The 131,272-nt window shown below is 43.9% G+C and overlaps 4 protein-coding genes across 8 annotated transcripts; 1 reads left to right on the forward strand and 3 right to left on the reverse strand.

The window, feature by feature from the left end:
• Positions 1-4,074: 4,074 nt before the first annotated feature.
• On the reverse strand, positions 4,075-11,739 carry LOC121550004 (ubiquitin-like modifier-activating enzyme 5). Of its 2 annotated transcripts, XM_041862053.2 has the most exons (13): positions 11,652-11,739; positions 10,849-11,031; positions 10,665-10,710; positions 10,392-10,481; positions 10,147-10,256; positions 7,554-7,640; positions 7,106-7,190; positions 6,900-7,004; positions 6,366-6,493; positions 5,986-6,121; positions 5,777-5,843; positions 5,576-5,682; positions 4,075-5,098 (listed from the first exon to the last, which is right to left on the reverse strand). In XM_041862053.2, the coding sequence occupies exons 2-13, from the start codon at positions 11,025-11,027 to the stop codon at positions 5,015-5,017; spliced, it is 1,224 nt and encodes a 407-aa protein (XP_041717987.2). In that variant the 5' UTR covers positions 11,028-11,031; positions 11,652-11,739; the 3' UTR covers positions 4,075-5,014. The 2 variants fall into 2 exon arrangements, with proteins under 2 accessions (XP_041717987.2, XP_045066479.1); XM_045210544.1 differs by lacking the exons at positions 10,665-10,710; positions 10,849-11,031; positions 11,652-11,739 and having other exon boundaries at positions 10,397-10,483.
• LOC121550003 (acyl-CoA dehydrogenase family member 11) lies at positions 11,146-110,472 on the forward strand. Of its 2 annotated transcripts, XM_041862052.2 has the most exons (21): positions 11,146-11,209; positions 11,506-11,641; positions 11,746-11,845; positions 13,236-13,361; positions 13,548-13,709; positions 13,833-13,997; positions 14,175-14,316; positions 14,609-14,730; positions 16,169-16,275; positions 16,378-16,492; positions 16,889-16,966; positions 17,205-17,343; positions 17,882-17,989; positions 36,867-36,965; positions 90,778-90,847; positions 93,229-93,314; positions 94,836-94,907; positions 98,024-98,178; positions 99,527-99,643; positions 103,096-103,205; positions 109,882-110,472. In XM_041862052.2, the coding sequence occupies exons 2-21, from the start codon at positions 11,514-11,516 to the stop codon at positions 109,994-109,996; spliced, it is 2,316 nt and encodes a 771-aa protein (XP_041717986.1). In that variant the 5' UTR covers positions 11,146-11,209; positions 11,506-11,513; the 3' UTR covers positions 109,997-110,472. The 2 variants fall into 2 exon arrangements, with proteins under 2 accessions (XP_041717986.1, XP_041717984.1); XM_041862050.2 differs by lacking the exon at positions 11,146-11,209 and having other exon boundaries at positions 11,283-11,641.
• Positions 70,098-79,752, reverse strand: LOC121550005 (atypical chemokine receptor 4-like). The gene is made up of 2 exons (XM_041862054.1): positions 79,662-79,752; positions 70,098-72,081 (listed from the first exon to the last, which is right to left on the reverse strand). Exon 2 carries the CDS (start codon positions 72,057-72,059, stop codon positions 70,926-70,928), a length of 1,134 nt encoding a protein of 377 aa, XP_041717988.1. The 5' UTR covers positions 72,060-72,081; positions 79,662-79,752; the 3' UTR covers positions 70,098-70,925.
• Positions 110,473-111,325: 853 nt separating the features above from the next.
• LOC121550006 lies at positions 111,326-115,969 on the reverse strand. 3 transcript variants are annotated; one of them, XM_045210546.1, is made up of 7 exons: positions 115,817-115,969; positions 114,257-114,322; positions 113,803-113,835; positions 112,744-112,872; positions 112,216-112,332; positions 111,860-111,964; positions 111,326-111,639 (listed from the first exon to the last, which is right to left on the reverse strand). In XM_045210546.1, the coding sequence occupies exons 1-7, from the start codon at positions 115,949-115,951 to the stop codon at positions 111,637-111,639; spliced, it is 588 nt and encodes a 195-aa protein (XP_045066481.1). In that variant the 5' UTR covers positions 115,952-115,969; the 3' UTR covers positions 111,326-111,636. The 3 variants fall into 3 exon arrangements, with proteins under 3 accessions (XP_045066481.1, XP_045066480.1, XP_045066482.1); XM_045210545.1 differs by having other exon boundaries at positions 111,326-111,964; XM_045210547.1 differs by lacking the exon at positions 113,803-113,835 and having other exon boundaries at positions 111,326-111,964.
• Positions 115,970-131,272: the final 15,303 nt, after the last annotated feature.

The raw sequence follows: 131,272 nt of genomic DNA on the forward strand, positions 1-131,272 counted from the left end.
CGTCGTCAGGTCCAGCTCCAGTCAGCGGTTCCAGTCCAGACCCAGACGTCAGCCCCTCTCCAGGTTCGGGGTCTCCCACACCAGGGTCCAGACATGGCTTGGTACTTCGTGGGAGGAAGGAGAGGGGAAGCAGCGCGCCGAGGTCCAGACCAGACCAGGGGCGCAACAGGGAGGTGGAGAGTAAGTGGTGGTCACGCCCTGAGCCGGATCCGCCTCCGAGGCGGAATGCCCACCCGGCCCCTACCCTGTTATGTTTATGTTGTGCGGTCGGAGTCCGCACCTTTGGGGGGGGGGTACTGTCACGCCCTGACTCTGAGGACTCTTATTTGTTGAGTCAGGGTGTGATTTTCCTTGTTGTGTATGTTCCTATGTGTTATTTTCTAGGTTTGGATCTAGTATGTATAGATCTGTTGGCCTGTGTGGTTCCCAATCAGAGGCAGCTGTTGCTCGTTGTCTCTGATTGGGGACCATACTTAGGTAGCCTATTGGCACTAGTGGGTTGTGGGATCTTGTTCCGTGTTAAGGTATGTTGTGTTGTGCTGCCTTGGACTTCACGTATCGTTTGTTTATTGTTTTGTCGTTGTGTTTCTTCGTAAATAAACATGTATGCATATCACGCTGCGCCTTGGTCCATCCCGTCTATAAACGAACGTGACAGTATTGAAGAAATACGTTATTTCAACATCTTTTCATGTTGTGATTTAAAATATGCTTATGTGCAAAATGTGCACCGTAATCCAGTGATTGTCATGCACTTTGGGTAGACAATTATGCTATTGTTATATTTTACTGTTAAACTAGGGCTCCTGAATTTTCAGATTTTTGTTGTTCAATAGAGATGAATTTGCCTACATCTTTATGTGCACTAATATCATAGGCACATTTATTTGGGGCTAATTCACCACATGAGGAAGTGAAAACTCAAAACACATTAGCTAGATCACTAACTCTAAAGATAATACCCATTCATAGTAGCCATGTATTAATCTAATAGTACATTTAATGTCTTCTTTTTTTTGCAGTAGCCTAGCACCCAATTAGACCTATGCACTCAAAGCCATAGCAAATATCTTATTTGTAAAATAGTTGCTTTTGAGCTCAAAATAGGGGTTGAACAATTAAAAATATATCTACAGAAATCTGAGAACATCCTCTCTCCATGTATCTAACAGGATAGCTGTGTTTTCCCAGTAATTGGATTTTCAAATGTTATACAATCAGAACACTTTTCTTTCTCCAGGAGCATTTTTTTCCCCCCGGGAAAGAGGAGAGAGAGAGAGAGAGAGAGAGAGAGAGAGGCTTGTTTGACACAGCAGCAGGCCCCAGTGAAACAAGTACAGGGGCTGGCAGGCAGACACTTTAATTACAGGAATCATGAGGATAATGTACTTTACTGTTTGACCAAATCATGGTCTTAGCCTCCTTGAAAATAGGATGTTTTGAGTGAGGTTAATGAATGTGCAGCACCGAGGCGACCAATACATTTTTTTACTCGCACAGCCAAGTCACTTATAGACATACTCTCTAACTTACGTTTTACTTAAATTAAAAAGTCCCCCATGTTCCCAATCAACAGTAGCCTAGGCCAAGGCTCCTCTCTCGCTTTCTATCCTCTCCTAAGCAGCAGGGCAGCCCCGGACAATTTGACCAACTACAATTTTATTTATCGGCTTTTCATTTATTTTATCGGCCAAAATCCGGCAATTACTGGCTAATAGAAACACTGGTGTGTGGGTGGATGGGTCAATGGGTTTCAAGTGAAGTTGTCATCTCTGCATGCTGTATTATAAGACATAATGCTTTGTGATTGACGAGTCATCTGTTAACAGGTATGAGCAAGCCAAAAAACGGAGGAAGAGGTCTGTGAGGATTTGCCAGAAGACTGCCCACCAGAAAGGCCATATGGTGAGGACACATGAGAGCACTGTGCCGCTCTCTTTCTGCAGTAAGGCTGTGGTGTGTGTGGGTGGGTGGGTAATGTGTATGGGAAATTCCACAATAACCGAGTGATGCTGAGACTCAGACTTTTCACTTAAAATGTAGTGGAAATTGTTAAAAGTAGTCCTTGTGCATAGAGTTGTATTGTTTGTTTGACTTTGCAATTATTGGTTTTTGTTTGACATACATTATTAAGTGAAAATCTGAGTCTCAGCATCTCTCTGTCACCGTGGAATTGCCGTATACATTAATAGTGAATTGACTGTGTCTATCTCTGCAGTATGGCTTCAGTCTGTGTGTGCGTGTGTGCGTGTGTGCATGTGTGAGTGGGTTGTGTAATGTGTATGTTTTAACAATGAATTGACTGTGTGTGTCTCTTTTTCTGTGCAGTATGGCTTCACTCTGCTGCCTCGGCGAGCCCTCCACCCAGAGCAGCTGACTCTGGGTAAAGACACAGCAGACTGTAGCCTTCAACGAGTCCTCCACTACCTCCAGAACAACCTGGAGTGAGTCAGAAACACACACACACGTACCACTGTACATCCACAACAGTATGTGATTGTTATGATGTTAGATCAGAGAATTTGGTGACAACTTTCTTCAACCCTCAAAATTACATCTGGGTCGTATTCGATAGGTACCAAGCGGAAGAAAATGGACTGAAACAGGGAGGAACTACCTAAACTCGTCCAATAAGAAACAGTTGTTTTGCTACGTATTTCTATGGTGTGCACTAATCAATACAACCCTGTTGTTACATTTCCCACTGGGCACAGACGTCAATTCACCGTCTATTCCACGTTGTTTCAACATAATTTCATTGAAATTACTTGGAAACAAGGTTGATTCAAACAGTGTGTGCCCAGTGGGTTTATTGTCACATCCCAACTAGCACATTTGGTTCCTTGGAAGTTGTGGGAACGTGCATTTTTGGTTTCCCATTGGTTCTGGGAACGAAGACATACGTTTCCTGACCGGTAAAACTGTACGTTTTTTAAATGTTCTGAGAACAGTAGTGAAAATTACACCTGCTCTGGGAAAGAAAATTATTTGGTTGCAGGGAGGTTCTGAGAACGTTTTACTATGGTTCCCTGAAAGTTTTCCTAGGAGGTTTTATTAACCTTCTGAGAATGGAAATAATAGGTTATTTGAATAGGTAATTAAATAATGTTCTGAGAACATGTTTCAATAAGACTTTAATTTAGATTGGGTTAACTGTTTTGAACTCCAAGCACAGACAGGACACATGGGCAAGCAGCCCAATTCAGATATTTTTTTCACTAATTGGTCTTTTGACCAATCAGATCAGCTCTGAAAAAGATCTGAGGTGAAAAGATCTGATGTGATTGGTCAAAAGACCAAGTAGTGAAAAAAAGATCCGAATTGGGCTGCCTGTGTAACATGGAAATTCATTTGCTGAGGCATTAATCATGCAAACACATTTCTTTTTTATTGTGTCATGGCATCAGTGAGATTCAAACCTATGATCTTATATTCTCTATCCATGGAGTTAGTCCACTGCGCCACAAGGATGGAGCTAGCATGCCATGTTTCTTTTACATATACAAAGGTGCTCATTTTAGTCTATTCAAACAGACCCCATTTCAAAGGAAACAATCACTCATTAAGATTAAGACTTATCAAGAAATAGGATAGAGAGTTTTGTTGACGCTGAGAATGGAATGTATATGTTTTTAAATAACATACTTTGGATGTTATTTGAACATGAATAATGTTTTCTTGTGGTTTTTATGGAAAGTTTTCTTAATGTTCTGAGAACATTATTTAAATACAACCATGAGGAAACCTGTAGGAAATGTTATGCTGAAATTCCCACTTAAGAAACATATGTTGTCTCCAATGCTTCCCACAGTTGTGTCAAGTTGGCTGGATGTGCTTTGGGTGGTCGACCATTTTTGATACACACAGGAAACTGTTGAGCGTGAAAAACCCAGCAGCGTTGCAGATCTTGACACAAACCGGTGCGCCTTGCACCTACTACCATACCCCGTTCAAAGGCACTTAAATATTTTGTCTTGCCCATTCACCCTCTGAATGGCACACATACACAATCATTGTGTAAGACAATGTAAAGGAAAAAAGGGAATACCATAAACTACAATCAACTGCATCCTGTATTCTGGCTAATAAATACTTTATTGAAACAAAGTGTGTACAGAGAGTCAGTCGGTACAGTTTCAGCAGAGAAAGTTTCAGTTACAGGTATATCAGTTTAAACAGCTGAGAGTATGACATGGAGTAGCACTGGTCCATAGCGCCACAACGAGTTGCAGAGGCCACTTGTTGTCATCGCAGTACAGACCAGAGCAGATACATTTAAGGCAGGTTTGTCATGCAGAGAAATGATGGGCCTCATTCACCATCATTCAAAATGTTTTAGAAGGATGAAATGCATTAACAATTTAATTAATTAATTAGCATTCTATACGGTAGGAATAGTTGGTCCGAGGCTGCATCCATAACTGCAATGATTGATTACTTATTCAATTGCGAGTGTTACAACAGTATTTCCTCATGGTCAACATGTGACACAAGCATAATGAATTATATAGCTAACATCTGTATGTACCTGGTACATTACATCATGCAAAAGTTAATTTAATATAATTACATACAAATTAGAGGCAGCATAAGGTATTTCAGCCTCCAGTTTGTGCTCTCCGATGCTGAAATTCAAATTGAATTACAACAGCTATATGTTTCCATATTGAACAGGCTTTACACTAGTAAATTCCTACCCTTGGGGAATATGAAGATCATCATCAAAAGCAGCACTTGAGCTCATTAACCATGCATTGCATTCCCTTTAATGTCGACGGAGCAGAAGTACATGTATTAGGTAGTATTGATACTGTAGTACGTATAGTGGGTATGAAAAATCGTGCTTTATTTAAGAATAAGAATAAAGATACAGTATGCCCCCTGCAATGGGAGCTTTGCATGGTGTCAATGCTTCGTTATTGAAGGTGGTAGGTTCTTTGCGATGTTGCTGAGATAAGCGATGCATGACGATGATGATGGTTGTCTGATAGTAGAGGTGTCTTCCTGGTCCCGGTTACATCTTTCTCATCTGGGCCATCAGCTCTTCTAGACTCTGTTCGGTTTCCTCCACCGTCTCCCCTCCTGATGCCCCGGTCTCCTGGAAAAGAGGACACAAGTCATTATTAGTCAAAACTTGATTGAGATGCCTCCTTGAGGTGTACCGGTTACTTTCACCGGCCCAGAAATAGAGACTGGTGACTTGGCTTGTCTGTACCATACAGAGTACCTTATTTACCGGAACAAACTTTGCCTATGTAGGCATCACAGGAGCCTGCTGATGGGAGAACGGCTCATAATAATGTCTGGAACGGAGTAAATGGAATGGCATCAAACACATGGAAACCATGCGTTTGATGTATTTGATACAATTCCACTCATTCCACTCCAACCATTACTACGATCCCGTTCTCCCCAATTAAGGTGCCACCAACCTCCTGTGGTAGGCGTTATGACCCCCTTCCCCCCTTATTGAAGCAGTGGTTAGGAGGTCTGCATAGTGGCTGGGAGACCTGGGTTCGAGATCCTCAAGGGGCGATGCATTGTTGTATTCTTATGAGGACTGTATGGTACTAACCTTCTCAGGGATGGTGTAGGCCACAGTGATGCCTTCTGGGAGGTCAGGGACGGGGCCTGAGGCCGCATGAAGTTCCTCTTCCGTCTGCTCCGACACCAGCTCAATACCTGACAGAGCAACATAGGTCAGTAATGGTACCTAGACAGCATCACTTACTATGGACAATACATTGAGGCAATATCAACGCTCTAGTTAACTCACCCCAGTCGTTCTCCTCGTGAACCACTTCCTCCTCCACAACCTTTTTGGGTCGCTCTGCCTCTTTTTTCTGTGGGCCACAAAGCACACACACACACCACTGAATTACAACTGTACCCGGTCATGTACACACCCCAGGTCATGATGGGTGAAGTAGAGCGACAAAGTGACAGAGAAAGAAAAAGGAGTAAAGGGTCTCCTTGGTCAGTCACCTTATAGTCATCCTGCTGTTTCCTGCAGTGGCGGTCATCGCATGTGGGGTTGGCCTTCATGGCCATAGTGGGGAAGAAGTCCTGCATGGCGTTGTAGCCCAGGTAATGGCTGACTGTGCCAAACTTCAACAGGTACCTGAGGACCATGAACCACTGTTAGGATATCTTCATAGGAAACCCTGTTATGGGTATTTGTGATGGGCTATGATCAGGGTCGTAGTCATTAGGGCACACCGTAGCAAAATGCTTCTCAACAGAAAACAGTGTTGCTTATTGGACAAGTTCAGATAGTGCCTCTGTTTCAGTCTGTTTTCTTCCGTGTGGTGCCTAATGAATATGACCCAGGTCTCATTTACAAACTAATGTAATCCAGATCTTACTTGAGGACGTTTTGGACCAGGATCCCTGCCACCACGCCCATGGTGGTGGGTAGGCTGGCAGCACACACCCCCTCCCTCTTCAGGGTCTTCTCATCAATGTTGGCCGCCACCACCAGGGGAGGAGCACACTGTCACAGGGACAATCAAAGCTAGTGTTAGGAATGAGTTAACAGCCATCCATTTATATTAAAGGGACACTCCGGTACTTTTGTATACTTTCAGTAGTTCTGAAAGTAGTGCCCACGAAAATGGAGTACTATATCACATATGTGCAGATATGTGTACCACGTCATTGCACTCTCTCTTTCGCTCTGCAGTGTGTGATACTTGCTACCTGTCACTCAAGTCACCAAAGTACCAGAACATGTCTTTAAGTTGAAAAAATTATATTGCAAATGGTACCCTATTTCCTATATAGTGCACTACTTTTAACCAGAGCAATATTGGCCCTGGTCAAAATTATTTTTTAGCCCTGGACAAAATAGGGAATAGGGTGGCATTTGGGACACATCCTAAGTGTGTGTTGTGACGTACTGCGAAGCAGGCCGTCTCCCCCGGGATGATGAGCTGGATGTGTCCAGACACAGCGTTCTCACTCACACCTGACTCCATCCAGATCTGACCCAGCTCGTTACACGCCTAGGCAGCAAGAAGATGACCAACATACATCATCTGATCTTCACCAACACAATAATGTATGTTTTATTGTCAGGGAATGAGGGATATATATTAGTACTGACTGTGTTGATGGCCATCCGGGCCTCAAAGTTGTCTACACAACTCAGTATCAGGTCTACGGCCTTTCCTTCTTGAAGCGACCCATAACTGAGACAACACAGAGTACTTATAAACAGAATGACCATGTAGCGAACATGTGGACATTTCAGAAGTTATTTGTGTTATGATAGATCATGAAAGTTTAACCAAAAGAATCCCCCTTTTCTAGATTATTGTTGTGATGTGTTTTCACTTCAGAGTTGTCCTCATCATGGAAAGTAACGCATCCAATGTCATACTGTAATACAATGACGTTTTCGAATCAACTTGAAAGTCAGAGAATGGAGAGGCAACACTGTCATGCTGTATGGAACAGCAGTGGAGCAATTCAATACTGAAAATGCTCTGTAGAAATGACCACACAAGCAGTATTATACGGCACTTATGAGATAGGCGACGACAAGTTCTCACCTTATGCGATCCATGAAATGTGCAAAATTTTCCATGGTGGTGATGTTGTAGTTGTGGGTCTCAAACTGCACATCTGGGTTAATATTCCTGTTGACAGAATTAAAAAATATGTAAGCACCTTATAGAGACATGACATAATATGACAGACCAGTGGTAGGTTTAGCAGGACACAATGTTGTGGAATGTTCAGATAGAAATATATGACGTAGAACTGTTAAATTCCACACAGTTTGTGCGTGCGTTCCTGTGTGTGTCGGGGGGGGGTTGTGTGTTTTTACAGATCATAGTGTGTGAGGATGTGCCCAGACAGACAACCCCATCAGGACTGCTGCTGTTCCTCATTCAAACTGACTCTAATTGTGTTTACTCTGCCTGGACATGGACTTCGCCAAATCATACCAGAATCTCTGTTTGGGTTCATTGTGAGTGAATTTCTGACTTCAGATTGTTCTCACGTATTATTGTTAACAAAGGAAAACTTGTGTGGATGAAACTCCACTGGTCGAGAGTAGGGCTGTGGCAGTCATGAAATGTTGTCAGTCGGTGATTGTCAAGCAAATAACTGCTGGTCTCTTAACATAAACACGTTTAGCATCTCCTGGCTTCCACGCGTAGCCTACAAGCCACTGATGCAGACCTTTGGAACATCTACATTTTAAAAAGTCGAATAAATCCACGTAATATAGCCTACACGTTCATAATAAATCCATGATTTATTTTAGACAGGTCTAAAGAAACATTATATGAAGAAAATGTAGTCTATTTCAGAAGAACAGAATAGCATACTCTGAGTTGTCCTTATGTTAGGTCCTGATCTGGCTATGCCAAATGGCTGTGTGCTACACTAGTTCATTTAGCAGACAAGATTTGCTCAGCATTCCATGGCATTATTTTATAGTATGAAGAATACAATTGAACAAATCTGATTAAAATGGAAAGGATATTTTCTTCAAACGATTTGAGGGAGTGCGCACATACGGCTATTCTGTGTGGACGGTTAAAGAAACAGATATTCCTATATGCTTAATTTAGAGTTATTTATGTAACTTTAGTTGTGATACAAAGGCTTGGCTATATGTTTTGATTTTTAATACATTGTAAGGCTGCATGATGCGACTAATGATGATTTGAAAAAAGTTGCTTGAAAGGCAGGAGCTCTGCTTAGTTTTTTGCGCAGGCTGTACACACTTCATCAGTCACGCATTCACAATTTGACAAGCACTTGATAATGCCTCAAATTTCACGGCGGCATCCCCTTTGTGTGGCCGTAATGCACCCTAACAAAATCCATGCCTTTTGCGGCCAGTGGACGTTGTTCTTTTCTCCCTAAGTGCTGAGCGCTCCGAATCACCTCTCACTCACATGGCTCTCTATCACGTGATCGGGTCTTTCTCACAGGCTACAAGTGAAGACAGACACATCGGGGATGCAACTGCGCACGTCCTTATCCAATTTCCGAGGTGCATATTGAAGGTATTGGAAGAACTGTCCACATTTACTTTTCGTCAGCAAATAAGATGAGTAGGCCTAACGAACAGCAAAAGCACTAGCCTATGTCAATCTACTATCCCCCATAGTACAAAAGTCAAACTATTCTATTCTGTGCGAGAAATAAATATTCCAAACATAGTCTGGGACAGTTGTGGGATGCGATAGATCCCAAATTAATACAACCACTATCATCAAAAAAACATTTTTATGCAATGTGGCTGACGCAACAGATCAGAACATTTAGCTTAAAATGTTGATAAACTATTAGGCTATTTCTTCACATTATAATCGCAGCAATGTGCACATGGCAGTAGGCTATAAGCGCAAATGTTCCATTAGCAGAAAACCCCATTATCAAAAGTGACCGCAAATGCAATTATGCAAGTAATGACTTTATTATAAAGGTGCATTTTTATGGTGAAAATGATTTTCCCCAAACTTGAAACTCACGCGCCGCCTATGTATGCCAGTTAGGCTCTACACTGGTTATAAAGCGGATTAATGTGCTTAATTTTAAGTTATTTGCCCACTTTAGTTGTGATACAAACCTTATCAAAACATATAGGCCTATGGGTTAGGCTACATGAGGTGTGTGACTATGATTCTAAAAAGTCACAAAAAAAAAGGAATTGTTTCTTATGCTGGGCATCATTCACAAGTGATAATATATAATTCACAAGTGATAGGCTAATATTGTCACCCATCAGACTATTCTTGATTTAATCTTGTCTTTATATATACTAAATAATGTGTGAAATTTCTTTTGATTTAGAATGGATTTGCATTGATGTCAAGAGTGATTAGAGGGACAATAGAGTGCTGAGTCCCAGACAGTTAGCAAGTTTGGTAGGCTACTAATGACCAGCAGCAGCATCAGCGCTTGGAGAAGCCTAATTACAGTGACTAAACGCTCAAGTGGAATTTGGCTGCCTTCGTGACTCGTGACCGCCGGTGTGGCCGTAACACGGTCATCACAACAGCCCTACATAGGACCAACATCTCTGACATGTAGAATGGGGAATCATGTCAGGTCTATTCATGACATTTTTATCTGCAACGTTCCATGTTTGCCTACTGAACGTGGCCCCTCAGGTCACTGTACCTGAGTGTATGTTCAGCTGCCTCTACTTTGCTGAGGCCAGCCTGGTGAGGCTGGAAGAACAGCCTGTTCATATTGGCCAGCTCCACTTTGTCATAGTCAAACAGGATGAGCTGTACAAAGAGAAGACACAACAAGGCAGAATGATGCAATGTATGTTGAATTGATGGACATTGTCCATCGGAAACATAAGGTTGAAACAAATGATATAAAGATATGTTGATGTAGTAATGTTAACTTTGTATTACCTTACCAATGCCACATCTTGTGAGCATTTCTGCAGTCACACTTCCAACTCCTCCAACACCCACCACAGCTACAGTGAACGTCCGGATTTTCTGTTTAACAGTAGAATAGAAATGAATGCCATTTTATTGTCATATTAGATCTATGTAGGATTTAAAATAACGTAAATTCAGGAATCCCCCAACAGGGATTTCTAGAAAACCTCGAAACGTTGGGGAAATTGTGCAACCATAGATGTGTATCAGATAACAATATTACATACAATTGTATTTTACCTCGTAATCTTCAACAATGCCCATTCGCTTCAAAGCCATCAGACGACTGCAAGGTAAGAACATGTTGAGGTAAGCAGTTTACACCATATGCCGGTATGTGGTCCTTATTTCTGGGGTGTCTCTTATGCATTCACGATCACGAATGACTCAATTCGCGGCAGTTAGATTTTGACAGCTACCATACCTGTAAGGGTTTGAATCCACTACTTCTGCACTCATTTTGTCGATCCTTGGTCTGTGATGAGGTTGGTTGTTGTCGGCAGGTTCTTCGGCACACATCGCCGTACATCGCTTTTGCTTACACTTGATCAACTCATTCTCCAGCTCCCTCACTCGCAGCTTCAGTTCTTCGACTGAGGTCATGTTTCTATAAGGAATAAGGCACACTACTCCGTTGTTCAAATGTAAAATGCCTAGATTTCCAAACCTTGACAATTACCTAAAGATTACAAGCGATGGATGATGGGCTAGTACACGTCTACACAGTTCGAATCAGCTGGCAATCAGTGTTTCTGTAAATACAATCCGGGCGGAAACAAGCGGCGGTGAGTAAAAAGCGTCCTATAAATACATGATCTCTACTGCATCTGAAAATTCTACCATCGCTCAGTACGTGCCATCAGCAAATATGTGCTTTCACCGATCTGTGAAATGAGCTCAGTCACTCTTTGCAGCGACGTTTTACAGAAAAAGTCTGCCTGCGCAAGGTTTGATCTGTAAAACACGGATGCTCACCTCTGTCGACTAAAACGAAACAATTCGACTATCCATATTGTACGAGATTTGTTAATTCATTCAACTTTATTACTTTGACCTTTGCTTTTACAAATAATTAATCCAGACTGAAATATGGAAGACCAAACAACAACTCCTGTTCGGGAGCAGCACAGGTTCAACACTGTCAATCTTCAGCGATATCTGGCTGGAAAGGCACGAGGGGTGTCCAACAATGACAGGTTCACTGTCAGACAATACAGGTATGCTCACCTTTTATCTAAAGCGTTCCAGTTCCATATAAATGTGCATGCTTCATAAAATGTAGTGAGACACTGTCCATGCCTTCCGTGTCTGCTCATTTCAGTGCTGGACAGTCCAACCCCACCTTCCTTATCCAGACACCTTCTGACAGCTATGTGCTGAGAAAGAAACCGCCTGGAATGCTTCTGCCAGGGGCTCACAAGGTAGTTATGCTACAAAACCTTCTCAATAGTTTGCAAATGAGCAAGAACACTAGTAAAATGCACTGTGCTCTTTGACACAGTTGTAGTTGTTTAGCTGTATTATTTTTCTCCAGTAGAGGGAGACAAAGTTTCAAGTTACAAGTACAGTGAAATGCCTTGTAAGCTCTAAACCCAACAATGCAGTGATCAATATCAATGTAGTACTAAAAAATAACATAAGGTAGAACAAAAACACAAGATAAATACAAATAAGAAGAACACGAGAAAGTAAGAAGCTATATACAGGGACAGTTTAAAACCATATTTCCAATGTGCAGGGATAGGCTACTTGAGTGGTAGAGGTAGATATGTATAGGGTAAGGTGACTAGGCATCAGGATAAATATATGTGTGTTGGAGTGTTAGTGTGCGTATATGTATAGTCCTGTGAGTGTGCATGGAGACAGTGCAAAAATAAATACATAAATACAAGTGTCAACTCAGATAGTCCATGTAGCAATTTTGCTAGCTATTTAGCAGTCTTATGATTTGGGGATAGAAGCTGTTCAGGAGCCTGTTGGTGTCAGACTTGATGCACGGATACCGCTTGCCGTGCGGAAGCAGAGAGAACAGTCTATAGCTTGGGTGCCTGGAGTGTTTAATGGTTTTGTCAATGCTTGGCATAGACTAGAGAATGTAATAATAATAACCCAACAAAATGCTTTTGATTTGATACATTTTGTCATGTATGCATGACTTTTATTTCTTTGGAAGGGTAGACATTCGTGATGGCCCGTCCCAACCGAGGCTTATGTCGAAAAATCCAAAATGTTTTTTATTTATTTTTATTACCAACATTTCGATTCAGTGCTCCAAAATGGCATGTCATACACTATATGCATGTGAAAGTTATGCTGCTTTAAAAGTTGATACATTTGTTATCCCACTTAGGGAGACAAGTTAGAGAAAATGCCCTTGAAAGATTGTGTTGTGCTAGAGAGCTCTTCTTTGTTTACGCCCCCATTCAGCATCATATATAAATGCATGGCCAACCATCAGCATGGTCAACCACTCAATTATCTCAGCCAATTATGGCTAGCCAGGAAGGATCCTGTCTTTCCCCCTATATTTTTTGTTTTTTTATTTAACCTTTATTTAACCAGGTAAGCCAGTTGAGAACAAGTTCTCATTTACAACTATATAGCTCAGTGCTTTCTCCTTGGCTAAACTAGGCTAATAATTTAACATTTGTATGCATATTTACAGATCCCATACATGTTTGTAATTAAGGCACATGAAAATTCACATGTTCAAGAAGGCATTTCTGCAAAATGGCCCTACTGTGAAGTAGGAACTAGCATCATCCGCCCCCGTTGAGCTGACGTGTCACATGTCTGTTTTCTGTGTGTGAGGTGGACAGAGAGTATCGGGTGCAGAAGGCCCTGTTCTCTGCTGGGTTCCCAGTACCCCGGCCTCTACTACACTGCACTGACACAGGGCTGATCGGAACTGAGTTCTACCTGATGGAGCATGTACAGGTAGGTCAATGCTGCGCAGTGCACAAACTCACACCATCTGTGTGAGCCTTTAAATGCACTGTTGAGCTCTAGTATGAGTTACACACAAACTTTCACTCTGTTATGTCTGGCTGATGAGTATTACGTTTGTGTACTCCTGAGCCGTTTGGTCAGATGTCATTGCATTCCCCTCTCTGTGTGGTGTAGGGGCGTATATTCCGGGACCTGAGGCTCCCAGGGGTGAGTGCAGCGGAGAGGGCAGCACTGTATGTGTCTGCAGTGGAGGTTCTGGCCCGTCTTCACTCCTTGGACCTAACCACCATGGACCTAGAGGGGTACGGGAGAGGGCCTGGATACTGCAAGAGACAGGTAAAAGATAGATATCCTCCACTTATTCCCATTCCATGTTATTCCTTTCCCTTTCCAATCCCATTTGCATCCCACTTTGGTCTTAAAATATAATTTTCACTTTGACCGTTTATTTATCAAAAGGTGTCTACCTGGACAAAGCAATACAGAGCAGCTGCCCACAAAGAAATCCCAGTTATGGATAAGCTGTCTGATTGGCTGTTGAGCAACCTGCCGACCAATGACAATGAAGTGGCCCTTGTCCATGGGGACTTTCGAGTGGACAACCTGATATTCCATCCTACTGAGGTAGAAGCATGACATGACATGAACCTTACATTAAACAGTAATAATACTATAATAAATAATTGCATTTTATAGCACCTTTCTAAAGGTGTTTTTCATTGTATATGAGACTAATGTGGTAGAGGAAATGAATGACTGAAGTGTGCATATCTAATAGACACATGTAATCTTTCTCTATAGGCTCGTGTGGTGGCTGTGTTGGACTGGGAGCTCTCCACCACGGGCCAGCCAATGGCAGACCTGGCCTACTTCCTGATGCCCAACTATTGGCCTAGCAGCATGAGCCTCCTCAGCAACATGGGCAGCCTGAGGGGTGTGGAGGGTATGACCTCTGAACTCTTATATCTGACACTGTTAAAGATGCGGCAGGCAGAACTAACACAGATCTAGGATCTGCTTACAAGCTCTAAACCCTAACTTAAACCATTAAGCAAGAACTCTGGAAACAGACCTTAGATTCGTTTCTAGGGGCAATGTAGTCCTACTCTGTTCTCTACAGCTTGGATTTTATGTGGCCTAATTTGATTTTCATCTGTCAGAAATTGATTCTGCTTGGTGTAATGCTATTGATTAACTCTCTCCTTTTCTCTGTCTATTTATTTCTAAATGGCCAGGTATACCTTCTCCTGAGGACCTGATCTCCATCTACTGCCGCTGCCGGGAGATCCCATCTTCTCTGCCTCAGCTCAATTTCTACCTGGCCCTCTCTGTCTTTAAGATGGCAGGGATCGCTCAGGTTAGTTCTCTCTCTCTCTCTCTCTCTCTCTCTCTCTCTCTCTCTCTGTCTCTCTCTCTCTCTCTCTGTGTCTCTCTCTCTCTCTCTCTCTCTCTCTCTCTCTGTCTCTGTCTCTGTCTCTGTCTCTGTCTCTCTGTCTCTCTCTCTCTCTCTCTCTCTCTCTCTCTCTCTGTCTCACACACACACACACAAACACAAACAATACGATAAGATAAGATCAGTGGTGGAAAAGGTACCGAATTGTTATACTTGAGTAAAAGTAAAGATACCTTAATAGAAAATGACTCAAGTGAAAGTCAGCCAGTAAAATACTACTTGAGTAAAATTCTGTAAGTATTTGGTTTTAAACATACTTAGGTATCAAATGTAATTGCTAAAATGTACTTAAGTATCAAAAGTAAAAGTATAAATCATTTCAAATTCCTTATATTAAGCAAACCACACAGCACCATTTTCTAGTTTTTTTAAATTTACGGATAGCCAGGGGCACACTCCAACACTCAGACATCTTTACAAATGAAGCATTTGTGTTTAGTGAGTCTGCCAGATCAGAGGCAGTAGGGATGACCAGGGATGTTCTTTTGATAAGTGTGTGAATTTGACAATTTTCCTGTCCTGTTAAGTATTCAGTATTTTTGGGTGTCAGTGAAAATGTATGGAGTAAAAAGTAAATTATTTTCTTTAGGAATGTAGTGAAGTAAAAGTAAAAGTTGTCAAAAATATAAATAGTAAAGTAAAGTACTAATATCCCCAACAAACTACTTATTAGTACTTAAGTACTTATTTTTACTTAAGCACTTTACACCATAATATGCACCTTTTCAGTGATAGCACATGTTCCTGAATGCACATGATGGCCATTGAAATGCCAGATAGACTGGTGTAAATGAAGGAACACACACACAAACACACACACACACAGTGTTGCATTTTTTGATGCTCTCTCTCCGTATCTCTCAACTTGTCATCTCTTTGGCACTGTTCAGCTGAAGAGGCAGCTAATGAGCTCAAACTATTCCCAGGTCCACAGTCTCATCTCATCAATCTCATCAAGACAGACACACACACACATACACACACACACATACACACACACACACACACACACACACACACACACACACACTTTGTCTTGTCTGCTTTCATTATCTTTATTCTGTACCAAAGCAGACTGCTGTGGTATGATCTGTAAAAAAAAAAATCCTCAATCAGCTTTCATCTATCTCTGATGCCATTTTCCCTCTTTCGTGCTGATAACACTATCTTACTGATAGAGGACTTCTGAGGACTGAGATAGTTTAGAGAAATGTCTCTGCTCACAGAGGATCTTGTCTCTGCTCACAGAGGATCTTGTCTCTGTGTGTCTGTTTGTATGTCTGTAACTCCTTCCCTCTCTCTCTCTCTCGCTCCTCTCTTTCTTTTTCTCTCTCTGTTATAGGGGGTCTATGCGCGCCACCTCCTGGGCAATGCCAGTGCTCCCAATGCTGCCCAGTTTGGCCAGAGTGTGGAGCTGTTGGCCCAGGTTGGGCTGCAGATTGCAGAGAGGTTAACATGATACTAAAACTACAGTCTATCATCTCATAATAAATAGTGCCTGTGTGTATAATAACTGAAATGGTATGTTTGTGTGTGTCTGCCTGTTTGTAGCCCCTCCAGGTCGGTCCATGCTGATGCCAGACTGTTCCTCCAGACGGCTAAAGGCCAGGCTGTCCACCGGCAGGTCACAGAGTTCATGAAACAACACGTGCTTCCTGCTCAGCAGGTCAGTTCAAAGGTCAGAGGTCAAGAGCAGAGAAGACAGTTGGAGGAACTCCTCATTACTGGGTTGTATGAGTCAGAGTGGCGGTCAGGGTAATGAGGTACAGAGAGTGCTGGAGGGAGCGAGCTAAGTGCACTCACACTTACATCCGTCAACAAACACACACATTGTTCACATACCTCATAAAGAGCATCTGGGACGTATTAAATGGAAACAACAATGGATACAAGACAAGAGCTTGTACAAGAGCTGATGATTCCATATCCTCATTGAGTCTGTCTCTTCTGTAGTCATTATACATTTCTGTCTGAGTGTACTGTATTGTAAAGTTGCAACCTCCTGAATTAGTCCACAGTTTGTATATTCACCAGTGAATGACCCTGACTGTTTTCCCCCCAGGAAGTGGCAGAGTACTACTCTAAACACGCCCACTCGCCCCAGAGATGGCACACTCCCCAGGTGATAGAGGATCTGAAGGTAAGGAAGGACACGAGGGGGTGATGTTGGTGTTCTTTGATGTCAGCTCTTGTAGAGTGTTTGAGGAGTAAGTTGAAGTTGCCCCTAGACATTGATCTTGGGTCAGTATTGCATTTTCCCCATTTAATGCTTAAGGTTAGGATTGGGGAGGAGAAGCTGATCCTAGATCTGTACCTAGGGGAAACTTCACCCTGGAGCGGTGTTTGAGTTCAGAGGTAATTTAAGATATCCCCCCTAGGTGAAGGCCAGAGAGGCGGGGCTGTGGAACCTCTTCCTACCAGCAGTCAGCGGTCTCAGTCAGCTAGACTATGCCCACATCGCAGAGGAGACGGGACGATGCCTCTACGCCCCCGACATCTTCAACTGCCAGGCCCCTGGTAAGGCATGGTCACCACTGATGAAGCCTGTTGAAGTTATTGTTTGATAGTGTACTAAGTTTTAGACTAAGTTTTTCGCTGATGCACAACCAGGTAGATGATTTTTGTGTTCATAGCCATTCATGACTGATAAATTAATCTAATCTAATGATGTGAAAACATACTGGTAATCACGTTTCATATTAATGTAATTATTCTGTCATAAATTAAGTTATGTTATGTTGAGTTATAACATCATCTGGTGGTTGTTAATAAATGTCAATAGTCGGGGGGAATTCAGCAAGAAAATGGTTTAAGTTAGGAAATCTGTTCCCAAGTATTCTCATGAAAAAAAAAAGAGACATATAGTATGTGATAGTGTCTCAATGTATTCAAGTTATTCTTCTTTTTAAAAAACTATTTCTTTTTGCGCTTAGTTGTGGTCAAGTTGCAGTGTACAAATTATTATAATTGGGTACCCCTGCGAGTTGCATTGTCTTTGTGATGTGATGGTGTCATTGGATACTTCCTAGATCTATGGTTGTGTTTGCCCCTACAGACACAGGGAACATGGAGGTCCTCCACATGTTTGGTACTGAGGAGCAGAAGAGAGAGTGGCTCCAGCCCCTGCTCAGTGGACAGATCCGCTCCTGCTTCTGTATGACAGGTACGCTCTCAGCCCCAGAGCCATGCATTAATATATGGCTACACTATATCCCTACTATGTAATACTGTATCTCTATATACGGCTCCACTTCATCCTAATCATGTCAGTTCATGTAGCACAATAAGATATGACATAATGGAGTGCATTTATAAAGTACCTCAAATCGCATTACATTATATGGTGATAACTCTGCCCTTGTACCACAAATATGTACTCTAATAGCTTCCACCTGCGTAAATCTACTTGTTAAATTCACTCACTCGATCTTCTTTTTAATTACGTTTTGAGTTATAATGTCGACAGGAGGCTGGAAAAGCCCACTTACTCCAAAATAGACCAGTGACATGCTTAAATGGTCGCTTTTTTGTGCCAGTATGTTCACCACACAAAAAGGCAAACTCAGCTTCATCATTCATTGAATCAGATGGCTCATTCATCACAAAAACGACTGATATTGCCAACTACTTTAATGATTTTTTCATTGGCAAGATCAGCAAACTTAGGCATGACATGCCGCAATAAATTTCTAAAAGAGTAAGCAGGTGTAGAAGCAATAAACGCTGACACTACACATCCAAGTATATCTGACCAAATTTTGAATTCCGGAAAGTGAGTGTGGAAGAGGTGAAATAATGATTGTTGTCTATCAACAATGACAAGCCACCGGGGTCTGACAACTTGGATGGAAAATTACTGAGGATAATAGTGGACGATATTGCCACTCCTATTTGCCATATCTTCAATTTAAGCCTACTAGAAAGTTTGTGCCCTCAGGCCTAGAGGGAAGCAAAAGTCATTCCGCTACCTAAGAATAGTAAAGCCCCCTTTACTGGCTCAAATAGCCGACCCATCAGCATGTTACTCAACCGGCCTTAGTGATCTTTGTTTTCATTATATTTTAGTTGCCCCTTAGCCCGGTGCTGCCCTTAGTCCGGTGCTGCCCCTTAGGCGGTGCTGCCCCTTAGTCCGGTGCTGCCTCTTAGTCCGGTGCTGCCCCTTAATCCAGTGGGGTTAAGTTGGAGGGTGGTCATTTGGAGGAGGCTACTAAAGCGGGTAGTGACTATGGTGGGGTGGGGACCACGACCAGTGCCAGAGCCGCCACCGTGGACAGACGCCCACCCAGACCCTCCCTAGACTTTATGCTGGTGCGCCCGGAGTTCGCACCTTAGGAGGTTATGTCACACCCTGGCCTTAGTGATCTTTGTTTTCATTAATATTTTAGTTAGGTCAGGGTGTGACATGGTGAAGTATGTGTTTTGGTTTGTCTAGGGGTTTGTAGGTTTATGGGGTAATGTCTTGTCTAGGTGTTTGTATGTTGATGGCTGCCTAGATTGGTTCTCAATTGGAGACAGCTGTGGGTTATTGTCTCTAATTGGGAGCCATATTTAAGGCAGCCATGGGCATCATGTGTTTGTGGGTAATTGTCTATGTTGAACGTTTGTTGCTTGTCTGTGCACTTACGTTATTTAGCTTCACGGTCGTTTGTTGTTTTGTTAGTTTTGGATAGTGTTCGGTTTCGTGTTTTTTCTCTCTTCCAAAATAAAGAGATGTATTTTGCACACGCTGCGCCTTGGTCCAATATCTCACAAGAAGACGATCGTGACAGTTACCAACCGTTAGTAAAGTTTTGGAAAAAATTGACAACAGACTTTCAGCATGCTTATAGGGAAGGACATTCAACAAGCACAGCACTTACACAAATGACTGATGATTGGCTGAGAGAAATTGATGACAAAAAGATTGTGGGGACTGTTTTGTTAGACTTTGTCACGAACATTGAGAGACGGGTCAGACCAAGGTGCAGCGTGAAAAGCGTACATGTTTATTAACTAAATAAACATGCAACAAAACAAGAAACAACGTAACGTGAAGTCCTCAGGCTATACACATACAAGCCTAAACGGAACAAGATCCCACAACTAAGGTAGGCAACATGGCTACCTAAGTATGATCCCCATCAGAGACAACGAGCGACAGCTCTCTGATTGGGAATCACACCCGGCCAAACATAGAAATACAACCTAGATCTGCAACATAGAAATAGACTAACATAGATCTCAAATAGACATTCACACCCTGACTCAACAAACAAGAGTTCCATAGGTCAGGGCGTGACAGACTTCAGTGCAGCTTTTGACATTATCGATCATAGTCTGCTGCTGGAAAAACGTATGTGTTCTGTTAGACAGGGAACGCTTCATCCACAATATAGCAGGGGATGTAAAGCCATAACACATACGTTTTTCCAGCAGCAGACTATGATCGATAATGTCAAAAGGGTTTTCTTTAATAGAAGCCTCCAACACAATCCAGGAAGAATTAGGAATTCCCCAGGGCAGCTGTCTAGGCCCCTTACTTTTTAAAATCTTTACTAACGACATGCCACTGGCTTTGAGTAAAGCCAGTGTGTCTATGTGTGCGGATGACTCAACACTATACACGTCAGCTACTACAGCGACTGAAATGACTGCAACACTTAACAAAGAGCTGCAGTTAGTTTCAGAATGGGTGGCAAGGAATAAGTTAGTCCTAAATATTTCAAAAACGAAAAGCATTGTATTTGGGACAAATCATTCACTAAACCCTAAACCTCAACTAAATCTTGTAGTAAATAATGTGGAAATTGAGCAAGTTGAGGTGACTAAACTGCTTGGAGTAACCCTGGATTGTAAGCTGTCATGGTCAAAACATAATGATACAACAGTAGCGAGGATGGGGGGAGAAGTCTGTCCATAATAAAGCGCAGCTCTACCTTCTTAACAGCACTATCAACATGGCAGGTCCTACAGGCTCTAGTTTTGTCACACCTGGACTACTGTTCACTCGTGTGGTCAGGTGCCACAAAAAAGGATTTAGGAGTACACAGAGAGCAAACATTAATAATATGCATGTCAATCTCTCCTGGCTCAAAGTGGAGGAGAGATTTACTTTATCACTACTTGTATTTGTGAGAGGTATTGACGTGTTGAAAGCACCGAGCTGTCTGTTTAAACGACTAGCACGCAGCTCAGACACCCATGCATACCCCACAAGACATGCCACCAGAGGTCTCTTCAGGGTCCCCTAGTCCAGAATAGAATATGGGAGGTGCACAGTACTACATAGAGCCATGACTACATGGAAGTTTATTCCACATCAGGTAACTGATGCAAGCAGTATAATCAGATTTAAAAAAACAGATAAAAATACACCTTACGGAACAGAGGGGACTGTGAAGCAACACAAACATAGGCACAGACACATGCGTACACACACATTATAACATATGCGCTATACACACACATACACATGGATTTTGTGTTGTAGAGGAGTAGGGGCCTGAGGGCACACCATTTTGCCAGACCCCAGGAAGAGTAGCTGCTGCCTTTGCTAATGGGGATCCATAATAAATACAAATACACATGACCCTTTGGAAAGTACACTCTTAGAAAAAAAGGTGCTAAGTAGAACCGTACAGGGTTCTTCTTCTTTATCCCCATAGGGGAACCCTTCTATCTATAACCCTCTATGTAGGGTTCTTCAAAGAACACCTTGTACAGTGAGGGGAAAAAAGTATTTGATCCCCTGCTGATTTTGTACGTTTGCCCCCTGAAAATACATGATCAGTCTATAATTTTAATGGTAGGTTTATTTGAACAGTGAGAGACAGAATAACAACAAAAAAATCCAGAAAAACGCATGTCAAAAATGTTATAAATTGATTTGCATTAAATTGATTTGCATGAGGGAAATAAGTATTTGACCCCTCTGCAAAACATGACTTAGTACTTGGTGGCAAAACCCTTGTTGGCAATCACAGAGGTCAGACGTTTCTTGTAGTTGGCCACCAGGATTGCACACATCTCAGGAGGGATTTTGTCCCACTCCTCTTTGCAGATCTCCAAGTCATTAAGGTTTTGAGGCTGACGTTTGGCAACTCGAACCTTCAGTTCCCTCCACAGATTTTCTATGGGATTAAGGTCTCGAGACTGACTAGGCCACTCCAGGACCTTAATGTGCCTCTTCTTGAGCCACTCCTTTGTTGCCTTGGCCGTGTGTTTTGGGTCATTGTCATGCAGGAATACCCATCCATGACCCATTTTCAATGCCCTGGCTGAGGGAAGGAGGTTCTCACCCAAGATTTGACGGTACATGGCCCCGTCCATCGTCTCTTTGATGCGGTGACGTTGTCCTGTTCCCTTAGCAGAAAAAAAACACCCCCAAAGCATAATGTTTCCACCTCCATGTTTGACGGTGGGGATGGTGTTTTACATTTACATTTACATTTACATTTACGTCATTTAGCAGACGCTCTTATCCAGAGCGACTTACAAATTGGTGCATTCACCTTATAGCCAGTGGGATAAACCACTTTATAATATGTTTTTTTTTTTTTTGGGGGGGTAGAAGGATTACTTTATCCTATCCCAGGTTTTCCTTAAAGAGGTGGGGTTTCAAGTGTCTCCGGAAGGTGGTGAGTGACTCCGCTGTCCTGGCGTCGTGAGGGAGCTTGTTCCACCATTGGGGTGCCAGAGCAGCGAACAATTTTGACTGGGCTGAGCGGGAACTGTGCTTCCGCAAAGGTAGGGGGGCCAGCAGGCCAGAGGTGGATGAACGCAATGCCCTTGTTTGGGTGTAGGGACTGATCAGAGCCTGAAGGTACAGAGGTGCCGTTCCCCTCACAGCTCCGTAGGCAAGCACCATGGTCTTGTAGCAGATGCGAGCTTCAACTGGAAGCCAGTGGAGTGTGCGGAGGAGTGGGGTGACGTGAGAGAACTTGGGAAGGTTGAACACCAGACGGGCTGCAGCATTCTGGATGAGTTGTAGGGGTTTAATGGCACAGGCAGGGAGCCCAGCCAACAGCGAGTTGCTGTAATCCAGATGGGAGATGACAAGTGCCTGGATTAGGACCTGTGCCGCTTCCTGTGTAAGGCAGGGTCGTACTCTGCGAATGTTGTAGAGCATGAACCTACAGGATCGGGTCACCGCCTTGATGTTAGCGGAGAACGACAGGGTGTTGTCCAGGGTCACACCAAGGCTCTTTGCACTCTGGGAGGAGGACACAATGGAGTTGTCAACCGTGATGGCGAGATCATGGAACGGGCAGTCCTTCCCCGGGAGGAAGAGCAGCTCCGTCTTGCCGAGGTTCAGCTTGAGGTGGTGATCCGTCATCCACACTGATATGTCTGCCAGACATGCAGAGATGCGATTCGCCACCTGGTTATCAGAAGGGGGAAAGGAGAAGATTAGTTGTGTGTTGTCTGCGTAGCAATGATAGGAGAGGCCATGTGAGGATATGACAGAGCCAAGTGACTTGGTGTATAGCGAGAATAGGAGAGGGCCTAGAACTGAGCCCTGGGCGACACCAGTGGTGAGAGCACGTGGTGCAGAGACAGATTCTCGCCACGCCACTTGGTAGGAGCAACCTGTCAGGTAGGACGCAATCCAGGAGTGAGCCGCGCCGGAGATGCCCAACTCGGAGAGGGTGGAGAGGAGGATCTGATGGTTCACAGTATCAAAGGCAGCAGACAGGTCTAGAAAGACAAGAGCAGAGGAGAGAGAGTTAGCTTTAGCAGTGCGGAGAGCCTCCGTGACACAGAGAAGAGCAGTCTCAGTTGAATGACCAGTCTTGAAACCTGACTGGTTTGGATCAAGAAGGTCATTCTGAGAGAGATAGCAAGAGAGTTGGCTAAAGACGGCACGCTCAAGAGTTTTGGAGAGAAAAGAAAGAAGGGATACTGGTCTGTAGTTGTTGACATCGGAGGGATCGAGTGTAGGTTGTAGGGGTGCAACTCTCGCTCTCTTGAAGACGGAAGGGACATAGCCAGCGGTCAAGGATGAGTTGATGAGCGAGGTGAGGTAAGGGAGAAGGTCTCCGGAAATGGTCTGGAGAAGAGAGGAGGGGATATTGTCAAGCGGGCGGGTTGTTGGGCGGCCGGCCGACACAAGTCGCAAGATTTCATCTGGAGAGAGATAGGAGAAAGAAGTCAAAGCATAGGGTAGGGCAGTGTGAGCAGTACCAGCAGTGTCATTTGAGAGGAGAACAAACGAGGATTGGATGTCGTCAACCTTCTTTTCAAAATGGTTGACAAAGTCATCCACAGAGAGGGAGGGGGGGGGGATTCAGCAGGGAGGAGAAGGTGGCAAAGAGCTTCCTAGGGTTAGAGGCAGATGCTTGGAATTTAGAGTGGTAGAAAGTGGCTTTAGCAGCAGAAACAGAGGAAGAAAATGTAGAGAGGAGGGAGTGAAAAGATGCCAGGTCCGCAGGGAGTCTAGTTTTCCTCCATTTCCGCTCGGTTGCCCGGAGCCCTGTTCTGTGTGCTCGCAATGAGTCGTCAAGCCACGGAGCAGGAAGGGAGGACCGAGCCGGCCGGGAGGATAGGGGACATAGAGAGTCAAAGGATGCAGAAAGGGAGGAGAGGAGGGTTGAGGAGGCAGAATCAGGAGATTGGAGGGAGAAGGATTGAGCAGAGGGAAGAGATGATAGGATGGAAGAGGAGAGAGTAGCGGGAGAGAGAGAGCGAAGGTTGCGACGGCGCATTACCATCTGAGTAGAGGCAGAGTGAGTAGTGTTGGAGGAGAGCGAGAAAGAAAAGGATACAAAGTAGTGGTCGGAGACATGGAGGGGAGTTGCAGTGAGATTAGTAGAAGAACAGCATCTAGTAAAGATGAGGTCAAGCGTATTGCCTGCCTTGTTAGTAGGGGGGACGGTGAGAGGGTGAGGTCAAAAGAGGAGAGGAGTGGAAAGAAGGAGGCAGAGAGAAATGAGTCAAAGGTAGACGTAGGGAGGTTAAAGTCACCTAGAACTGTGAGATGTGAGCCATCCTCAGGAAAGGAACTTATCAAGGCGTCAAGCTTATTGATGAACTCTCCAAGGGAACCTGGAGGGCGATAAATGATAAGGATGTTAAGCTTGAATGGGCTAGTGACTGTGACAGCATGGAATTCAAATGAGGAGATAGACAGATGGGTCAGGGGAAAATGAGAGAATGTCAACTTGGGAGAGATGAGGATTCCTTTGCCACCACCCCGCTGACCAGATGCTCTCTGGGTATGTGAGAACACATGGTCAGACGAGGAGAGAGCAGTAGGAGTAGCAGTGTTTTCAGTGGTAATCCATGTTTCTGTCAGCGCCAAGAAGTCGAGGGACTGGAGGGTAGCATAGGCTGAGATGAACTCTGCCTTGTTGGCCGCAGAACGGCAGTTCCAGAGGCTGCCGGAGACCTGGGTCGTGTGTGCAGGGACCACCAGGTTAGAGAGGCAGCAGCCACGCGGTGTGAGGCGTTTGTATAGCCTGTGCGGAGAGGAGAGAACAGGGATAGACAGACACATAGTTGACAGGCTACAGAAAATGGCTACAATAATGCAAAGGAGATCGGAATGAAATGAACTTGTCACGCCCTGGCTCTGGCGACTCTAATATGTTGAGCCAGGGTGTGTAAAGTCTATGTGTTTTGTTCTAGGTTTCACTTTCTAGTATTGTTGTTCTATGTTGGCCAGTGTGGTTCTCAATCAGAGGCAACGTGATTCAGCTGTTGCTTGTTGTCTCTGATTGAGAACCATACTTTAGCAGCCTGTTTCCCCACAGAGTTTGTGGGATCTTGTTTCTAGTCTGTTGTGTTAGACCGTGAACTGTCACGTTATCGTTTTGTTGTTTTTTGAGCGTGTCTCTAATAAAGAGTATGTTTGCCTGCAACGCTGCGCCTTGGTCCTCATCTCTGTTAGACGATGGTGACAGAACTAAACATCTGGGAAAGCGAGAGTGCCTCCCTCACTTACGTTTCACTGAAACACCCAAATATAACTCTCCCAACTTCCACCTCAGAAACTATAATTGTTGTAAACTACAGCGGTTCAATGTTTTCTAGGAATAAACTAACTTAGTTTATTCAGCTAGCTAACTTGGTACAGTATTCTTCCGTGAAAACCGTCCAGGGCACCTAGTCCTATGACGCCATAGCCAACTAGCATGCCAGGCTCCAATAACACGGTTTAGCACCAATACTCGGCCACAACAAACCACCAGTGTGTCAACACGCCAAGCAGATCATTCGTGTGGGTTAGTCCCGACAGCTTGAGCGAGTCCGTCGTCAACTTATTCAGCCAGTTAGTTAGCTAGAATAGTTAGCATACTAGCTAGCCATTGCTTTCTGCCAACCAAAAAACGGCACGAACACACAGAGAGAGCCAAGCTAACGTTAACTCTGTAGCTCAGCTGGTAGAGCACGGCGCTTGTAACGCCAAGGTAGTGGGTTCGATCTCCGGGACCACCCATACACAAAAAAAATGTATGCACGCATGACTGTAAGTCGCTTTGGATAAAAAAGTCTGCTAAATGGCATATTATATTATATTATATTATTATTAGATTATATTATATATTATAACTAGTCACCCATGTCCCGAATTCCCTTGAACGACTCTGGTTACCAGTATGTAAAAAACCAGTATGTAAAAAACAAAACACAGATGTAGGTTATAACTTACCCCTAGCAGCTACTGTTAGCTAGCCAAGTGCAAAGCTAGCCACGGAATCGACTCAGCCAGTTGGCGTCTGTTCGCTAGGTCGTTCCAGCTATTGTTTATGACACCATTTGTATTAAACCACCACACCCTGTGCATTGTGTATGTTTTTTCTTCTTCTCATCGCCTCTAACCCTCTGTTCTTGGGGTCATAGGCAGCATTCCTCCTCCTCCAAACACGGTGAGGTGAGTTGATGCCAAATAGCTCGATTTTGGTCTCATCTGACCACAACTTTCACCCAGTTCCCCTCTGAATCATTCAGATGTTCATTGGCAAACTTCAGACGGCCCTGTGTGTGTGCTTTCTTGAGCAGGGGGACCTTGCGGGCGCTGCAGGATTTCAGTCCTTCACGGCGTAGTGTGTTACCAATTGTTTTCTTGGTGGCTATGGTCCCAGCTGCCTTGAGATCATTGACAAGATCCTCCCGTGTAGTTCTGGGCTGATTCCTCACCGTTCTCATGATCATTGCAACTCCACGAGGTGAGAGCTTGCATGGAGCCCCAGGCCGAGGGAGATTGACAGTTCTTTTATGTTTCTTCCATTTGCGAATAATCGCACCAACTGTTGTCACCTTCTCACCAAGCTGCTTGGCGATGGTCTTGTAGCCCATTACAGCCTTGTGTAGGTCTACAATCTTGTCCCTGACATCCTTGGAGAGCTCTTTGGTCTTGGCCATGGTGGAGAGTCTGGAATCTGATTGATTGATTGCTTCTGTGGACAGGTGTCTTTTATACAGGTAACAAACTGAGATTAGGAACACTCCATTTAAGAGTGTGCTCCTAATCTCAGCTCGTTACCTGTATAAAAGACACATGGGAGCCAGAAATCTTTCTGATTGAGAAGGGGTCAAATACTTATTTCCCTCATTAAAATGCAAATCAATTTCTAACATTTTTGACATGCGGTTTTCTGGATTTTTTTGTTGTTGTTATTCTGTCTCTCACTGTTCAAATAAACCTACCATAAAAATGATAGACTGATCATTTCTTTGTCAGTGGGCAAACGTACAAAATCAGAAGGGGATCAAATACTTTTTTCCCTCACTGTATATGATTCTGCCTAAAACCCTCTATGAAGGGTTCTACCAAGAACCATTTTATCATTTAAAGGTTCTTCCTAGAACCACCTATGAAGGGTTCTACCGAGAACCCTTTTATCTTTGGAGGGTTCTTCCTTGAACCCTCTATGAACAATTCCACCAGCATTATTAGCCTTTAAAATGTTATTATTGATGACAATACATTAAATATATCATAAGGCCTTTGAGGGCCTAGTTATACCCTAACATAGTGGTGTTAGGAATCTCCTGGTTACAGGCCACATCAGGCCTGCAGGTGACATACACTACTGGTCAAAAGTTTTAGAACACCTACTTATTCAATGGTTTTTCTTTATTTTTTACTATTTTCTACATTGTAGAATAATAGTGATATATGAAAACTATGAAAAAACACAAATGGAATCATGTATTAACCAAAAAAAGTGTTAAACAAATCAAAATATATTTTATTTTATTTTTATGAAACAGCCACCCTTTGCCTTGATGACAGCTTTGCACACTCTTGGCATTCTCTCAACCAGCTTCACATGGAATGCTTTTCCAACAGTCTTGAAGGACTTCTCGCATATGCTGAGCACTTGTTGGCGGCTTTTCCTTCACTCTGCGGTCCGACTCATCCCAAACCATCTCAATTGGATTTATAAAAAAATATATAAAAAAATAAAGGTTGGGTGATTGTGGAGGCCAGGTCATCTGATGCAGCACTCCATCACTCTCCTTCTTGGTAAAATAGCCCTTACACAGCCTGGAGGTGTGTTGGGTCATTGTCCTGTTGAAAAACAAATGATAGTCCCACTAAGCCCAGACCAGATGGGATGGCGTATCGCTGCAGAATTCTGTGGTAGCCATGCTGGTTAAGTGTGCCTTGAATTCTAAATAAATCACAGACAGCGTCACCAGCAAAGCACCCCCACACCATAACACCTCCTCCTCCATGCTTTGCGGTGGGAAATACACATGCGGAGATCATCCGTTCACCCACACCCCGTCTCACAAAGACACGCCGGTTGGAACCAAAAATCTCAAATTTGGACTCCAGACCAAACGACACATTTCTTCCAGTCTAATGTCCATTGCTCGTGTTTCTTGGCCCAAGCAAGTCTATTCTTATTATTGGTGTCCTTTAGTAGTGGTTTCTTTGCAGCAATTCGACCATGAAGGCCTGATTCACACAGTCTCCTCTGAACAGTTGATTTTGAAATGTGTCTGTTACTTGAACTCTGTGAAGCATTTATTTGGGCTGCAGTTTCTGAGGCTGGTAACTCTAATGAACTTATCCTCTGCAGCAAAGCTGTCAAGGCAAAGGGTGGCTATTTGAAGAATCTCAAATATAAAATATATTTTGATATATTTAACACTTTTTTGGTTACTACATGATTCCATATATGTTATTTCATAGTTTTGATGTCTTCACTATTATTCTAGAATGTAAAAAATAGTAAAAACCCTTTAATGAGTAGGTACTACCTACAGTATATATATATATTTCCTTTATTATTTTCCACTAACCCTACCACCCCTCCCCTAATTGGAGAAAACTAATGAACAACAACACTTACTCTTTTACTTCCAGCTTATACACACTATATACCTTTTACGGACACAATCTATTTTACAATAGTTATATTTTGTTTGTTTTTAGTCCTTCCTCTACCCTCAACCTCTCCCATCTATTTCTGAAGTCCATCCAGTTTGAATTTTATTTGCCATATATTTTTAACTGTGCTGTTTCACAAAAGTTTTGAACCTATATACATTTTACAGACCCAGTATATTTTACATTTGTTATCTTGTTGTTATTAGTTGTTGTTATTAGTCTCACCCTTCAGCTCCATTCAACTCCTCCCATCTATCTCTTAACACCATCCATGGCTTTCTATTTGCCATATATTTTTCAACTGTGCCTTGATGCTTCACAAAAGTTCTGAACCTTTCTATTCTCATAGTTTCTACAGATTGTAAATTAAAGATAAACATTTTTCCTAAAGTATTATTATATTATTGATCGATTGACCATTACTTTTCAAATCACCCAGTATTGCTATCTGCAGCGTTAGCTCCAGGTAAATGTTGCAATTCTTCAGCTATTCCTGTACCTGTGACCGAAAACAAGCTACATATCAAAATAAATGATCTAATGACTCCGTCTCTTTGCAGTAAAATCTGCAGAGCTGGGAAGGTTGTATCCCCCATATATATAACATTATATTGGTTGCAATAATTTTGTAGAATAACTTAAATTGAAAAATTCTAAGTTTTGAATACGGTGTTGTTTTGCGTATCAGTTCATAAACCATGTGCCATGGAATCGGTACTCGAAAATCTCTTCACAACTATTTTGCAATCTATATGGCACAGGTGTAAATTTGTTGGTCCTTAAATTAAACTGGTATATATTTTTTTTTATCACCATTTTCTTTAACCAATTTTGGTATTTAATGCAGGGCCTACAGACAAGTTCCTTACTTTTTCCACCTTCCACTTGCCTCTTCCATATTTGCGGTAATGCTGCAATTAGTTGGTTGTAATTTTAACATAACTCCAACAGGCCTACAGTGGGGGAAAAAAGTATTTAGTCAGCCACCAATTGTGCAAGTTCTCCCACTTAAAAAGATGAGAGAGGCCTGTAATTTTCATCATAGGTACACGTCAACTATGACAGACAAAATGAGAAAAAAAATTCCAGAAAATCACATTGTAGGATTTTTTATGAATTTATTTGCAAATTATGGTGGAAAATAAGTATTTGGTCGATAACAAAAGTTTCTCAATACTTTGTTATATACCCTTTGTTGGCAATGACACAGGTCAAACGTTTTCTGTAAGTCTTCACAAGGTTTTCACACACTGTTGCTGGTATTTTGGCCCATTCCTCCATGCAGATCTCCTCTAGAGCAGTGATGTTTTGGGGCTGTCGCTGGGTAACACGGACTTTCAACTCCCTCCAAAGATGTTCTATGGGGTTGAGATCTGGAGACTGGCTAGGCCACTCCAGGACCTTGAAATGCTTCTTACGAAGCCACTCCTTCGTTGCCCGGGCGGTGTGTTTGGGATCATTGTCATGCTGAAAGACCCAGCCACGTTTCATCTTCAATGCCCTTGCTGATGGAAGGAGGTTTTCATTCAAAATCTCACGATACATGACCCCATTAATTATTTCCTTTACACGGATCAGTCGTTACACGGATCAGTCGCAGAAAAACAGCCCCAAAGCATGATGTTTCCACCCCCATGCTTCACAGTAGGTATGGTGTTCTTTGGATGCAACTCAGCATTCTTTGTCCTCCAAACACGACGAGTTGAGTTTTTACCAAAAAGTTCTATTTTGGTTTCATCTGACCATATGACATTCTCCCAATCCTCTTCTGGATCATCCAAATGCACTCTAGCAAACTTCAGACGGGCCTGGACATGTACTGGCTTAAGCAGGGGGACACGTCTGGCACTGCAGGATTTGAGTCCCTGGCGGCGTAGTGTGTTACTGATGGTAGGCTTTGTTACTTTGGTCCCAGCTCTCTGCAGGTCATTCACTAGTTCCCCCCGTGTGGTTCTGGGATTTTTGCTCACCGTTCTTGTGATCATTTTGACCCCACGGGGTGAGATCTTGCGTGGAGCCCCAGATCGAGGGAGATTATCAGTGGTCTTGTATGTCTTCCATTTCCTAATATTTGCTCCCACAGTTGATTTCTTCAAACCAAGCTGCTTACCTATTGAAGATTCAGTCTTCCCAGCCTGGTGCAGGTCTACAATTTTGTTTCTGGTGTCCTTTGACAGCTCTTTGGTCTTGGCCATAGTGGAGTTTGGAGTGTGACTGTTTGAGGTTGTGGACAGGTGTCTTTTATACTGATAACAAGTTCAAACAGGTGCCATTAATACAGGTAACGAGTGGAGGACAGAGGAGCCTCTTAAAGAAGAAGTTACAGGTCTGTGAGAGCCAGAAATCTTGCTTGTTTGTAGGTGACCAAATACTTATTTTCCACCATAATTTGCAAATAAATTCATTAAAAATCCTACAATGTGATTTTCTGGATTTTTTTTCCTCAATTTGTCTGTCATAGTTGACGTGTACCTATGATGAAAATTACAGGCCTCTCTCATCTTTTTAAGTGGGAGAACATGCACAATTGGTGGCTGACTAAATACTTTTTTCCCCCACTGTATTTACGATATAATTTACAAAGATTATACCTTTTTATTTATTTTTATTGAAAAATTCTGTGTTTTTTTTTATCAATTAGTATATTTGAGTTTAACCACAATATTTGTTGTATTATATGTTCCGTCTTTTCTGGTGGATTAAATTGAAATTGCAACCAACTTCCTATGGCTTGTTTTAAAAACAACTATATTTTGGAGATGATTTTGTTTTCAAATAACCGAAAGTGAGGGATTGTAATCTGAATAAAGGGAAAAAGGCCATTCTTGAACATTGGGTGAGACATTCTTACTAATTTGCTAGAGAACCAGTTTGGATTTAAGTATAACTTTTGTATGACTGACACCTTTAGTGAGAGGTCTAATGCTTTAATATTTAATCATTTCTGCCCTCCGAATTCATATTCATTATATAAATAGGCCCTTTTCATTTTGTCTGGCTTGCCATTTCAAATAAAATTGAATATCTTTTGCTCATATTATTTAAAAAACTGTTCGCTAGGTGAAGGCAAGGCCATAAGCAAATAGGTAAACTGGGATATGACTAAAGATTTAATCAGGGGGATTTTTCCACAAATAGACAGGTATTTTCCTTTCCATGGTAGCAAGATCTTATCTATTTTTGCTAACTTTCTATTAACATTTATTGGAATGAGATCATTTCTTTCTTTCGGGATATGTATACCGAGTATGTCCACATCCTCATCAGACCATTTTATTGGTAAAGTACACGGTAATGTAAAAGTTGTATTTTTTAGTGATCCAATACGCAATATAGTACACTTATCATAATTTGGTTTTAATCCAGAGAGGTGAGGCTGTGGAGGGATCGAAATTGTGGATTTAAAAGAAAACAACATGAATCATCAGCGTACAATGACACATTTGTTTTTAAGCCCTGGACTTCTAACCCCTTACAATTATTGTTGGATCTGATTTTACAGCTAACATTTCGATGGCAATAATAAATAGATATGCCGATAGAGGACCACCTTGTTTTACTCCTCTTGACAGTTTAAAACTTTCTGACGTAAACATTATTTATTATTTTACACATAGGGTTACTACACATAACTTTAACCCATTTTATAAGAGATTCTCCAAAATTGTATATAAACTCCAGTCGTACTTTATCAAAGGCCTTTTCAAAGTCAGCTATGAATACCAGGCCTGGTTTCCCAGATTTTTCATAGTGTTGTATTGTTTCCAGTACTTATATTATCTCCAATGTATCATACATCTAAAAAACCTGTCTGATTAGGATGAATAATATCCAACACTACCTTTTTAATTCTATGTGCTAAGCATTTTGCTATATTTTTTGCATCACAACACTGAAGTGTAAGAGGCCTCCAAATCTTTTAATGGACTGGATCTTTATATTTACCACTTGGATCCTGTTTCAGTAATAATGAAATCAGACCTTCTTGTTGAGTGTCTGATAATCTACCATTTATATAGGAGGGGTTAAAACATGCTAATAACGATCCGCTGAGTATATAAAAAAAGGATTCTTATACCTCCACTGGTATGCCATCCAGCCCTGGAGTTTTCCCGGACTTAAAGGCTTTAATTGCATCAAGAAGTTCCTCCTCTGTAATTTGGCCTTCACATGAGTCTTTCTGTATGGCTGTTAATTTTACATTATTAATAGAAATAAAATCCATACAATTAGCTTCGGTTAGTGGAGGTGGAGGAGACTGAAATGAAAACATATGCTTAACGTACTTTACTTGCTCTTTCAAAACATAATTTGGTGAATCATGGGAGACTCCGTCATTTGTAACAATTAGTACATTCTTTTTGGTAGCATTTCTATGTTGAAAATGAAAAAAGAATTTGGTGCATTTTCCCCCATATTCCAGTTCGCTTTATATTTATTATATATTACACTTGATCTTTCTTGAATAAGTTCCTCCATTTCTTTTAGTTTTTCCTCTAACTTATTCTGAGCCTCTATAGTACAGTTATTATTGCTATCTATCTGTACTGTTAGTCCTTCCATTTCCTTTGTTAATATGGACCCTTTTGACCTAAATTGCTTTTGTTTCAGAGATGAGTACTGAATTGCATGGCCTCTAAAGGCACATTTAAAAGTGTCCCATACAATAAGGGGATCTGCTGTACCTATGTTATGTTGGAAAAGGTCAGTTATAAATAGTTCTGTCCTAGTTAAAAACAATATCATCCAATTTCCAATATATATGCCAATTATGTGATGGTCCGACCGCATTTTGTCCCCTATCAACACTTTTTAAACTTTTGGTGCCAGAGAGAATGATATAAGAAAGTAATCAAGACGACTAGCTTGATTGAGCTTCCACCATGTATATCTCACTCGGTCAGGATATTTAAGCCTCCATATATCCACTAGTTCCAATATAACCATGACATTCGTGATTTCCTTAAGTGCATGAGGGTGATAGTTTGTAGTGTGATTTCCTTTACGGCCCATAGAGGTATTTAAAACCGTATTATAATCTCCCACCATAATAATGGACAAGAGGAACACCTACGTGAGAATGCTATTCATTGACTACAGCTCAGCGTTCAACACCATAGTGCCCTCAAAGCTCATCACTAAGCTAAGGATCCTGGGACTAAACACCTCCCTCTGCAACTGGATCCTGGACTTCCTGACGGGCCGCCCCCAGGTGGTAAGGGTAGGTAACAACACATCTGCCACGCTGATCCTCAACACGGGGGCCTCTCAGGGGTGCGTGCTCAGTCCCCTCCTGTACTCCCTGTTCACCCATGACTGCATGGCCAGGCACGACTCCAACACCATCATTAAGGTTGCCGACGACACAACAGTGGTAGGCCTGATCACCGACAACGATGAGACAGCCTATAGGGAGGAGGTCAAAGACCTGGCCGTGTGGTGGCAGGATAACAACCTCTCCCTCAACATGACCAAGACAAAGGAGATGATTGTGGACTACAGGAAAAAAAAGAGGACTGAGCACGCCCCCATTCTCATCGACGGGGCTGTAGTGGAACAGGTTGAGAGCTTCAAGTTCCTTGGTGTCCACATCACCAACAAACTATCATGGTCCAAACACACCAAGACAGTCGTGAAGAAGGCACGACAAAGCTTATTCCCCCTCAGGAGACTAAAAAGATTTGGAATGGGTCCTCAGATCCTCAAAAAGTTAAACAGTTGCACCATCGAGAGCATTCTGACTGGTTGCATCACCGCCTGGTATGGCAACTGCTCGGCCTCCGACCGCAAGGCACTACAGAGGGTAGTGCGTATGGCCCAGTACATCACTGGGGCCAAGCTACCTGCCATCCAGGACCTCTATACCAGGCGTTGTCAGAGGAAGGCCCTCAAAATTGTCAAAGACTCCAGCCACCCTAGTCATAGACTGTTCTCTCTGCTACCGCACGGCAAGCGGTACCGGAGCGCCAAGTCTAGGTCCAAAAGGCTTCTCAACAGCTTGTACCCCCAAGCCATAAGACTCCTGAACAGCTAATCATGGCTACCCGGACTATTTGCACCCCCACCCCATCTTCTTACGCTGCTGCTACTCTGTTAATTATTTATGCATAGTCACTTTAACTCTACCCACATGTACATATTACCTCAACTACCTCAACTAGCCGGTGCCCCCGCACATTGACTCTGCACCGGTACCCCCCTGTATATAGCCTCCCTACTGTTATTTTATTTTACTTCTGCTCTTTTTTTCTCAACACTTTTTTGTTGTTGTTGTTTTATTTTACTTTTCTATTGAGAAATAAATGCATTTTTGGTTAAGAGCTGTAAGTAAGCATTTCACGATAATGTCTACACCTGTTGTATTCAGCGCATGTGGCAAATAAAATTTGATTTGATTTATATTGCTTGTAGGGTATAAATAAATACTTATACCCTACGTATATATTTTCAAAGAAGTGTGGATCATCATTATTTGGACCGTATAGGTTAATGAGCCATATCTGTTTATGGTCCAATAACATTTAAAATCATCCATCTACCTTGAGGATCTGTTTGGACAATTTGCACATTCGGATCAAAATTACTGTTAATTAATATCATCACCCCTTTTTAATTTCTTTGCCCATGGGAGAAATATATTTATCACCCCCAGTCCTTTTTCCACACAACTTCATCTAAAATTGTTGATTGAGTTTCCTGTAAACAATAGATATTATAATATTTATATTTTATCCAGGTAAATACTGATCGTCTTTTCTTATTATCTGCTAAGCTTTTACAATTATAACTGGCTTACTTACAAAAACTATTCTTAGGATGTTAAAGGTTCTAGGTAGAACCCTTTGCCTTACAAATAACCCTTGTCTTCCAAAAAGTGTTCTTCTGATTGAAATGGTTCTTGGTAGAACCCTATCCCTCCGCAAAGAACCCTTTTGGAACCCTTTTTTCTAAGCATGTAATATCACTGTTAGCATGCTTGTGGTGGTGCTGCCTCCTCTCAGACGACCCCACCTGAGGGGAGGTTGTATATTTATCTCAGCATGTACAGGCTCTGAGTAGAGATATCTCCATAAAGACACTGAACACTCAGAGCGAGGCCTGTGGGACAACACCATGAGTCAGAATGTTGAGAATGAGCCAATTTCCTCTGTGTGTTACCAATTACAGAGAAATAGTATGCATCACAAATGGCACCCTATATCCTATACTGTGCACTACTTTTGACCAGGGTCCCTAAGGCTCTGGTAGAGCTCTGGTCAAAAATAGTTCACTAAGTGGGGAATAGAGTGGCATTTGGGACACAGCAATAGTAATTTAATGATGTCAGAAGGGACGATAGTGGGCGTTAGGTTCCCTTGTGTTCCTGCAAATACAGATGTTGTTTTCGAGGTGTTTGTGTGTGTCATCGGTTTGGTTGATTTAGGATGAGCTTCCCACTCCTGTGAACACATTGCTGGGAATTTACTGTGCATAGAGATACACGCGCATACACAGAGAGAGAGTATGTCCTGCTGTGTTAAACACTACCCAGTGATCTCTGTGTGGGTGGGTGGATGGTTAGTGTTTCCTGTCCACAGACTTTAGGAAAGGGTTAACACGCACATTACCATGCTTTTCCCGTTTTTGGTGCAGTTACAGGCCCAAAGTTGACATAGTAGAAAAACATAGACTGTACCAATAACTCATTTTTACCTCTGCCATTTTACCCTGTCAACAGAGCCTGATGTGGCCTCCAGTGACGCCACCAACATGGAGTGTACCCTTCAGAGGGACCAAGACCATCACATCATCCACGGGAGGAAGTGGTGGAGCAGTGGTGCGTAAACCTACTTGTTATTTCATTAACTTCTTTTTAATTCTGTTTTGATTTATAATTCCAGCTGGAGACTGGGAAAGCAGGGATGCCTATCCAATATTCACTTATGCCAAAATAGACCATTAACACGCTTAAATGAGTCGCGAATGAAAAAAGATTGAAGCTCTCTCTCTCTCTCTCTCTCTCTCTCTCTCTCTCTCTCTTCTGTTTGCATGCCACCAAAGCAGAAAGGCCTGAAGTGTATAAGCTTAATTGTGACTCCTTCCGTGCTATTTGAACAATGCTCTAAGTGCCTGAGAGCAGTTACCACCCAAAAGCAGCACTTCTTTTCATCTCTCTACCCAAACAGACTAATGAGGTAAACCCCAGAGTGGGAACATTTTACCCTCTGAGCCACACATGGCTAACAGAACTCATTCTTGGAACGAAGACATGAGTCATAGAACAAGCAAACACTGAAAGGACCATGTTAAACATTGTGTCTTGTGCATCAATGTGCTTTAAGTGCTTTAAAAGGCCAATTAAGGATTGCGTGACTGTTTATTTCATACATTGACTCAGTTTGTATATAGTGGATGAAGAGGTTTATTTGTGGGATCTTTGACAAAGGTGCAGATACGAGTGACTCACCGGCCAAACAGTATCTCCACCCTATAAGCAAGGGATCATCAACAAACTCAGCAAAAAAAGACTGCGTTTATTTTCAGCAAACTTAACATGTGTAAATATTTGTACAGTGAGGGAAAAACGTTTTTGATCCCCTGCTGTTTTGTACATTTGCCCACTGACAAAGAAATGATCAGTCAATAATTTTAATGGTAGGGTTATTTGAACAGTGAGAGACAGAATAACAACAAAAAAATCCAGAAAACGCATGTCAAAAATGTTATAAATTGATTTGCATTTTAATGAGGGAAATAAGTACCCCTTCTCAATCAGAAAGATTTCTGGCTCCCAGGTGTCTTTTATACAGGTAACGAGCTGAGATTAGGAGCACACTCTTAAAGGGAGTGCTCCTAATCTCAACTTGTTACCTGTATAAAAGACACCTGTCCACAGAAGCAATCAATCAATCAGATTCCAGACTCTCCACCATGGCCAAGACCAAAGAGCTCTCCAAGGATGTCAGGGACAAGATTGTAGACCTACACAAGGCTGGAATGGGCTACAAGACCATCGCCAAGCAGCTTGGTGAGAAGGTGACAACAGTTGGTGCGATTATTTGCAAATGGAAGAAACACAAAATAACTGTCAATCTCCCTCGGCCTGGGGTTCCATGCAAGATCTCACCTCGTGGAGTTGCAATGATCATGAGAACAGTGAGGAATCAGCCCAGAACTACACGGGAGGATCTTGTCAATGATCTCAAGGCAGCTGGGACCATAGTCACCAAGAAAACAATTGGTAACACACTACGCCGTGAAGGACTGAAATCCTGCAGCGCCAGCAAGGTCCCCCTGCTCAAGAAAGCACATATACAGGGCCGTCTGAAGTTTGCCAATGAACATCTGAATGATTCAGAGGAGAACTGGGTGAAAGTGTTGTGGTCAGATGAGACCAAAATCGAGCTCTTTGGCATCAACTCAACTCGCCGTGTTTGGAGGAGGAGGAATGCTGCCTATGACCCCAAGAACACCATCCCCACCATCAAACATGGAGGTGGAAACATTATGCTTTGGGGGTGTTTTTCTGCTAAGGGGACAGGACAACTTCACCGCATCAAAGGGACGATGGACGGGGCCATGTACCGTCAAATCTTGGGTGAGAACCTCCTTCCCTCAGCCAGGGCATTGAAAATGGGTCGTGGATGGGTATTCCAGCATGACAATGACCCAAAACACATGGCCAAGGCAACAAAGGAGTGGCTCAAGAAGAAGCACATTAAGGTCCTGGAGTGGCCTAGCCAGTCTCCAGACCTTAATCCCATAGAAAATCTGTGGAGGGAGCTGAAGGTTCGAGTTGCCAAACGTCAGCCTTGAAACCTTAATGACTTGGAGAAGATCTGTAAAGAGGAGTGGAACAAAATCCCTCCTGAGTTGTGTGCAAACCTGGTGGCCAACTACAAGAAACGTCTGACCTCTGTGATTGTCAACAAGTGTTTTGCCACCAAGTACTGAGTCATGTTTTGCAGAGGAGTCAAATACTTATTTCCCTCATTAAAATGCAAATGAATTTATAACATTTTTGACATGCGTTTTTCTAGATTTTTTTGTTGTTATTCTGTCTCTCACTGTTCAAATAAACCTACCATTAAAATTATATACTGATCATGTCTTTGTCAGTGGGCAAATGTACAAAATAAGCAGGTGATCAAATACTTGTTTCCCTCACTGTATGAACATAACAAGTTTCAACAACTGAGACATAAACTGAACAAGTTCCACAGACATGACCAACAGAAATTGAATAATGTGTCCCTGAACAAAGGGGGGGTCAATATCAAAAGTAACAGTCAGTATCTGGTGTGGCCACCAGCTGCATTAAGTACTGCAGTGCATCTCCTCCTCATGGACTGCAGCAGATTTGCCAGTCCTTGCTGTGAGATGTTGCCCCACTCTTCCACCAGGGCACCTGCAAGTTCCCAGACATTTCTAGGGGGAATGGCCCTAGACCTCACCCTCCGATCCAACAGGTCCCAGACGTGCTCAATGGGATTGAGATCCGGGCTCTTCGCTGGCCATGGCAGAACACTGACATTCCTGTCTTGCAGGAAATCACGCACAGAACGAGCAGTATGGCTGGTGGCATTGTCATGCTGGAGGGTCATGTCAGGATGAGCCTGCAGGAAAGGTACCACATGAGGGAGGAGGATGTCTTCCCTGTAACGCACAGCATTGAGATTGCCTGCAATGACAACAAGCTCAGTCTGATGATGCTGTGACACACCGCCCCAGACCATGACGGACCCTCCACCTCCAAATCGATCCCGCTCCAGAGTACAGGCCTCGTGTATCGTTCATTCCTTCGACGATAAATGCAAATCCGACCATCACCCCTGGTGAGACAAAACCGCGACTCGTCAGTGAAGAGCGCTTTTTGCCAGTCCTGTCTGGTCCAGCGACTGTGGGTTTGTGCCCATAGGCGACGTTGTTGCCGGTGATGTCTGGTGAGGACCTGCCTTACAACAGGCCTACAAGCCCTCAGTCCAGCCTCTCTCAGCCTATTGTGGACAGTCTGAGCACTGATGGAGGGATTGTGCGTTCCTGGTGTAACTTGGGCAGTTGTTGTTGCCATCCTGTACCTGTCCCGTAGGTGTGATGTTCGGATATACCGATCCTGTGCAGGTGTTGTTACACGTGGTCTGCCACTGCGAGGATGATCAGCTGTCCGTCCTGTCTCCCTGTAGCGCTGTCTTAGGCGTCTCACAATGCGGACATTGCAATTTATTGCCCTGGCCACAACTGCAGTCCTCATGCCTCCTTGCAGCATGCCTAAGGCACGTTCACACAGATGAGCAGGGACCCTGGGCATCTTTCTTTTGGTGTTTTTCAGAGTCAGTAGAAAGGCCTCTTTAGTGTCCTAAGTTTTCATAACTGTGACCTTAATTGCCTACCGTCTGTAAGCTGTTAGTGTCTTAACGACCGTTCCACAGGTGCATGTTCATTAATTGTTTATGGTTCATTGAACAAGCATGGGAAACAGTGTTTAAACCCTTTACAATGAAGATCTGTGACGTTATTTGGATTTTTACGAATTATCTTTGAAAGACAGGGTCCTGAGAAAGGGGTGTTTCTTTTTTTGCTGAGTTTTTATATATATATATAAAATTTGGCTGCCAGTTTGGGAATCCTGTCATATCCCATGTATTTAGCTGATGTTGTTTTCAGTTTAATTTTGAATGGGACAACATGAAATGTACTACTCTGCGTGGGTACATTGAAAGTCTTTGGGTTGAAGTTGCCACTGTCAAAGTGGTGTGACATAACAGAAACAACCTCACCGACATTAAATCACTGCCGCTGCGTAGTTATCCTCCAGATAGAACAGTAAACAAGCATTTCCTGTCATAGCCATGGTTTAACATTAAATAAATCACGTCTGGACCGTGGTCTCAGCCAATCAGAATCCAGGATCAGCACCCTTTGTGTAATGTTAGTTAGATAATATCAGTTTCACATGCTATTGTATATCATTGATCACTGTTATCATAACTTGTGTTGTGAATGAGACGTATGTATGCCTGTAGATGTTGCTAACTGACCCCCTCAATCACTGTCCGCTCTAGGACATATTCCAGATGTTAAACTGTGGTTTGAGGCCGTCCTCATTTCAACATTCTCTGCATGACATGGAACATTGGCCTGTTGTTTTCAGTATCGGCACGGAACGTATCCTTAACCCTTTTCTAGACTGTCTTGTCTTATTTAGTCAGTCATATCTGTATTGTGTATCAGACTGTGAAACACTGTCTGCGTTCCAAATTTTGACCAGAGCGGTATGGGCCCTGCTCAAAAGTAGTGCACTGTATAGGGAACAGGGTGCCATTTGGGATATAGCCCTAAAATGATCACTCTTATGGCATGTTGAGTTTCATCAACACTTATGCAAGTTATGCAAGTTTGACAACGTCTAATTGGCAGTGCATGTAGGGGGGTTCCAAACCCAAGAACAAAAGGAGTAGTGGTCTGAATGAATAACAGAGACATCATTATCTTAAACTAGTGTTTTTTCTAGTTTTCCAGCTTTAGGGTTCAATCGAAGGATGATTATTATGCAATTAGTCATTGATGATATACAGTACTTGTAAAACGTTTGGACCCACCTACTCATTCAAGGGTTTTTCTTAATTTTTTGTATTTTCTACATTGTAGAATAATAGTGAAGACATCAAAACTATGAAATAACACATATGGAATCATGTAGTAACCAAAAAAGTGTTAAACAAATCAAAATATATTTTATATTTGAGATTCTTCAAAGTAGCCACCCTTTGCCTTGATGACAGCTTTGCACACTCTAGGAATTGTCTCAACCAGCTTCATGAGGTAATCACCTGGAATGCATTCCAATTAACAGGAAAAAAGTTAATTTGTGGAATTTATTTCCTTCTTAATGCGTTTGAGGCAATCAGTTGTGTTGTGACAAGGTAGGGGTGGTATACAGAAGATAGCCCTATTTGGTAAAAGACCAAGCCCATATTATGGCAAGAACAGCTCAAATAAGCAAAGAGAAACGACAGTCCATCATTACTTTAAGACATGAAGGTCAGTCAATCCGGAAAATTTCAAGAACTTTGAAAGTTTCTTCAAGTGCAGTCGCAAAAACCATCAAGCGCTATAATGAAACTGGCTCTCATGAGGACCGCCACAGGAAAGGAAGACCCAGAGTTGCCTCTGCTGCAGAGGATAAGTTCATTAGAGTTACCAGCCTCAGAAATTGCAGCCCAAATAAATGCTTTACAGAGTTCAAGTAACAGACACATCTCAACATCAACTGTTCAGAGGAGACTGCGTGAATCAGGCCTTCATGGTCGAATTGCTGCAAAGAAACCACTATTAAAGTGCACCAATAAGAAGAAACTTGCTTGGGCCAAGAAACATGAGCAATGGACATTAGACCAGTGGAAATGTGTCCTTTGGTGTGATGAGTCCAAATTTGAGATTTTTGGTTCCAACCGCCGTATCTTTGTGAGACGCAGACTAGGTGAAAGCATGATCTCCGCATGTGCGGTTCCCACCGTGAAGCATGGAGGAGGAGGTGTGATGGTGTGGGGGTGCTTTGCTGGTGATTTATTTAGAATTCAAGGCACAATTAATCAGCATGGCTACCACAGCATTCTGCAGCGATACGACATCCCATCTGGTTTGCGCTTAGTGGGACTATCATTTGTTTTTCAACAGGACAATGACCCAACACATCTCCAGGCTTTGTAAGGGCTATTTGACCAAGAAGGAGAGTGATGGAGTGCCGCATCAGATGACCTGGCCTCCACAATCACCCGACCTGAACCCAATTGAGATGGTTTGGGATGAGTTGGACCTCAGAGTGAAGGATAATCAGGCAACAAGTGCTCAGCATATGTGGGAACTCCTTCAAGACCGTTGTAAAAGCATTCCAGGTGAAGCTGGTTGAGAGAATGCCAAGAGTGTGCAAAGCTGTCATCAAGGCAAAGTGTGGCTACTTTGAAGAATCTGTTTTGTTTAACACTTTTTTGGTTACTACATGATTCCATATGTGTTATGTCATAGTTTTGATGTCTTCACTATTATTCTACAATGTATAAAATAGTAAAAATAAAGAAAAGTAGGTGTGTCCAAACTTTTGACTGGTACTGTAGAGCGATGCCAATCACTTACCGAGATGGCAATTTCTCTACTATAATGTCAATGGGTATACTTTACACAACATGTTGCTTAGAGATGGCCTTTCATTTGGTAGAGATTCAAATAATCTATTATACAGTGAGTGTCACGATCGTCTGAAGAAGCGGACCAATACGCAGCGCGTGGAGTGAACATGATGACTTTATTAAATAAAGCAACCACAAAAAACAACAAATGACGATAGTGAAGTCCTCTGTAACACTGACAGAAACATGGAACAAAAACCCACAAATACAATGAAAACCAACACAGTATAAATATGGCTCCCAATCAGAGATAACGAGCCGACAGCTGACACTCGTTACCTCCGATTGGGAGTCATTGACCAAACATAGAAAAACAACCTAGACTAACCAACATAGAAATACACCCAAGTGAAATGAACAACCCTGGCTCAAAAATCAAAGTCCATAGAGCCAGAGTGTCACAGTACCCCCCCCTAAAGGTGCGAACTCCGGGCGCACCAGCATACAGTCTAGGGGAGGGTCTGGGTGGGCGTCTGTCTATGGTGGCGCTCAGGCACTGGTCGTGGTCCCCACCCCACCATAGTCACTACCCGCTTGTGTAACCTCCTCCACATGACCACCCCCCCCCAACTAAACCCCACAGGATTAAGGGGCATCACCGGACTCAGGGGCAGCACCGGACTAAGGGGCAGCACCGGACTAAGGGGCAGCACCGGACTAAGGGGCAGCACCGGGCTAAGGGGCAGCACCGGGCTAAGGAGCAGCACCGGGCTAAGGGGGCAGCACCGGACTAAGGGGCAGCACCGGCCTAAGGGGCAGCACCGGACTAAGGGGCAGCACCGGGCTAAGGGGCAGCACCGGGCTAAGGAGCAGCACCGGGCTAAGGGGCAGTACGGACTAAGGGGCAGCTCCCGGACTGAATGGCGGATCCTGGCTGGCTGGCTCTGGCGGATCCTGGCTGGCTGGCGGATCCGGGCTGGGCGGCTCTGGCGGATCCCGGGCTGGGACGGCTCTGGCGGATCCCGGGCTGGACGGCTCTGGCGGATCCTGGCTGGACGGCTCTGGCGGATCCTGGCTGAACGGCTCTGGCGGATCCTGGCTGGACGGCTCTGGCGGATCCTGGCTGGACGGCTCTGGCGGATCCTGGCTGAACGGCTCTGGCGGATCCTGGCTGGACGGCTCTGGCGGATCCTGGCTGGACGGCTCATGGCTGGCTGACGGATCTGGCTGCTCATGGCTGGCTGACGGATCTGGCTGCTCATGGCTGGCTGACGGACCTGGCTGCTCGCGGCTGGCTGACGGATCTGGCTGCTCATGGCTGGCTGACGGATCTGGCTGATCCTGTCTGGCGGAAGGCTCTGGCTGATCCTGTCTGGCGGAAGGCTCTGGCTGATCCTGTCTGGCGGAAGGCTCTAGCGGCTCCTGTCTGGCGGAAGGCTCTAGCGGCTCCGGTCTGGCGGACGGCTCTGAAGGCTCATGGCAGACGGGCGGCTTTGCAGGTTCAGTACAGACGGGCGGCTTTAGCGCCGTTGGGCAGACGGGCAGTTCAAGCGCCGTTGGGCAGACGGGCAGTTCAGGCGCCGTTGGGCAGACGGCAGACTCTGGCCGTCTGAGGCGCACCTTAGGCCTGGCGCGTAGTGCCGGAACAGGAGGTACCGGGCTGAGGACACGCATCTCAGGGCTAGTGCGGGGAGAAGGAACAGGGCATGCTGGGCCCTGGGGACGCACCATAGGCCTGATGCGTGGAGCAGGAACAGGCCGGACTGGGCTGGCGACGCACACCGTAGGTTCTGTGCGTGGAGCAGGAACAGGCCGGACTGGGCTGGCGACGCACACCGTAGGTTCTGTGCGTGGAGCAGGAACAGACCGGGCTGGGCTGGCGACGCACACCGCGGGCCTGGTGCGTGGAGCAGGAACAGGCCGGGCAGGGCTGTCGACGCACACCGTATCCTTGGTGCGTGGAGCAGGAACAGGCCGGGCTGGGCTGGCGACGCACACCGTAGGTTCTGTGCGTGGAGCAGGAACAGGCCGGGCTGGGCTGGCGACGCACACCGTGGGCTTGATGCGTGGAGTAGGAACAGGCCGGTCCGTACTGGGAACACACACCACTGGCTTTAACTGGGGATCAGGAACGGGCCGGACCGGACTGGTAACACACATCAGTCTCTCACGCCGTGCCGCAACAACTTCCCTTCCTCTACTCGCCAATGGCTCCCGTAATCCGATAGCCTTCTCTCCACGTCTCCCTGTAGCAGCCTCCTGCTGCCCAGCCGCCTAAGCCATGTGCCCCCCAAAAACTTTTTGGGGTTGCCTCTCGTCCTTCCAACGATGATGGCCCTGCTGACGCCGTTGCTCCTCTCTCGCCAGGGCCTTGATCTTCCCCCAAGGTCCCTTGCCCCCGAGCATGTCCTCCCAGGACCACGATTTGCCCACCTGGGCCATCGCCAGCCTCTCGAGCTCCTTACCAGGCGCTTCCTCCCATGTCCAGCTGTCTTGCTCCTGGACACGCTGCTTGGTCCTTCTATGGTGGGTTTTTCTGTCACGATCGTCTGAAGAAGCGGACCAATACGCAGCGCGTGGAGTGAACATGATGACTTTATTAAATAAAGCAACCACAAAAAACAACAAATGACGATAGTGAAGTCCTCTGTAACACTGACAGAAACATGGAACAAAAACCCACAAATACAATGAAAACCAACACAGTATAAATATGGCTCCCAATCAGAGATAACGAGCCGACAGCTGACACTCGTTACCTCCGATTGGGAGTCATTGACCAAACATAGAAAAACAACCTAGACTAACCAACATAGAAATACACCCAAGTGAAATGAACAACCCTGGCTCAAAAATCAAAGTCCATAGAGCCAGAGTGTCACAGTGAGGGAAAAAAGTATTTGATCCCCTGCTGATTTTGTATGTTTGCCCACTGACAAAGAAATGATCAGTCTATAATTTTAATGTAGGTTTATTTGAACAGTGAGAGACAGAATAACAACAAAAAATCCAGAAAAATGCATGTCAAAAATGTTATACATTTATTTGCATTTTAATGAGGGAAATAAATATTTGACCCCCTCTCAATCAGAGAGATTTCTGGCTCCCAGGTGTCTTTTATACAGGTAACGAGCTGAGATTAGGAGCACACTCTTAAAGGGAGTGCTCCTAATCTCAGTTTGTTACCTGTATAAAAGACACCTGTCCACAGAAGCAATCAATCAATCAGATTCCAAACTCTCCACCATGGCCAAGACCAAAGAGCTCTCCAAGGATGTCAGGGAAAATATTTTAGACCTACACAAGGCTGGAATGGGCTACAAGACCATCGCCAAGCAGCTTGGTGAGAAGGTGACAACAGTTGGTGCGATTATTCGCAAATGGAAGAAACACAAAATAAATGTCAATCTCCCTCGGCCTAGGGCTCCATGCAAGATCTCACCTTGTGGAGTTGCAATGATCATGAGAACGGTGAGGAATCAGCCAAGAACTACACGAGATGATCTTGTCAATGATCTCAAGGCAGCTGGGACCATAGTCACCAAGAAAACAATTGGTAACACACTACGCCGTGAAGGACTGAAATCCTGCAGCGCCCGCAAGGTCCCCCTGCTCAAGAAAGCACATATACAGGCCCGTCTGAAGTTTGCCAATGAACATCTGAATGATTCAGAGGAGAACTGGGTGAAAGTGGTGTGGTCAGATGAGACCAAAATCGAGCTCATTGGCATCAACTCGCCGTGTTTGGAGGAGGAGGAATGCTGCCTATGACCCCAAGAACACCATCCCCACCGTCAAACATGGAGGTGGAAACATTATGCTTTGGGGGTGTTTTTCTGCTAAGGGGACAGGACAACTTCACCGCATCAAAGGGACGATGGACGGGGCCATGTACCATCAAATCTTGGGTGAGAACCTCCTTCTTTCAGCCAGGGCATTGAAAATGGGTCGTGGATGTGTTTTCCAGCATGACAATGACCCAAAACACACAGCCAAGGCAACAAAGGAGTGGCTCAAGAAGAAGCACATTATGGTCCTGGAGTGGCCTAGCCAGTCTCCAGACCTTAATCCCATAGAAAATCTGTGGAGGGAGCTGAAGGTTCGAGTTGCCAAACGTCAGCCTTGAAACCTTAATGACTTGGAGAAGATCTGCAAAGAGGAGTGGGACAAAATCCTTTCTGAGATGTGTGCAAACCTGGTGGCCAACTACAAGAAACATCTGACCTCTGTGATTGCCAACAAGAGTTTTGCCACCAAGTACTAAGTCATGTTTTGCAGAGGGGTCAAATACTTATTTCCCTCATTAAAATGCAAATCAATTCATACATTTTTTTACATGCATTTTTCTGGATTATTTTGTTGTTATTATGCCTCTCACTGTTCAAATAAACCTACCATTAAAATTATAGACTGATCATGTCTTTGTCTGTGGGCAAACGTACAAAATCAGCAGGGGATCAAATACTTTTTTCCCTCACTGTAGCTGCTACTTTCATGGTATTATACAGGAATGATGGCAGAGCAAATGTATTTCACCAACTAAACCAAGTGTGAAGTGACGTCTGATACTTGTGAGTCATATCATGTGTAAAAGTGACAGTTGGTACGTGATACTATCAGTCAGGATCCTCTCCATGGTGCAGCTGTAAAAGTTCTTAAGGATCTGAGGGGCCATGACAAATTGTTTCAACCTCCTGAGGGAGAAGAGGCACTGCCGTGCCTTTTTCACGACTGTGCTGGTGTGAGAGGACCATATTAAGTTCTCAGTGATGTTTACACTGAGGAACCTGAAGCTCTTGACCCTCTCCGCTGTGACTCCGTCGATGTGGATGGGGGTGTGCAACCGCCCCTGTTTCCAGTAGTCCATGATCAGTTCCTTGGTCTTGCTGGAGAGGGAAAGATTGTTGTCCTGCCACCACACAGCCTACAGGGAGGAGGAGACCTGGCAGTCTCATCGCCGTTGGTGATCAGGCCTACCACCGTCATGTCGTCAGCAAACTTGATGATGGAGTTGGAGTCGTGCATGGCCACGTGGGTGAACAGGGAGTACAGAAGGGGGCTAAGCACACACCCTGGGGGGCCCCCGTGTTGAGGGTCAGCGTGGCGGAGGTTCTGTTGTCTGCTCTTACCACCCGGGGTCGGGAAGTCCAGGATCCAGTTGCAGAGGGAGGTGTTCAGTCCCAGGGTCCCGAGCTTGGAGGGCACTATGGTGTTGAACGCCGCGCTGTAGTCGATGAACAACATCCTCACATAGGTATTCCTCTTTTCTAGGTGGGAGAGGGCAGTGTGGAGTGCAATTGAGATAGTCTGTGGATCTGTTGGGGCAGAATGCAAATTGGAGTGGGTCCAGGGTGTCTGGGATGATGGAGTTCATGTGTGCCATGACCAGCCTTTCAAAGCACTTCATAATTACAGATGTGAGTGCAACAAAGTGGTAGTCATTGTGGCAGGATGCCTTAGAGTTTTTGGGAACAGGAATGATTGGTAGTCAGCTTGAAACGTGGGGGTTACAGACTGGGACAATGAGAGGATGAAAATGTCTGTGAAGACGCCTGCCAGCTGGTCTGCACATTTATATAAAAAAAAATACCTTTATTTTGAAGTCATACTGAGACTAGGGTCTCTTTTACAGATGAGCCCTGCATACATACATCAAACGCATACAATATATACAATTATAAACATATTAAGAAAAACTGACACATTTATCAACATAGAGGTCTCAGATCATTAATCTGAACTGACCAAGGGGGACCAGAACATCTTGTTTCAGAGAGCTCTGTAAGTTGTTCCACATAAAGGGCAGAAAAAAAACTAAAAGCAGCTTTACTCAACTGTGGAGACCGAAGGAGCCTCCAGTGTTATCCAAGCCTGATACCGGGTTTGGACATTTGTAAGTCTAAATTGAATTAATGATGACAGATACATAGGAAGTTTCTGCATGAGTGCTTTGTGGATAAACACAATAAAATGCTGCTCTCTCCTTGCATACAAATAGGACCAACACATGTTTTGATACAAAACACAATGGTGAGGTCTATAACCAAAACCAGTAATAAACCTAAGGGCACAATGGAAAACAGCATCTAGTGGTTTAACCGTAGATGCTGCTGCGTGCATATAGATAATATCCCCATAATCTAAAATAGACATAAAAGGCCTGGAAAATGTCCTTCCTATTGACAAAAGGCAGACATGCTTTGTTTCCGTAAAAGAAACCAACCTTGAACTTCAACTTCTTCACCAGCTCAGTGACATGTTTTTTAAAAGACAGTTTGTCATCAAGCCAGATATTTGTAGGAAGGAACTCGCTTAATTTGTGTACCGTTCAAACTAGTCATTACAAATTCATTTAAATCTGGGCAATGGGACCTAGAAAAAAAGCATGCATTTTGTTTTGTTTGCATTTAGCACTAACTTAAGATCCAATAGTGACCTGCAGTGCTTGAAAATCAGACTTCAAATGTGAAAAGGCTTGGCCAACCGATGGAGCAATGGAATATAACACTGTGTCATCTGCATACAAATGAATATTACAATTCTTTACAGCATTACCAATGTTATTTATATAGATTGTAAACAGTAGTGGGCCGAGTATCGTACCTTTACAGTATGTAATTCAAGGAACTCAGATTTGAACCCATCTACCTTGATGGCCTGAGTTCTGTCATTGAGATAATTATGAAACCATCATCAAGCATCAGTCTACAAACATGGCAGCACAATTATTTCTATCATCTAAGGTATTTGCAATTTCATTTACAACAAGCATGGTAGCCATAGTGGTGCTATGTTTAGGTCTGAATCCGGATTGATTAACATTAAGAATACCATTTACAGATAGAAAATAACATAGCTGTTTGTTGACCAATGATTCTAGTATTTTCGCAAGACAAGGGATCCTGGAAATGGGTAGATAATGATCAAGATCGCTATTACATGCTATGGAGACAAACCCAGGAATACCATCTGACCCTGTGGCCTTACGAGTGTTGACCCGTTTAAAAACCTTACTCTCGTCAGCCTTGGAGAGAGAGATCACCCAGTCCTCCGGTTTAGCAACGTGAAGTCCTCAGTTTTTTTCGAAGCGTGCATAAAAGGCATTGAGTTCGTCTGGTAGAGAGCCATTGTTGGGCAGATCACGGCTTCCTTTGTAGTCCGCAATGTACCGTAGCCCCTGCCACATGGGTCAAGCATCAGAGCTGGTATAATAGGATTCCACCTTGTTCCGATATTGTCCCTTTGCCTGTTTGATGGCTCTGCTGATGTCATAGTGGGACTTCTTGTACACGTTGGTGTCCTCAGCCGTAGCCTCGGGGTTGCCTGCGACAGCCTTGTGAGCGGTAGCTCTCTCCATTACCTTAGTGCACACCTCAGTGTTAATCCAGGGCTTTTGATTGGGGAAGCAGCAAACTTTTACTGTGGGGACGACGTCGGCGATGCATTTCCAGATGAAGCTGGTGACGGAGGTGGTTAGCTTGCCGATGCTATTGGCGGAGTCCCGGGAACATGTTCCAGTCAGCGCTAGCAAAGCAGTCCTGCAGCATAACCTCTGCTTCGGTAGACCATTGTTCTACGGTACGTGCCACGGGTACTTCCTGTTTGAGCTTTTGTTTGTAAACAGGAAGCAGGAGTATAGAGTCATGATCTGATTTGCCGAAGGGGGGATGAGGGAGGGCCTTATATGATTGCTTGTGGGTTGAGTAACAGTGGTCTTTATCGCCCCTAGTGGCGAAAGAGTCGGGTTGATAGAAGTTGGGCATCACGTGTTTTAGTGGCGCGGAATTAAAATCACCGGCAACAAGAAAAGCAGCCTCCGGGTGCATGTTTTCCTGCTTGTTTATAGCCTCGTACAGTTTGTCAAGTGCCAGCTTGTTGTTGTTGTCCTGAGGCGGAATATATACAGCAGTCACAATAACAGATGAAAACTTTCTCGGGTGGTAGAAGGGTCAGCATTTGATCATCAGATATTATGACATAAGACAGGTGAACAATAGGTTGAGACTTCCACTGCGCTAGCGTCTGCACACCATTTGGTGTTATCATTTACATTTTAGTCATTTAGCAGACGCTCTTATCCAGAGTGACTTACAGGAGCAATTAGGGTTAAGTGCCTTGCTCAAGGGCACATCAACAGATTTTTCACCTAGTCGGCTCAGGGATTACAACCAGCGACCTTTCGGTTACTGGCACTACGCTCTTAACCACTAAGCTACCTGCGTGTTGATGAAGATACATACCCCTCCCCCTCTGGATTTCCCTGAATCCTGTCCTGTCCGCTCGGTAAATGGAGAATCAATCGAGTTGGATAGCCATGGTGGGTATCTTGTCCGAAAGCCATGTTTCAGAAAAACAGAGAATTTTGAAGTTACGAGAGCCCCGTTGATAGCAAATCTGCGGTCGGAGGTCATCAATCTTATTATCAAGTGACTTTCCTATTGGCCAATAGAATGGGGGGAAGTAGTGGCCGGTTTTCCCTTCGCATTAGTCTCACCAAGAAGCCCGCTCTCCTGCCTCATTCTCACCTGCATTTCCTTGTGGGTAGCCTGAAGATTAGGTCGGAGGTACACAAAGAGCCAAGGGAAGATGAGTCGAAGTCGAAGCCAGAATTTAGGTTAGTAACTGCCGATCTGATGTTAATTTTTTTGTGCCGATCATAGGAAATGATAGCGGATACATTTCATGCAAAAAGTAAAGATAAATGTCAAAATAATCCTAAAATAGGAACGTTGGGTCGGAGCACGCAAGACTGCAGCCTTACAGTACGGCGCCATCTTTGGTCAATCACATGACACTCATAACCTGGCAGTACGTGACCATATCTGTGACTTTAGATATGAGTCATATGCTTCAGACACAGACTGTAGCCAATAATATAATCCAGGGAAAAAGTAAAGTGGAAGGAAAATTGTTGTGCAAGGAGATTTTCTATAGTCACTACTTTCTTACTTACTTACATAGGCCATCGATGACTCCTCTGCATCGCACTCTGTTCTGGGCAGCCTTCTCCAGCTTGTTCCATCCCATGCTGGTTCTCCTTGTTTCTGCCTCAAGCTCCCACCTCCAGGTGTTTCTTGGGCACCCCCTTTTCCCTTGTGGGTTCAGTATAGAGTTTGCCTGGTGATTTGCAGGGGGGCTTTCGGAGGGTGTGGCCGATCCACCCCCGTCTTCTGCTCCAGATCTCCCCTTCCACCGGAACCTGGCTGGTGCGCTCCCACAGGTCGATGTTACTGACTCTGTTTATCCATCTGATGTTAAGGATGCATCACAGACACTTGTTTATGAAAGTCTGAGTTGATGTTATTGTGGCTTTTGTTGTCCTTCATGTTTCCACACAGCAGCACTGAGTTAACATCAGTGTTGAAAATATAGATTTCTTTGTGTTTTTTTATTTTCTTGGAACACCGGATGTTTCTAAGGGAGGCTACTCTTGCTTTTTGTATTCTGGCCTTTATGTCCTACTCAGTTCCGCCTTGTTGGTGATGACGCTGCCCCGGTAGATGAAGGAGCTGTATTGTTACCCCTTAAAATTATTGGGAACATACATGAGTGGACATTAATATTAGGAACACCTCCTCTTTCATGACATAGACTGACCAGGTGAAAGCTATGATCCCTTATTGATGTCACCTGTTAAATCCACTTCAATCAGTGTAGATGAAGAGGAGGAGACAGGTTAAAGATGTTTAAGCCTTGAGACAATTCAGACATGGACTGTGTATGTGTGCCATTCAGAGGGTGAATGGGCAAGACAAAATATTTAAATGCCTTTAAACTGAGTATGTTAGAAGGTGCCAGGTGCACTGATTTGAGTGTGTCAAGAACTGCAACGCTGCTGGGTTTTTCACACTCAACAGTTTCCCGTGTGTATCAAGAATGGCCCACCACACAAAGGAAATCCAGCCAACTTGACACATTTTTAGGAAGCATTGGAGTCAACATGGGCTAGCATCCCTGTGGAATGCTTTCGACACTTTGTAGAGTCCATGCCCCGACGAATTGAGGTTGTTCTAAGGGCAAAAGGGGGTGCAACTCAATATTAGGAAGGTGTTCCTAATGTTTTGTACATTCAGTGTCTATAGAGTTTGTCACCACTTCTTCTTGTAACATGATTCAAAATTCAATTTGCATCATAATAATGTCCAGATATAGGCCTACAACGTATATATAGATAACTCCAGCATTTATATTTATCCCACTTATATCCATAGGAGATATTTAACGAGAAAAACAGCCAGTTTCCATGATGTGTTTGATTTGAGTCATCGACAGGGTGTTCCCAAATGGGATAATTGTGGTTTGTCTTCTCTCTTGTGTATCATGACTGCCACACTGCCACTAGAAATTACCTGAATTGACCCTGGCCTCATGTAAATCTACCCTCTCTTTAGGGAGGAATCTGTACTCATGCACTATGCATATACTGTATATTATGTATGTATATTATGTATATATATTATGTATGTATATTATGTATATATTGTGATGTCACGAGAGGCTACACAGCTTTCAGCGGGATTGCTCAAGTAGTGCAAGGAGACCAGGTTCAACCAAAACAAGGATTTTATTAAAGGTCTTGGGAAACTAACGAAAGTATAACACAATTCTGTTCTCTGGTGGCTCTTTAAGGGTTAACAGTTCAGGGATGTCTCTTCCACATCCAAAATCATAACTCTCCCTCGCTCAAATAACTTTTCCCCAGTCTTACGGTATTCCACGTTGCAGCTAGTGGCCAACCCAGCAAAACGTCCTTCCAAATGTCCCACACGTATTTCCACCGGTGCATATATCCAAAGGTGAGTATTTCCCCAAAGGTAAGTATCTCCAAATCCTTATATTCCTCCTGGAAGTGGACGTGCAGCACTCTTGTCCTCCAGAGAGCCCAGGTTTGAGACTGTGTCTCTTCCCTTCCCAAACCTTCAGCTCATCAGCTCCTCATTTGTTTCAGCTGCGTGGGAAGATTGGCCATAGAGGGGTGGAGTTCCCGACCATACCAGCAGATGGAGCCATAGCTGTCTGGGTTTGCAGCCACCTCAGGGGGATGTAACGTCCCTCCAGGACACAGCCTCTCGTGACATCACACATCCCCCTCCTCGGGACCGACGTCCTCGTCGGGTAAAGGCAGCGAAGAAGGCATCACGCCGGGAGAGGGCGTCCGCATTGCCGTGGTGCTTGCCAGCCTGCTCTCTCTTCAACTCCTCCACCTCTAGGACCAGGGACTCAGCCTCCTGTTGTCTCTCCTTGAGTTTCTTACTGAACGCATCAGCCTTGGTTTTAGCAGAGTTTAGCTTCTGTTGAGCAGCTTTCAGTTCCTTCTCTCTCTCTGCCTCCGCATTCTTCATCTTGTTCTCCAACACCTTGTACTTCTCCTCTGCCTTCTTCTGGACCTCCTTACTACTGCGCAGGGTCTCCTCACACTCCTCGATGGTCCTGCGCAGCCTCTCCAGCTCCTCCTGTTGCTTATGGAAGGAGCTCTGTTGGAGTTTAGCCTGGAGGATATCTAACTCTTCTGTCTTCATGTCTAACTGTTGCTTTAACAAACGATACCTCTCAGCGGTCCCCTTCAGACCAGACAGTTCTTTGTCCAGATTCTGTAGCTCCGTCTCTGTGTCGGTCTGGGCACCTGCCATCCCTATCAGAGCCCGGGCGGGAGTGAGTAACTCGGAGGATTGCACCGGAGCCTTCCCAGGATGAGTCTTGCCTCTCCGTTTCCGAGGTACTCGGGTTATCCTCTCCTGAGACTCTCTCCAGAGTGGGTAAAAGGCTGGGCAGTCTCGTCCAATTAGGACAGGGACGGGGAGGGAATCAACCACCCCCGCCGTCGTGTGTATGGTTCCCCGTGTGCTGGTCATTGTAAGTTCAGTAATGGGGTATTCTCTGGTGTCCCCATGGACACAGGAAACTGGGAGGACTTTCCCCGGGGTCAGACACGTTGGGCCCACCAAATCCTTACGCACCAGGGTGGCCCGGCTACCAGAATCCAGTAAGGGCCTCCACATCATGGTGATTCACAGTTACTGGGCAGGTGGGGGGTCGATCTGGGCCGCCATCTACGACTCCCAAGAGCGAGGCAAAACGGTGTGTGGGTGCTGGGCTGGAGGACTCCGCAGTGGGCATAGGTTCATCGGCTGGTTTCCCACACTGCCAGGAGATATGTCCCATCTCCCCACACCGGTAACACTGTCGAGTTTCCCCCTCCTGGTGTACTCTTCTTGGACCCGCCTGGTTTCTGGCTCCCCCTGGAGCCGGGATAAGTCCTGACGTGGCTGGGTTCGAGACCTTGGGGTCCTTTGGACGGGTTCTTCCCATTTGTGGTGGGGCCGCACTCCTGGGGTCTTTTCGGGAAGCATTCAGCATCTCCGCTGTGGCCTGGTACTTTTCCACAGCTTCCACGGTCAGATCAGCCGTGGTCAAGGCCTGTTGACTGATGAACCGCTTTTGCCTCATACGGCAGGGCGCGTAGGTAACGATCCACCACAACGGCCTCCACCACCGCCGCTGCTGTATTCCTCTGCGGATCCAGCCATTTCCTTGCGATTCGGACAAGTTCATGCATCTGCGCCCGAGGAGGTTGGTCTGGTTGGAAGGTCCAGCTGTGAAAGCGCTGGGCCATACCAAACTTTGTGAGTCCATATCTGCTGAGGATCTCAGACTTCAGGGCATCATAGTCAGTAACCTGGTCAGGGCCCAGGTCCCGGACAGCATTCAGCGATTCCCCGGTTAGAAAGGGGGCTAACAGACCAACCCACTGTTGCTTGGGCCAGGCTTCCCTAGTGGCCGTGGCCTCAAATGCATGCAGGTATGCCTCAATGTCATCGGTAGCTCCCATCTTAGATATAAAGTCACTTGCCTTTATTGGGCGGGTATTTTGGACAACCCTCTGTCTCTGCAACTGCAATTCCTCTGCCTTCAGAAGGTTGGCTTTCTTTTGCTCCTCCAAGAGAGCCACGTTTGCTTGCATCTGGGCTTGCTGGCCAGCAACAAGGGCTTTCAATATGTCCTCCATTTCAGTCGGCGGGGGAGCCTACGGCCAACTTGGAAAACTGGGTGATCAAACCTTCGGTATCCTCCTCTGACATGCACTATTAACGCTTGAGCGTGCCCGTATTCTCCACCATCTGTGATGTCACGAGAGGCTACACAGCTTTCAAGCGGGATTGCTCAAGTAGTGCAAGGAGACCAGGTTCAACCAAAACAAGGATTTTATTAAAGGTCTTGGGAAACTAACGAAAGTATAACACAATTCTGTTCTCTGGTGGCTCTTTAAGGGTTAACAGTTCAGGGATGTCTCTTCCACATCCAAAATCATAACTCTCCCTCGCTCAAATAACTTTTCCCCAGTCTTACGGTATTCCACGTTGCAGCTAGTGGCCAACCCAGCAAAACGTCCTTCCAAATGTCCCACACGTATTTCCACCGGTGCATATATCCAAAGGTGAGTATTTCCCCAAAGGTAAGTATCTCCAAATCCTTATATTCCTCCTGGAAGTGGACGTGCAGCACTCTTGTCCTCCAGAGAGCCCAGGTTTGAGACTGTGTCTCTTCCCTTCCCAAACCTTCAGCTCATCAGCTCCTCATTTGTTTCAGCTGCGTGGGAAGATTGGCCATAGAGGGGTGGAGTTCCCGACCATACCAGCAGATGGAGCCATAGCTGTCTGGGTTTGCAGCCACCTCAGGGGGATGTAACGTCCCTCCAGGACACAGCCTCTCGTGACATCACAATATATTATGTATGTATATTATGTATATTTGGGGGTTTTGCGACACTTTTATTTTCTTCTTCTATTCTGCCCTTGAGCTCCTTTTTTATTTTCTTTAAAATGAGTCGTTTTGGGGTAAACTTCAGAGCTGTGTGACCGTGAAGACTACAGCCCTTTGCTGTGTGTGTGTGGTAATTTACCGTAATTTTCGGACTATAAGCCGCGCCTTTTTTCCCATTTTTCGACCCTGCGGCTTATATAACGGTGCGGCTAATCTATGGATTTTTACAGCTAACGGCCACTAGAAGACCTCCTAAATCTATGGATTTTACAGGTTACAGTCCACCAACTTTAACTCTATGGGTTCTATGACCGGTCCGCGCCCCCCACCTTTAAGCGGCGGGCTCCAGCAGGAAAAGCTGGAGGCCGGAAAAGAGTGAGACAGGTAGCGCGCAAAAGTAAAAGTGGAACCGAGAGTGGTACGAGAGACAGAACGAGAGACAGAACGAGAGCAGTGTTGAAAAGTTTGTGTGTCTGAAACGCTATGTGATACAGTACAGTTTACACAGCACAGTATATGTTCTGTAGCTACTATTGCACTAAATGGTAACACTTGAATACGTTATGCAAATATGCAACTTGTTTGTTGAAATGTTAATAAATGGGAGCTTCCTCAAGCTGCCATCTCTTTCCCGACAATCCCCTCTGTGCACGAACCCTTACATATGGTCATTAAACATTAAAACACCTGCGGCTTATAGTCCAGTGCGGCTTATATATGTACACATCATTCAATTTAGCTGCTGCGGCTTATACTCCGGTGCGCCTTATAGTGCGGAAAATATGGTACTCCAATGACTCCCAGACCCATGGTGAACCTCTTATCTGGAGGTCATAGTGCTCAACTCTAGGCTGACTCTGTGTTCATTGAAACATGTGTCCTATGATGTGATATTATGAATGATGACTATGTGGTATACAGTAGAATGGCTGTTGGTCGTTTTCGTCTGGCTTACTATCAGAGGATATGGAATCGGTTAAGCTCTTTGGTTAAATCTCTTGGGAAATGACAATTTCGAAAATGATACTTTAATGCCACTGAAAACCTGATTGGTTTTGCTTCTTATCCTGGCTTGAATGGTACTTGTAGGCCTTTTCATGAGATGGATAGAGTAGAGACGTGACAGTAGATAGCAAAGTAGAAAGCAATGACAGCAGATGAGAAAGTAGAATAACGAAGGATAAAGAGATGGATGAAGAAAATTAATAAAGTAAAAGGAGAGGTTGATCTTAGTGGAGAATGCACAGAATGTACAGTGCCTTGCAAAAGTATTCACCCCCCTTGGCGTTTTTCCTATTATGTTGCATTACAACCTGTAATTTAAAGGGATTTTTATTTGGATTTCATGTAATGGACATACACAAAATAGTCCAAATTGGTGAAGTGAAATGAAAAAAAAAAACTTGTTTCAAAGAATTCTAAAAACTTAATAAGGGAAAAGTGGTGCGTGCATATGTATTCACCCCCTTTGCTATTGTTATGATGAGTGTCGTGGATAATTATCACTATACTTGTTAAAAATCAAAAGTTCTTCCAGAGTTTTTGTAGAATGAAAATAGACTTTCATTACACGAAGCAACGAAAGCCGAGATGATCTGCAGAACATCTGTTTTCCCTGATTCGGAGCTCTCCTTTTATACAGACACAAATGCATAGTCATGCTTATACAACCTACACAGTTACTCCATTATATGTACATGATTAACATCCTTCTGTGTCACATGTTGTTTACTCGCGAGGGCTACGTGCGCTTCTCTAAATGGGGCCTCTGTCACTTATCTCATTATATTGGTGGCGTGACTCGGACACGCTCTCAAAAAATAATATACATACCTACGTTAAAGAACAATCACAATCTGTATTGACTATATTCACTATCCAGGCATGCATCTGGAGTACAAAGTAACAATCATGTTCATTCTGTTTTACCCTTATCATTTCATAACACATTATAGAACATATCAATCAATACTTAAACATGGTTTAAACATGTCATCCGTAACCCATTCTCAACCACATACATTTAAGCCTTTACCAACAGCCATCCTCCCTGGCCACTATGGTTTTTCCTTGTGACTATGTGCATGTGACTATGTGTGTCAGGTCATAAGCACAAACAAGTGATAACACTAGTTCCATTGTTACTCCAATCTCCACACAGCCACAACGAGAAGTTGTATCTCCATCACATGTCATTGACATACCCAGACCAGCTGCGGGGAATTAGAGGGAACCATTCTTATCAGAAGCACAGCATTTGCACTAAAGAAATGTATATGCTCTGTTTTAACCCTTTAATTGGTTCTTAATCCAGAAGCATATAATGCATATAGGCATTTCATTCTACAACATGCATAATTCATATAGTTGGTTTTTATGTTGTCTGCCCCTAAGTGAGATAGAGTAGTTAACCAAAAATTACCCACATGAGTTTCTCGGGTTTCAAGTAATTAAGAATGTAAGGATATACAGTGGGGAGAACAAGTATTTGATACACTGCCAATTTTGCAGGTTTTCCTACTTACAAAGCATGTAGAGGTCTGTCATTTTTATCATAGGTATACTTCAACTGTGAGAGACGGAATCTAAAACAAAAATCCAGAAAATCACATTGTATGATTTTTAAGTAATCATTTGCATTTTATTGCATGACATAAGTATTTGATACATCAGAAAAGCAGAACTTAATATTTGGTACAGAAACCTTTGTTTGCAATTACAGAGATCATACGTTTCCTGTAGGTCTTGACCAGGTTTGCACAAACTGCAGCAGGGATTTTGGCCCACTCCTCCATACAGACCTCAGGTCCTCAGATCCTTCAGGTTTCGGGGCTGTCGCTGGGCAATACGGACTTTCAGCTCCCTCCAAATATGTTCTATTGGGTTCAGGTCTGGAGACTGGCTAGGCCACTCCGGGACCTTGAGATGCTTCTTACAGAGCCACTCCTTAGTTGCCCTGGCTGTGTGTTTCGGGTCGTTGTCATGCTGGAAGACCCAGCCACGACCCATCTTCAATGCTCTTACTGAGGGAAGGAGGTTGTTGGCCAAGATCTCGCGATACATGGCCCCATCCATCCTCCCATCAATACGGTGCAGTCGTCCTGTCCCCTTTGCAGAAAAGCATCCCCAAAGAATGATGTTTCCACCTCCATGCTTCACGGTTGGGATGGTGTTCTTGGGGTTGTACTCATCCTTCTTCTTCCTCCAAACACGGCGAGTGGAGTTTAGACAAAAAAGCTCTATTTTTGTCTCATCAGACCACATTACCTTCTCCCATTCCTCCTCTGGATCATCCAGATGGTCATTGGCAAACTTCAGACGGGCCTGGACATGCGCTGGCTTGAGCAGGGGGACCTTGCGTGCGCTACAGGATTTTAATCCATGACGGCGTAGTGTGTTACTAATGGTTTTCTTTGAGACTGTGGTCCCAGCTCTCTTCAGGTCATTGACCAGGTCCTGCCATGTAGTTCTGGGCTGATCCCTCACCTTCCTCATGATCATTGATGCCCCACGAGGTGAGATCTTGCATGGAGCCCCAGACCGAGGGTGATTGACCGTCATCTTGAACTTCTTCCATTTTCTAATAATTGCGGCAACAGTTGTTGCCTTCTCACCAAGCTGCTTGCCTATTGTCCTGTAGCCCATCCCAGCCTTGTGCAGGTCTACAATTTTATCCCTGATGTCCTTACACAGCTCTCTGGTCTTGGCCATTGTGGAGAGGTTGGAGTCTGTTTGATTGAGTGTGTGGACAGGTGTCTTTTATACAGGTAACGAGTTCAAACAGGTGCAGTTAATACAGGTAATGAGTGGAGAATAGGAGGGCTTCTTAAAGTTAAACTAACAGGTCTGTGAGAGCCGGAATTCTTACTGGTTGGTAGGTGATCAAATACTTATGTCATGCAATAAAATGCAAATTAATTACTTAAAAATCATACAATGTGATTTTCTGGATTTTTGTTTTAGATTCCGTCTCTCAAGTGTACCTATAATAAAAATGACAGACCTCTACATGCTTTGTAAGTAGGAAAACCTGCAAAATCGACAGTGTATCAAATACTTGTTCTCCCCACTGTATTTAGACACTTTGTAGAAAGTTAATTCAAATGTTTTATTAGTCGCTATTTCGAACTGATTTGAACAAAGAGCCCCTCTCCCTTATATACCCTCTGTTTACAAGTTTTTTCACGAACATCTGCTAACCCTCAATGGGCATTCCCTTCTTTGATGTTATCACCCTTTACCCCCAAGTCAGTATCCTGTCCATCAATCATTCTAAGATCAACATCAGTAATCTCCTTTGACATAAGGAATGCAGACTCTGTGGCACCAAGCCACTTATCTACCAACTCTCCCATGGGTCACACAACACTATGACATGACCTCATTACAGCTATGAAGCCCCTAAATAAGATCTGGTGCAACCAATTACCTTCAGAAGTCACATAATTAGTTAAATAAAGTCCACTTGTGTGCAATCTAAGTGTCACATGATCTCAGTACACCTGTTCTAAAAGGCCCCATAGTCTGCAACGCAACTAAGCAAGGGGCACCACCAAGCAAGCAGCACCATGAAGACCAAGGAGCTCTCCAAACAGGTCAGGGACAAAGTTGTGGAGAAGTACAGATCAGGGTTGGGTTATAAAAAAATATCAGAAACGTTGAACACCATTAAATCCTTTATTTAAAAAATGGAAAGAATATGGCACCACAACAAACCTGCCAAGAGAGCCGGGCTGCCAAGAGAGCTGGGCTTTACGGAAGAATGGCCAGAAAAAAAGCCATTGCTTAAAGAAAAAAATAAGCAAACATGTTTGGTGTTCGCCAAAAGGCATGTGGGAGACTCCCCAAATATATGGAAGAAGGTACTCTGGTCAGATGAGACTAAAATTGAGCTTTTTGGCCATCAAGGAAAACGCTATGTCTGGTGCAAACCCAACACCTCTCATCACCCCGAGAACACCATCGGCAGAGACTGGGAAACTGGTCAGAATTGAAGGAATGATGGATGGCGCTAAATACAGGGAAATTCTTGAGGGAAACCTGTTTCAGTCTTTCAGAGACTTGAGACTGGGACGGAGGTTCACCTTCCAGCAGGACAATGACCCTAAGCATACTGCTAAAGCAACACTCGAGTGGTTTAAGGGGAAACATTTAAATGTCTTGGAATGGCCAGGTCAAAGCCCAGACCTCAATCCAATTGAAAATCTGTGGTATGACTTAAAGATTGCTGTACACCAGCGGAACCCATCCAACTTGAAGGAGCTGGAGCAGTTTTGCCTTGAAGAATGGCCAAAAATCCCAGTGGCTAGATGTGCCAAGCTTATAGAGACATACCCCAAGAGTTGCAGCTGTAATTGCTGCAAAAGGTGGCTCTACAAAGTATTGACTTTGGGGGGGTAAATAGTTATGCACGCTCAAGTATTTCTTGTTTGTTTCACAATAAAAAATATGTTGCATCTTCAAAGTGGTAGGCATGTTGTGTAAATCAAATGATACAAACACCCCAAAAATCCATTTTAATTCCAGGTTGTAAGGCAACAAAATAGGAAACATGCCAAGGGGGGTGAATACTTTCGCAAGCCACTGTATATATAGATACAGTATAGATTCGTCTACTTGTTTACCTACACTCTAACCACACTTGACGGTTTAGGGCGGAAGTGTCAGACTCAATCAGCATTCTGGCTATATTGAAAAATCATAGCGAATTCGCGGGCCAGACGTTGATATATATATTTTTTACAACAAAAAAAAACATGCAGACAACTGCGACCAAAACTGGCCATTGTTTTATTAGAAAGATTATGGCCGTTTATAATGTCCACTTATGTACATCGGATGATGTACAGTGAGGGAAAAAAGTATTTGATCCCCTGCTGATTTTGTGTGTTTGCCCACTGACAATGTCATGATCAGTCTATAATTTTAATGGTAGTTTTATTTGAACAGTGAGAGACAGAATAACAACAAAAAAATCCAGAAAAACGCATGTCAAAAATGTTATAAATTGATGTGCATTTTAATGAGGCAAATAAGTATTTGACCCCTCTGCAAAACATGGCTTAGTACTTGGTGGCAAAACCCCTGTTGACAATCACAGAGGTCAGACGTTTCTTGTAGTTGGCCACCAGGTTTGCACACATCTCAGGAGGGATTTTGTCCCAGTCCTCTTTGCAGATCTTCTCCAAGTCATTAAGGTTTCGAGGCTGACGCTTGGCAACTCGAACCTTCAGCTCCCTCCACAGATTTTCTATGGGATTAGGGTCTGGAGACTGGCTAGGCCACTCCAGGACCTTAATGTGCTTCTTCTTGAGCCACTCCTTTGTTGCCTTGGCCGTGTGTTTTGGGTCATTGTCATGCTGGAATACACATCCACGACCCATTTTCAATGCCCTGGCTGAGGGAAGGAGGTTCTCACCCAAGATTTGACGGTACATCGCCCCGTCCATCGTCCCTTTGATGCGGTGAAGTTGTCCTGTCCCATTGGCAGAGAAACACCCCCAAAGCATAATGTTTCCACCTCCATGTTTGACGGTGGGGATGGTGTTCTTGGGGTCATAGGCAGCATTCCTCCTCCTCCAAACAAGGCGAGTTGAGTTGATGCCAAAGAGCTCGATTTTGGTCTCATCTGACCACAACACTCTCACCCAGTTCTCCTCTGAATCATTCAGATGTTCATTGGCAAATTTCAGATGGCCCTGTATATGTGCTTTCTTGAGCAGGGGGACCCTGCGGGCGCTGCAGGATTTCAGTCCTTCACAGCGTATTGTGTTACCAATTGTTTCTTGATGACTATGGTCCCAGCTGCCTTGAGATCATTGACAAGATCCTCCCGTGTGGTTCTGGGCTGATTCCTCACCGTTCTCATGATCATTGCAACTCCACGAGGTGAGATCTTGTATGGAGCCCCAGGCCGAGGGAGACTGACAGTTCTTTTGTGTTTCTTCCATTTGCGAATAATCGCACCAACTGTTGTCACCTTCTCACCAAGCTGCTTGGTGATGGTCTTGTAGCCCATTCCAGCCTTGTGTAGGTCTACAATCTTGTCCCTGACATCCTTGGAGAGCTCTTTGGTCTTGGCCATGGTGGAGAGTTTGGAATCTGATTGATTTATTGCTTCTGTGGACAGGTGTCTTTTATACAGGTAACTAGCTGAGATTAGGAGCACTCCCTTTAAGAGTGTGCTCCTAATCTCAGCTCGTTACATGTATAAAAGACACCTGGGAGCCAGAAATCTTTCTGATTGAGAGAGGGTCAAATACTTATTTCCCTCATTAAAATGCAAATCAATTTATAACATTTTTGACATGCGTTTTTCTGGATTTTTTTGTTGTTATTCTGTCACTGTTCAAATAAACCTACCATTAAAATTATAGACTGATCATTTCTTTGTCAGTGGGCAAACGTACAAAATCAGCAGGGGATCAAATACTTTTTTCCCTCACTGTATATAGTATTTTAACATATTAAAACAAATAATATTTGTCCAGCCTTTGCTGCTATGCTTGCAGGTGTGCATAATATGCTGTGACCCTAATCAAAAAGTATTTAACAAGTCCAAATAACAAAAACTTAGCTAGGTTGTTGTAACATTTAAACTGAAAACATGTTTTTCATAATTTTCTTTGCACTGCATGGATCACCGGTGCAGTTGAATGCAGCATTGCTGTATGGTGCACTCAAAATGTATTGTAGCTGAGTAGCCAGCCTAGGCTACTGCTCAAATGTTGCTGTAATAAGGCTAAATGTTTCTCCTTTGCATGGTGTTTTGTTGCAGGTTTAGATTTTTGGCTATTCATTGTCAAGCTTAAAAAACCGAAGCCAGACTGCAACACTTTAGTAGCCTAGCTAGGACTGTCACATGCGTCTGTACACGTTCCCTCCGCTGCACGCTGTAAACGGAACACACGAAAGCAGCGCAGTTGGCGCATCAGGCTGTAATTTCATCAAGAAGATGACTCAACTGTTGTCTCATTTATACTCGCTTGTGTGTCCTATTGTCCTTTTGTAGTAATTTATACTGTACCCTGCGTGTGAATCCTTTGTCTTATAACTTTTTGACAACCAAGATTACATGTTCTGTAGGCTACAGCAATGACCCTTTGGAACCTAAACTTGGCATGGACATTTAGCCTACAACACGTTTAAACTTTCGGTCTGGTAGAAGATTCGGTCAGTGCCATTAGTGATGATTTGATACAGTGCACTGGCTGGCTCGTGTGTAGGTGTATGTGGGGGTCTGGGAGGAAGGGTGTGTGTGTGATGATGCACTGCTGTTTGGCGTGCAGCATGTTGGCAGTGCTTTCTGTGACTTGTAGTGCAGCGTATGGCGGACGGTATTGATGCGGACCAAAATGAATTGACAACCCAAATCATTGCGCAGGCTGGATAGAAATGTGTCATTGGCGGGATTCAGCCCCGTGGGTCTTGTGTTTGACACGTGGTTTAGGGTGTATTCTTTCACTTTTGCTGACCTGACACACCCTTAAGCTCTTTTCAATCTTAATATCGGATTTAATATCTCACATTTAACTAGTCAGTCAAGCCTAATCGTACTTAGCTGGTTATCAGTATGAGGCTTACACCTAGAGACTCTACCTCAGTAGAGTGGATCGATTATTGGTTCAACAGGCACCTTCGGAATTGTTAGAAGTGCTCACTGGGAGCCTGCAGACAGGCCAAAAATCGTCTAGTCTCTAGCCAGCTTTCAGGTTAAAGTCCCTCATGTATGGCCGGTTCCAGGCATATGTGACATATGAAATAACAATTATAATAACAATTATTTTGATGGGGGAACTCAGTCTGGGTTTCAACTTACTATTTCGAAATTTGGTTGTGCATCAGCAGTTTTTCTCTTGTTATGACAGTCACTGATAGTCACTCAATTAGCCATGTCAGCTAAAATTTTTTAGATTGGTAGTTAGTCTAGCCAGCTATCTAAACTTGTAGTCATCATGGCCGAATACCAACCTGGCACACAGGGTATGTGCCCATGGGCCTGACCTCCAGGCAGCCCCCATTGATTTTGGCAGTCATTTTGGCAGTCATTCTCACTCAGATATCGTATTAACATGGCATAGTTATTACAAAAAACCCAGCACCCAATCAGTCATTCTCAGTGATTTTGGAGATAGTGGAGGAGTTGAGGAGATTGCTGTGTGAATTGCTGAGGGTATCCCTCCAAAACCAACCACAAACCTCACTTATTCGTTTCCCCAGCAATCCCAGCACCCGAACATCCCTGTGTGTGTCCCAAATGGCATCCTATTCCATATATAGTGCACTACTATGGGCCCTGATCAAAAGTAGTGCACTACAGTGCCTTCGGAAAGTATTCAGACCCCTTGACTTTTTCCACATTTTGTTACGTTACAGCCTTATTCTAAAATTGATTAAATATACAAAAATCCTCAGCAATCTACACACAATGCCCCATAATGAAAAAGGGAAAATAGTTTTGTTTTAATTTTAGCAAATGCATCAAACATAATAAACAGAAATACCTTATTTACATAAGTATTAAGACCCTTTGCTATGAGACTCAAAATTTAGCTCTGGTGTATCCTATTTCCACTGATCATCCTTGAGATGTTTCTACAACTTGATTGGAGTCCACCTGTTGTAAATTTAAATTGATTGGACATGATTCCGAAAGGCATACACCTGTCTATATTAGGTCCCACAGTTGACAGTGCGTGTCAGAGCAAAAACCAAGCCATGAGGTCAAAGGAATTGTTCGTAGAGCTCCGAGAGGATTGTGTTGAGGCACAGATCTAGGGAAGGGTACCAACAAATGTCTGCAGCATTGAAGGTCACCAAGAACACAGTGGCCTCCATCATTCTTAAATGGAAGACGTTTGGAACCACCAAGACACTTCCTAGAGCTGGCCGCCCGGCCAAACTGAGCAATCGGGGGAGAACGGCCTTGGTCAGGGAGGTGACCAAGAACCCGATGGTCACGCTGACAGAGCTCTAGAGTTCCTCTGTGGAGATGGGAGAAACTTCCAGAAGGACAACCATCTCTGCAGCACTCCACCAATCAGGCCTTTATGGTAGAGTGGCCAGAAGGAAGCCACTCCTCAGTAAAAGGCACATGACAGCCCACTTGGAGTTTGCCAAAAAGGCACCTAAAGACTGAGACATGAGAAACAAGATTCTCTGATCTGATGAAACCAAGATTGAACTCTTTGGCCTGAATGCCAAGCGTCACGTCTGGAGGAAACCTAGCACCATCCCTACAGTGAAGCATGGTAGTGGTAGCATCATGCTGTGGGGATGTTTTTCAGCGGCAGAGACTGGGAGACTAGTCAGGATCAAGGGAAAGATGAACGGAGCAAAGTACAGAGAGAGCCTTGATGAAAACCTGCTCCAGAGCGCTCAGGACCTCAGACTGGGGCGAAGGTTCACCTTCCAACAAGACAACCACCCTAAGCACACAGCCAAGACAACGCAGGAGTGGCTTCGGGACAAGTGTCTGAATGTCCTTGAGTGGCCCAGCCAGAGCCCAGACTTGACCCCGATCAAACATCTCTGGAGAGACCTGAAAATAGCTGTGCAGCAACACTCCCCATCCAACCTGACAGAGCTTGAGAGGATCTGCAGAGAAGAATGGGAGAAACTCCCCAAATACACGTGTGCCAAGCTTACCCAAGAAGTCTCAATGCTGTAATCGCTGTCAAAGGTGTGTCGTGGAAATTCCAAATGTTGTGGAAATTATTTTACACAGGGACACTCAAAGTCAATCTTAAATTTATCATAGTTTATTTGTCAGCACGCTGGCGAGGTTCCAACCAACTCAATGCACCATAGTACACATATCAGTCAGAAGATCTGCTGGGGCAATCCCAGCAGTTGTCTTATATATGGCTATACACAGACAAGTTATATTTGCATGATTTAGCATAATTAATTAATCATTAGCGTTTTGTTTCATTCATGTGACCGACCAATACTGGTTCATAACATGTGACAGACCAATACCTCACGAGGCTTCTTCTCTCTAAGCTGAGACCTTGAAACCGAGATATCTTTCTCCTCACGTTCTCAAATCAAGGTCTGGGCGTACTGCCAAATTGCAGATACTGATAAGTGAGGATTCGTCCAATCAGTCACTTGCATGAACACAGAAATTGGTTATTAGAACAGCACATGAATAGAACATAGAAATGTATAGAATAGAAAACACCAACATTAACATTTCCATCACAGGTGCTTCAACAAAGTACTGAGTAAAGAGTCTGAATACTTATGTAAATGTGATATTTCAGGTGTTTTTTGTAATACATTTGCAAAAATTTCGAAAAACCTATTTTTGCTTTGTGATTATGGGGTATTGTGTGTAGATTGATGAGGGAAAAAAAGGTTTTTATAAATTTTAGAATAAGGCTGTAACTTAACAAAATGTGTAAAAAGTAAAGGGGTCTGAATACTTTCCGAGGGGAGTAGGGTGCCATTTGGGACACAGACCCAGTCATTACAGTGGAGATGATATCAAATCAAATTTTATTTGTCACATGCGCCGAATACAACCTTACCATTAAATGTTTACTTACAAGCCCTTAACCAACAATGCAGGTCAAGAAATGTAGTTAAGAAAATATTTACTAAATAAACTACAGTAAAAAATTAAATTACAAAGTAACACAATAAAATAACAATAACGAGGCTATATACATTTACATTTACGTCATTTAGCAGACGCTCTTATCCAGAGCGACTTACAGTTAGTGAGTGCATACATTATTTTTCATACTGGCCCCCCGTGGGAATCGAACCCACAACCCTGGCGTTGCAAACGCCATGCTCTACCAACTGAGCTACATCCCTGCCGGCCATTCCCTCCCCTACCCTGGACGACGCTGGGCCAATTGTGCGCTGCCCCATGGGTCTCCCGGTCGCGGCCGGCTACGACAGAGCCTGGATTCGAACCAGGATCTCTAGTGGCACAGACCACTGCGCCACCAGGAAATACAAATATACAAGGGGTACAGGTACCGAGTCGATGTGCGGGGGTACAAGTTAGTCGAGGTAATTTGTACATGTAGGTAGGGGTAAGTGTGACTATGCATAGGTAATAAACAGCGAGTAGCAGCAGTGTAAATACAAAGTGGGGGGTGTCAATGTAAATAGTCCAGGTGGCCATTTGATTAATCGTTCGGCGGTCTAATGGCTTGGGGGTAGAAGCTGTTAAGGAGCCTTTTGGACCTAGACTTGGTGCTCCGGTACCGCATGCCGTGCAGTAGCAGAGAGAACAGTCTGACTAACAGATCCTGTAAGAGAATAGGAGGTAAACACTGAGGACATTAGCTAGTGTTCATGATCAAGGGACAATCTGTGGTGGCTCCAGTTCTGGGGAGTTTGTCCGCTTTCAGAAGATCCTCTGAATCATTCCTGTGGTGGTGTAAAAAGGTTTTCAAAGAGACACTGTTTAACTCTCCACACCACACAATGCATCTGACTATGCTTTGGAGGGACAATTTGTTATTCATGGGATACATTTGCTTTTCTTTTTTTAAATATATATTCACCATTTTGTCAAAGGAGTTTGGAGCCCGCTAGAGTTAAATGTGATATGATGTGCCCTATCGATTTCAAAGAGTTTAAGATAAAAGTCCTCTTTGAAGAGGAGTTTTAAGGAAGAGGATAAATGGCCATACTGAAATGGTTCACCACTGTTTTATGCATTGCACTCAACAACAACCTCTATTGCATTTTTAAGCCCAGATTATTTAAATGGGGGAAACATGAGAGGACAGGCAAGGTAATTTAAATGCTGGAATCCTCTTCATGGGCATGTGTCCCAAATGGCACCCTATTCACTATATAGTGCACTACTTTTGACCTGGGCCAATAGGGCTCTGGTCAAAAGTAATGCATTATGTAGGGAATAGGGTGCCATTAGAGACTGAACCCTTAAAGAGAAGCCCGCTGGTTGTGTACTGTCTTCCTGCCTGTGTGATGGCCGGATGGAAGCCCTCCCTCCCTCCCCCCTCCCTCCCTCCCTCTCTCGCTCATCTCTCTCTCGCTCTCACTCTCGCTCTCGCTCTCTCTCTCGCTCTCTCTACCTCTCTCTCTCTCTCTCTCTCTCTCTCTCCCTCTACCTATCTCCCTCGCTCTCAACCACTCTCTCTCTCTCTCACTCCCTGTCGATTTCTCTGTCTTTGTTTTGCGGATCTCTCCAGCTTTTCTCTCTGGCAACCCGCTGTGCAATCAGACTGCCTGCTTTCTTCTCTCCCAAAGCCACAGAATACATTGAAATCATATGCTTCTGATCTGCAGGCACCATGGCTGTGTGAGGTTGAATTGAAGATGAGATAATAACATGAGAGATTTAGCTTGAGAGAGCCATTCCTTCTCACGTTTGCCATTCTTTTTGCCATTCCTTCTCATTTTGAGATTTATTTAAGATGTTTTCATATATGGGAAATAGTGGGGGGTCACATAATAACAACTTGTTTTATTTACACAAGATTCCGCTATACTAAAGATTGACTAAATACAGTATAATATATTATTTACTTATACAAATACAGATTTATCTAGATGTCTAAGGTACTTAACTATTATCTATGTATTGCAAAGGATTCTAGAAATGCTGGTATAGAGCAACTGCTTAAAAGGGGCAATCTGTGATTGGTACATTCATTTTTGGACCTTTAAATTAATGATATAGCCATTTATTTGTGAATAATGTAACTTATAAATGCCTCATGAGCTTAGTTCAACTCTTACCCCAAAATAACCCCAAATATAAGCTTGTTTGGCTGCTGTGTTGTTGTTTGAATCCCAGATTGCCCCTTTAAGTATTTTCATAAAAGTCAATAGAAGTGTTATGCATTAGCCCTCACGGTCACCATGATTACTATGGTAAACCACTCTCGCCATAATAAGAGTTCTGAGTTTTAGACATGTTAGATGGTGAAGGTGCTGGTGTCCTCGTCCTCCGAGACAGAGTGTGAGTGTGTTTGCCTGGCTGGGGTATGTGTATTTAGCGAGATCTCCAATGTCCGCTCCTCGTTGCCGTGGCGACCAACACACCACCTCCCCCCGAGGCGCTGTCCGAGGCACTTAGTGACCCTGATGACGTGTCCTCTGAAGGAGGAGCCTATAAAGGTGTAGAGTATTGGGTTGAAGCAGCAGTGTGTGAGCGCCAGGCTCTCCGTCACCTGGAGAGCCCGGTCCAGACCCTTACTGAGGTCACAGTCGGTCACCAGGCCGTAGATGACGTCCAGCGTCCGCCACAGCTTCACCAGGTTGTAGGGCAGCTGGGTGAGCAGGAACACCCCCACCACGGCCAGCAGCACCCGGACGGCCCGCCTCCTCCTTTCCCTGCACACCCCGGCTCCGACCCTAACCAGCGCCAGGCCCACCCAACAGTAAGACACCACCATGACCAGGAAGGGCAGCAGGAAGCTCAGCAGCACTTCCAGCAGCTCCAGGGCAGCCTTGGTCAGCCGAGCCATGCTGAGGGGATAGACGGCCATGCAGGCTAGACGATGAGACGTGGGCATCACCGTGGAGAACACCATGTCAGGCAGGCCCAGGCAAACTGCCATGGCCCACACCACGGCACACACTATTATCCACTGTCTCCTGGCCCGCGGGCCACTCGCGGCGAGGCCTCCAGCGTTGTGGGCCAGTGCACGGTAGCGGTCCACGCTAACGCAGGTTAGCAGCAGCATGCCACAGCTGAAGTTGGTGGCATAGAGGAAGGAGGTGAGCTTGCAGGCAGCCACGCCGATCCGCCAGCCGTGCACGGCGTCGGCAGCCCAGAAGGGCAGCGTGAAAAGAAGTAGTAAATCGGCCACGGCAAGATTCAGGATACACACGTCTGTCAGCGTCCGCAGTCGCCGCGGCGACGCATACACCACCACGACCAGAGCGTTGCCTGCCACACCCACCACCAGGGCCAAGGCGTAGACCACGGGCAGGAAGAGACGGCCGAAAGAACGCACCTCCGCTTTGTCGCATACCGAGTGGTAGTCATCGTGGTAGTCACTGTCGTTGGAGCTGGAGTTGTCATAGTCGTAGTCCTCTTCCTCCATCTGTTTTCTGAGAAATAAGGGACTAAAGGAACATGACATGTTAGGAATGACGTCAAGTCAGTTTAGTCTATGCTGCTGCATTGTATTAACTTAAAAGAGATCTGTTGACAAGATCAATTTTTTTGTTATAGACAAGGCTTGCTGGATAAAATGATGATTCTCTTTTCACATATTTTGGACAGAATGTATAAAATAATATGAAATATGTATTTTATCTGAAAACATCTATTAGGAAAGGAGAATGGCCATCCATCTGGAAGTTGTAATGCACTTAAAGCCAATAACAGCATGACGATCCAAGTTGTCAACAACTATAGGTTTTTGTTATCCTTCCCCCCCTCACTGCTTTTTGTCCCTCTTTCTGACCCGTAGGGGTTGTTGGGATGATGTGGGTAGATTTTGTGGCTAATGCTTGACAGGGTGAGGAGTGTGTGTGTGTGTTGGGGAGGACTGGCTCGTGGTAATGGTTGGAGCGGAATTAGTGGAATGGTATCAAATATCATGGAAACCATGTGCTTGATGCCATTTGATTTGCTCCGTTCCAGCCATTATTATGAGCCGTCCTCCTCTCAGCAGCCTCCACTGGTGTGCGTGTGTACGCATACCCGCATACGATAAGACAATAAGCTCCCTTTTGTTAAAAATCTCTCTAGCTTGATTTCTCTCACAAAACCTGTCAGTTGGAATCACTTGCACACAAGTACGCCCCACACAACAACAAAATTCCTTACCCTGTAAAATTCCTTTGACAAGGTGACTATTCATACCCCTTGACTTATTCAAAATGTTGTTGTTACAGCCTGAATAAAAAATGGATTATTATACCCCAAAATGACAATGTGAAAACATGTTTTTAGAAATACAGAAATATCTCACTTACATAAAGTATTCACACCCCTGAGTCAATACATGTTAGGATCACCTTTGGCAGCGATTAATGTCTATCTGGGTAAGTCTCTAAGAGCTTTGCACACCTGTATTGTAAAATATTTTCACATTATTCTTAAAAAGATTATTCAAGCTCTGTCAAGTTGGTTGTTGATCATTGCTAGACAGCCATTTTCAAGTCTTGCCATAGATTTTTTAAAGCCGATTTTAAGTCAAAGCTGTAACTTGCCACCCAGGAACATTCAATGTCGTCTTGATAAGCAACTCCAGTGTATATTTGGCCTTGTGTTTTATGTTATTGTCCTGCTGAATGGTATATTTGTTTCAGGGTGTCTGTTGGAAAGCAGACTGAACCAGGTTTACCTCTAGGATTTTGCCTATGCTTAGCTCTATTCCATTTCTTTTTATCCTAAAGAAACTCCCTGTGCGTGTGTACCCGCATGCATGCAGACAATAAGCTCCCTCTTGTTAGGAATCTCTCTAGCTTGACTTCTCTCACAAAACCTGTCAGTTGGAGTCACTTGCACCCTAGTACGCCCAACACAACAACAAAATTCCTTACCCTGTAAAATTATTTACCCCTGGACATAGTGACTATCCCAGAAAAATCTGACTAATCTTTAAACTCACTTTTTTATTTTTTTATTTTTTAGGGGGTAGATCAGCTTTAATATTGCAGATAGATTGTAACTTCCATCAACCCAGGGACTGCGGTTGAAAATTAGCCGGCTGGCGAAAACCGGCACTTTTACTGAAACATTGATTAATGTGCACTGTCCCTGTAAAAATAAACTCAAACTCAACTCAACTCAATGTAATTGTCTGTTGTTGTTTTATTTTCTCGCATATACAGTGGGGAGAACAAGTATTTGATACACTGCCGATTTTGCAGGTTTTCCTACTTACAAAGCATGTAGAGATCTGTAATTTTTATCATAGGTACACTTCAACTGTGAGATACAGAATCTAAAACAAAAATCCAGAAAATCACATTGTATGATTTTTAAGTGATTCATTTGCATTTTATTGCATGACATAAGTATTTGATACATCAGAAAAGCAGAACTTAATATTTGGTACAAAAACCTTTGTTTGCAATTACAGAGATCATACGTTTCCTGTAGGTCTTCACCAGGTTTGCACACACTGCAGCAGGGATTTTGGCCCACTCCTCCATACAGACCTTCTCCAGATCCTTCAGGTTTCGGGGCTGTCACTGGGCAATACAGACTTTCAGCTCCCTCCAAAGATTTTCTATTGGGTTCAGGTCTGGAGACTGGCTAGGCCACTCCAGGACCTTGAGATGCTTCTTACGGAGCCACTCCTTAGTTGCCCTGGCTGTGTGTTTTGGGTCGTTGTCATGCTGGAAGACCCAGCCACGACCCATCTTCAATGCTCTTACTGAGGGAAGGAGGTTGTTGGCCAAGATCTCGCGATACATGGCCCCATCCATCCTCCCCTCAATACGGTGCAGTCGTCCTGTCCCCTTTGCAGAAAAGCATCCCCAAAGAATGATGTTTCCACCTCCATGCTTCACGGTTGGGATGGTGTTTTTGGGGTTGTACTCATCCTTCTTCTTCCTCCAAACATGGCAAGTGGAGTTTAGACCAAAAAGCTCTATTTTTGTCTCATCAGACCACATGACTTTCTCCCATTCCTCCTCTGGATCATCCAGATGGTCATTGGCAAACTTCAGACGGGCCTGGACATGCGCTGGCTTGAGCAGGGGGACCTTGCGTGCGCTGCAGGATTTTTAATCCATGACGGGCGTAGTGTGTTACTAATGGTTTTCTTTGAGACTGTGGTCCCAGCTCTCTTCAGGTCATTGACCAGGTCCTGCCGTGTAGTTCTGGGCTGATCCCTCACCTTCCTCATGATCATTGATGCCCCATGAGGTGAGATCTTGCATGGAGCCCCAGACCGAAGGTGATTGACCGTCATCTTGAACTTTTCAATTTCTAATAATTGCGCCAACAGTTGTTGCCTTCTCACCAAGCTGCTTGCCTATTGTCTTGTAGCCCATCCCAGCCTTGTGCAGGTCTACAATTTTATCCCTGATGTCCTTACACAGCTCTCTGGTCTTGGCCATTGTGGAGAGGATGGAGCCTGTTTGATTGAGTGTGTGGACAGGTGTCTTTTATACAGGTAACAAGTTCAAACAGGTGCAGTTAATACAGGTATTGAGTGGAGAACAGGAGGGCTTCTTGAAGAAAAACTAACAGGTCTGTGAGAGCCAGAATTCTTACTGGTTGGTAGGTGATCAAATACTTATGTCATGCAATAAAATGTAAATTAATTACTTAACAATCATACAATGTGATTTTCTGGATTTTTGTTTTTGATTCTGTCTCTCACAGGTGAAGTGTACCTATGATAAAAAATGACAGACCTCTACATGCTTTGTAAGTTGGAAAACCTGCAAAATCGGCAGTGTATCAAATACTTGTTCTCCCCACTGTATGTATATATATATATATATATATATATATATATATATATATATATATATATATATATATATATACATACATACACATACACATACATATACAGTGGGGATAAAAAGTATTTTGTCAGCCACCAATTGTGCAAGTTCTCCCACTTAAAAAGATGAGAGAGGCCTGTAATTTTCATCATAGGTACACGTCATCTATGACAGACAAATTGAGAGAAAAAAATCCAGAAAATCACATTGTAGGATTTTTTATGAATTTATTTGCAAATTATGGTGGAAAATAAGTATTTGGTCACCTACAAACAAGCAAGATTTCTGGCTCTCACAGACCTGTAACTTCTTCTTTAAGAGGCTCCTCTGTCCTCCACTCGTTACCTGTATTAATGGCACCTGTTTGAACTTGTTATCAGTATAAAAGACACCTGTCCACAACCTCAAACAGTCACACTCCAAACTCCACTATGGCCAAGACCAAAGAGCTGTCAAAGGACACCAGAAACAAAATTGTAGACCTGCACCAGGCTGGGAAGACTGAATCTGCAATAGGTAAGCAGCTTGGTTTGAAGAAATCAACTGTGGGAGCAATTATTAGGAAATGGAAGACATACAAGACCACTGATAATCTCCCTCGATCTGGTGATCCACGCAAGATCTCACCCCCGTGGGTCAAAATGATCACAAGAACGGTGAGCAAAAATCCCAGAACCACACGGGGGGACCTAGTGAATGACCTGCAGAGAGCTGGGACCAAAGTAGCAAAGCCTACCATCAGTAACACACTACGCCGCCAGGGACTCAAATCCTGCAGTGCCAGACGTGTCCCCCTGCTTAAGCCAGTACATGTCCAGGCCCGTCTGAAGTTTGCTAGAGTGCATTTGGATGATCCAGAAGAGGATTGGGAGAATGTCATATGGTCAGATGAAACCAAAATATAACTTTTTGGTAAAAACTCAACTGGTCGTGTTTGGAGGACAAAGAATGCTGAGTTGCATCCAAAGAACACCATACCTACTGTGAAGCATGGGGGTGGAAACATCATGCTTTGGGGCTGTTTTTCTGCAAAGGGACCAGGACGACTGATCCGTGTAAAGGAAAGAATGAATGGGGCCATGTATCGTGAGATTTTGAGTGAAAACCTCCTTCCATCAGCAAGGGCATTGAAGATAAAACGTGGCTGGGTCTTTCAGCATGACAATGATCCCAAACACACCGCCCGGGCAACGAAGGAGTGGCTTCGTAAGAAGCATTTCAAGGTCCTGGAGTGGCCTAGCCAGTCTCCAGATCTCAACCCCATAGAAAATCTTTGGAGGGAGTTGAAATTCCGTGTTGCCCAGCGACAGCCCCAAAACATCACTGCTCTAGAGGAGATCTGCATGGAGGAATGGGCCAAAATACCAGCAACAGTGTGTGAAAACCTTGTGAAGACTTACAGAAAACTTTGACCTGTGTCATTGCCAACAAAGGGTATATAACAAAGTATTGAGAAACTTTTGTTATTGACCAAATACTTATTTTCCACCATAATTTGCAAATAAATTCATTAAAAAACCTACAATGTGATTTTCTGGAAAGATTTTTTTCAATTTGTCTGTCATAGTTGACGTGTACCTATGATGAAAATTACAGGCCTCTCTCATCTTTTTAAGTGGGAGAACTTGCACAATTGGTGGCTGACTAAATACTTTTTTCCCCCACTGTACATGTAATCTAAATAGCAAATGGGGGACACTTTTCCCATGGTTCATTTTCATGCCAGCCAGGTAGGCTGTACTCCTGCTGTAAAGCAAAGCAATATGCTTAATATTAGGAAAGTAGAGAAATAAATATAGTAGGCCTAGCCTATAGAAAGATGATGGGATCCTCGTCTTTGTAACTTTTTTTCTCACGCAATTGCATAGCCTATAGAAATATTGCGCAGCATGAGCTCATGGGCTCTCATGAAGTGTTTGATTAGATTTTCGATAACATTTGCATTTATGTCAGAGTGATTAGCGGGACAATAGAGTGCTGAGTACCGGGCTACTAGCAGGCTACTAATGACCATCAGCAGCATCAGAGCTTGGAGAAGCCTAATTACCGTGACTAAACGGTCACGTGGAATTTGACTGGGTCATGACTCGTGACCACCGGTGTGGCAGTAATAGGGTCACCGTAACAGCCCTAGTCAAGAGTTTTTCTACGAGCAGGTGTATGTGTGTGTGTTTGACTGCACAGGGCAGCATTTTGCTAGATACAGTATCACACATTTGTTTGCTATTCATGTGCTCTCTAACAGATAATCAAGACAGGTGAGGCATTTTCTCCTTTGCTGCCTGAGTTTAATAACATAGGTATTTAGGATGGCTTCCAGGTCTATTACGCTATCCATCAACGTGTTGCTGCTAGCGGGAGAGAGAAATGAGCAGTAGAGCTGCCAGTGTTTGTACAGAACATATGTTATCATGTCCAAATAGCTCAAATATTCAGCTGTCACAGCTGTTCTCTCCTACTTGTTGAGATCTCTGTCTGAGATTTATGGCCAAAAACACATTCATATTCCATCTCTGATTAACCATGAGATATTAAACCTCAAGGAGCATGTTGTGTCAAAAAGAAATATGAAAATATAAATATATTATAACAAAACCAGCTGAAACTAATGTGTTGGCTTAGATGTTCTGTCTGACTGAATATGCCATCATTTCAGAGAATTATCAGGTTAGGTTCAATCATAAACATACTACAGAACTTTGAACTTTGAACTTTAAAAGGCCTTACAATCACTGTTCAGACAATTGAACTTCTGAACAGTCATAGTTGGGGTTGCAAAGGGAGGGTATATTACTGGAACATTTCTAAGTGATAACTTTCAAGGAATATATAGAATTTTATCAGATGACATCTAGTGGCCTTTTTGGGTACTGTAATGATCTCTGGCCCTATGTGTGGCCCTATCACATGTAATATACAGTATATATACAAATTCGACAATTAAAAAATTAAAAATAGAATGACAACGCTGTAAAACATTATCCTAAATATAAACCATCAACTTAGTGAATACCATTGGTGTTATATATTTTTTTACACTTATTTATTTTACTATGTCTTTGTTGTAAATGTGTTGGGGCCAAACTGGTGGAAGTTGTGAAAAAATACAATAGTTGGAAGAGTTGCAGAGTTAATTGAAAATAATGCCATTGTTGATTAGATGCCTTTTTCATTAATTAGGTTATTTTCTCTTGAACCATATGGTATATCTACTAGAAACTCATGGACAATATGGACACATACACTGAGTATACCAAACATTAGGAAGACCTACCTAATATTGAGTTGTTGTTTTTTTGCCCTCAGAACAGCCTCAATTCATCAGTGCATGGACTCTACAAGGTGTGAAAGCGTTACACAGGGATGCTGGCCCATGTTGACTCCAGTTGTGTCAAGTTAGCTGGATGTCCTTTGGGTGGTGGACCATTCTGGATACACACAGGAAACTGTTGAGCGTGAAAAACCCACATGTGTTGTAGTTCTTGACACAAACTAGTGCGCCTGGCACCTACTACCATACCCCGTATAAACTCACTTAAATATTTTGTGTTGCCCATTCACTCTCTGAATGGCACACATACACAATCCATATCTCAGGACTTGAAAATCCTTCTTTAACCTGTCTCCTCCCCTTCATCTACACTGATTGAAGTGGATTTAACAAGTGACATCAATAAGGGATCATAGCTTTCACCTGGATTCACTTTACAAGTCCCGTGTAGCATGGCGCTTGCAACGCCAGGGTTGTGTGTTCGATTCCCACTGGGGGGCAGTATGAAAATGTTATGCACTCACTAACTGTAAGTCGCTCTGGACAAGAGCGTCTGCTAAATGACTAAAATGTAAAATGTCATGGAAAGAGCAGGTGTTCTTAATGTTTTGTACACTCAGTGTATATAACATTTTTATTCTATACATTAATAATTTTGTAAAAGTTATTTGAGTATATATTACCAAAGTTAACATAAATTGCCATTACAGAAGATTCTGGTAACTTTGGTAAACTACCGGTAGCTTTGCAACCCAAGTCATAGTCTTTCTATAAATGTAATTGCCCTCACTAGAATCATATACAGTAGGTAATTGAAAAAAACATGGAAGCAAAAGTAACATTATGTTTATCCTCACATAGCCTATGCATAAATACTTTTAACTACTTTCAAATAATACATTTTCAAATAAAAAATGTGCCCTTGAAAAAGTAAATAAAAGAGGTGATTGAGTCTTACCCTCAGTGTCTTCCTGTGGGAGATGTAGAGATGTTGAGGCAGTGTTATTCCAGAAGAGACATCCAGTGGTATGGTACTGCGCTCCTCATAGTTTTTGTCAGCCCGTTTGTAAATCCAATGCTCCACCTCCACTCCCTACAATGACCCGCAGTCTGGGAACACCTCTCACTGCTGCTGCACGCACGTCTGTGTGTGTGTGTGTGTGTGTGTGTGCGTGTGTGTGTGTGTGAGAGAGAGAGCTAAAGGCTCACTCTTCAGTCTTAGATAATAGAGCAGCACAAAAGTGCTCTAGTCTCTCCTGGAGGATGTGTGTGCGTGTGTATACACCATCATCGAGAGGGATGGTTACATTTTGACCTCAGTACTGGTCATTCTCCTGATGCGTAGCAGTGACACACGCACACAGCTGGCGGGGCTTTTTGGAGGTAATTGCAGATTAATTATATGCCAATTATAAAATGTTTGTTTTTGTGATTTAAAAATGGCTTTTAATTGCCTATTATTTACAGGAGAGTTAAGCTTTGTGACCTGTTGGCTGCTCTCCCCTCTCTTCACAGGATGGATATAAAATATGAGGTGAAAAAAGAACAACAAACATCAGAAAACCACATCTTGGTCTTATTAACTAAACCTCCGGGATTCGTTTTGGATCGGCAGTTAAAGACAACCAGGATCCCATTTATTGAGGTGCTGTGATTAGCTAATTTGTTCCTGTCCATAAAAAATGTTATTTTACACAACAAGAAGAAAAAACAGGTCCAATTCATGGTCTTCAGTTACAAAGTCTTGATCAAATGACGTTTCTCCACCCAACAGACCATTCGGTATACACTGAGTGTACAAAAACTTAGGAACACCTTCCTACTATTGAGTTGGACCCCCTTTTGCCCTCAGAACAGCCTTAATTAGTCGGGAATGGACTCTACAAGGTGTCGAAAGCGTTCCACAGGAATGTTGGCCCATGTTGACTCCAATGCTTCACACAGTTGTGTCAAGCTGGCTGGATGTCTGGGTGGTGGACCATTCTTGATACACATGGGAAACTGTTGAGCGTGAAAAACCCAGCAGCATTGCAGTTCTTGACACACTCAAACCGGTGCGTCTGGCACCTACTACCATATCCCATTCAAAGGCACTTGAATCTTTTGTCTTGCCCATTCACCCTCTGGATGGCACACATACACAATTCATGTTTCAATTGTCTCAAGGCTTAATAATCCTTCTTTAAACTGTCCCCTCCTCTTCATGTAGAACTGATTGAAGTGGATTTAATAAGTGACATCAATAAGGGATCATAACTTTCACCTGGATTCACTTGGTCAGTCTATGTCATGAACTGGTGAATCCAGGTTCCTAATGTTTTGTGCACTCATTGTATGATTAGTTATTATAGTTATTTGGGAATAGCTTACCCAAGGTTCTAGCTCTGATCCAGGGCGATACATGCGACTGGCTCAGCGGCAGCAAGCCGCATTTAACACCATGGACCAGAGCTAGTTCTACCCAAGTCCTGTTTAGCTCTCTCTCTGATCACACTTCTCCTAATTATGACATACATATTTAATAATGAAACTTGTAGTCAAAAATGTTTTTTTATTTTGTGTGTGTGTGTGGTGGGAACGGGCTTCCAGACATTCCATTCTCCTTCTCCCAGGGGACGTTCTGGTTTGTTTTCATTCTGGGCGCAGTGTGGGTATGTGAGGACTTGTTCGGGACATGCCAGTGGGGCTCACCCTCTGCTTTCCTCTGTCTTTACCAGTCGTTTTTACTGTTAATCACTTACACTATATATACAAAAGTATGTGGACACCCCTTCAAATTAGTGGATTCGGCTATTTCAGCCACACCCGTTGCTGACAGGTGTATAAAATCGAGCACACGGCCATGCAATCTCCACAGACAAACATTGGCAGTAGAATGGCCTTACTGAAGAGCTCAGTGACTTTCAACGTGGCACCGTCAGAGGATGCCACCTTTGCAACAAGTCAGTTCGTCAAATTTCTGCCCTGCTAGAGCTGCCCCGGTCAACTGTAAGTGCTGTTTTTGTGAAGTGGAAACATCTAGAGCAACAATGGCTTAGCCGCAAAGTGGTAGGCCACACAAGCTCACGGAACGGGACCGCCGAGTGCTGAAGCGCGTAGTGCATAAAAATCGTCTGTCCTTAGTTGCAACAGTCACTACCGAGTTCCAAACTGCCTCTGGAAGCAACGTCAGCACAATAACTGTTCGTCAGGAGCTTCATGAAATGGGTTTCCATTGCCACAAGCCTAGGATCACCATGTGCAATGCCAAGCGTCGGCTGGAGGGGTGTAAAGCTCGCCGCCATTGGACTCTGGAGCAGTGGAAATGCGTTCTCTGGAGTGATGAATCATGCTTCACCATCTGGCAGTCTGACGGATGAATCTGGGTTTGGCAAATGCCAGGAGAATGCTACCTCCCTGAATGCATAGTGCCAACTGTAAAGTTTGGTGGAAGAGGAATAATGGTCTGGGGCTGTTTTTCATGGTTTGGGCTAGGCCCCTTAGTTCCAGTGAAGGGAAATCTTAACGCTACAGCATACAATGACATTCTAGACGATTCTGTGCTTCCAACTTTGTGGCAACAGTTTGGGGAAGACCCTCTCCTGTTTTAGCATGACAATGCCCCCGTGCACAAAGCGAGGTCCATACAGAAATGGTTTGTCGGTGTGGAAGAACTTGACTGGCCTGCACAGAGCCCTGACCTCAACCCCATTGATCTCGACAAGCCATTTCTGTATGGACCTCGCTTTGTGCACGGAGGCATTGGGATGAATTGGAACGCTGACTGCCAGCCAGGCCTAATCGCCCAACATCAGTGCCCGACCTCACTAATGCTCTTGTGGCTGAATGGAAGCAATTCCCCACAGCAATGTTCCAACATCTAGTGGAAAGCCTTCCCAGAAGAGTGGAAGCTGTTATTGCAGCAAAGGGGGGACCAACTCCATATTAATGCCCATGATTTTGGAATCAGATATTCGACGAGCAGGTGTCCATATACTTTTGGTCATGTAGTGTATGTTAGTCTGTCAGACACACACACACACACACATCACAAAACATACCCCAGGCTTCCCCTGGGTAAATAACACGCTTACCTAGACACAAGGAGAACCTCAGGATTGGGTGGAGACCAGGTGTGTGTTTGAATGTTCATAGTTACAATTTAGTGTGGACATAAAAGTGTGGAAGGTATTTTCTAAGTATCTTTCCAGCACAAGGGAATTTTTCTGTGTGTGTGGCGTGTGTGTGTGTGCGCGTGTGTGTGCGCGCGTGTGTGTGTGTGTGTGTGATACTCTCCACACAACACAGTTCACACTGTAGAATCACATCATGCTTGCTTCGGCCACAGGACTTAATTCATTGGAGTTTTTGGTCTGCAGTTGTATGATCGTGTAATAATCTGGTGTCCATATGTCTGTGACTCCACGTCCTTCCCCGGGGGACAGGGTATGGTCACCAGAGCAGGACAGTAAACAGGAAACCAGGCTTTGGGTCACCTCCTCGCCTCTTCCCCCCTCGCCCCATGGACACTGCTGGACCTTTGCATTCCAGAGTGTACCCACACCCCACCCCACTCCAGCGTCACCCTACACCGAACTCATTTCAAAGCATCTTTTCAAGATGGCAGCAACCATGTCTTTTTTTCTCTGATCAATGTTTGTAGATGAAAAGCTTTTCGTGGATTTTTGTCTCCAATTAGCTTTGTTTCATCTGGCTATGAACACATTGGACAATAGTGGAATATAGTATACAGAGTTTGTAAGGAGACTTGGATACACCTGGGCACCGTACTTATCTGAGCATACACTGCTTTCATCCTTCCACTTGACATTGTGCCTTGGATGTTTTTGGACTACTGCCAAACTTGAACTCCACTTGGTTTAGCCTACTTGGATTTACTGTTTTTGACTCTGCTGCGGCCCAGTGTAGCGCTTGCCTCCCTCCCAGCTTCCCTGTACTGGAAACTACATCCCCTCCAGGGTGCTTCTCTCCTGGCTATCATACTGGTAACACGGTCTCCATTGCGTTGCTGTTTTGATGGGCCCCAGCATTTAAACACATTGAGTAAGTCACCGCTCTCTCCTTACTGTTGTTATGCTGGCTAGTTTTGTGCCTTGGTTTTGTCTATTGTGGGTCCTAGTGTTGGCTTGTTTCTAGTCTATGGTTGGGTTCTGGCTTGCTGCCTATAACTGTAGTGATCCTATACATTGAATCACACAGTTTAACTAACTATCACACTGTGTGGATTGATTGACTTTTAGCTGATTCCTCGCCAACCTATTTTATTTTTGTGGATTTTAACAGACTTTTTCCAAAATGTTGTCTACCACTTTCCGCCTTATGGGGGAAACTGACTTTTTCCAGATTGACGGCTACCACCTTCAGGGACTATGGTGATCGTTTCATCCCATGTAGGAGCTGCACCTATTTTGCACAGTTCCAGGATAATATTGACCGGCCAAATTTCCAATGTGGAAACTGTCAGCTGAGGAATCTCTGAGTTGGACATCCAGAGTAAGCAAATTGAGATATTGCAGCGTATCCTGGATATGATTTAGCTTTGAGCCTTCTTGCAGATGTCTTCAATACTATTCTGGATAATGTAAAGGCCTGGGCATAGCACTATTACAGCAACCATTTTAGTTGTTAATGATCTTGTCAATGCTTTAGACCAGGGGTGTCAAACTCATTTTAGCTCAGGGGCCACATGGAGGAAAATCTATTCCCAAGTGGGCCGGACCGGAAAAATCATGGTATATATAACTTAAAAACAACAACTTCAGATTGTTTTCTTTGTTTTAATACGATCAACATACAACATAAAGCTGGAGCCTGAGGACAGTGTGTCCAAAATAGTACAAGCACAACATCACTATTAATCATAAAACACGTCAAGTTTATTTGAAAATTCTAAAGAAAAAAGAACACACAAACACACAATGCCTCAGTGATTAACAGAACTGTTTCACAGATCACAGAACTATATCAGGTGTCATTTCTCAGGCAGAAATGTAGATAAAAATAATGAAATCCTGTTCCCCAAACAAGTGCAAGAACCACAGAGTCAATAATAGGTTAAATATACAAATAAAATAAAATCAATTAAAAACAATAGCACATCAACATAAAAACATATAAACATAAATCTGAAAGCGTTGCTCAAACTCCCGTAACAGTCCAGCTATTTTATCTTTGAACCGCTTCATGTCTGCCACATGTTGGGTCGCGCACACATTTTTCAGACAGGGGAAGTGAGCTGCATCACCACCGGCAAGTTGCGTCTCCCACAATGACAGCTTCAACTTGAAAGAACGTATGCTGTCATAATACTGCGTGACAACTTTGTTGCGCCCTTGCAGCTGTTTGTTCAAGTTATTCAGGTGCTCTGTAACATCCACCATAAATGCAAGGTCCGGCATCCATTCTGCGGAATGAAATTCTAACACTGGTTTGCCCTTTTCTTCCATGAACTGTTCAATTTCTTCTCGTAAATCAAAGAAACGCCTCAGCACAGCACCTCGGCTTAACCATCTTACCTCAGTGTGGTATGGCAGGCCATAGATGTGGTCTTTCTCTCTGAGAAGGCTGTCAAACTGACGGTGATTCAGGCTTCTGGATCGGATGAAATTAACAGTTTGGATGACCACCTTCATGACGTTATCCATCTTTAATGACTTGCAACACAAAGCCTCCTGGTGCAAAATACAGTGAAAAGTCAAAGAATCACGTCCTCCATTTGCAGATTGCACTTTCTCTCTGAACTTTGTCACAACGCCTGCTTTTTTTCCCGATCATTGAGGGCGCACCATCTGTAGCCAGGCTGACAGCGCGGGACCAGTCCACTCCGACCCTGTCCAGCGCGCCGGCGAGCGCGGTAAAAATATCAGCTGCTGTCGTTGTATCTGTCATCGGCACCAACTCCACGAACTCCTCGGTGACGGTCAATGTGTCATCAACTCCGCGGATGAAAAAATGGCCAGTTGTGCAACATCTGTAATGTCCGTGCTTTCATCAATTGCAACCGAAAACGCAATAAATGACTTTACTTTTTGCTTCAACTGGCTGTCCAAATCCACTGAAAGATCGGAAATCCTGTCTGCAACTGTGTTTCTTGTCAGGCTGATATTTGCAAAAGCCTGCCGCTTTTCAGGGCACACAATCTCCGCTGCCTTCATCATGCATGTTTTTACAAATTCACCCTCACTAAATGGTTTTGAAGCCACTGCGATTTCATTAGCAATGAGGTAGCTAGCTTTCACTGCAGCGTCACTGATGTCTCGGCTGTGAGTAAACACAGACTGCTGTTTCTTCAGACCCGCCAACAGTTCATTCACCTTCGCTCATCTCCGCTGTCCTTGAAAGTTGTCATATTTGTCGGCATGAAGACTCACATAGTGGCGACGAAGGTTATATTCTTTCAGCACTGCAACATGCTCTGAACACACCAAACATACAGCTTTCCCATTCAATTCCGTGATTAAATAGGATGACCATTTTTCTTGGAACACTCTGCACTCTGCATCCACTTTTCTCTTTTTTGACAGAGACATATTGGGGCAATGAGGGTGCCAAAGCACATAATGTTAAAAGTAGAAGCCATAATAAATATCGCGGGCAAAACAAAGTAGCTCATTGGCTGCACGTGCTTGACCTACTTGCTCTGCCCCGGTATAAACAGTTTGCTTGCTTAACACAATTGCTATTGCGCCATCCAGTGGACGCAATTGGAACAGCAGTTTATTTTATTGAAAAATTGCAGCGCATTTTTATAGTTATAAAAAAAATTAAAAATAAAATAATAATAATAAAAAAAAAAAAAAGTATCATCTCGCGGGCCGGATTAAACCCGTTTGCGGGCCTGATCCGGCCCGCGGGCCATATGTTTGACACCCCTGCTTTAGACACTAAAATGAAATGTGCTGCTTTGTTTGTGGATCTGTCAAAAGCTTTTGATACTGTTGATCATGCTATTTTATTGAATAAGTTGTCCTCGATAGGCCTGAGTTCTGTCGCCTGTTCATGGTTTCACGATTATCTTAGTGACATAACTCAGGCCATAGTGATTGATTGGGTTAAGTCTGAATTTCTTGAAGTACATAAAGGTGTACCACAGGGGTCGATTCTGGGACCTGTTCTCTTCACTATTTATATAAACACCATTGGTCAATATGTTAAAAAAGGTAAACTTCATCTATATGCGGATGATACTATTATGTATGCTATTGCCCGACTGTTGTTCTGGCTGTGTCAAAACTACAGTCAGATTGTATAGTTATGTAGGAATCCCTTGCTGATTTAAAACTTGTGCTTAAAAGGAAATACATATTGTTTTTAAACTCTCGTAAGAATGTTTCAGATGAACTACATGTAAATACGTAGGCATTTGGATTGATATGGATTTGGCATTTAAAAAACATATAGATGAGCTGGTTAAGAAGCTAAGATTAACAGTTGTATTTTTCTACAGAAACAGATTGTTCCTGTTTCTAAGCAGTAGGAAGCAGATGATTCAGTCTGTTCTTGATTATGGTGATATTATTTATCAAAGTGCAGCTGCTACTACTCTTAAAGCTTTGGATGCCATCTACCATAGTGTCCTTCGTTTTGTTACAGGTGACAGTTTTGATACTCATCACTGCATCCTGTATCAAAAGGTTGGCTGGACTTCGCTAAAGACCCGTAGATCTCTACATTACTTCCTTTTTGTTTACAAGGCCCTACTTCATAAACTTCCATCTTATCTAACTTTACTGTTGAAGTATAGACACCTGAGTTGCCTAAACCGTTCGCAGGATTGGTTAACTCTTGAGGTTCCTAGGGTCTCCACCGATTTAAGTAAATCTGCTTTTAGTTTTAATGCACAGTATTGCTTGAACTAAATTCAAAATACATTTCATCTTAATGTTCTGGTGCCGTTTGGGCAATTTAAAGTATTGATTGGGGACTTATTTGTGGAGGAATGTAACTGTTGATTTGTGATGTTATATTTGTGCTTCCCATGACTGTGTTTTTGTATTTTAATATATATATATACAGTGAGGGAAAAAAATATTTGATCCCCTGCTGATTTTGTACGTTTGCCCACTGACAAAGACATGATCAGTCTATAATTTTAATGGTAGGTTTATTTGAACAGTGAGAGACAGAATAACAACAACAAAATCCAGAAAAACGCATGTCAAAAATGTAATAAATTGATTTGTATTTTAATGAGGGAAATAAGTATTTGACCCCTCTGCAAAACATGACTTAGTACTTGGTGGCAAAACCCTTGTTGGCAATCACAGAGGTCAGACATTTCTTGTAGTTGGCCACCAGGTTTGCACACATCTCAGGAGGGATTTTGTCCCACTCCTCTTTGCAGATCTTCTCCAAGTCATTAAGGTTTTGAGGCTGACGTTTGGCAACTCGAACCTTCAGCTCCCTCCACAGATTTTCTATGGGATTAGGGTCTGGAGACTGGCTAGGCCACTCCAGGACCTTAATGTGCTTCTTCTTCAGCCACTCCTTTGTTGCCTTGGCAGTGTGTTTTGGGTTATTGTCATGCTGGAATACCCATCCACGACCCATTTTCAATGCCCTGGTTGAGGGAAGGAGGTTCTCACCCAAAATTTGACGGTACATGGCCCCGTCCATCGTCCCTTTGATGTGGTGATGTTGTCCTGTCCCCTTAGCAGAAAGAAAACCACCCCCACAGCATAATGTTTCCACCTCCATGTTTGACGGTGGGGATGGTGTTCTTGGGGTCATAGGCAGCATTCCTCCTCCTCCAAACACGGCGAGTTGAGTTGATGCCAAAGAGCTCCATTTTGGTCTCATCTGACCACAACGCTTTCACCCAGTTCTCCTCTGAATCATTCAGATGTTCATTGGCAAACTTCAGACGGGCCTGTATATGTGCTTTCTTGAGCAGGGGGACTTTGCAGGCGCTGCAGGATTTCAGTCCTTCACGGTGTAGTGTGTTACCAATTGTTTTCTTGGTGACTATGGTCCCAGCTGCCTTGAGATCATAGACAAGATCCTCCCGTGTAGTTCTGGGCTGATTCTCCACGTGGTGAGATCTTGCATGGAGCCCCATGCGGAGGGAGATTGACAGTTCTTTTGTGTTTCCTCCATTTGCGAATAATCGCACCAACTGTTGTCACCTTCTCACCAAGCTGCTTGGCGATGGTCTTGTAGCCCATTCCAGCCTTGTGTAGGTCTACAATCTTGTCCCTGACATCCTTGGAGAGCTCTTTGGTCTTGGCCATGGTGGAGAGTTTGGAATCTGATTGATTGATTGCTTCTGTGGACAGGTGTCTTTTATACAGGTAACTAGCTGAGATTAGGAGCACTCCCTTTAAGAGTGTGCTCCTAATCTCAGCTCGTTACCTGTATAAAAGACACCTGGGAGCCAGACATATTTCTGATTGAGAGGGGGTCAAATACTTTTTTGCCTCATTAAAATGCAAATAAATTTATAACATTTTTGACATGCGTTTTTCTGGATTATTTTGTTGTTATTCTGTCTCTCACTGTTCAAATAAACCTACCATTAAAATTATAGACTGATCATTTCTTTCTCAGTGGGCAAACGTACAAAATCAGCAGGGGATCAAATACTTTTTTCCCTCACTGTATATATATATACACTACCGGTCAAAAGTTTTAGAACACCTACTCATTCAAGGGTTTTTCTTTATTTTTAATATTTTCTACATTGTAGAATAATAGTGAAGACATCAAAACTATGAAATAACACATATGGAATCATGTAGTAACCAAAGAAGTGTTAAACAAATCAAAATATATTTTATATTTGAGATTCTTCAAATAGCCAACCTTTGCCTTGAAGAATCTGAAATATATAATATATTTTGATTTGTTTAACACTTTTTTGGTTACTACATGATTCCATATGTGTTATGATGTCTTCACTATTATTCTGCTGTGTAGAAAATAGTAAAAATAAAGAAAAACCCTTGAATGAGTAGGTGTTCTAAAACTTTTAACCGGTAGTGTATACATACAGTGCCAGTCAAAAGTTTGGACACAACTCATTCAAGGGTTTTTCTTTATTTTTACTATTTTTTACTTTGTAGAATAATAGTGAAGAAATCAAAACTATGAAATAACACATGGAATCATGTAGTAACCAAAAAAGGGTTAAACAAAGATTATTGAATTAGTAGGTGTGTCCACACTTTGTGTGTATATATATATATATGTATAAATATATATATATATATATATATATATATATATATATATATATATATATATATATATATATATATATATATGTGGTATAATGTGTATATTTATGTTGTATTATACAGGGCGCATTTGAAAAAGAGACCTAGGTCTAAATATAGCTTTCCTGTTAAAATAAAGGTTAAATAAATGAAAATATTTTTTAAAAATTGGTAGTATGAGTAAGAATAGATATCTCCCTCTAGTGGCTGTTTCTCATCTCATCAGCGTTTCCATTGACTTCACTGTAATAATATTTCAGTGAAGCCATATTATGAGGATCACTTACTCTGCCATAGTAAAGATCTCTTCACAATCAATACCACGCTCATACCAGCTAAACTATAAAGAGTTGAGTGGTGATAGAGAGGCTTGTGTAGTTTAGAAACCAGTTAAAGCATCAAAAGGCAAACAGAAAAGTGTCAAATAGAACTGTACTGTATAGATCAAATGGATGTGGTTTCAGCTGGGAATACTTATAGGCTGCATCCCAAACGGCACCCTTTTCCCTATATAGTGCACTACTTGTGACCAGAGTCCCAGGGGTCCTGGTTAAAAGTAGTTCACTAAATAGGGAATAGTGTGCCGTTTGGGACGCAACCTGACACTACAGGTCTGTTAGTAGCTCCATCCACGCTCGGCAGAAGGAACACTGAGTGTCTAGTCCACCATACGGTAAATAATCATGGATTGTATATTCTGGGAGTGTGAAAATGTTTGCTTCCTGGTTTATAATATGTCCAGACAGCCCAAGCTGAGAAGAAATAATCTATTTTGGTTTAGGGCCACTCCTATAGGGTAGAGGAGTTTATTGTTTTAATGTTGTTTTAACGTTGATTTAACATGTCTGACTGTTCCTCCAGGTGCTGGTAACCCAAAGTGCAAGGTGGCTATCGTGATGTGCAAGAGCAAGTCGAATAACACTCAAAACAGGTAGGTTACACTACACAGCCATGTCACAAACAATGTCCGGAGTCCATTGGATAGGGATCATTTCAGATATTGTGGGGTGCATTTATGTCAACAGACTTATTTTTTTGCGTTCAGTAACAATGCTGGTGAAAAGTTTTGGATTGCTTATATTCCACACTGTGTATCTGTCTGTCAGCACTCTTCTCAGACAACCTCCTGCCGGGATAAAATGAAATGTGCAAAGAAGAAGCTGAGAGGATAGAATAAATACTTTGTTTGGTTTTGTATTCTGGGTCCAAACCCCTGGCTCCTGTGTAGTTGGAAGCAAGTCAATCGCCTGATTGGGGTATAATTTGATGCGTTTAAGTCCTGTTGAGAAGGCTTTATATGAAACTGTGTGTGCATGTGTGTTTAGTTCCAACTAACACCTCCAAATGATTTATCTGCCTTGGCAGCCCTCTCTGTGGTATTCAAACACACTCCCAAATTCAATACACACTGCTCTCCCCCTGCCAACCAGCCTCTGCTGGACTCTCCATTTATGTCCGAGATTTAGCCTTGAATGAAAAAGAATGTGTTTCTGGCACCTGTGGAACAATAACAAATAGTTGAGCTTGGCCAATGATAAGGTTCTGTGGCTCAGAGACCTTGGTGTGGCCGTGAGGTCTATATTATTTTAACATCTTTCAGTCATTGAAGATGACAATGTTGTGGAGAATGCTTCCTGTGTTTATATTGCAGTGGTGCACAGATTACCCCAAAGCTATGATGTGGCAGGGATTTGGACATGAAAGAGAGAAGGAGCGAGAAAGAGAGAGAAACGGAGAGAGAAAGAGAGGGGAAAGAGAGAGAAAGAGAGAGAAAGACAGCAAGCTAGAGGGATATCAATTCTAATCTACCCCCAGTTCCCATTTATCCCGATCTCTCCTCAGGACTTTGTTTATGTGCCAAATGACACCCTATTCCCTATATAGTGCACTACTTTTGACCAGAGCCCTATGGGCCCTGGTCAAAAGTAGTGCACTAACATATTAAGGGAATAGGGTACCATTTTAGACGCAGCCTGTGTGTCCCCTACCAGGATTCAGACCTCTAATCAGAACTGTGTGTTCTCTTCCACGTCGTCTGTTTCTCCTTAAACACCTTCTCCTTATCTCTATCTCTGGAAAAGTAGAGACAGGTTCCTCTCTCTCTTATCTTTCTCGCTCTTGCTCTCTTTCTCTCTCTCTGTCTGTCTGTTTCTTTCTCTCAACTTACTCACCTCACCACCTCTCTCATTCTCATCTCTCTCTCTCTCTCTCTCTCTCTCTCTCTCTCTCTCTCTCTCTCTCTCTCTCTCCTATCTCTCTCTCCTATCTCTCTCTCTCTTCTCTCTCTCTCTCTCTCTCTCTCTCTCTCTCTCTCTTTCTCTCACTCGCCACCCAGTTACTGGAAAAGGCTCATCGACTCTACCTCAGTGAGGTGTGTTGGCCAATAAACGGTGCACCGTAAAATCCAGCTACTGGAAAATGCACTCATCTTCCAATACATAAAAAAAAAAACATTTATCATAGATGTTCTTGATAGATTGTCTGTAATTTTCACTACAGTGTTTACGTTAAGCCAGATGGGCGAAGTTTATAACGTTACCGTCAATTAACTGTAAGTATCAACCCCACCCTTGTTTTAAGCTTTATTACTGGACGGGAAGTCTCTCAGATCTCGGTTGCTATAGCAGCACAGCAGACTCATCCATGCCTAGCTCCTGTTGGCAACCGCAGAACTGATGAGAAAGAGAGAGCAAGAGAGGGAAGGAAACATGCTTTTCCCATCAGGCTCAATTAGTCCTGGGACAGAGTTTAGACTGTAATCACACCCAGCTTAGCAGGTTTGTTTGGTCGACTCACTTCATCCCCTACCCATCTGTAGTGCCCACCTGGGTGATGCCATGGTGGCCATTTTGTCCCCGAAAAGCTCATCATGCATCAGCTCTAACTTTACCTAATTTATATTTTAGACATTTCACCTCTCTCTTCTTCCTGGAAGTTTCTGGCTTATTAAGATTCAGAGCCTTCTCCCTACACCACTGCTACTGCCCTCTCTCCTCTCCTCTCTTCTCCTCTGACAGCAGTGTCTGCCTCCCAGTCAGCAACGACCTTGGCATCGGAGAAAAGAGAATAGGAATGAAAGAGAAAACTCATGCTCCGGCTAACTCTGCTATGTCTCTCGCTCTCTCTCTCTCTCGCTTTCCTCCAACTGTAGCTCACTGGGAAAGTTATGTCAGTTTTAGAGGCTAGGTCATGGTCTTCATATCTCTGTGTTACTGACATTGGTACAGTACTGTATAGGTTATCTATCTGTAGTATGAGTATAGTCAGCTCAGCTCTATGCAGCTCCGGTTGTGAGGTCGTTTTGTGTTACAGACACGGTCAGCACAGTATGATCCTCGTCCCACTGGACACCCCTGGTGTGAACGTGATCAGACCGTTGACCGTATTTGGACAGGACGGTAGGATATTTTCCCCTCATACACTGTATATACAAAAGTATGTGGACACCCCTTCAAATTAGTGGATTCGGCTATTTCAGTCACACCTGTTGCTGACAGGTGTATAAAATCGAGCACACAGCCATGCAATCTCCATAGACAAACATTGGCAGTAGAATGGCCTTACTGAAGAGCTCAGTCACTTCCAACATGGCACCGTCATAGGATGCCACCTTTCCAACAATTTTCTTCCCTGCCCCGGTCAACTGTAAGTGCTGTTACTGTGAAGTGGAAACGTCTAGGAGCAACAACGGCTCAGCCGTGCAGTGGTAGGCCACACAAGCTCACAGAACGGGAATGCCTAGTGCTGAAGCGTGTAGCACGTAAAAATCGTCTATCCTCTGTTGCAACCCTCACTACCGAGTTCCAAACTGCCTCTGGAAGCAACGTCAGCACAATAACTGTTCCTCGGGAACTTCATGAAATGGGTTTCCATGGCCGAGCACCCGCACACAAGCCTAAGATCACCATGCCTAATGCCAAGTGTTGGCTGGAGTGGTGTAAAGCTTGTCGCCATTGGACTCTAGAGCAGTGGAAATGCGTTCTCTGGAGTGATGAATCATGCTTCACCGTCTGTCTGTCCGACGGACAAATCTGGGTTTGGAGGATGCCAGGAGAACGCTACCTGCCCCAATGCATAGTGCCAATTGTAAGGTTTGGTGGAGGAGGAATAATGGTTTGGGGCTGTTTTTTATGGTTTGGGCTAGGCCCCTTAGTTCCAGTGAAGGGAAATCTTAATGCTACAGCGTACAATGACATTCTAGACGATTCTGTGCTTCCAACTTTGTGGCAACAGTTTGGGGAAGGCCCTTTCCTGTTTCAGCATGACAATGCCCCCGTGCACAAAGTGAGGTCCATACAGAAATGGTTTGTAGATCGGTGTGGAAGAACTTGACTGACCTGCACAGAGCCCTGACCTCAACCCCATCGAACACCTTTGGGAAGAATTGGAACACCGACTGCGAGCCAGGCCTAATCGCCCAACATCAGTGCCCGATCTCACTAATGCTCTTGTGGCTAAATGGAAGCAAGTCCCCGCAGCAATGTTTCAACATCTAGTGGAAAGCCTTCCTAGAAGGGTGGAGGCTGTTATAGCAGCAAAGGGGGGACCAACTCCATATTAATGCCCATGATTTTGGAATGAGATATTCGATGAGCAGGTGTGCACATACTTTTGGTCATTTATTGTATCTGAATAGGCAGATTACTCATTCCCCATACTGTTGGGCTCCATCCCAAATGGAACCCTATTGCCTACATAGTGCACTACTTTTGACCAGAGCCATATGGGCCATGGTCAAAAGTAGTGCACTTTATGGGGAAAAGGGTGTCATTTGGCACACAGCCTTGATTTGATTCTATCAGGCATTCTATGCATGTAAAACATGCTGTTATGTACAATAAAAGTAGGGCATGCTTGAGTCATCCAGTAACCTCAGTCATACATCTTTCTCTGTGGTTTCCTCTGATCTGTTATATCAGATGCTATTCACGGCGGACATTTTGAGATCCACTTCGACAACGTGCGTGTGCCTGCTTCCAACATTATTTTGGGTAAGATACGAATCATCATGTTATTGACACAGGGTATACATGCTCTATCACAGGCTTCCCCAACTGGTGGTTTTATTTTGTCCCTCACTTTTTCTGAGCAGAAAACTAACAAAAATCTTCTTGAGAATTTTCATTGTTGGACATAAAACACTGTAAAAACACCAGGAAATCAGTCCCAAGTGATTTTAATCTGTTCCCAAGTATAGTATTCCCACACATAATATGATGTGATCTTATACAAATGTAAGCAAGGTTTGAAATTATAATTGTTTTGGCAAGTATTACATCTGTATGGGCTTCTTGATGTCAATTTGCAGTCTACAAATTGACCATCCGCTCAACTGAATCTAGTTGATGATCCCTGCTCTATCAGTATGATCCACTGTATACACACTGTGCATGACCCTTAAAGGGGAAGTTCAGTATTTTACAACTTAATGTTAGATGGTTCCTCACCCTGAAAATAGTCTGTAGGCCAGGAGAAACTGTAATGCATGGTTCTGTTTGTTGGTCATCCCCAAAGCCAACACTTCCTTTGGCCGCCATTCCTTCCAGTTCTCTGCTGCCAATGACTGGAACGAATTGCAAAAATCTCTGAAGCTGGAGACTTTTATCTCCCTCACTAACTTTAAGCATCAGTTGTCAGAGCACCTTACCGATCACTGCACCTGTACACAGCCCATCTGAAATTAGCCCACCCAACTACCTCATCCCCATATTGTTATTTATTTTGCTGATTTGCACCCCAGTATCTCTATTTGCACATCATCTCTTGCACATCTATCATTCCAGTGTTAATACTAATTGTAATTATTTTGCACTATGGCCTATTTATTGCCTTACCTCCATAACTACATTTGCACACAGTGTATATATATATTCTGTTGTATTTTTGACTTTATGTTTTGTTTTACCCCATATGTAACTCTGTGTTGTTGTTGTTTTTATCGCACTGCTTTGCTTTGTCTTGGCCAGGTCGCAGTTGTAAATGAGAACTTGTTCTCAACTGGCTTACATGGTTAAATTGTCACGATCGTCGAAGGAAGAGGACCAAGGCGCAGCGTGATGAGCGAACATACTTTATTATCAAAAGTGATAACAAGAACAAAACAACAAACGATAACGACACGTGAAGTCCTTGGCTACAAAATACAACCAACACGGAACAAGATCCCACAACTACTGTGGGAAACCAGCCTGTTTAAATGTGGTTCCCAATCAGAGACAACCAGCAACAGCTGACACTCGTTGCCTCTGATTGAGAACCACTCTGGCCAACATAGAAATAGAACAACTAGATAATTAACATAGAACACAAAACACATAGAATCTACACACCCTGGCTCAACATATAGAGTCCCCAGAGCCAGGGTGTGACAGTACCCCCCAAAGGCGCGGACTGCGACCGCGCCTCAACATAAACCAAACAGGGGAGGGCTGGGTGGGCATTCCTCCTCGGAGGCGGTTCCGGCTCCGGGCTTGACCACCACCCTCCAACCATCCCCCCGTAGCGCCCCTGGTCCGGTCTGGCCCCGCTGGCTGGAGCTGGACTGGACATCGTAGGAGCGGATTGCTTAGGCTCCGGTGTGGAGCAGCTGACCGATACCTGACCAGGCACCGGTGACCCAGGCACGGGTTGTGCCGGACTGACGACGCGCACCCCTGGCTTGGTGCGTGGAGCAGGAACGGGCCGGACCGGGCTGACGATGCGCACCCCTGGCTTGGTGCGTGGAGCAGCAACGGGCCGTACCGGGCTGACGACTCGCACCCCTGGCTTGGTGCGGGGAGCAGGAACAGGCCGGGCCGGGCTGGCGGCGCGCACCAGGGGCTTGGTGCGGGGAGCAGGAACAGGCCGGGCCGGGCTGTGGAGACGGATTGGAGGCCTGGAGCAAAGAGCTGACACAACCCGTCCTGGCTGAATGCCTACCTTCACACACTCTGTGTGAGGCATCAGCACAGGACGTACAGGGCTGTGTACACGTACTGGCATAACAGCACGTGACACTGGCGCAGGATATCCGGGACCGAGGAGGGGCACTGGAGGCCACGAGCGCTGAGCCGGCACACTCCGTCCTGGCTGCCTGCCCACCTTCGCACGACACGTGCGGGGTGCTCGCACAGGACGTACCGGACTGTGCCGGACCACTCGCGGCACAGTACGCAGCTCCGCATACCTCGGAAACTGCCCAGTCTCACGCTGCCATGCCTGAGTACGGGGAGTTGGCTCTGCTCTACCTCTAGGCTCTGCCAACCTCCCCTCCGGCCCCCCAAACCCGGTGGCCTCCTCTCCTAATCTCCCAATTCGCCCTGTGGCAGCCTCCTGCTGCCCCGTCGCCCATGCCGTGTGCCCCCCCCTAAAAAAATTTTGGGGGTGCCTCTCGCCTGTCCGACCACGGCCCGGTTGGCGCCGCTTCTCCTCTCTACGGCGCGCCTCCACCGTCTCTTCCCACGGACGCCGATCCATCCCGGCCTGTATCTCCTCCCAAGTCCAGGACCCTTTCCTGTCCAATATCTCCTCCCATGTCCAGGCTGCCTGCTCCTGGACACGCTGCTTGGTCCTGGTATGGTGGGATCTTCTGTCACGATCGTCGAAGGAGGAGAACCAAGGCGCAGCGTGATGAGCGAACATACTTTATTATCAAAAGTGATAACAAGAACAAAACAACAAACGATAACGACACGTGAAGTCCTTGGCTACAAAATACAACCAACACGGAACAAGATCCCACAACTACTGTGGGAAACCAGCCTGTTTAAATGTGGTTCCCAATCAGAGACAACCAGGAACAGCTGACACTCGTTGCCTCTGATTGAGAACCACTCTGGCCAACATAGAAATAGAACAACTAGATAATTAACATAGAACACAAAACACATAGAATCTACACACCCTGGCTCAACATATAGAGTCCCCAGAGCCAGGGTGTGACATAAATAAAGGTGAAATAAAAAATAAAATAAAAATGCCACTACAACTTCACTTCAGCTAACTTTAGCCACTTCTTGCTAATCTATGGAACTAATGGGGAGATGCGGTACCTGTAAAAAAAACAGTTGACAGTAATGTCCTTTTTGTGTCTGTCTGTAATACTGTCTGTGTGTCTGTCCCCATGCAGGTGAGGGCCGGGGCTTTGAGATAGCCCAGGGTCGTCTCGGTCCTGGCAGACTGCACCACTGTATGAGGGCCGTAGGATCTGCTGAATGGGCCCTGGAGCTGCTGTGTCAACGCGCTGCGCATAGACACACCTTCGGCAAAAAACTCTACCAGCATGTGAGTGTGTTGGGGGGGTACAGTATTATCATGCCACCTCATAACTGTGCAAGACATCGTGGAGCGACATTCATGATGGTTATGGGCTATCGTAGCTGTACAAAGTCTGAGTGATAGTACCAAGTTCAACTCTGGCTCAGCATCAGTCCATTCATGTGTCTAAGATCTATTGTTCAACAGAAGCTCCCTGACTTCTCTGTTGCAGCAACTTATTCTAATATACCAGATTGATCTCACCTAGCCCTGAATATTCTCTTCTTAATAAATCAGTGTCCCTATGGGCCCTGCTCAAAAGTAGTGCACTACATAGGAAATAGGGTGCCATTTGGGACTCCCGGCCCATAGTAGGGCATCAGAACGGGCATCAGGTCATTCCCAGCACAATTTCCTGTCTTAATGTACTCCTATGGCAGAGTCTGGGCCAATAGTAGTGACTCAGCAAGCATCCATCATTTTAGTGACAGCCGATGGGATTAATCTCCTCAGAGATGCCACCCGCTGAGTCCCAAATGGCACCCTATTCCCTACATAGTCCACTACTTTTGACCAGGGACTAGCATTAGGGCTATTGTCAAACGTAGTGCACTACATAGGGAATAGGGTGCCATTGAGGACGCAGCCACTGTCAGATTTGTCTGCCTTGGAGCTGAAATAAACTTAATAGTGCTCAATGCTCTGCCGTGTCAAGATTATCTTCAAATGTTTGAAATGTAGCTAGTGCTACGCTGACAAAGGGATAGTGATGGGAATTTATTAGTGCTCGATATCCTGGCATATGGAGTTCATCTTACGGTGACAAATGTGTTTAGCAGTACTAAAATTATGAAAACTTTACAAATATTGAGTGTATGAAATTAGGATTTATGCCGTGCTATAAGGTATTTATAGGAGCTAAGGCTTTTAGCGCTGTTGTTGCCAAGTGAAATATGTTAATTGTTGTTGCATTTGGAATCACTGGATGTGTGCATTGCTTAGCCAGTGCAGATGCACACAGCACAGCAACTGTACAACTGTAGAGAAACCATAATAACTCATTATTGGAAAATAGTTTTTATTAAATTGAGGAAAACACATTGCTTGATAAACAGCTTAATTGCAGACACCTAGAGGTCCAATTGAGTTACTGTCAAAACGTTTCATGAGCTGTACATTGAGATTGAGTGAGTCTGTCTGTCTGTCTGTCTGTCTGTATCTGATCTATTTGCTCTCTGTCTGTCTCTGTCTCTGTCTGTCTGCTTATCTGTCTCTCTGTCTGTGTGTCTGTCTGTCTGCTTAAATGTCTGAATATCTGTCTGCCTCTGTGAATGTCTGACCTATTCGCTGTGCTGTGCTGTATGTCTGTGTCCAGGAGGTTGTGGCCCACTGGATAGCAGAGTGTCGCCTGGCCATAGACCAGACTCGCCTACTGACCCTGCATGCTGCTCACGCTCTGGACACACTGGGCAGTAGGACCGCCAGGAAACAGGTAGAACACACACACACACTCACCTCATTAGCAGAACAAACTGCGTAATTGTCCCCCTGACTGTTATGTGACAGTGCTGAATGTAGTATCGCGTAAAGACTGTGCCTGCTTGAAACAGACGTTCTGGTTATGTAAATGTGTGTCTGAAAACGTCAGAGAATGTCAATGGATTGTAAATAAGAATTACAGCCGTCTGCTGCCTGCTTAGAAAGGTCAGCCTGATATGGCTCTAATGTCACATCTGTTTTATTAGTCACTGTGCTTTCAGATATGTCATACACACTGTCATGACGTGACTTTCATTAATCTGATGACTGTTATGTATCGAATCAACAAACTGTTTAATTGTCACTCGATTCAATTAAATTAACTCATTAGGATTTTGGGGCACCACGGAAGAAGTTGTTTAACGAGTTACCATCTCCCGAATTAAACTCTTAGAAGATATATAGATATATATACATAGATAACAGTCACGAAACTAATCATTACCTCATATCAGTCTCATTCTGAACGTCGCATAATCCTTGAACCTGCAAGAACCCTAACCTTATTGATGTATCAGCAATACACAAATTGGCTTAATTATTTATTTACTAACGAACTAAATAATAACACAGAATACATAAACACGCACACACGGGATAGGTTATGATTACTAATGTAATACAATGAAAACAGGTCCATAGTGGACTAACAACAGCATGACTGCTTGGTTAGGGGAAGGAGGGGTCAATAGAAAGAGAGTGAAAGGGAGAGACAAAGAGATTCAACTTATCGTTGTTACTTTTGGAAACCACCGCTCATTCGGATAAGAAATGCAATGCATATTTACGCATAGCTGTCCTTGATCGTCGTCTCTCTGTTGAACCACTTTCTCAAAAAGGGTCTGAGTGTCCTATCCCACTTCGGTGAGACTCGGCTTGTCTTCGAATGGAGTGTTCTTTAGATAGATACTTCAGATGTACCAACGGTTGTCTGAGATGGGATTGTCCTTCCCAACTCGTGTCTTTAGTGAAAGTTCTAGACTACTTTACATGCCAGCTGCAGACTGGTAATGCTACGGTCTAGTGAGTTTCTTCTTCTTGTGTAGAGATTGAGAGTTTCAGAGTTTCTCACCATTTCAAACGTGTGGACTAACATCTCACGTTTCCTGGTCTTAGAGTGTCAACCATTTGTAATGTTCAGCTCCCGCTGCACGTCGGCTGGTCTGTAGAGGTTCAACCATTTGTAACATGCGCTCGCGCTTCCAGTCGGCTGGTCTTTCTGGGCTAACCATTTTAAGCCGTGTAGCCACAGCTCTACGTTTCCTGGTCTAAATGTACATTTCGTTAGTAAGGCTTTTATCACAATGTCTGTGCTCACGTGGTCGTGAGCACAGACATTGGGCAAAAGTTTATATAGAACAATTATCTCATTAGAACAATAAAATCACATTGCTATCTTCACAAAAGTACTCTCATACTTAATCATATATTTTATACAATATTTAGATGTAAACTTCATAAATAGAACGTGTACACTTTCAGAGTTACAGTTATTCCGTTATACCATCACAAACTAATAAACAATATGACATGATTATTCTTTAGGTCCCCACTGACCTTTCCAAACATTTGGAGGTCAGGAATAATGTTCCAATGTTGCAAACTATTTATGACCGGCTATTAAATCATAAAACCGGCCCAACTCCCCCTTCTCCTCTCCTGTGGGAGAGAGGGGGGGTCTGGCTATCTGTCAGCCATTTACCAAGCTGATCTGGCACCTTTGATCCTCACCAAAGAGAGAGTCATGACAACACACACACACACACTGATGTGTGTATACACACGAACGGACATGCACGCACCGACGCATGCTCTCTCTCTCTCTCTCTCTCTCTCTCTCGCTCTCTCTCTCACACACACACTCACACACTAGGTTGTATTCCGAGCTGGCCTGTCCCTATCTGAAAACAAACCAAGGGACACAGAGGTGAAGAGTCACATGCAGTATCTCACATAATAGGACTCTAGAATATGATTGACATGATATCCGCCTGACGTGACATCTGAACTGAGGTGCACTGACAGGAGAGGTGAGGATAAGGTGAATGGAGGATAGTGGAGATGGAGGGATGAGAGACCCGAGGGTAGATGAGTACATGTTTGCGTCCCAAATGGCACCCTATTCCCTACATAGTGCACTACTTTTGACCAGAGCCCTGTGGGCCCTGATGAAAAGTAGTGCATTATAATAGGGAATAGGGTTCCATTTGGGACGCACTCCATGAGATGAGTGAAGGAGCGAGGGTAGTGAAGGGCCGATAATAATCTTATAATCTGAAAAGGGGGAGGTGGGAGACGACAGAGAGGAAGACATGACAGACTCATTGTGACAGTGTGACCCATGTCTGAGGTCAGAACAGAACAGAGACGTACTAAGGAGTGACTACAGAAATACAGAGCTGTCACTCACATCTCCTATCATATCACATCCCCTCACAGACACAATACTGTGGGGTTGGACAAATAGTAGCTCTGATCCAGGACGTTACGCACGGATTGCTGACACTGCGAAGGCTCAGCATCAGCAACCTGCACGTAACTGCCTGGATCAGAGCTAAGCAAAAAATGTATTACTTATTCTACTAATGTAATCAAGGGAATTGAATGCTACTAAATACATTGGCCTTTTCTGATGATAAGGTTTTAGTACGATTTACAGTGAGTCATCAGTAGTTGAAATAGCTTGGAATAGCTGTGCAAATAGAACAGGAGCACTATTTTAACAACCTTTCACCATTATCCTAGAGTGCCACTGCACTGCTGTGTGTGTGTGTGTGTGTGTGTGTGTGTGTGTGTGTGTGTGTGTGTGTGTGTGTGCGCGTGCGCGTGCGTGACTGTGTTTGTCTGTCAATCCCGCCACACCCCTGCCTGTGTTCCATCAGTTCCGCGGCGGGGAGATTTACCCACAATGCCGAGTCCTGCAGGGCTGTGAGTAGCACTCGGCTTACGCTCGGCTCCACACCTTCTGATGTCCTGCTGGTAGCTGTCACAGCAGCACACACACACCACACACACACACACAACACACACAACACAAACACACACCACCACCACCATCAGTGTAAGGAGTTATGACAGGAGTGGTGTCCTGGAATACCTTGTTTCTTGAATAACACGCTGTGATTCTCCCTAACACTCACATTAATACAAAGATTCTCATCTAAAGGCCCGGTGCTGTTTCTGAGAAATAGGAGATATCTCTTCCAGGCACAAAGACATCCCAGGGGTGGATGATCAAAGCCCTAGGCAACACTGAACACTCCACCAGCAAGGTTCTTCCTGAGACGCGTGGCTCACCCAGCCTGCGTCCCAAATGGCACCTCTATTCCCTATGTAGTATTACAGTTCATGAACCTTTAGTATTACTGCTCCCGCTGTTAATTTCTTAATAATGGTCTCTTGTAGATTGCCATGATCAAGGTGGTTGCTGCCAGGATGGTGTGTAAGGTGGTGGACTGCGCAATCCAGGTGTATGGGGGTGCGGGCGTATCTGGAGACTTCCCCCTCGCTCAGATGTAAGTAGCTTTCATTTAACGAGTTTAGTCTTTGTTGTTTTTTCAAATCCCGGATTGCAGCTTTTTTTTGATAGATCAGATAGATTTTTTGCTTCATTAGAATCATTCAAAGCAAACTTGATTAATTTTTATTTAGTAATACAGCTGGTGACATTTCCTTACACTGCCAGGCGGTGCTGCAGTGCCACACATTACAATGTCAAAATGTACCTGTCCTCTCAACTGCTTCCTCTGACAATGTCTACGGTCGCAGCTAGGACTGTGGCGGTCATGACGTTTTGGCAGACTGTTATTGTCATGGAAAAGACTGCCGATCTTGCGGGAATTGACCGTTAATTAACATAAACACGTTTAGCATCTCCAGGCCTCCACGCATACAAGCCACTGATGTGACATTTAAAAAAAGTTGAATAAATCAATTGAATATACACCATCACAATAAATCCATGGTTTATTTTAGGCAGGTCTAAAGAAACATTATGATATGAAGAAAATGTATTTCAGAAGAACAGAATATGAGTTGGCCTACTGTATGTTATCTGGCTATGCACCATACCATAGGCTGGAGGCTTGTTCGTTTAGAAGACAAGATATGTTTATAAGTCCCATGCCATTGTTTTATATTATATGATTTTATAGTAAGAAGAATATAATTGAACTTAGCTTAATAAAATAGAAAGGATATTTTTCCCATTCCGGAGCGAGTGCGCAAATGAAGTGGCTATGTTGAGCGAAAAAAGTGATCATTTGAAACAGGTCCTATACTCTAGATTTAGAGTTATTTGGCAACTTTAGTTGTGAATGATACAAACCTTAGAATGTCGTAGAAACCGAAACATATATGGGCTGCATAATGCCACTATAGGCTATTGATGATTTGATAAAGTCGCAAAAAAAGCTTGCGCTCTGTTTCTTGCCTCAGGCTGCATGTCACGACTCCCTCCGAAGCTGCCTCATCTCCTTGTTTGGGCGGGCTTCGGTGTTCGTCGTCACCGGCCTTCTAGCCACTGCCGCTCCTCTTTTCATCATTCCATTTGTTTTGTCTTGTTTTTCTCACACACCTGGTACATATCCCCTCATCAGTCTCTGTATAATTATTCCCTCTGCTCCCCCATATCTTTGTGTGTTATTGTTCCATGTGGAGGTGTCGCTAGCTCGTGTTGAGCATTATGTTACTTTTATCGGCAGGATACTCACCCGTGTGTTTTGTTTTCCCAGTACGCATTTAAGTCACACTGTATTTGGTTTACACAGTGCTGCGGACTGCTGTATTGGCCAAATAAACCTTATTCTTTGACTCACACCTCCTACGCCTGGCTCCGTCGGACTCACCTTGTTAAACTGCACACGCTGTTCTCTCATCAAGTGATCATATTTTCACCCGTCAGGCTATTCTCAATGTAATCTTGTCTTTACTAATATGTCAAATTAGTTTTGATTTAGAATGGCCCATTATCAAATTGGCAGGAACAGGTGCAGGGGGAAAAAGACATGTCATCCGTATGCACTCCAATAACGAATGGAGGCCGCTTTCCTGCCGGTTAGATTTTCAATGATGCTGGGTAGGCTACTTTGGTTTGATGGCAGAGCATGTGCTTAATATGAGCAGCTGAGAAATAAATGTAGTAGCAGCTGGGGTCCACCCCTTTTTAGTGGCAACCATCAAAACTCTTTTTTCACATGGGATTGCATACAGAAATGTCTGGGCGAAAGGGGATAATTCCGCCCAAACTCTGTATGCCGTGGGCTATCCAACCCTGTTCCTGCAGCTACCCAATGCTTAATTTGGGAAACCAAAGTGAAATCTGTTCGGGAACATCGAAAGTTTTCACAACGAAACATATTTCATTAAACTGTTGACAGACCCTCTTTCTGCGTGCTTGAGAAAGGAATGAAAGAGAGAGAGGGGGATGTGGAAACGCACAGTGGTGAGATATTCTGTAGCTAAAGGTAATGTGTCAGCCTATTAATTATGAAATATAAAAAATGCCATATTACTAGGATATTCAAAATCAAATACAAAGTCAATATAATTGCACAATCAATGAACCAACAGCATTGCCTAGGCCTGTACGTTCTCTCCCATACTCGTGGATACAGAGGGTAGTGCGTACGGCCCAGTACATCACTGGGGCCAAGCTTCCTGCCATCCAGGACCTCTATACCAGGCGGTGTCAGAGGAAGGCCCTCAAAATTGTCAAAGACTCCAGCCACCCTAGTCATAGACTGTTCTCTCTGCTACCGCACGGCAAGCGGTACCGGAGTGCCAAGTCTAGGTCCAAAAGACTTCTCAACAGCTTCTACCCCCAAGCCATAAGACTCCTGAACAGCTAATCATGGCTACCCGGACTATTTGCCCCCCCACCCCATCTTTTTACGCTGCTGCTACTCTGTTAATTATTTATGCATAGTCACTTTAACTCTACCCACATGTACATATTACTTCAACTACCTCAACTAGCCGGTGCCCCCGCACATTGACTCTGCACCGGTACCCCCCTGTATATATAGCCTCCCTACTGTTATTGTATTTTACTTCTGCTCTTTTTTTCTCAACACTTTTTTGTTGTTTTATTCTACTTTTTTATTAAAAATAAATGCACTGTTGGTTAAGGGCTGTAAGTAAGCATTTCTGTCACGATCGTCGTATACAGAGGAGGACCAAGGCGCAGCGTGGAAGGTGAACATGCTTTTTATTAATGTTACACGAACAAAACAACAAACGATACGTGAAGTCCTACGGTACAAACACAAACCAAAAGGAACAAGATCCCACACCATACTGTGGGAAACAGGCTGACTAAGTATTGGTCCCAATCAGAGACAACAAGCAACAGCTGATTCACGTTGCCTCTGATTGAGAACCACACTGGCCAACATAGAAACACAATACTAGAACGAACACAAATGAAAACTCACACCCTGGCTCAACATACTAGAGTCCCCAGAGCCAGGGCGTGACAGTACCCCCCCCCCCCAAAGGCGCGGACTCCGGCCGCACCAACCAAACACCACAGGGGAGGGACCAGGTGGGCACTCCGCCTTGGCGGCGGATCCGGCTCCGGGCCTGATCCCCACTCCCTCTCCAACCCCCCAAAGTACCCCTGGTCCGGTCTGGCCCCGCTGGCCGGAGCTGGACTGCACACTGGTGGGAGCGGATTGCTCTAGCTCCGGCGTGAAGCAGCTGACCGGTGCCGGACCAGGCACCGGTGGAACAGGCACGGGCCGTGCCGGACTGACGACGCACACCACTGGCTTGGTGTGGGGAGCAGGAACGGGCCGGACCGGGCTGGCGACACTCACCATAGGCTTGGTGCGGGGAGCAGGAGCGGGCCGGACCGGGCTGGCGACGCGCACCATTGGCTTGGTGCGGGGAGCAGGAGCGGGCCGGACCGGGCTGGCGACGCGCATCATTGGCCTGGTGCGGGGAGCAGGAACAGGCCGGGCCGGGCTGGCGACGCGCACCATAGGCTTGGTGCGGGGAGCAGGAACAGGCCGGGCCGGGCTGGCGACGCGCACCATTGGCTTGGTGCGGGGAGCAGGAACAGGTCGGGCCGGGCCGGCGACGCGCACCATAGGCTTGGTGCGGGAGCAGGAACAGGCCGGGCCGGGCTGGCGACGCGCACCATTGGCTTGGTGCGGGGAGCAGGAACAGGCCGGGCCGGGCTGGCGACGCGCACCATTGGCTTGGTGCGGGGAGCAGGAGCGGGCCGGACCAGGCTGACGAAGTGCACCACTGACTTGGTGCGGAGAGCAGGAATGGACCGGACTGGGCTGGCGACGCGCACCACAGGCTCGGTGCAAGGGACAGGAACAGACCGGACCGTACTGGGGACACACACCACTGGCCCTACGCAGGGATCAGGAACGGGCCGGACCGGACCCCAGTACCTCTCGCCGTGCCTCTACACCTTCCTTCCCCTTTTTGACCAGTGGCCCCCGTAACCTGGCGGCCTCCTCTGCCAACCCGCTGGGCCGCTCTATCGCGGTCTCCTGCTGCCCCGTCGTCCACGGCGTGAGCCCCCCCCTAAAAAAATTCTGGGCTTCTCTCCTTCCCGTGGACCAGGTCTCCATATCTCTCGCCAGCCTTTCGCCCTTCTGCTTCCAAGTCAAGCCCCTCTCTTGCTCACACGGCTTGACCCAGTCGAGGAGGCGCTGGATATCCGCTAGAGATTTCCCTGGCGATGGCTCCTGGACCCGCTGCTTGGTCCAGTTCTGGTGGGATCTTCTGTCACGATCGTCGTATACAGAGGAGGACCAAGGCGCAGCGTGGAAGGTGAACATGCTTTTTATTAATGTTACACGAACAAAACAACAAACGATACGTGAAGTCCTACGGTACAAACACAAACCAAAAGGAACAAGATCCCACACCATACTGTGGGAAACAGGCTGACTAAGTATGGTTCCCAATCAGAGACAACAAGCAACAGCTGATTCACGTTGCCTCTGATTGAGAACCACACTGGCCAACATAGAAACACAATACTAGAACGAACACAAATGAAAACTCACACCCTGGCTCAACATACTAGAGTCCCCAGAGCCAGGGCGTGACAATTTCACTGTAATGTCGGCGCATGTGGCCAATACAATTTGATTTGATTTGATAGAAAGTTAGACCAATTATATACCAAAGACATCTTACATCAGTTTTGTTTTATGTTTTTCTGCCGTGCGTAATATGCAGTAGGCTAAGTATTGTATAACGGCACAATCATTAATTTAATTTCATTTTGGGGGGGGGGCTTGGGCTCATATATAGGCCTATGTGTATGCATAAGCTCTAATATAAATATGGGTGTTTTGAATTAAAGCTGCAATATGTAACTTTTTGGGCAACCCGACCAAATTCACATAGAATTTTGAGTTATAGATCTGTCATTCTCGTTGAAAGCAAGTCTAAGAAGCAGTAGATCTGTTCTATGTGTGCTATTCATTTTTGCGTTTTTTACTTTTGGTTTTGTACACCAGCTTCAAACAGCTGAAAATACAATATTTTTGGTTAAGGAAAACATATTTCACAGCAGTTTAGATGGTACAATGATTCTCTACACCAGGGTTCTTCAATTCCGGTCCTGGAGGGCCGAAACACTTCTGTTTTTTATTTCTACCTGGTAGTTAATTGCACTCACCTGGTGTCCCAGGTCTGAATTAGCCCCTGGTTAGAAGGAGAGGATGAAAAACAGAGGTGTTTCGGCCCTCCAGGACCGGAATTGAAGAACCCTGCTCTACACTATACTTGCTAGTTTTGTCACATAAACAGAAATTAGGCAAACTATTAGAATTTTAGCAACAAAGAAATGGCAGAGCGATTGCTGCATAATGCACCTTTAATCATCACCTTAGAAAGCGCTGTCCATTTCGTGGTGTTAGGCTTTGAAACAACATCCACAACAACCATGTTTTCCACTCAGTTTCAACCTGTTGTTGAAATTCTTTCTTCAAATTAATCATCACTGTGAGGTGCGTTTTAAAAGCACAATACTGTTTTGATGATAAGTGGTTGATGTGATTTTTTAGTACATTTGCATTGATGTCAGAGTGATTAGAGGGACAATGGAGCGCTGAGTACCAGGCCATTAGCGATAGCCAGTTGGGTACTAACGCATGTCCAGAGTGCATAAAAGGAGATTGCTGTGACTCAGCGGTCACGTGGAATTTTACGATGGTCATGACTCATGACTGCCGGTGTAGCGGTAATATAGTCACTGCAACAGCCCTAGTCACAGCAGACAAACGCTGTGAGATGGAAAAATGCTTTCTCACAAGGTCGACAGGCAGGCAGGCTGCCACTGAGCATCAGCCACACAGACAGTGACGGGTGGCAGCTCAACGCTTACAATGGAAGACAGACACAGGAAATGGGGACGAAGAGCGGAAAACATAGGGAAATTGCTTTTCATATCAATTATCAATGACCATTTTTAGTAGCCACGTTGAAGTGAGCTTTACTGAAACGTGTGTGTCTCAAATGGAAACTACAGTACTAATAGAGTCGATAGTCAGAAGACAAATTACACTTTGATCTGACAGTAGGCTAATAACTCCTTTCTATCCTGACACACAGTATTAGCCTAATGTTCCAGTCTGGAGCTAATGTACTGTAGATATTGCACAGAAGTTGACATTTGACCTCCTGCTAACATTGCATGGTGTTTGTTTACAAGGTGTATCAATGGCCATTAGTGAAGCTGAGGTACAGTGTGTTCTCAGATCTTTGTATCCTCCCTCTCTCTCTCTCTCTCTCTCTCTCTCTCTCTCTCTCTCTCTCTCTCTCTCTCTCTCTCTCTCTCTCTCTCTCTCTCTCTCTCTCTCTCTCTCTCTCTCTCTCTCTCTCTCTCTCTCTCTCTCTCTCTCTCTCTCTCTCTCTCTCTCTCTCACACACACCTAAAGGCTACAGGGTATTTAACTGTCTCTGTGAGGTCTTAAGCCATACACTTTTCTATTGCATATTAGGATGCTGCTGTATCACCAGAATCAGCTATGTTCTAAATAGTCATTGTTATTGTTATTGTTCAGATGGAGTAAGACAATGGTTCATTCATCAGTGCACACTCCAGCAAAATGTACCAAAACGTTTTGAAACGGAAACAAGCGTTTCTTATCGGACATGTTTCAGTCCCTTTTCTTCCGTTTGGTGCATAATGAATATGACCCATTTGCCCCTCCACAGGTATGCGTACGCCAGGACACTGCGCATCGCAGACGGGCCAGACGAGGTGCACCTGTCGTCCATTGCCCACCTGGAGCTCAGGGACCAGCTGAGGAAGGCCCAGGCCAAGCTGTGATGTCATGCAGGGGTTAACAGCATGGGTTAACACAGGCAGCCCTCAGATAGACCGCAGGGTAATGGAAGGGTTAATAGAGGTTTTAACACAGGTTAATAGAGCCATAATGGAGCTGCATCTGTCACGGGAGCGACGGCGATTGATTGACAGGCCAATCTCACCTACAAATCACTGTGGATGTCAATCATAGATCTCCACATACAGAGATTCTAAGATTTGCATATCTAAAACATGATGATGATCAACTCTTGCTCTGCCTTAATGTGATTGTGGTGGAATAGCAGTCTACTGTATTATGGTGTGAAGATCTGTCAGAACAAGTGTTGTGTCTGCTGGACTACAGATGATGCTAACAAAATGGGTATCATGTTTTTTGATTCTATAAAATGTAGTAATTTATAACTAAAATGGCGTATACTGCCTTAATATGCTCATAAGATATATAAATAAAGATTTGGATATGCTGTAAAATCGCATCATTGTTTGAATTCATCATGATTTTCGCAAGGACACCTTCATATGCATTTTTCACAATATAAATGTTTATGTATTTACAATTACCTTGTGGCTATAGTGCCAGTGATTGACTGAAACAACTCCTGCTGAGACTGAGGTTGTCCTAAAATGGACACTGTAGACTTGGACCTCACCTTGGATCCTTGCCCTAGAGTCACCAAGCCCCCATTCTGACAGTTCACACAGTAGCTTTGCTGGGCATACAAGACTTAACTTGTCTGCAAAAACACTCAAACAATCTCCATTAGTTAAAGTGGTGTCATGAGCTTCCTAGCGCTGGTGAAATGAATACAAAATAAAGTGTTTTTTTTTCTAACAAATTAAGTTGGACTTCTAAAACAGATGGCTTATACTGGTCCAACGCCCATAAATGTTACAGAATAGTCGCCCTCTCAGCAAAAAGGTTTGCCTGCTAGTTTAGACTCTGCCCCTGATCCACCTTGCCTTGGGCATTCACTGTGTGCAGCCCAAATGGCACCCTCTTCCTTACATAGCGCACTACTTTTGACCAGGGCCCATAGTGCACTATGTAGGGAATAGGGTGCCATTTGGAGCTCTGCCATCTGTAATTGGGGCTCAGTAACATTTTCCACCCTAATCCACAATTTCTGAATTAACTTCTGGCAGTTTCACAGATCCCGTTGTGTGGGAATTCAGGGTGTTGCACTGGGCAACAGAGAGGGAGAGTTGGGAAGATTTATTGGACTTAAGGAACAGCCTGGTTTTTGGGAACAGTGAAATGTTCTAGTCCATTTGTCAAGGTGAAGTCCAACTCTGTCGTAGACTAAACTGAAAATAAACAGTGCAAGCAACAGCAGCCCTCTGTAGCCTTATATTGGGACAAGTTCTCATGAAGTATCTTCATACATGTTGACTTCATTTGAATCTGATATATGCACAGAATTACCAAATAATCACCTTTTAAAAAATAAAATGATGTTTAAAAATATCAGAAAATACTATATTAATAATATACATAAAACCAATATGTTTGCAAAGAGAATATATAATGTACAGTTTATGAACTATTGAAGCACTAGCACTTCAGCAAAGTAACTTGTTTAGGAACAAACAATTATCTTGGTCTGTTTCTTCTTCTGTGCGCTCCTCTTGCGTCTCTGTCCCTAGGGAAAGAGTCAAGTTATTCATTTGTTCACATCAAACATTTACTTTAGACTAGATAGTTACAAATCAGATAGAGGTGAATTTAACAGAGGGGTAAACTGTTTTGAACTATTTTGTGTGATTGGTTTTTCACTGTTTTGTATGCTTGCAAACAGAATTTAGCTCAGGGGGCAAAAAAAGTTTGATTGACTGGTTAGTTGATTGATTGACTCAGGTGGGAGTGGATGCAGATTTGCTGGGTCGTGCCAGAACGGAGAACGCTCCTGGTCGTCCTCTTGGCTTGACCTTCTTCCTCTCATTCTGCACCTGCCTCCGTACTCTGGTTACCTGGAAGAACAATGACATGACGTAACACTTCAATGACACAAGGCTGAATGCAGGTTGACCAACCATCACTAAGCTAGCCTCTCAGTAACTCTTGCTGAGACTGAGGCTGTCCTAATATGGACACCGTACATGTACTGTATGATATCATCAGTGTGTTTGAGGACCTCACTAAACAAAAAGTTTTGATATTAACATATGGACCGGTATCATGTGATTGTCTGCTCCTGGGTTGTCATGGCAATGTTGTGTACCTGTAGGGAGGTTCTGGGGTTGTTGTTGCTGAGGAGAGAGAAGGATCCCACTCTGGATTTATGCTTGTTCTTCTTCTTGGTCCCAGACTGGCCTAGGTGTCTCCTGGTCCGCTCTGTCTGGAGGAACAACATTCCCGTGGGATCATTTAGAAACTAGAAGGGGCTACTGTATGTTACACAGGAGGCTGGTGAAGAGAGGACAGCTCATAATAATGACTGGAATGGATAAATGTAACGGTATCAAAAACATGAAAACCATGTCTTTAATGTGTTTAATGCGGTTCCATTTATTCCATCCCAGGCATTACAATGAGCCCCTCCTATTTAAAATGACACCAGCCATCACTGGTGTGTTAGCACACCAAGTGCTTCACGAAAACAACTCAGGATATAAAACCTCCAGTACACCATCGCATTCTTGCTTACTCCACTGTTTCTAAGGATTCGCAAAAATGACAACACAACAGCCCCATTGGATCATTTGAGACCCCTCCCTCCGCCCATATCCTTCCTTTTCTCCAGTCTTACCTGAACTTCGATGAGTGTGTTGGGGAAACCCTTGGCTGAGAAGGACCCAGGAAGGATGGAGTTCCACCCCGACTGTCTCTTCTTTCTGTCCAATGACACATCTGATGGCATGTCGTTACCTATCAACAACTATTAAGACATAAAAGAGGCATTAATGACATTCTTAATTAACATGGAGCCATTTTAGAGGGACGAAAAGCATAATATCTATTTTTTTACATGTGAACATTTCTGCTCAACATGTGAAAACAGCTAAATGCAATTTCCGCATGTGAAACTGCAAATTATTCGTTTTGTTTTGTAAATTAATGAAATTATATGGGGGTTTTAATGTAAGTGGTACGCTGTTCAGCTAAAATAGTGTAAAAAATCTTTAATCAATGACAATATGATTACATTTAACATGATCACTTAGCACTGACTTTTCAATATGACCCCACCTGGGACTTGAACTCACAACCTCTGGATTTGGGGTACACTGAACCTTCTGCTCTGCCACAGTCTGTAGCATTCCTCTACACATTCATTACCTATAGTACATCTCTGCACTTAGCAAAATACTTCCATCTGCACTGCAATTTTAGTTATCAGTTAATCTGACTTATCTCTCATGATTGATTTCATTTAATTATTTCAGCAATTTGAGGGTTTTCTATGTAGTTGTTTAATGTTGGTGGGGCATATTATTCTGTTTCAATGTTACTCCTCAATCACTATGATACATATAACAGTTTTTCTTGAGTGTATCCAGTAAGTCCAAAGAGTAGGAATACAGGTGAAGTCAGTCATTGACACAGACATAGTGGCGTAGCAGGAAGATTGGAATACCGTGAAACGAGGTTGTGGTTCATGTATGTCAAAGTGTGTTAAATATGTACGTTGAAAACACTATGTTAATAGCACTGTTTGTGTGTGTATCCTAATGACACATTTTCAGCACACAGTAGTGTTGCATAACTATGTACAATTACAGTTAATTCAAGTTAGTTAGTTAGTTCAAGGCTAATTGGTTGTATTGTACTACAGTTCTTGGTAGCCTAATTTATATAAATGTCTTACACCAAGTGCAGAGAGTGCCCCAGGTCGTCCTCTCTGTTGGGCATAAGAAAGATATTACATTAAAATCATTAATGCAGTTTGGGGGAAATGAAATGCTTCCGTAAATGTACATGTATTAACAGCAGCCAAATACTTCTGGCTGCAGTCAGAGCATCAGATAGATGTCTTATCCACTGAATCCACATGCATCATGTCTGTGTGTGTGTGTGTGTGTGTGCAATGACTTTGGGGAATTTATATTTAATATTCACTATCTTGGGACAACAAGCATTTTAGTTGCATTGATCTTAGTGTCTCATTGGAATTATATGCCTCCTGGAAGTTACCATTATACAACCATATGTCATGCATACGCCAACCCAGAGTGGGAAGTAATCCAGTACAAGGTGGGAGCCCTCTGTGACAGAGAACATACTGTGGTAGGATGTCTTTGTGGGGAGGGAGGCTCATATACCTGTCGCTGTTTCTTGGTATGGGTCTTTATTGCAGTAGATGGCATCAGCCGCACAAGCCCATCATTCTGAGAGAAGAGAATTTTACCATGTGAAAAAAACTAACATTTAACAACATGTATTCTTTATTCCACATATGTAATAACACCTCAACCCCACTCATATGCAATTACAAAATTGTTATGTTGCATGTTTGTATTTCATTACTTGTGTAATTACATTGTTATTACACAGGTATAACAGTAACTTCAAGTGCCCCCCCCAAAAAAAAGAAAAAAAAAGAAAGAAAAATAAAATAATCATAATTTAAAGTGTTACCATTAGGTTAACTGAGACAATTCATTAACCATATCCTGTTAGGATGAGTGAGGTAAAACAGTGATCATATTGTTGGAGTTAGGAGTAGGCTTCACTAGAACAAAGTTTATATTTCCCCTTCCATGGTGTACATCTCCTCTATAAACATATCTCTCCCTGAGGCAACTTCTGCTGAGACTGAAACAACTCCTGCTGAGACTGATATGGCTGTCCTAATATGGACGCCATACTGTGTACAAAGGTCCGTACATACACCCCACACTCCAGTGCACAAGGTGTGCTCTTCAGGATCACCTATCCCTCATTACAAGGAGGCTCCCTGTTGTTTTTTCATTTCGCTATTATGAAAACATTCTGGATAGCCCATTTGTTCTGTGCTAGTTGTTGGCGAGCACCGTAAATTACCACTGTTCCATTATCCACATTCACTATGACCTTTGAGGCAAAAGGCACAGCACTGAATTCAACAGAGATTTCTTCAATAATGCTGCCCAAGGCTAAAGAGACTCCAACCACATCTGAAGTTTATAACTGCACACTCTGTAATAGTATAATTACACACAAAACTCATAAAACCTCCCGCACGGAAAACACATCTTGACTCAAAGTCTTTCATGTTGTTGGTGAAAATCCTCATTTGAAATGCTGCATCTGCTGTGTCTATTGGCCAGATGAGGATGATTATGTTGGACAGAACGTGGAGAATGTCCACAAAGAATGTCGACTGCAAATATGGCAGCTCAAACAGCTCTGTGGCCACACGAAAAGTCTGCAGAGGGTTTGTTCCATCGAGGGTCTTTTCGAGGGCAGTGGTAATAGTATGACTGGAGACTAGGTTACAATGAGACTTTGTCCCTGACTAAAATAAGTTTATGTTTCCAGGTTACTGGAATGTGTAACTCTGTTTAAGTCCATGCATGTGTTCCACTCAAAATATCACATCCTCAACCACTATACATACACACACTACATGGAAACACAGAAAGCATTCCATAGCAGTTACTGGCTTTCTTTGGCTTCTGAGCTAATGTTGCTACTGCAGAGTCTGGGGAAGTGTTTCGAATAGCTTGTAAAAAGCCATTTCAACACGTTTCATCATGAAAATAATGAAATACATAATAAAATCCGTACAAAAAACCCTCACCCCTGATCTCTCCTTTCAGTACCAACACTTTTCAACTCCTTGTACCTGATCAAAGGAGCTCATCCACAAAACAGAACAACCTGGAGTTCCAATCCCTTACCTTTCCTCCGGTGGTCTGCCCACTGACACAGTCCTCCCCCTGTGATGTCCCAGGACAGTCTGCACCATGTGTGAGCTGGAGAAAGCTGCCCTGCAGACAGAGCAAACTTAGGCACCCCCAAAGTGCAGCCTCCATGATGGTCCAGGCACTGGGGCCCAGCCCCGTCAGCACCCTGCTTTATACCCTCCCCTCCTAACATAATGACGAACAGATGCAGAGGAGCAGAGGAAGGAGGCCATGCCAGCTTCACACAGACAAACAGCATTGCACCACACCGCAACCCAGCGCTCTCTACGCCAGCCAGCGGTTCTGTGGTTCTCCAAAAATATGTCAGCCATCTGAAGGGCCTCCCTCAGCAACCGCTCCCCACCGCCCCCGCACCAGCCCAGGACAGTGAATAAAATCCATTTTCCCTGATGCTTGAACTGTAACTTCTGAGAGAGAGAGAAAGAGAGAGAGAGCGAGAGAGAGAGAGAAAGAAAGAGAGAGAGAGAGAGAGAGAGAGAGAGAGAGAGAGAGAGAGAGAGAGAGAGAGAGAGAGAGAGAGAGAGAGAGAGAGAGATACACAGTGTGCAATCACAGCAGCAAGATTTGTGACCTGTTGCCACAAGAAAAGGACAACCAGTGAATAACAAACACCATTATAAATACCATTCATATTTGTAGTTTAACTATTTGCACATCGTTACAACACTGTATATAGACATAATATGACATTTGAAATGTCTTTTTTCTTTTGGAACTTTTGTGTAATGTTTACTGTAAATTTTTTATTGTTTATTTCACTTTTGTTTATTATCTATTTCACTTGCTTTGGCAATGTAAACATATGTTTCCCATGCCAATAAAGCCCCTTGAATTGAATTGAGATTGGTGGCTCTCTTTTCAGAATATCCTGGAAAAGAGAAGTAGGATTGAGTTGGTTCCTTGGTTCGCTGAAGAGGTATCGATCTTTTAACTTTTCCGATCTGCCGCCAGAGAAAAAATTCTGGGTGTAATGAAATGAATGTCTTTATATATTTTTGTGGTAGAATCTTTTTTTTAATTTTTTTACAAAATGTTATCCCAGACTGCCCCTTTAAACAATTTCTGTTGGCTTGGACCTTCTGGTTGTGCTGAGGGCATGTGTAGTCCACACATATAGTATTTCATTTCCAGAAGTACATCAATCAACATAAGGGTTTGTCTACAGTAAGTCACAATGGACAGTTGTAAGGAAACTGCAGTGCTTGTACATTTGTCAAGACATTCTTTATGCTGGTGTGTTTTTGTACGATTCGATATCTTCCGACATTTTGTTTTGTTTTTCACAAATTGGCAAGCATATGGCTGTATCCACGTAGAGTGAATGAATGTAAGGGGGCCTGTCTAGATGTTTTATTTGGCCATAAAAACAAAACATGCCATGATGGATGAATGTCTTGATGCATAAATTGCAGGAGAATACAGTTAGCACCCTGTGTGAAGGAAGGTGTATGAAAGGATGGAAAGAGTGAGTGAGGAAGGAGGGAGAGAGAGAGGAGAGTAAGGTCTAATGTATTCACGCTTCTAGCTCTGTTCCTCTTGGCTAGAAAGGAATGTTAAATTATCTTCAGCTGTAATTGGAAACATGTGCTGCTGTGAAATACTGAACATAGTGTGAGTTTATTAATTGTAACTACAGCCTCATGAGACCCTCAGCATAGATACAGTGGCTGTAAAAAAATGTAATATAATAAAATGTAATATAATTACAATATAATATGTATGCCTAAAAGGTGGTACCTGACAGGTAAGCATGGGGAGATAGAAACACATAAGTTACAGGTAGGACTATGATATTAGTGATGTAGTGTTTCTGTTTTTTACTAAACATAAATATTAGAGGCTTGGAGATCGACTGACAGTCCAGCAAAGGGAGTCATGGGAGAGTGAGAAACTCTCCAACATGAGGCATTTTATCAGGGCTAAACATGCACTCACCATCCATCAGTCTGACAATCCTTTGGAAGGCAACTTGCTTTGGTTTTGGAAAGGGAGACATTTTTAAAATGAAGACACATTTTGGGTTATTTATTCACATTAATATACTGATAATATCATTTAGAACACTGTATTCACATAAATGTACTGAAATTATAAACACAGCTGAATGTGAGGAATGTGAGCAAGAGAAAGACATTTCAGACATTTTTATTGTAGAATAATAGATACTGAAAGTCATCATTGATATGAAAAGCAATTTCCCTATGTTTTCCCCTCTTCTTCCCCATTTCCTGTGTCTGTCTTCCATTGTAAGCGTTGAGCTGCCACCCGTCACTGTCTGTGTGGCTGATGCTCAGTGGCAGCCTGCCTGCCTGTCGACCTTGTGAGATAGCATTTTTTGCGTCTCACAGCGTTTGTCTGCTGTGACTGTAGACATTGTCTGAGGAAGTGGGTTAGAGGACAGGTAAATTGTGACATGGTAATGTGTGGCACCGCAGCACCGCCTTGTAGTATCTGGATCAAAACAAACACGGGCCATGTCATAAGGAAATGTCACCAGTTGTATTGCTAAATTAAAATGGCTTCAGTTTTTCATGATTCTACACTAAAAAAAATATATATATATACTGATCTACTGATTAATTGTTACATAAATTGTATAGGCACTGATATCCTGTAGGTCTGCCTTTGTAAAAAATGTAGGCCTATAATTCATTTCTGATTGATCAACTGTGTTCAGCTAGATTCTACTTGAACTCATCGTTTCAACATAAACTCTACAGGTAAAAAATAATGTTTCTTTTTTTAATGATTTCAAGCTACAGGAATGGAGTGAAACGTTTCATTTGGGAGACCATCCATTCTCCCCATGCAGCATATAGGTCTGTTCAGTGTGAGATGAATAGTGGTGGTCTGGTGCTGAAAGACTGTGGCAGGATGTGGTTTACTGTGCAATCTCACTGCAAATGGAAAGCAAGTGGATATAAATCAGTCACTTTATATTGAACTGGTGTAGGTCTCTCTGGTGTGTGTGTGTGTGTGTGTGTGTGTGTGTGTGTGTGTGTGTGTGTGTGTGTGTGTGTGTGTTTACTTGGCTCTTTGAGGCTGTGAGAGGGCTCCTAATGGAAAGTGAACTGGCCCAGCTATGGTCAATGAGTCCCCTGGTGCCTCTAGGCATAAGCTCTCCCATCGTAAACTCTCCCATCCAGCCCTCTATTTGACTCACCTAACTCTGCCGGCCACAGAATGGCATCATCCATCCACTCTAACTGTGTGTGTGTGTGTGTTTGTGTGTGGTGTGTGTGTGTGTGTGTGTGTGTGTGTGTGTGTGTGTGTGTGTGTGTGTGTGTGTGTGTGTGTGTGTGTGTGTGTGTGTGTGTGTGTGTGTGTGTGTGTGTGTGTGTGCTTGTGTGAGTGTGGAAGGAGCGAGAGCATAAACAGTTCTGACCTGGTGTGCCTCAGCCCTGTTTGTGTCATGCAGGTACTAATCCCAGTATAGCCTACTCAGGTACTAATCCCAGTATAGCCTACTCAGGTACTAATCCCAGTATAGCCTACTCAGGTACTAATCCCAGTATAGCCTACTCAGGTACTAATCCCAGTATAGACTACTCAGGTACTAATCCCAGTATAGACTACTCAGGTACTAATCCCTGTATAGAATCTCAGGTACTAATCCCAGTATAGACTACTCAGGTACTAATCCCAGTATAGCCTACTCAGGTACTAATCCCAGTATAGCCTACTCAGGTACTAATCCCAGTATAGCCTACTCAGGTACTAATCCCAGTATAGCCTACTCAGGTACTAATCCCAGTATAGCCTACTCAGGTACTAATCCCAGTATAGCCTACTCAGGTACTAATCCCAGTATAGACTACTCAGGTACTAATCCCTGTATAGAATCTCAGGTACTAATCCCAGTATAGACTACTCAGGTACTAATCCCAGTATAGCCTACTCAGGTACTAATCCCAGTATAGCCTACTCAGGTACTAATCCCAGTATAGCCTACTCAGGTACTAATCCCAGTATAGACTACTCAGGTACTAATCCCAGTATAGACTACTGAAGTTAGCTAACACAATTTTCTCTCTTTCCTTTTTTTGCGGTGCATGTTTGCAGTTAAGGCTAGCACCTGGCTTCTGAGTCTGAATCCCAATCAATACTCCTCCAAAGTGCTTTCTCACTTTTTTCAGAGTGGCTGCTTCAGTAGCAACAGTTTGTTTTCAGGTGTGACAGAATCATGAAACACGTAGCCTTCTTTCAGGTGGAAACAAATGAGAAACCCAAGGACGAGCCTGAAGGAAAACACACACCACAGACCTATACAGCGTTATTTGTGCATCTGTCATTGAACAAGGAAAGCTTGTTGAAAGCTTGTTGTCGCCTTGTCTTCCAATATCACCTCTGCGCCTATGCCTGTGTGCCCATGCCAGCAAGTTTGTTGGACTGAGACTAATTGTCAAACTTGGTGTTGAAGTGTGCTTCAGTACATCATCAATAGCTAGCTAGCGTTAGTTCATTCATCTTTCATCTGGAGTCTATATTACCCTAGCCCCCCGGAGCGTTTCCTAGAATCAAAGGCCCTTGGCAAATCAGCAGTCTCCTCTCTCACAGACCACAGATGAAATAAGGCTTGATTCCCATTCTGTTAATTCTGTTCCTTCTGACAGAACTACAAATTAGCTTCCAATTTGAGCGTGAATGTGATTATGAACCCCCCTCAGAAGACTCTCTCTGTCTGCCTCGCAAATGGCACTCTATTCCCTATAAAGTGCACTACTTTTGACCAGATCCCTATGGGCCGTGGTCAAAAGTAGTGTACTATGTTGGGAATAGAGTGCCATTTGCGAGGCAGACAGAGAGAGATAGAGAGTAAGAAAGAGTCAGGTTGCAAGATTATGAATGAAGGTGTAATTTGGAGCAGCCGGGAGGCTCTGCTGGGATGTGATGATGTTTTTGCATTTCCCCGACAGCTCCCAACAAGTCGAGATAAATCATGATTCACTTATATGGACTGCAGCACCTTTGGGAAATGCGCACGTACACATGCATACACACACTCACGCTCGCTCACATGCATACACAGAAATGCACACACACACACACACACACACACACACTATACTCTCTCCCTCTCTCAAATTGAAGGGTAGCAGAAGGAGAAAGTTTACCCTTGGAGGCAATGGCTGTGTGTCTATCTCATTCAATACTCAACACTCTTCAGAGCTGATGCATTTCAAGTGTTAGCATGTAATGACTCAAGCAGGAAAATAGTTCTTAAACATTCAGACACTTTTGGGTGGTCCCTTGCAGCACCCAGGCTTGCATGTGAGTATGTACGTGCATGTGTGTGATTGTGTGTGTGAGCAACAGACAGTGTGAAGGTCACTATCTCTGCCGATTTATAATACAGCCGCTATGCTGGTGTTGCCATGGCAGCAAGGAGTTGGCAAAGAATGCCATTTAGGGTGGAAGGAAACCCTTTGAAAAAATTAAGGGAAGTGGAGAGATGTGTCATACCGATCTATCGCCTGAGGAGTGGCAATACAGTATGAAGAGGCAGTACTTTGTATAATATTAAAATCCCTCTATGAAGTTTCACTTTATCCTCTTACATGCACCACAATACCCACTGGGCACAGATGTCATTTCAACGTCTAGTTTTGATAACATTTTGGTTGAGTTGTCAACTAAAGTCAATTCAACGTGAAATCAACTAAAAAAGGTTGGGTGAAAAAAATACGAAATTCCCTTACGTTGATGACTTTTTGCAAACCCAATCAGTTTTCCACGTTGATTCAGCCATCACATATTTTTTGGGTCGTTGAAATGATGTGGAAACAACACATTTTTGACCAGTGGGTAGATTGTGTTTAGTGGTGAACGTAGCCAGAGGGGGCGTGAATATCACGGGTATCATGGGGTAAAAAACAAACACGTAGTTTAAATTCCCTATACTAATATATCAGATTTCATTCCTATCAGTGTTTGAATTGGGCCAGAACACGGTACAGAGAACCGGCACTTCAAATATTCTTGAGTACTGGCACCTCATAGAATATTGGTTTAAATTATGATGAGTTCTGGCACCTCAATATAAAATGAGTACGAGACCCCATTTTATTCCACTTCAAGCACTGATTACTATGTATCAAACAAAGAATGTGCAGTAGACATTATCATTAATCAGTGTGTCAGTTAAGATTAACAGAGAAACTGTTAGCACTCCTAGTCTGCAGGGAGTGGATGGGATAGATTGAAGCTCCTGAAATGGAAATGGCGTAAAAGCTGATTGTCTGTTTATGTTTTCCATTTCAGAACTGAGCCAAAACTGTCTGTCATTCTAGTCTCCTAAACCATCTGCATACTAAAAGCCCTTAGCTTCCTGGACCTATCTATTTCATACAACATGATATTCTACTGTATCTTTATTCGATAGTTTGTGTCTGCTTAGAATAAGAATATTCCTTTAATTCAGTGTCCATATTAGGACAGCCTCACAAGTCCTGCTGAGACTGAAGCTTTCCTAATATGTCGTTATCAATAAAATGTCGCAATACGGTGCAGAGCGTTCAAGTTGCCTGCTGGGGGGCAAGGAGAGCCCCAGCTCCACTAAAACCTTTGACAATACGTGCCGTTTTCAAGGGATTGTTAAATAAATGTTATAGCTATTTGGTTTTAATATCATCACCTCTTGAAGACACATTTCCGATTATTCCACATTTAGCTCTATCATCAGATTTATACAGCAAGTAACCACATGCTTTTCATGACCAGTAAACATCAATTGATTATGTATTTTTATATATGTGATGGTAGCCATATCCATTTGGCATGTACCTAGCTGGCCAGCTAGCTAAGCAAACAACATATGTCATTTAGCTAGCTTCATCAGAGATGAGGCTTTTGGAAAGAGCTTGACATTGCCAAGTCCTCATCCTGGTAAAGTTGCCAGTCGGACTACTGTCATCACCACTATAGATGGCAAGCAAATCAAACAATATTTGGATATAGCCATCTAGTTTATCCCCTGAAAGTTAAATTGTTAACCAGCCATATTGACGTGATCTGTTATTAGCTAGCTAGCCAATATGACGTGGCCCATCAATCAATGTAGCCTATCATGTCTGTCAGCAGCAACCATGATTAAACACTGAAAACGATGTTGAAAAGGGGACAATGTTAGCTAACTTCGCTAGGTAGGCCTACGTTAGTTGGAGGAAAATGTACATTAGGTCTACTTACCACTATGTTTAACCAACTGTACAAGGTTTCTACCGGTAGCTTGCAAAGTAAACATTATCAGCTAACAGTACATCGGCAAATGCAACCTTCAAAGGATGGGAAATTAACTTAAACCACCCATACTTGTCAGGTATTGTTCAGTTTTATATCACTCAACAAATTAATGGTGGCCAATATTGAGAGATATTGTGAGGCTACCCTCACGTATCTGAAATTACATGATCAGTTGTTTACTGATCATGTAAAGCATGCAGTTACTTGCAGTAGCCTATAACTCTGATGATGATAGAGCTAAATGTGCGCAATTGTTTCCTGATTGTTTTGCATGAAATAATCGGAAATGTGTAGTTCTGACTATATATATACAGTGGGGGAAAAAAGTATTTAGTCAGCCACCAATTGTGCAAGTTCTCCCACTTAAAAAGATGAGAGAGGCCTGTAAATTTCATCATAGGTACACGTCAACTATGACAGACAAATTGAGAGAAAAAAATCCAGAAAATCACATTGTAGGATTTTTTATGAATTTATTTGCAAATTATGGTGGAAAATTAGTCACCTACAAACAAGCAAGATTTCTGGCTCTCACAGACCTGTAACTTCTTCTTTAAGAGGCTCCTCTGTCCTCCACTCGTTACCTGTATTAATGGCACCTGTTTGAACTTGTTATCAGTATAAAAGACACCTGTCCACAACCTCAAACAGTCACACTCCAAACTCCACTATGGCCAAGACCAAAGAGCTGTCAAAGGACACCAGAAACAAAATTGTAGACCTGCACCAGGCTGGGAAGACTGAATCTGTAATAGGTAAGCAGCTTGGTTTGAAGAAATCAACTGTGGGAGCAATTATTAGGAAATGGAAGACATACAAGACCACTGATAATCTCCCTCGATCTGGGGCTCCACGCAAGATCTCACCCGTGGGGTCAAAATGATCACAAGAACGGTGAGCAAAAATCCCAGAACCACACGGGGGGACCTAGTGAATGACCTGCAGAGAGCTGGGACCAAAGTAGTAAAGCCTACCATCAGTAACACACTACGCCGCCAGGGACTCAAATCCTGCAGTGCCAGACGTGTCCCCCTGCTTAAGCCAGTACATGTCCAGGCCCGTCTGAAGTTTGCTAGAGTGCATTTGGATGATCCAGAAGAGGATTGGGAGAATGTCATATGGTCAGATGAAACCAAAATAGAACTTTTTGGTAAAAACTCAACTCGTCGTGTTTGGAGGACAAAGAATGCTGAGTTGCATCCAAAGAACACCATACCTACTGTGAAGCATGGGGGTGGAAACATCATGCTTTGGGGGCTGTTTTTCTGCAAAGGGACCAGGGACGACTGATCCGTGTAAAGGAAAGAATGAATGGGGCCATGTATCATGAGATTTTGAGTGAAAACCTCCTTCCATCAGCAAGGGCATTGAAGATGAAACGTGGCTGGGTCTTTCAGCATGAAAATGATCCCAAACGCGCCCGGGCAACGAAGGAGTGGCTTCGTAAGAAGCATTTCAAGGTCCTGGAGTGGCCTAGCCAGTCTCCAGATCTCAACCCCATAGAAAATCTTTGGAGGGAGTTGAAAGTTCGTGTTGCCCAGCGATAGCCCCAAAACATCACGGCTCTAGAGGAGATCTGCATGGAGGAATGGGCCAAAATACCAGCAACAGTGTGTGAAAACCTTGTGAAGACTTACAGAAAACGTTTGACCTGTGTCATTGCCAACAAAGGGTATATAACAAAGTATTGAGAAACTTTTGTTATTGACCAAATACTTATTTTCCACCATAATTTGCAAATAAATTCATAAAAATCCTACAATTTGATTTTCTGGATTTTTTTCTCATTTTGTCTGTCATAGTTGACGTGTACCTATGATGAAAATTACAGGCCTCTCTCATCTTTTTAAGTGGGAGAACTTGCACAATTGGTGGCTGACTAAATACTTTTTTTCCCCACTGTATGCTTTTCAAGAGGTGATAATATTACAACCAAATAGTTAACATTTATTTAACAATCTCTTGAAAAAGGCAAGCAGTTGTCAATGGTTTTAGCAGAGCTATGTATGCACTCACTAACTGTAAGTCGCTCTGGATAAGAGCGTCTGCTAAATGACTAAAATGTAAACTAAAATGTAAATGTAAATGTATTGTGATGTATTATTACGACCTATATGGACATACTACTTTAATTATTTTTTATTAATGTTTTATTTGTTTAAAAAATAATCCCTATTTTATATATTTTTTTATCATGTTGAGTCAGTTCGATTGTTAAGTGTACCCGCCTCTTGCACCATGGATGAGTCTGAGCAGCTGTTGAAAGACTGTTAAGAAACCGTTTGGCAGAGATCTAGGGGAAAATCAACAGCCCATGGATGACAAGGCAACCTGTTCAGAATTCATCAGCAGCACACTGTTCCTACTGGCGCCCAAGAATTCCACTTATTAATTATGTTTTCCCATGGAGCTATGTAAATTCATGTACGTCACTGATGGAAAGATACATAAGTGTCTTGGATGTATTTGAATTACACATTTCTCAGTTACTGTTGGCACATAAGCTCCTGATTGCAGACTCTACTTTGTATGAGTAATGAGTAATGACAAAGTGTTGCTTGACCTGAGCCCATTATTGAAATGTTGTGCGGAGCTAGCCACATAAAGTGTCTTAGCAAACAGCTGTGGCTGGAGTAATATTTGCAAAGCGAACTGTGGAGTACTTGGCAAATTTACTCTTACTCATCCAAATTTGTGAAATAAACACAGCGAGGGCGGTTAGAGGGGAGCTTTTCTTTGACTGACAGCCTTCCTCTGACTAAGTCTGGAAGCCTGGGGAGACTCTCAATGTGTTGTGGTTTCCATAGAAGGGAAACACACACTGTTGTAGAAGATCTTGACGACGAGAGTTGTTATCAAGCTCATATCTCTAAATGACCACTGCGAGCGTCATTCACCACTGAGTCATTCAGTGCCCAATTGTGGTCCACTGTGATAACTACGGCCAGAGTTTTTCCTTGTCATGTAAGCCAGTTATGAAAAACTCCTGGCCCTACTGACAACACAGTGTATAATAGCCATTTTTTGACTGGTAGACCAAACTGTCCGGGTAGCAAGTCATTAAAGGGAAACTTCACAGCTATACACTATTTGGGGTGTTTTGATAGGTGTTTCAGACATAATTATGCACTATAGCGGTATTTTAGAATTTTCGCACCGGGAGAGTTCAACCAATGACGTCATCAGTTGATTGAGCCTGCTGTCTGATGTAAAAATGAATGGAGTCAAGTTTTGTAGCAATTATTGTGGCCTTTATGTTTCGCCGATTGCACGATCACACTAGCAGCATATGGTTGTCCTTTTTCAATAGAGCCATTAGACTTGTCTCAATGATGTCCTATCTGCCAGGAAATTGCAGGATATCTAGGTTGACACATTTTCCCTGGCTTTGTAACGACTACAGCCTGACGGGAGCCCTACTTCCTTGTCCATTTGCGTTCCCACACTCGAAGGCGGGCTTTTCAAAATGGGGGCGGTACTAGTTTCTACAGGTTCACAGAAGTTATGTTACCATGTACTGTCTATCCGAGATTGCTAAATAATTACAATGGCTGCTTCTGATGATTCCTCTTTCCAAGAAGAGCTGGACGACAAAATACTTATTTTACATAAGAACATACAGCCCTATTTATTTGAGCTGAAATACACTGAATAGGAGTTGTGACAGTGAGAACAATAATTGCGAGACCAGCAAAGGAGGAATGTCTGTGCTGCAATGAATTAGATCGCAGACAGTTCTTACTGGAGAGGTTTACTGCAGACCCCATGGATCATATGTGTGTGACAGACCATCAAAGTTTCGACACACGGATAGAGGAGTGCTGGAGATGTTCTTCCGAACCTCCTAGATCAACGGGCAGTGGCAGCCTAGACCAACTGGACCAGCAGGAGGGCAAATGACAAACGAGCAAGTTGTTTTGCTGTCAGTAGCTAGCTAGCAATATAAGCTCTCTTTTTACACAAGGCAGTGTTGTTCAGTACAGTACAATTTCATGATCAATTCGGCCATAACAGGGCTTGCTTGTACCACGTTTAGCTAGCTAGCTTTATTTGCTATACCTAAAATGTACTGTAGTCTAACGTTATAGCTAGCTAGCTAACTAGCCTAGCTAGCCTCAGTGCATCTCATTAGGCGCAAAACTGGAGAAAGGTTTTGATGATGATGACGAAGGGTAAAGGAATTACTTTGGCTTTATGACTCATTTGTCTTGGAGTAACTATACCTGTGTGTTGTAGCTAGCTAACTAACGTTGAGTAACTATACCTGTGTGTTGTAGCTAGCTAGCTAACGTGTGTCTGTGAGATGTCTCATATTATACATCATGCTGCTACAGTAGGAATACAAATAGTACACAATGATTGCCCATGAATGTCTAATAGTGTTTCTTTCTTTCTCTCACAGACAATGCCGCTTGGATACAAAGAAGTTGGTGACTCAAGAGGAGATGTGAAATGTCCCATAACAACAATCTCCCCTTGTATCAAAGTGACTCCGAACACCTCACTGCACCACCCAAACACACCAAATGCAAGTATTCCCTTTTTAGAACTGTAGTATTTATCATAGGCGTTAGCAGTATATTTTTCTTCTAGTGTAAATACAATATGTCATACATTGCCATAACTGTTCCTGCATACCACTGTGTAAACTCACCTCAGTCTCCAGAGCAAATAAACGTCTTGAATATAAGCCATTTCTATTTACTTGCTAAATTGACAAACTAATCTGTTTATTGAAACATGTTTCCTTGCCAACCAATTAAAGTTTAAATGATACACCAACTCCCTGCATCATTTGCTTTAGCAGTAAAATCATAGCTCGTTTATCCAAATACATTTCATGAATATCACAATGAATTGATCCAGAAGTTGAAGTAAACACTTTATTGGTTTTTGATGCAGCTGGAATCATTTAGTAACTTGTCAGTACACTATTATATACTGTGACGTCACGAGAGGCTACACAGCTTTCAGCGGGATTGCTCAAGTAGGGCAAGGAGACCAGGTTCAATCAAAACAAGGATTTTATTAAAGGTCTTGGGAAACTAACGAAAAGTATAACACAATTCTGTTCTCTGGTGGCTCTTTAAGTTAACAGTTCAGGGATGTCTCTTCCACATCCACAATCATAACTCTCACTCGCTCAAATAACTTTTCCCCAGTCTTACTGTATTCCACGTTGCAGCTAGTGGCCAACCCAGCAAAAACGTCCTTCCAAATGTCCCACACGTATTTCCACAGGTGCAGATATCCAAAGGTGAGTATTTCCCAAAGGTAAGTATCTCCAAATCCTTATATTCCTCATGGAAGTGGACGTGCAGCACTCTTGTCCTCCAGAGAGCCCAGGTTGGAGACCGTGTTCTCTTCCCTTCCAACAAACCTTCAGCTCATGAGCTCCTGATTGGTTTTGGCCCTGCGTGGGAAGATTGGCCATAGAGGGTTGGAGTTCCCACCATACCAGCAGATGGAGCCATAGCTGTCTGGGTTTGCAGCCATCTCAGGGGATGTAACGTCCCTCCAGGACCACAGCCTCTCGTGACATCACACATCCCCCTCCTCGGGACCGACGTCCTCGTCGGGGTAAAGGCATGTGAAGAAGGCATCACGCCGGGAGAGGGCGTCCGGCATTGCCGTGGTGCTTGCCAGACTGCTCTCTCTTCAACTCCTCCAACTCTAGGACCAGGACTCAGCCTCCTGTTGTCTCTCCTTGAGTTTCTTACTGAAACGCATCAGCCTTGGTTTTAGTAGAGTTTAGCTTCTGTTGAGCAGCTTTCAGTTCCTTCTCTCTCTCTGCCTCCGCATTCTTCATCTTGTTCTCCAACACCTTGTACTTCTCCTCCTGCCTTCTTCTGACCTCCTTACTACTGCGCAGGGTCTCCTCACACTCCTCAGATGGTCCTGCGCAGCCTCTCCAGCTCCTCCTGTTGCTTAGGAAGGAGCTCTGTTGGAGTTTAGCCTGAGAGGATATCTAACTCTTCTGTCTTTCATGTCTAACTGTTGCTTTAACAAAGCGATACCTCTCAGGCGGTCCCCTTCAGACCAGACAGTTCTTTGTCCAGATTCTGTAGCTCCGTCTCTGTGTCGGTCTGGGCACCTGCCATCCCTATCAGAGCCCGGGCGGGAGTGAGTAACTCGGAGGATTGCAACCGGAGCCTTCCCAGGATGAGTCTTGCCTCTCCGTTTCCGAGGTATCTCGGGTTATCCTCTCCTGAGACTCTCTCTCCAGAGTGGGCAAAAGGCTGGGCAGTCTCGTCCAATTAGGACAGGGACGGGGAGGGAATCAACCACCCCGCCGTCGTGTGTTATGGTTCCCCGTGTGCTGGTCGCTAAGTTCAGTAATCGGGTATTCTCTGGTGTCCCCATGGACACAGGAAACTGGGAGGACTTTCCCGGGGTCAGACACGTTGGGCCCACCAAATCCTTACGCACCAGGGTGGCCCGGCCACCAGAATCCAGTAAGGCCTCCAAATCAAGTGATTCACAGTTACCGGGCAGGTGGGGGGTCGATCTGGGCCGCCATCTACGACTCCCAAGAGCGAGGCAAACGGTGTGTGGGTGCTGAGCTGGAGGACTCCGCAGTGGGCATAGGTTCATCGGCTGGTTTCCCACACTGCCAGGAGATATGTCCCATCTCCCACACCGGTAACACTGTCGAGTTTCCCCTCCTGGTGTACTCTTCTTGGACCCGCCTGGTTTCTGGCTCCCCCTGGAGCCGGGATAAGTCCTGACGTGGCTGGGTTCGAGACCTTGGGGTCCTTTTGGACGGGTTCTTCCCATTTGTGGTGGGGGCCGCACTCCTGGGGTCTTTTCGGAAGCATTCAGCATCTCCAGGCCGGTACTTTTCCACAGCTTCCACGGTCAGATCAGCCGTGGTCAAGGCCTGTTGACTGATGAACCGTTTTGCCTCATAAGGCAGGGCGCGTAGGGTAACGATCCACCACAACGGCCTCCACCACGCCGCTGCTGTATTCCTCTGCGGATCCAGCCATTTCCTTGCGATTCGGACAAGTTCATGCATCTGCGCCCGAGGAGGTTGGTCTGGTTGGAAGGTCCAGCTGTGAAGGCTGGGCACATACCAAACTTTGTGAGTCCATATCTGCTGAGGATCTCAGACTTCAGGGGCATCGATAGTCAGTAACCTGGTCAGGGCCCAGGTCCCGGACAGCATTCAGCGATTCCCCGGTTAGAAAGGGGCTAACAGACCAACCCACTGTTGCTTGGGCCAGGCTTCCTAGTGGCCGTGGCCTCAAATGCATGCAGGTATGCCTCAATGTCATCGGGTAGCTCCCATCTTAGATATAAAGTCACTTGCCTTTATTGGGCGGGTATTTTGGACAACCCTCTGTCTCTGCAACTGCAATTCCTCTGCCTTCAGAAGGTTGGCTTTCTTTTGCTCCTCCAAGAGAGCTACGTTTGCTTGCATCTGGGCGGCTGGCCAGCAACAAGGGCTTTCAATATGTCCTCCATTTCAGTCGCGGGGAGCCTACGGCCAACTTGGAAAAACTGGGTGATCAAACCTTCGGTATCCTCCCTGACATGCACTATTAACGCTTGAGCGTGCCCGTGTTCTCCACCATCCGGACGTCACGAGAGGCTACACAGCTTTCAGCGGGATTGCTCAAGTAGGGCAAGGGAGACCAGGTTCAATCAAAACAAGGATTTTATTAAAGGTCTTGGGAAACTAACGAAAGTATAACACAATTCTGTTCTCTGGGTGGCTCTTTAAGGGTTAACAGTTCAGGATGTCTCTTCCACATCCACAATCATAACTCTCACTCGCTCAAATAACTTTTCCCCAGTCTTACTGTATTCCACGTTGCAGCTAGTGGCCAACCCAAGGGCAAAACGTCCTTCCAAATGTCCCACACGTATTTCCCACAGGTGCAGAGTATCCAAAGGTGAGTATTTCCCAAAGGTAAGTATCTCCAAATCCTTAGTATTCCTCATGGAAGTGGACGGTGAAGCACTCTTGTCCTCCAGAGAGCCCAGGTTGGAGACCGTGTCTCTTCCCTCCAACAAACCTTCAGCTCATCAGCTCCTGATTGGTTTCAGCTGCGTGGGAAGATTGGCCATAGAGGGTTGGAGTTCCCGACCATACCAGCAGATGGAGCCATAGCTGTCTGGGTTTGCAGCCATCTCAGGGGATCTGTAACGTCCCTCCAGGACACAGCCTCTCGTGACATCACA

This window comes from Coregonus clupeaformis, chromosome 34, assembly GCF_020615455.1.
Source record: "Coregonus clupeaformis isolate EN_2021a chromosome 34, ASM2061545v1, whole genome shotgun sequence".
In the NCBI taxonomy this organism is placed as follows: Eukaryota; Metazoa; Chordata; class Actinopteri; order Salmoniformes; family Salmonidae; genus Coregonus; species Coregonus clupeaformis.

Excerpts from the sequence above, each read along its gene's own strand:
- LOC121550003 (XM_041862052.2), top strand. The coding sequence starts at position 11,514 with ATGGAAGACCAAACAACAACTCCTGTTCGGGAGCAGCACAGGTTCAAC. Across the intron at positions 11,642-11,745 it reads TTCACTGTCAGACAATACAG|TGCTGGACAGTCCAACCCCA; the intron begins GTATGCTCACCT and ends TGCTCATTTCAG. Across the intron at positions 98,179-99,526 it reads GCAAAAAACTCTACCAGCAT|GAGGTTGTGGCCCACTGGAT; the intron begins GTGAGTGTGTTG and ends GTCTGTGTCCAG.
- LOC121550006 (XM_045210545.1), bottom strand. The coding sequence starts at position 115,951 with ATGGAGGCTGCACTTTGGGGGTGCCTAAGTTTGCTCTGTCTGCAGGGC. Across the intron at positions 112,873-113,802 it reads GGGCACTCTCTGCACTTGGT|TTGTTGATAGGTAACGACAT; the intron begins GTAAGACATTTA and ends ATGTCTTAATAG. Across the intron at positions 112,333-112,743 it reads ACACACTCATCGAAGTTCAG|ACAGAGCGGACCAGGAGACA; the intron begins GTAAGACTGGAG and ends TTGTTCCTCCAG.
- LOC121550005 (XM_041862054.1), bottom strand. The coding sequence starts at position 72,059 with ATGGAGGAAGAGGACTACGACTATGACAACTCCAGCTCCAACGACAGT.
- LOC121550004 (XM_041862053.2), bottom strand. The coding sequence starts at position 11,027 with ATGACCTCAGTCGAAGAACTGAAGCTGCGAGTGAGGGAGCTGGAGAAT. Across the intron at positions 7,641-10,146 it reads GCAGCTGAACATACACTCAG|GAATATTAACCCAGATGTGC; the intron begins GTACAGTGACCT and ends TTCTGTCAACAG. Across the intron at positions 5,844-5,985 it reads AACAGCAGGATGACTATAAG|AAAAAAGAGGCAGAGCGACC; the intron begins GTGACTGACCAA and ends TGTGGCCCACAG.